A 108,299-nucleotide genomic window follows, 5' to 3' on the forward strand; every position below is an offset into this window, starting at 1 on the left:
TCTATCAAATGTCACGGTAAAACACCATAATATGCATACTTGTGATACAACTACTATTGCATGCAGAAGTATTTACTGTTTGATCATTTTCTTCCGTCTGGGGAAGTTTTCTGCAGAGCAGCATGAAATGATATATATACTTTTAAGTAGATTTACCTGATAATACTTCTATACTTTTACTTAAGTAGGTTTTAGAATGTAGGACTTGTAATAGAGTATTTTCACACTGTGGCATGTCTCGTTTTACAAGACATGCCACATTGCATAAAGTACCACTACCACTTTGTAAAAATATTTTTTAAATGAAATGCCTTACATTCAAAACTGTAGATGTATTTTCTCTTTCAAACCTAAAATATAAAATTCCATTAATATATGGCAAAATTACCTCTTTAAGAGATATACTGTTATGCAGTATATCACACTGTTGGAGCTGATTCTAGGTGTTTTTTTTATACTGTTGGGTGTTTAAGTTTACTGTATATCAATGCATTGTGATGATTGCATATTCTCATATTCTTAATCTGCAAAGAAACAATAGAAAATGCATATTTTCCCTCTGAAATGTAGTGTTGTATACATATAAAGTACCGTAAAGTAAAACACATCAGAATAGTACTGATGTACAGTACTTGGATAACTGTACTTAGTGAATATCAACCAATGGTTTTACGTATTCATGTTAAGATAACTAAATTGAAACAAAATTATGAAAACATAGTCTCATTGCTATAATAAAGTATTGATACTTCACTGTACAGTGTTTTAATTATGAAAAAAGATGCTCGATCAATGGAAATAGAAGGCATGTATAAATATAAATGTCTGTTGATGCGGTGTACCATGATAACTCACCTCGCACACTATAGCTAAGAAACACTGTATGTCAGACACAGACAACGAATGCTGACCCTGACTGACATTATAGACAGCAGAGTGAAATATAGAATGAAGGGTTCATGTAGCTCATGTATACAGACATCTCCGCTGAATATAGAGGAAATTATTTGAAGTGTTGAAAAGTAGCAGAACTCTGAGTGATGCAAGAGGCAGCAAGGTGGGTCTGACTTAACACACGCACATATGCATGCACACACACACACACACACCCATATGCATGCACACACGCACACACACACACACACTCAGACATGTATCATATACAACACCTACAGCCTAGGGTTGAAGTGAAAGGCTTGCAGGGACACACCCAGAAAAAAAAAGTCCTCTCATCTCTGACTACCCCCCCCCAACACTCACACAACACACACACACACACACACACACACACACACACACACACACACACACACACACACACACACACACACACACACACACACACAAAGACATATTGGCACATATGCACACTTGCACTATCACACGCACACGCTCACACGCTCACACACACACGATGTCAAAGCAGAACAGAAACATGATTGCAAAAATTCCCATAGCTTTGTGGCAAATGAAAGAACACGTTTTGAAGAGAGTCTTCTTATTAACAGCACTCTTTGATTTAACATAACTGTTTATTCTTTTGCCAAAGGGGCTCACAAACCTGTCACTTATCAGCTTCTCACATCACAACTATGTGTTGTAATGTCTTGTGTTCTTGGGGTGGGAACGTTAGAGAACCGTGAAGTAGCACAAACGGAGGCGCAACTCAAAGACATGATAAACTCTAGCTTGTCATTTCTGCTCTCAGTTTATACTTAAAATGATTTTATTTTGTGCGGTGATATTTTCAAGTTTTCAAAAAAAAGAGCAGATTGACGAGCATTTGCGCAGACAGATTCATCTCTCTATCTGAGGCATGGAAAGTGTTTAACCCTTTCCCATAAACACAATCAACACTATGCTACAAAACAACTAAATTAGGCGTTTAGAAAAAGAAACCTCATCATCTACAGCTGGATATCACTCGTTTTGGATTTTTTATTCTTTTGAAGACTTTCAGATGACAGACACAAGGACGCAACATATTAAAACACCAATTATTTTTCCTTTCCTTCAAGAAGTAGATGAAGATAATTACTTACAGTGGGCTAAACTGATGATCCCGGCCCAGAGCAGCAGGATCTTGAGACCACAGAAACCTGCCATATCCAGGAGTTAGGGTGTGTACGGCTACACACCATACAGTACAGTCCTAGAGGGGACCAATAGGCAGATATTCACCAGAAAACTGAAGCCGTGTTTCCGCTTTTTAAAATGTATTCTAAGAGAAAATAAGTTTTTAAAAAAAATACGTTATTTTAAACTACATACGTTTTTCTGTGTTATCAGTGGACGCAGCTTCCTGGACTTGTTCCCCAAACCCTAAACCTCGCCTCTGGTTTCAAGTCAAGCAAGTGGGAGTGATGTCACACCAAAAGAGCCTGCCTTTACCTTAACGTTTTGTGACAGGAAGTCTCATTTCAGCTACGCCACCAAGAACAGGAAGTCTTCTCTCATCTAATCTTGACTTGCTTCTGCTCAAGTGTGAAATGCCTCTGACTTATGAAAAGACAGGGTGAAGTTCAGCTTTTGACGAAGCCTTTCTTTCACTCAAATATTGTGTTTTGACATATTATGATTTCAGAGTCATGCTTAATAAATGGCTGTTATCAAATTCATAATTAAACTCCATATCAACAGACAGAAAAGTGAGGAAATGCTGATGTTAACACACATTGAGGCTTCCAGGTAACTGTTTTCTGTCTATTTGACTTCTTTTAGAACTTTTGAAATCAGACTTGATGAGAAGATTGTACATCTGAGACACGAAACGTACACTAGTGAAACTAGTGTACGTTTCGTGTCTACAACTCGTGTCTACAACTCCTCCCTGTTCTCGAGCTTACAGGCCTACAGTCACTCGGCCATGTAATCAAAAACTCACGAGGAGCTAGCACTTCACTTTGCAAGGAAAAAGATTGCGTCTTTCCTTACCCCAACTTTGCTTTTTTTTTTTTTTTCTCTCAGTCCGAAGAGAGAAAACATGTGGCCATTGGCTCCAGAAGTGAATTACTTCATTTCTGTCGTTCCTTCTGTGTGAAATACATTTATAAGGGATGTTAGATCTCTTCAAAGTCATTGATCGTGCATGGTGTTTGATCATCATGCTCTGCCTTGAAGCCCAAAATGCTTTACTTCTGTTTACATACACACAAAAAATAAGGGATAAAAGAGGAAGGAGAGGAGTAGAGAAACTCTCCGGGAGCGAGACTCACACACTGGGTGGTGAGCTGATATGAATCTGGATGAAACACAGTCAGCTATTTCATGCAGTATATGAAAATAATACATGCAACTAAGCAGATCCATTTTTTGAGTTTAGACAGTTAGACACTGAGCTGGTAGAGCCGTTTACTTAAGCCCGCAGTTACACAGTGGATGAAGCTCAGCCAGGATGATATGAATCTCTAGCTGATATACAGATTAAAAAGTAAAGACCAGAACAGATAGATCACGTCAAACCTTAGAATATTTTTTGTGTTTATTCTGAATAGAGTTAGGTGTTGACAGTTGCTTTCTTTTTTTAAGTCATGGTATATTTCTGTGGAAATAAGTTTGAACTGGAAACAAAAAGGAACGTCCTGAGTTTCCGACAATGAGCTCACATTTTTAGTATCAAGATCTAAATATGGATTTCCTCCTAGACCAGCAAAACACATGGTATTGGGTTATTTCCACGTCTGAGAGTATAGATTCTTGTAATCAGGAAGTGGGCTCTTAAGCAAGCAGCATCAAGTTAATGCAATCTAAATTAAACTGTGTTCACTGTATTTAAGTGTTGATGTGTGTTAATCCTTAGATCCATACAAGTCACGCAATAATTTAATTGTCTTTCAATAATGTCAAGTTGCAAGATCTGACATCATTGTAATAATTTTAGATCAGCACTACCAATATGCTTCCCTAGTGCAAAAACGTATGTGTTATAATGACATTCGTGATAAGACATTTAACCAACAGTGGCGCACAGAGCACATTTTCCTTAGAGGAAATTAAAAGTCAGAACCTGCTGTTGACCAATCAGGGACAAGGTTACTCATTCACAGTATTTTCTCTTTCACTACAAATTTGCATGCTATTCTCACACACACACACACACACACACACACACACACACACACACACACACACACACACACACACACACACACACACACACACACACATAACACACACACATATAAATATTACTGGAGACTGATTACTGACTACTGACTACTCCTTTGGACTTGATTGTCAAGCACATATAGTAATCATAATATTTTAGTATATATTATACTACATTTATTATAAATAATAATAATAATAATAATAATAATATATATTATTTATGTTGTTGTTGTTGTTGTTGTTGTTGTTTATATGTCATATTATATATTATGCAATACTCTGCTCTGTATTCATTGTCAGGAACTGAAGTGAAGAGAAACGTTGCACTAATAAATAGAGAAATTGGTCATCACCCAAGAAACATTGGCCATTTTTTGTTTGCGTTTCCCCCTTAATATAAGGTATTAGCTTTATAAACGCTGAAACATTTCATTGTCCACAAACAAAACTTAAAAGCATTAATGTTTTTCTTTATGGTCTGAATCACACATTAAAATGACACACTGTTTCCCATTTGAGCCTTTTGCTGTCTTTTCACAAACCAACCACAAATTGAAAACAGAAGTCACATGGCCTGAGAAATGACTCAGTCACTGGAGAGTGGCAGCCAACCACTGTATCTCCCTGCACCACTGTCATATTTTTTAGTTTGAGTTTAAACCTCAACTATGAACATTTTGCTTTTGAAATAGTTTAATATGAGTTTTACTTGTACGTGATTCGACAAAGATACAAAAAAAAGACACAATCTATTAGGCCCTGAACCGAGCCTAAAATCAACATCACATCAGTATCTAATCTCTTTTGTATCTTTGCATCACGTTAGCACATTTTATTAATACCATTGAACTTAAAATAAAACTGTATTCATAAACAATTTTCCTGCATTAGCAGTACATTGAATTGCTGTGTTCAGAACCAATGATATGTGACATTGATTCATGTACAGATGTGCAGTTTGGTTTTGTGCATGGGTGTCTTAGCATTTGGATTCAACACTTGTGGCTTAGCTTTACTTTCAGTCTCATCCTACTAGTCACTTTTGACATTTTATGACCACAATTTTCCATGATCATGTAAAGGTTGTTTTCCTAATTTGTAAAAAGTGGTATTGGTTGCCTTTTAGTTTAGTGGCCTTCCTGACGGCCTGGGTTTGAACACACACTACCCATCTTAAGGGACCAGCTGTCTCTGTTAGGATTCATCTAAAGTTCCCCTCCAGACATGTTTTGAGACGTATAAAATACATTTCTCTGGATCACAATTTATGCCTGACACTGACACAAAAGTTCAAATTCCTTGTTACAATTTTTTAAAATCTTCTCCTTCTCCCTCATTGAAAAATCCAGAATCTATGAATATGCAAATATTGTTCATTTTAAAGGTTAACCTTCTAGACACAAGATGTTTGCTGCTTCACTATAAGTCCACTTAAAGCGTACGTATGTTTGCTGGATGCTTCAAGTTTCAGAATCGACCATGATTGGCTTCCAGTTGGCGGCAAATGATGCGATTTCAAATAAATAATTTGTTGGTAAAGAAAGCCTTTACTATAGCGAGCCTATTGGAACCAGATATTTTCGGGTTTTTTCCACAGATAACACTAAAGATAACATGCAGCTAAATCATGGGTCAGCAGGTGGCCATTATTATAGGTTGCTCCTGTTGCTGTTCAGCTAATATACGTAGTTGTTAGCTTCATTTGCACCGTAACCCTTAAACCTTGATAAGTTTATAGCATATCAGTGCTACTTACTTCCTTGTAGTTGTCATACATGATTTGAGGGAATCGATAAACATTTAAGCCTCCAGAAAGAGTGTCTGGCTTTGAAGCAAACCCTTCATAGAGGCCAAGCTGTCAAACAGAGACTTTTTCGCAATGAGTTACATTGGGAAAGAGACATCTGTCACGGATAAACATTTTTTTAAAGGTAAATCAATTTTTAAGAACAGAAACTTAATAGCTGTAAAATACCATTAATTAAGTGTCATTAATAGCAGAGTAAATTATGAACTGCCATTCATTTGAGTGAGCAGAGGAAGAGTGGTTAGGAGGCGTGGTTAAAGGAAACGCTAGTGTACTTGCTCCATGGGCCCATGTTTGCGGAAAAATCAGATACTTTAAGACAGAGTGAAGTCAAGCCTATTTGGCTGTATGTAACATATAGAAACTCAATGATGGGGGGGCCCCGCCTCCAACTCTGTATCCAGTTTTGTTCAGACAACCGTGCTGAAAAATGGAGGAGAGGGCTAGTCTAGCTCTGTCCAAAGGTACAAATCTCACATATGTATCCTGCATTATTTCCACAACAATCGTAAAACTATAATAGGCTACAGTATATTTTGGTAAGATGAAAACCCATGAAAACATATCAATGATTTCAATGTACATCATGATACACAGAGGGAATCACAGCTTTAACTTAAGAAGAAACAAACTTTAAAATTAAGACTATTTTCACTTTCTATTTGACCTTGATTTAGTTCTTAGAAGAGCTCTTTTTAGCAGTTCCCTGTTTCACATCCATCAGAGAGAAACCTGTACGGTGAAAGGAAACTAGACTCTTTCCTTCCACATCTGTCTTGGTTTGGTAAGATTTTAGGGTGATATACTGATTTTACCTGAGATCCAGTGCATTTCTGATGCTATAACAAGTGTGTAAAGAATTGGTAAGTATCAGCCTAAAAGTTTAATGGAAACATCCTCAGCTAATGTAGGTACCACATGTAAACAAAAAGAGGGATTTTTCATAAATTTCCATCTACTGTGTGATGAGAATTAATTGTTGGTGATGAGGGTAAAAGTATCTCTGGCCTCTATTTTCAGCTCTGGATGTTAATATAGTGGTTATGGAAGGGGGTGTGGTTTTGTTTGAGAAACTGTGTCACAGCTTCCCCAATTTCTTTTCCTCGTTTCAATTTCTACAATCTTGTTGCTCAAAAGTTTTATCTACCCTTCTCTCCTGCCTTCTTCTCTTGTATCCTTCCCCGCCCCTCCTAATTATTGTAAATGTCTAAAGCTCCTCACAAACAACAGCAAGGACAGCGAAGGAGGGAGGTCTCAAACTATCTATTCAGGTTTGTGCTGTTAGTTCCTCTGTGCAGTCACAGCTGTGACCACAGGGAGGTGTGATAAAAATGGATTGCAAAGAAATGCATGTGTAGGCCTGTGTGTGCGATACACCCATCTGCACGCAATTTTCCCTCCACTCTTGCACGATGCACCTCCACTTGTATGTGGGTTACGGGTTTCGGATATCATCATTCTGCTTTTCGTCCTTTTCAACATGTGCCTGATGTTCTCTTAACAGAAGTTTTAACCAACTTAAGTATTGTTTAAAGGCATATTAGGGATATTATAAAGATGGTTTAAACAATGGTTACAATTGTATACAAAACAGGCTTTTTTAAACTTCTGCCATAACTGAATCATCATTATTTGGTTTTAAAGTAATACAGTTAAAGGGAAGTAAGTACATGATATTAAAGTCAAAGATCATAAAAGTTGCACCCGACTGTTTTAAAGTGTGGTGTTTTGTTACACATTTAGCCAGAGAAATTTAAAGAAAAATAAATGTATAAGAAATATAAATTTGGTAGGCTCTGAGTGGCTGCTTATGTTAAAGGTTGCACATGATGTAGGTAGTTACTACTGCTGGTGGCACTGAATAACTGGCTCTTCTTAACTGATTACAATAAAGAAACCACAGTAACAACCACCATTTTAAATGAGCAAGAACAGTAACGTCCCAGTGCCGTCTTTAAAACACTGCTCATGCTCAAATGATAAAAATGTAAACGTGACTCTGTTCCTATAAGTCAATAACATATAATAATCAAATCCCATCCACTTTAACTTACATAAACAGCAAGTCAAAGCCTGCTGTACAAGATTCTAAATGGAGACATAAAATGTATTAAGTATGTATCAGAAGGGCAGTGAAGAGTGGGCACAGCAACCTCTTTTTCACTTCCTCCTTTTCCTTCCTGCCTGCACTCTTAAGAGCACAATGTCATCATTGCACACTGCTATGGTGTCAAGCTTTACTAATGCATCCTCTCTACTGGATGTACAGTTTACATGAAGCCGTATCTTTCAGTTATGGTAATAAAGAAATATTTTACATTTCCTCCAATTATCAAATCTCCACAACTTATTCAACAAAGTCAGCCTCCACCCCCAGAGTGTCACAACACATCTGTGATGGTGAAGCAACTGAAAACCACTGGAGGGCAGTGTGGTTTCATGTTGCGCCACAACCGTTCCCGTTTTCTCACATATTTCCCCCTCACTTGTTTTTTGGAATAGCCAAGCGGCTTAATGCATTTTATATACACACACAAACACATGTACACACACACAAACACACACACACACACACACAGACACACACACACACACACACACACACACACACACACACACACACACACACACACACACACACACATATACATACACACACGCTCAGTGTTGCGATTTGACTTCTTTTGGTTCTCTCTGCCGATGACTGACAGGTTCTTAACGAGAGCAGCCTAGAGCGTTTGCCCTCCAGGCCTGTACATCAACCATCAACATACAACGCACGCACAAACTCATGCGCATACACGCTCATGCCCATATTTATACACACACACACACACACACACACACACACACACACACACACACACACACACACACACACACACACACACACACACACACACACACATCATCATCCACACATGCTTTTTATCTGCAGACATTCTCTGTCCCATTTGCTGGGCTCAATCAGTTCGGCCATTGCTCAGAGAGTGTTTGACAGTCACTGGGAGACGGTTTGAGTTTAGCAGCGTTATTATGTTTCTATGAGGCAGCCTTATCCAACACAGAAGGAATGTCAGCTGCACCATTGTGTAATAAGGCTCAATACAAACACGTTACAACACCATCGAGGGCTAGCCAAGTGCATGTGTGCGGACGTGTGTGTTGGTGTGTAGCCATTGTGAGGGCCACAATGGTGAGACGGCATAGCTGGGGAGGTGAGGATAGAAACCCAGAGCAGCATGTTTTTCTCCCCCCTCCTCCCCTTCATGATTCATTCCACCTCTCACCTCTGTTCCCTCGCAGTTTTTTCTGTGGAGGAGAGAAAACCCAATTAAAATACTATGTGGATGGATACGATGAAGAAAGACATACCTCCTCCATGACATTCTCTCTACCCCCCGTGTAGTGACAGATCTGGTGCATTCAAACCGAGGTGAAAAAATGTGGTGGATCCGCCCTCCTGCTGCCATTAAATGTTGATGTACAATATCATATATATATATATGATATTGTACATTAACACACACACACACACACACACACACACACACACACACACACACACACACACACACTATATATATATATATATATATATATATATATATACATACACATAGACACGGCTTGAAGATTAATGTATAATCAAAATATACCACAGATTCACCTCACATACATGCACATGCTATATGTATGTATGTGGCTCAGAGAGAGATTCCCATATGCCAAACAAATACCTGATGCAGCAGGAGTGGGAGGATGCATTCATTTTTTACACTTCACATACACACTTCACATACACACGTGTACACACATGTGTACACACACACACACACACACACACACACACACACACACACACACACACACACACACACACACACACACACACACACACACACACACACAGACAGATGCATGTATATCTCTCCCTCCAACCCCTCTTCTCTTCCTCCGCTCTTGTTTTCCTCTCTTCCTGACCCAACATCCGGCCATCCCAGGAGATCCTGCTTTCTGCTGCCAGACTGGGCCTGTATAATACACACCAATGCGCACACACACACACAAATGTGCAAAGAGACGCACACACCCCGATCCTGTCTCTCTGTGGACATATGAACTGCCAGTCAAATCCAGCAGCAGCTCAGTACAAACCTCATTGCCTCTCCGTTGTGGGGGTCAGGGGCTGGAGATAAGTGTGTGTGTGTGTGTGTGTGTGTGTGTGTGTGTGTGTGTGTGTGTGTGTGTGTGTGTGTGTGTGTGTGTGTGTGTGTGTGTGTGTGTGTGTGTGTGTGTGTGTGTGTGCGTGTGTGTGTGTGTGTGTGTGAGTTCCCAGAGAAAGACAGAGGGTCAAGGGGCTGGAAGAGTTTGACGACTCCTCTATTCAGGCCTGCTAAATACTGTATGCCACTGATATTTACCTGCTTCAATATTACAACAAAGCCCCTCTGGAGCGTGTGGGTGTGTGTGCATCCCCAGCAGAAGGGGAAAAAACTCAGCAGCCCGACTCTAATCTCAAGTCAGCAACAGCACAGGTATACAAACATCCCTATTAAACATTTCCCCCATACAAAGACACACAGAGGGGGACGTGGTTAACTGCGGTAAACAGTGAGCCATCAGTGAAGAAGTCCAGAGAGACAGCAGTACCACCGGTCTCTCTCTCTCACACACACTCCCACACACACACACTCACTCACACACATACACACACACTAATCCAGTTCTGGGATTTGAGTGGCCATTTAGAAATCTGGACGGCAGTTCACTGACCCAGCACTAACGAGGCAGCTAGCCCGTCCTTCGAGGAGTAGCGCCGCTTATCTAGTGACCACACAGCGCTGGCTATCTCCTGACCGTGTTTGACCACTGGTTAAACTGATTAGACAATCGTCCAGTCAAGTTACAGTAAGCAAAGACACATGATTTTCTTTACTTATTGAGGAATCTGAGGTATTTTTTTGTGTATGCGTGCAGCAATCTCAAAGTGCGTTTTCGCCAATATGATATGATAGCAGTAAGGAAATGCCACCCCTGGCAAACAATAGCAAACAACAGCAAAGGCGCTCTACTTCTATCTGTCCAGTTGGATCGGACAAATGGTCAGTGGTGGAGAGATGGCAGAGTGGACATGTGATGGCCAAAGTGTCAGGGACTGAGGATTCACTCGTTTAATGAGAATCTATGGCCTGGACTGATAAAGGGCCTGACTGAGAGGCTGTGACAAGTCCTAATGCTCACATGTATAAATGATGTGGGTGGTTGAAGGGGGTCCTGGTAGGATGTGTGGCTGCGTGGAATCAATCCTCAGAGAGCTCGAGGGGTTTAAAAGAGGCCAGGGACTGAAACATTGTGGGGACAGAAAATCACAGAATCTACTCTTAGAAAAGTGAGCGGAGCAACAAAATTACAAAGAACGGTTAAGGAAGCATTGAAAATGTAAAAAAAACCAACATATAATTGCACAGTAAAATGAGTCAACCATTAAAGGAGTAACAAAAAGAAAGACACGCACATAAAGTGTCTGATAGGATGGGTGTTGAAAGTCTGAGGAAGAGCCTGATGCTCCAAACATTACCGGAAAACACAAATACCTCCAACTGGAGCTACTTGGTCTGCGGGTCTATGTGTTTTAATTCAAACACTAAAGGAAACATTTTAGGAACTACGCTTGTTTGCTTCATCAAATGTAAGGCTTCATTTGGTAGCACAAAGAGTGGAAATAACTAGCCTGGGACTGTCCAACAGTAAGACCAAAGATCACTATTTAACATGCAAAAGCTGCTGAGTATGAATTATATTCTGTGCTGGACTATTTTTTTGGTCAGGATCATTTGCCAGGCAGCAAGACTCCAGGAAGTTTCTGCTCCATCCCATGAAATAGTTGGGCAGACCCCGGCTTTTTGCTTCCCATGTTTCTAGTCTCTGTGCTAAACTAAGCTAAGCTAAGCTAACCGACGCTGACTGTTGCCATAAATTTAACAAACAGACATGAGAGATTGGTATCAATATTCTCTTAAAATACTTTGCCAAGCTTTAAGCGTATTTCCCAAATTGTTAAACCATTCCTTGAAGGAAAGAGCGGGTCTCAAGGTGTAAAAATGAGGATTGTAGTTTTATTTTGATTTAAATTGACGGTGGTGGCATTTTTGTAATCCCGTGTGGCGGCTATTCAAAGGACTACACATCTCAAACAGCAATCCAAAAAGTACACACGTACAGGCAGACACACACACACACACACACACACACACACACACACACACACACACACACACACACACACACACACACACAGCCTTTGTTATGTTGAGAGCGTTTGTCTCTGTACGGCTCCAGCAGAGAGGGGTTAAAATCCGATTGAGTCGATATCACTGGAGAATAACACATTCAACGCGCAGTGTGAGTGTGTGTGTGTGTGTGTGTGTGTGTGTGTGTGTGTGTGTGTGTGCGTGTGTGTGTGTGTGTGTGTGTGTGTTTGTGTGTGAGCAACATGGAGCCTATAGGGACTTCCTCCCTCTCCGTCTGCAGCCCTCAGTTGAAATAGAATTGAATAGTCTGAATCCTCAATAGTAAATGTTCACAAAGTCAATACCAACTGTTAAGTCTTCCCTGCATTGGGGTTAAGGGCATTACCATTTCTGAGACTTCAGGAAAACACACACACATATACACGCATAGACACACACACACACACACACACACACACACACACACACACACACGCACACACGCACACGCACACACACACAAGGCAGTGAAGGCATACTCACCAGATGCCCCATGAGATGTAAAAATATTTTTGAGTCTTTTGCAAAATGCTTACTATACATTCTGCTTAAAAATTCCGTTTTAGTGTAACATATTCATTGAAGGCTTGTTTTCATTTTTGTTCACTAATCTCTGAACAATGATGCTGGTAGGCGTGTGGCATTTTAAAGTGACATCAGTGCCTGAGGGACAGTGGTTTCACTGATCTGACTAAGCATCAAATTCAGTTCAATTCAAGTATGTTTAAGCACACAAAGGCAAAGGGGGATTGTATTAATATTAACTGCTTAAAATAAGATTTAACACATAATACTGGGACATGACTTCTGGTGACTAGTAGTTCTCTTGAATACCTATGTTGAATACACAACATAGGTAAATGACTGTAAATGTAATGTAATGTAATGTAATGTAATGTAATGGCTGACTGAGTGTTTCACTTCCCAAAGAATAAAACAACACATTTTCTACAATTTATAGGAAGTGTTAATAATGTAGTTTAGGGATAGTTTGGGGACTTACAGGCCAACATGAACGTTTAAGCAAAAGCCTGATATTCCGTATTTTTCTTATTGCCAATAAATCCAATGAAAATAATAAAAATGTGTTTGTCCACCTATTTGCTGGTTCCTCCTAAAGACGTTAAAATGGGTCACAAATAACCCTTCTTTTAAGGCTAAATAATGTCCCAAAACTTTTTAGCCCCACTCAACAGGAGTAAATATTTGTCGGGGACATTTCCAGTAGTAGATAAAAACACATTTGGTACTCAAGGAAGAATTTCTGGCAGCAGGGCGTTTATGGGATCAACTCAAAAGAAACTACAGTATTCCCCATAACAAATAAGAAAAGTGTGTGGCTCATTTATGCGATTTTAATAGTTATTTGACAACAATGGTGATCTATGGCACAGAGGAATATCAGGCTTTGGCTACAGAATACTTCAATCATCGTTGGCTTTGGTGTTTTCATGAGACTTTCACCATAAGAACAACATGTAATGTATTCTTTGACTGCAGCGGTGTGGTATGAAGTTTGGTTGAAACTCCTGTACAGTAGGTCTGTTGGGCAGACTTGGTAAAGAAAATGCATGAAAACACATTTTCGAATAGCTTAAATGGTTTGATAAATGAAAACGGCAACATATATTAAAGGCCCTTAATGCAGGCCTTCAAAATGTATCCAGTTGCTCTTAAGCTCAAGTCATGCTCAGGTTAGTAGAGTATGTGGTAGTGTTCACACAGCGCTGCCTTGTACAACCATGATAAGTTTAGTTTGGGCAAATTTGCTACCCAGTGTGGCAGCTGGCTTTACGAGTGCTGCTGCCTCTAATATGTCCTGCTGGTCATTAACAGCGGGCCGGTGTGGACCTTTTACCACGACGCAGTGTCTCATTTGAACAGCGAGCCATAAAACCCCAGGCTCTGCCACTCAGTGTCATTTAAACCAGGACTGATTGGAACTATCTCTGGCCTTTGCTTTCCAACCTTCCTCCCCGCTTGCGTTCTTTCCTGGTCGGTTCATGAATAATGAATGAGGACATATATGCAGGCTGGAGCTCAGATATTAATGGAGCTGAAAAACAGAAGGAGAACCATTCTTTGTGCTGCCAGCCATTGCTTCCCTACTCTGCCGAAGCTGCCCCTGCTAGGTCGGGTTTTTCTTTTTCACCCTTTTTCCTTCTTTTCCTTCCTTCTGCTGCCGGTGGGCCCAGATGAGATAATGCTCAGTCTGTCTTTCTCTCTTGCCTAGAGATATTCGCTTCTCTCCTGGCTGTCACAGCGGGGGCAAAGGGTGGACAGTGACTTTGAAATGAGAGGGGCTAACTTTTTAAAATATAAAAAAAAAAAGGCAGAAAAAAATTGGGGAAGATAAATGAAGAGTTGGCTTGACTGGATATGCAAGGTGGCTATTGTCAGTCTGTTAGAGCAGCTCTCTGTCATTCAAGGGCATGGCAGTGAGCTTCCTCCTTTGTTTGCCCCTGTCCTGTCTTTCTTCCAGCCCTTCCATGATCTGTCAACTCTGGCCAGAGAAGCCCCCGGCCAAACTGTGGCAGTCAAGGGTGAGAGGTACAGTAGGGTGGAGGGCAGCCTGAACACTGGCCTCAGCAAACCCTTGTGCTCAAGTCACATCCCAGTAGTTCATACTTTTTAAACTTATTTTCAAATTATTTGATACTAATGATTCAATTGTATGTTTCTGTTGGAAAAAAATTGCACAGCTTTGTTGAGACCAACCAACAAAGGCTTGCTGACATTGTGCATGCGGCACGAGGGGGCTGGCAGTCAGAGAAATCTGGCCCCGGGGCTGGCAGAGTCGCTGCCCAATCTTGGATGACTCGCCCAACTAGGCCAGAGGGCACAGATAATGGGCAGAGTCTTCTAACCCTTCATTTGTGCCAGAATGTCTCCACATTCAACACTGCTACATCCACACCTTATGTGGCCAAACACAAACACTATTCTGTGGTCCAGAGAACTGAGGATTTGGCTACTGATGGAGAGGTGTGGCAGGCGGGCGAGGCCAGGCCGCCCTCAACCTTTGACCCAAAACTTTAACATCTTTCGTGGACCAACTCTCATCTAATGACCCTTTCATCTGAGATTATTTAGTATATACTCATGATATTGTTTAGCTGCTGGAAGTTCGAATAAATTCAATAATTTTCAAGTAACATAAGTTTTTCTTTTTTTTTAGAAAGTATTGTTTTGCACACCTAACTAAGCAAAACAATATCCCTAAAGCCTTCATGTGGCCCAAACTCTTCACAAAAACAATACATTTGAACATTTTGTCTCAGTGGAGTCACTGAGCTTCTCTGTCAAACCAACAGCCAAATGAGCTTCTGTAGAAGTAGCTCCATAATGGACAGGGCGGGATAACATGATTTTAAAACAGTGGTCAGCGGATCCAATTATTCTGTCCGTCACTCTGTTAACATTTCATCAATACATTCATGTATCCTCACAGTCATGACTTTTTGTCATGCACACACTTTGCACAATTTTAAATTTGCACAACTTGTTAATGGGACTTGCAAGTTGGCAGCGCTGTTTTGCTGTCCATGTACTCCAAAGACTCAAACAAAATATATTTCTACCATGAAGCGAGGTTTTGATCTTGGAAGAGAAGCGGAGTGTCAGTGAAATACCGTTAAAAAGGAGCACAGTTCAAAAAGTTTAAAATTTAACTTTTGTGCTTGCTTGGGTGAGCGTTTCAGCTAATTACGCACAAATCCCTCACGCTCACAGCTCCAATCCAACAGCACCGCTGTCTCGGCAGAGGACAAAGAAAACAAAGGAGACTGACAAACAAACAGTGAGGGAAAAAAAATATAAAAGAGAGGAAGCTTTTCCTTCCATATAGCAGCTGAGCTGAGGCGACAGTGGCGTTTAATCAGTTGGTTTTTCCAGCGCCGTCAGCGTGAGCAGCCTCGGCGGTGCAGCCCTCTGATCAGCACTGGGAGAGGAGCTCCCCGCCGAGCTGCTGCCGCCCCTGAACCACAGGTCAGTCCTTGGTGAGTAGGTTTCATTCTGCTGTCGCCTTCATAGCACCATCTCCTTCTCTCATTAAGATATTGCGTGTGTCTGTGTGTGTGTGCACTCGCATGTATTTATAGGCTTGTGTTTGTTTCTGTGTGTGCATATGTGTGTGTGAGGAGGAGATGCACCCCAGGACTAGCCTAAAGGGGATGTGGATTCCCGGCCTCTGCTGAGATCCGGCAGCACAACTAGGATTTCTACCAGCGGGGGGGTTGTGTGGGTGTGTGTGTACGTGCGTGCGTGTGAATGTTTGTTAGAGAGAGATGCAAGACGCATCAAGTGACTCGGTGCCTCGGGGTCATACACACACACATGCAGAGAAGGAGCTGGTGCTGCGGTGGGGTAAACAAGAGCAGACTGTTAGATCTCATCAGCCTCATCACACGCTTTATTATGCTGATTTGGGAGTATACTGTAAACTAATCAGGAATCCAGGAGTCACGAGGGGGCACTCGGCTTAAAGGTTAGGCGTATAGAGAGAGAGAGAAAAACTTGCTCTGCCTCCGAGTTCTTAACTTTTTTATCTTCTTATTTCCCTTTTTTTTTGCTCACCAAGGCCCCTCCATTGCCACAGTACAGGAAGAGCTTTACCGGCTGAAAGGTTACAACCTTTCACCCAAGTGTGAAAGGTTCACTTCATCATGTCAGCCTCTGTTCAATTCCAGAGGTGTGGGGTGATTGACTGGCACTAGAGAGCCCAGTGAAAACCGGGGATTTAGAATGGATTCAAGACTCAGGCCTGTCTGTCGCTTTATGCTAATTTTGGCCTTTAAACAAATTCACAAAAAAACACTTTCAGCTTCATGTTTGTTCACTTGCATAAATGCATATGATTCTTATTCTGTGCCGAACATCGACTCTGACTTACACAACAACGCAACAGAGGAATGTTATAAAGTTCACGACGTCTATTAATTTTTGAGGCATCTGAATAACATCTCAGTGTTTATTAGACCTGGCGGCACGCCTCATAAATAATGAATAAAAACAGTCCCCTCTCGCTTTGTGGACCTGACTGTCTCTGATGTCATTCCATTCCACCTTTTTGAACCAGGTTGTGCGAGAAAACATTAACAATTTCATCTTAGCTTCGTGTCCATTTATGCTCTCCACTCCTCAGTGACAGCACATTTAAAAAGCATACAGGACAGAGAAACACACAGGAATGTGGCAGGTGGGCAAGTTTGAGAACAAGCAGCCGGACTGGTGAGATTAACCATTTCTGCTCATGGTGACGGAGCGGAAAGAAGGGTGTTAATTAAGAGTTTCAGGTAATCGCATGTCATGTGATTTGCAGTGAAACAGCACAGTAACCTAGACAACAATCTGTGGTTCTGTACTTAGGTGCAATTATTTTATATCTATACTTTACTTGAGTTTTTACATATTACTTTATACCTCTATTCCACTCTATCCACTACATTTCAAACAATACTTTTTACACCGCTACATTTATTTGACAGTTGTAGTTACCAGTAACATTTCAGAGTAAGATTTTACATCAAAAACATTTGATAGGCTTTTATTAAACTAATAATAGCTTTTATACTTTAACTAAATTAGGATTTTGAATTAAGGATTTTTATTTATTAGAGTATTTTTGCACCATCAGAACTTGTACTTAAAATATGTGTACATCTTCCACCACTGACAAAAACACACATATATATGGATTTCCAACGTATCCCTAACAGTCAACTGGGTTGAAATAAGTATGTTTGTTACATAACTTATGTACGCGACATTAGTTAAATACGTATCTTGTGACACAAAAGTATGTGGACTTTGTCCCTCTTTAAACTATGTCACCTGACTGTTTAGAGTTTGTCCTGCATATCCTGGCTCATGATTACGTGGACTTTGTTCACATTTAAGTTTATAACTTTTTGTAGATATACGTACGAGCAGTGAATGAGACCAGCCTGGAACTCCTCACTCTCCCTGCACCTCACCTCTAGATGAACATATTTGGTTTATAATCCCTCAGAGAGTGTCAACATTTACAGCATGCCTTTACTCTGTGGCAGTGCACTCATGCGACCAGATGGAAAAGGCATCAGTTTTAATCTGCACCTGTGTGCACTGGTGTACTTTGAGATTATAATCTAATTTGGTTGTACTCATCTGGGCTGTCATCATAAGATTGTGTTTGTGTGTTTGTGTCCAACCCAAGCAGATCCTCTGCTCCCCTCCTCTGACAAAGGATGCCCCAGCTGGGCTGTCTGTCGTTTAGTCGAAGGGTCCCGCTGTTTTGGTGTCTCCTCTGAGCTGTCAGAGAACACACAACACAGTAGAGTGGCAGAGTAGAGATGAGGACAAGACAGAAAAAGATGGAGGAGGACAAGACAGAAAGAGTCATATCAGAAGAGCAAAGAACCAATGAGAGCGAAACAGATGGGGGAATGACAAGAACAAGGAGACAAAACAGAGGAAACAGGAATAGATAAGAAAGACAAGGACAAAGAAGAGAACAGGACAGGAGAGGACAAAAAGACAGGCAACAAATTGGAAGAGGACAGTATAGAACTAAATAAACATTTAGTCTTAGAGGTCCTAAAAGAACAAAAAGAAAAGGACACAACCCAAGCAAGGAGACAGAAAAAAGGATGAGTGCTCCATGATTATTTTCACTGTAGATTAATATTTCTCAATCAATTAATCTTGAAAATGGTCCATCACATTCTACTGAGTGTAAGAGGATTACAGAGGACTAAAAAAGATAACAGGACAGTAAGAAGATAACAACAGAGAGGATGAGGCAGGATGGCACAAAACCAAAGTGGACAGGAGGAGTAGAAGGAGACGAAAAGAGGGGGCAGCAGAGGATGAACAGAAGAAGACAAGAAAGAACAGGACAGAACACAACAAAGTAGAAGAGGACCCGTCCTATAAAAAGTGCTTTTGTTTTTGAGTGTGTGCTCGTGTATGTGTGCGAAAACCATGTTGGTTAGCCTGCACACACACACACACACACACACACACACACACACACACACACACACACACACACACACACACACACACACACACACACACACACACACACACACACAGACACACACACTGCTCACCTGGAGGTGGTGGGTGGGAGTGGGAGGATGGGGTCTGTGTTTAGCTGTGGGCCCTGCAGACAGGGCGATCAAAGGCTCCTCAGTCTTTGTCTGCTAACGTTGAATAGACAATGGTAAAGAGGGCCCGCTTTGATTTCAGCTCACTTTTATTGATCACAGAGGAGCAAGGATTGAAATATGAGAGACAACCCTGAACTGGATTCTTCTTTAGTTATTGATTATATCCAGAACAGACGGCATTTCACAATGATCCAAGTTTTTATTTTATCCTCTTTTTTTTTTAACGTTATTTGAACCATGAACAAGTGTGTCTGGCTCCTCGCCTGTCTTTCAGGTGCAGCTAGTAATACACCAACTACTGTTATTTTACCAGACGATGTCTCGTCTTGAGTCTCATTTTTGAGCTTCTTCTTAAAGTTGACATCTAAAACTTATCTTAGGATATGCTGACAGCAAACCCCACTCCCCGTGTTCTCTTTCATCACTCCGGAGACACAAACTGCATGCCTAAATTTGAGACCAGCAATCAGTTTAAAGTCCCGGGCTTTGCTCTTATGAGGTGAGATGCAGAACTGCTTAAGGGCTCAAAGTGTGTGCAAGTGTGTGATGGGTTTAAGTTTAACTTGGCTGGTAATAAAAACAAGTCAGTTCTAATACCACGATAATTAGAGAGAAAGTGCAGTATTAAATAATACTGCATTTATGTATAGTTTAGAAAGCAGCTTAAAACACAATTATTTTAGTTAAAGAAGTAAGTAACTTTAAATTAAATAATTTATTCTATTAATAAATTCTATTTAAAATAATTTATGAATATTTATTCTTTCTAGAATCAGTGTCTTAGTCTTGAGCAGCACGTGAACATTTCTCATGATATCTACTTTTCTTAATTTCATGCCAGAGATATATTTTGTCTCGATTTAGTCCATGTGCAGCCGGCGTGGTCCCTTCATCTTTAAAAGTGACTCTTAAGGGCCTGTTTAAGTTGAGCTGACAGATGTGGTTATTTGGGGACAGCTCATTGGCAAGTTTATGGCCAGAGTGCTTATTTTACTAGAGCCGAGCACATGTGCTTGTGACAGTGAGGGAAATCCTTTCGGAAGTCTGGCATAAGGTTGAGATATAGGAGACTTAAGAGGACATAAAACCCTCCTGATGTTTATCACCCCCAAAAAAAAATCTCAGACAGTTTTGTCCAAGAACACAAGATGATAAAGTTTGACTGAAACAGCGTTCATCTAAAAATAAAAACCTGGTTTTAATTCAGCATGATGTCAGCAGGATGCAAATATTTGATTTGCACATGGCCTTAAATGTTTAGATGCGCACATGTACACTATGCAAATTATCTCCTTGAGCACAGTGTTAAAATTCATTAATTGGGTTTTAGTGGATTTAGTTGATGTTACTGGAAGAAGTTTGCTGTTATCAATGCAGTAGAGTAACAAAAGTAATTTTGTGATATTAAACCGTATTAAAGGTCTTTTATCTTCATGTTGCTAAATGCATTTATGTTTACATACAATACATTATCATACTTTTATGTTAAGGAGTAAACAATTGTATTGGATGTTACATTAATGCACAGGTAGTGTTTGGGACCATTGTATTCCCCCTGTCAATGTGTTCAAAAACACTGTGTGACACACACACACACACACACACACACACACACACACACACACACACACACACACACACACACACACACACACACACACACACACACACACACCAGTCTGACATCTTTCTCTGTTTACAGGCAGTAGTCTGGTCAACACAGAGGGGAGGAGAGGGGGTGACTAAAGTCTCACATAGGAAGCAAAAGAGAGCAATCGTGTGTGTGTGTGTGTGTGTGTGTGTGTGTGTGTGTGTGTGTGTGTGTGTGTGTGTGTGTGTGTGTGTGTGTGTGTGTGTGTGTGTGTGTGTGTGTGTGTGTGTGTGTGTGTTGGGGAGGGCTGTCTACATCTGACACACCCCGGCCACCTGTAAAGTGTCTCTGAGGATCAGGTTTCTTTTGAACACATTTAAGACAGCATTTGTTTCCAATAGTTTACAGTTTGTGAAAACGCCTGTTCCGGAAGGCTGGACCGATGCACCCGAGTTTGGTTTTGCAGGGACGGCGTTTAATAAAACCTCCCGTAGGGCTGCTGAACGGACGACGGAGAAGCAATGCGTGCCTTTTAAGAGCCCCTGATGGGTTTAGTGAGCCACTTGGCTTTTTATTTTGGCTCAGCTCACTGCAGGCTGCTTGTACTTTACTGTGCCCCCTCTGTGCTGGCCTGGTGGTTGCAGATTAAGGACATGCAGAGCAAGAGTCACTCATTACACCAGCGTACACATGCTTGTTATGTGTGGTGTTTACTGAGTGTGTGTGCCTGCTTCCACATATGTTCGTGTGTCAGGAACAGTGTTGATGAGGGACGCCAGTTGCGGCCTGCTGGGTGTAGCTTCAAACTGATAAATGACTGCAGGGACCGTCTTTCTTTACCTGAAAACTCACAACATTTTCCCTGGAGTGCAGCTGCTGACAAATATTCTAACCTGAAAACCGAGCAGGTCTGCAAGACAACCGTTTCATTCTAAATATGAGATTAATCTGTTTAAAGTTAGTCAAGTTCAAACAATAGCAGCTTTCACATGATGAACAGGACTGTGCTGCTGTTCCTGCTTGTGTTTGGAGACTGTCCCTGGTGATTCTTCTCTCCTAGCAAACTAATATGTTTGAAGCTCAGGCTGCCATTGCCAAGCCTGCGCCACAAGCTATTTCAAATGTGCAAAAAAATATTGATATTCCAAAAACAAAACAAACACACGAAAAAAGAAAAAAAGATCTAAGTCAATGTCCTCTGGAACGGCCCCATTTTTCTGCCTCAGAACACTCAGAGATCACCTGGGACAAATGATGAGCTGAGAGATTATTCTATTTCTTCGATGCTCTCTCTTTAATATACACGTTAACACATACACCATGCACGATTCCTTTTAAGGGATGCATGCAGGCCTTCTTTACTTTTTGAAGAAGTTAAAGGGCAAGCCCGCTCAAATTCACAGAGCGAGGCTGAGACTCTCTCTGCTGCAGAATTGGATTTCATATTTTCACTCTTAAGAAATTGTGGTAAACTAAATTATATGTATTAAACCTTGAGTATGCATTGTCCCATGAGCTCATCCCATGCTTTTATTTTTATTTTTGAATTGATATATATTTGATTATAGGAACAAAAGGTGGATAAATCTGAGAAAGCACAAGTTTGGGACTCTGTGTAATATATAGCATGTATTAGCACATAAAAGAATACCTTGGATAGGCTATATTCAGATTTACTAAGATAATGCCCAGGATAATTAAATATATTTTGAGTTCCTGTCTGCCACAGAGTATAATTACATGTATGTATTAAAAGGACTCACCAGTAAAAGCAAGCTGCAGTGAAGACGTTTCACCACAAGATGGACTAAGGGATGCATTTTGATGTATGGCAAACAGCAGGAATAAACTGCATGCTCCCTAACTTTTTCCAGAAATGTTTTAACACAACTACAATGCAAAGCCACTTTTGAGTATATTTCTCTATACTCCTAAGTAAAGGCGTCCATGAGGGTGGAGCTACAGATGCCGCCAAGTGCCAAACAACTTGTGTATTAATTCCAGATATTTACTTCTGTTTGTTTTGACTGTGTTCAAAGCTCCATGGGAGCAATTTTTGCTGTGATGAAACTGAACAGCATTCCCTATGGAGTTCATTACAGGGAAAGAGCTAGTGCCCACCCCCACTGCTCCCTGGCCAAGAGGGATTTGGAAGACCCAGAGGGATGGGTTGGTTTGGGTGGGTGGAGCGGAGGGGAACCTACAGAATAGAGAGAGGATGTGGAGGGAGGGGGGGACTCAAGGGAGGTAAGAAGGAAGGAGACCATAAACACTCAGTTAATGACCTCAAACGCACTAACAACACAGCAGAAATTAATGAAACTGCACCAATTAAGACATTTACTCCAGCAGCAAATGGCAAAAAATCTTTCCTTTCTTTAGAATGGGAGGAAAAAGTTTGCAAGGGAAGAGACAGCATCTGGCCGAGCGTTATAATACTGATGACCTGAAAGCTTCAGAGCAGGAAGGAGTCAGTGAGAGAGAGAGAGAGAGAGAGAGAGAGAGAGAGAGAGAGAGAGAGAGAGAGAGAGAGAGAGAGAGAGAGAGCGAGAGAGAGAGAGAGACAGAGAGAGCAGTAAAACATTTGCTCTTTGCTTGTTCTATGTTCTTATGTCTCAGATTAGAAGTACTTGTGAAATTGTGCAGCTACTATCACGGAGCAAACTGGTTTTAGAACAAAACTTTACACATGCTTGCTTTTTTAAACTTGATCCGATGTGAGATGTGAACGTCTTCTCTTGGTCATGACTCAGACAAAGATATGCACATATGCAACGCGTGGTTTTTGCAAATGTCTGTGGTATTAAGTCTAAGTACATTTACTATTTCAAATATAATGAATACCGACTTTAGTATTCTTGTAGGCCTTAAAGGTAACGTTAATGTTTTTTGTTAGTGCATTTACCCGCAGCTTCACAGTGAATTCTAAATGGACTTGTACTTGTACAGTCCTTTTCTAGTCTTCCGACCACTCAAAGCGCGTTTACAATACATTCAACCATTCACACCCATTCATAAACTGATGGCAGGGGTTAACATACAACGTGCCACCTGCCCATCAGGACTAGCGATCTTTACCGCCGATCCTCTGATTGACGACGACCCGCTCCGCCAATGAGCCACAGTTGCCAATTGTCTGATTATCCCTTTAATTTTCAACTGATAACCCATCCTATGATTAGATGCATTTTATATTGGTTTAGAGTTGCTGGGTTTATCAATGGATCATTGGATTTACGCAGGTCAAACAAGCATGAAAAATGGCCGACCAACAACAGAGCTGTACAGCTGGACAATCTGCTTAAAACAACCAACACTTTAAACTTAAAACCCTGATAAAATAAAAACATATATACACTATTGTTAAATACACCTGTTCAATGTAATGCAATCCAATACAGTGTGTCTGCCATTAAGTTTACTTTTATGATGCCTTTATTGTTAACACTGATGATAACACTGTCATAGAGGTGTCATTTATTCAGTGATGTTTTTGCATTGCGGTCATAGTTAATGGTTGTGAAGTGACATATAGAAATATCAAAAAAATAAAAAAAATAATACTTAGAACAGAGACAAGGTTTAGAGAAAGAGGATTTCCTTTGAAATATACAGTAGCAGAACCAGAAGTGAACCTCATTTGAATGTGTTCACCAAACCCCACACCAGCCCCTCCACCTCCACCTCCACCTCCACCTCCACCTCCACCTCCAGAGTGTGCTCATTTTTCAGGATACAATACTTTTCGTCTTTACACTCATCTTAACAAACACACTTAACAAACCGCTAATTGTATTGTTTTCCAACATCTACATGAACAAACTGTCTGAGAATGACAGATGTCCTCAGGTGGTTTGTATTAACCACAGCAGGAGATTTTATAACTCTGTTGATTTTGTGTTCAGGTTTTTACAATGTCACAGCCATCCAGTTTGGCTTCCAGGTTGACATGTTGAACTCTGCCACTGCTGACTACATCGTCACCGTTAAAGAAGAGGGCCGACCAGGCAAACCCATCGTTCAGTCCACCTTCAATCAAAACTCAACTGAAATCAAACATCTGAAGCCCTGTACTGAAAATGAGCTTAATGTGACATTAATCGATAACGCTGGCAAAGCAAAACCCTGTAGACACATTGAAAATAGAACTATGACACTGACACTGACAATGAATATGATATAATAATTCATACGTTTGATTTTCATTGTATTTTATTTTAATCTATAAAATGTGACCGACAGACGGATGTGTGCAGATCATTTCACTTATGTATTTCAGCTCAAACTGAAGTTGAAGAAGGCAGCTGCATGCCTGGATATGTTTGTTACCGGAGTAACTGGGACATCAGCTCTTCACTCTCAACAAAAAATTATATTACAGCTATGCCGTGCAAAAGCAACAATACAGAGTTCTGCATCAAACCTGGTTACAATGACATATGCACAAATTTAACTATAAAATTTACTTCAGAAAAGTGTGGGGCTTTCTTTCACCTCACCAAAGACATCACTGTTGGTATGTACAGTAGAGTCATCATGTGTTTTGAATTGCATGTGGACTTTGGGTCATGATGTTTAATGTCTGTGACGTTTCCTTTCGTTCTACAGATTTCTTAGATCCAAGTAAAATAACTCAGACAGTTCCAGCTGAATTTACCTCCAAACTGCAGCAATCTCACCATTGATTACACCTGTCAGGGTAAGTGGAAAGACGGGAGGTAAAGAGACTTTGTCTATCAACATTATCAATGGATTTATATGGAATTAACTAAAGACCATTGGCCACAGCAGATGCCCAACAGTTTTACTTAAAACTGAAACTAAATTGTCTTTTGGGGGTAAGAGGAAGTGGAGGTAGCCTGTTGCTTTGTGCTCTCTGTAAATAAAATATTTATTTATTGGCTGTGAATGTGTTCACATTTGAGTCTACGTGCTCAATGGCACCAAGACACTTGGGGTTAAGTGTCCTTGGCAAGACACTTAACCCCAAGTTGCTCCCGAAGGCTTGCCATCGGTGTGGACTGGATGTTGCATGAATGTTAGTTAGAGTCTGATGGTGGCACCTTGCATGGTAGCCCTGTCATCAGTGTGTGAATGGGTGAATGATATGTAATATACTACTGATTGTAAGTCGCTTTGGATAAAAGCGTCTGCTAAATGACGGTAATGTAATGTAATGTAATGTAAATGTCTTGCTTAACAGCGCTCCATTGCATTTTGCTAAATGGTTCTAGTATTTTTTCTCTTGTTTTAATGTGCACTTTGAAAGTGGAACTTGTTTTCAGTTTTTTCAGTATAATGTTAAACCGGTAGTTTATTTATTACACGCTTGTGTAGCATGGCTTTATATCATAGTAACCTGTGCTTTATTGATCTGTTGAGTTACTGTCATATTGTCCATTTTTATTTTCTGACCAGTTGAACAAATGCCAAACTGTACCACCTAAAGAAAAAGAAAGAAGTAGCAGCAGTTAAGTCCTGCATATGCAGACAGAAAGAAATGTTGCTACTTGCAGTACCAGCAAGCAATTCATGTAAAAGATGGTGTTTTGTCTTTTTATCAGCTGCTGTTTTCATGTGTTTTTGCAGCATTACCTTTCATATTTGTATCAACCTTTATAATCCATAATAATATCATTAAAAATGTAAAAATGAATCAGACCTGCTTTGTACTAAAATTAATCAAAAATAAAATACGATTGAGCTGTCAAACATCAAATTTTATATTTTTCTCTTTTTGTCTGAAGAAATAATCACTTTTTCGTCTGAGTTTTCCTCCACATGCAGATGAGAAATGCAGCCTCCTTACGTCCATATTTGGAGGACACCTGTTTATTCCATGTAGCCGCCAGTATCCCATAATCCATTTTTCTGTGAGTGGTTAAAAAGTGCATTAAGGGCATCCTCAAGTTCGGGGAGTCAGGAAATATAACATGACGTCATATTTACTGGTTATCTATGTTTAGAGACTTTTTATCACCAGAAAATACATATCACATGATCTTGTGGACCAATAAAAAAAGTTGCTCTAGCAACAGTCTGGATTTTGTTGTTTATAGCAGTGTGTTCAGAAAAGAAATGGTTAAATAAATATACTTACCATTAGGCTGGTGTCATTTGCCAGTTATTGATCAAGGTGAACTGGCCCAACTCTTGCTGTAAATTGAGGTTACATGAACAAAAAACACTGATGTTTACACTTTGTTGGTGAGAGGAGGCACAGGCTCATTCTGGCCTTCGAAGTTTAATCCTTCCTTAAAAAAAACCAAACTGCATTTTCTATGTGTGATTTTCTCTTTGATTTCTCAACAGAGAATATAAGTTAGGTAGCTACGGTGTGATTTACTGATGACATGGACGGCTTCACAAGACAAAGATCTGCTATGTTTTCAACATATTTGTTACTTAACAAGAAAACTACACTGCAAACTTACACAGCAACATTAACAAAAAAAAGTGTGCGAGAGAAGACACAGCATCTGGCCGGGCGCTATAATACTAATGACCTGAAAGCATCAGAGCAGGAAGGAGTCAGAGAGAGAGAGAGAGGAGAGAGAGAGAGAGAGAGAGCAGTAAAACATTTGCTCTTTGCTTGTTCTATGTTTTTATGTCTCAGATTAGAAGTACTTGTGAAATTGTGCAGCTACTATCACGGAGCAAACTGGTTTTAGAACAAAACTTTTCATACCAGAGCAGGGCTGACATCGCCTTTACGTTCTCAATGTATGTCTTCTGCGCCCCAACCCTCAGTGATCTGGGGCGGTCACAGAAACCATACATCTCCCACAGGAAATGTACGGTTTAACATGCATTAGATGCATTTTATATTGGTTTAGAGTTGCTGGGTTTATCAATGGATCATTGGATTTACGCAGGTCAAACAAGCATGAAAAATGGCCGACCAACAACAGAGCTGTACAGCTGGACAATCTGCTTAAAACATCCAACACTTTAAACTTAAAACCCTGATAAAATAAAAACATATATACACTATTGTTAAATACACCTGTTCAATGTAATGCAATCCAATACAGTGTGTCTGCCATTAAGTTTACTTTTATGATGCGATTATTGTTAACACTGATGATAACACTGTCATAGAGGTGTCAATTATTCAGTGATGTTTTAGCATTGCGGTCATAGTTAGTGGTTGTGTAGTGACATATAGAAATATCAAAAAAAAAAAAAATACTTAGAACAGAGACAAGGTTTAGAGGAAGAGGATTTCCTTTGAAATATACAGTAGCAGAACCAGAAGTGAACCTCATTTGAATGTGTTCACCAAACCCCACACCAGCCCCTCCACCTCCACCTCCACCTCCACCTCCAGAGTGTGATCATTTTTCAGGATACAATACTTTTCGTCTTTACACTCATCTTAACAAACACACTTAACAAACCGCTAATTGTATTGTTTTCCAACATCTACATGAACAAACTGTATTGCGGTCATAGTTAGTGGTTGTGTAGTGACATATAGAAATATCAAAAAAATAATGATACTTAGAACAGAGACAAGGTTTAGAGAAAGAGGATTTCCTTTGAAGTATACAGTAGCAGAACCAGAAGTTCAAGTTGAACTTGCCAGACGGCTGTGTCGAATGACAAAGTTTCATGTGTAACCAAGATTGGAACATTTCTTCCGAAACATTTAACAGAAGTAAAAAAAACTCCTGGATATGGAAGGACTCTCTGGCGTCAAGATCCTCCTGCTCTGGGCTCAGATCATCGCTATGGTCAACTGTAACTATCAACGTTATTAACTGTATTATCTATTCATTTTATTATAGCGGGAATGTGGAAACAAAAATAAGTTTTGTGAAGTCATATCTTTGTATATGTCATCCTTAAGTCTTTTTATTTGTCGATATATAACTAAGGAGTTTCTGATAAAATAACTGCTATTGTTGCTCTTTGGTTGGTAAGACATACGCTACAGAAACTTTAATGCATTTCACACTTGTGTTTTTGAACACTGAAAATGTGATAACATTAATTAAGATCAGTATAGTTTTTGCTTAGTTGGACTGAAAAGCTCACTAATTATATCGTTTTCCAACATGAACAAACTGTCTGAGATTAAAAGATGACATCAGGTGGTTTGTATTAACTATAGTCGGAGGTGTTATGACTAGTTTAATAATAGTTAGTTTATCGACTCTGTAAAGGAGCTAATTTAGGTAGCTATTGACGCAAAGTTATGCCATCGCTGTTCCTCTGTTGACAATCATGTTGAGGTTGGTATGGAGAGGTTCTAGGTTTCAGTGTGGCTCTTTGCAGCATTGTTATAGCAACCAGTTTGTTCAGCACTGCCTCCTGCAGAACTTCAGATGAAAAGGCTTTTCTCTGTTTGACCTGACAATGCTTTTGGTCTATTTGTGCTTCGATATGAGCAAGTGATATGCAGATGCAAACTGAAACTAATTGTGCAAGTATGAAGAGGTTCTAGGTTTCAGTGCAAAGCAGGAAATCGTGGTTTGCTTTCTGAACTAGCAAATTATTTGTCTCTTTTTCATTTTTTGCATATTCTGTGCACTACATTGTACTCTTTCATGACAAAAAAGCTTTTAATGTTAAAACGTTTTCTCCGTGCAGGTCAAGGATCTCCAACTCCAAAAGGTGAGTGGGCAACACATAACATATAACAATCAATTATTATTAATTAACAATATGTTTAATTTTAATTATGCCACCAGCTGTGCTGAACCTTGTGCAACACCTTCACCTCAAACTCTATTTACTCTGTCTCATTTCTTCAGCACCAAATCAAGCATTTTATGAAATGAATTTGGCCTGACAATGGAAATAAAATTAAGGTGACCTGACTCACCCAAAGTTTTAATGGCAGACACTAATAAACAGTTCCAAAGTAAAGTATAAGTATCAGATAGCAAGCCCTTATTGGAGAAATGTGGGGACACAGTCACCTACAGATAGTTATATCGGTACAAAACATGTAAGTTTATTCCAGTTTGTGCTCATCTCAGAACATTTTGCTTTGCCAAAGTAGAATGAAACGCATATGATCATACATTATGCAGCTAATCTGCGATGGCGGTTTGCGTTTAAGCCCAGTGCAGGAAGTAGTGTGGCATTCATAATGCTCACAGTGGTGCACAGGAAAGAAAAGTCTATCTTCAGGTCTAATTTTACTCACAGGTATTTTTCCCTTTCTGTTCTTAAGGTGTCTTATTATTGTTTTTTATGCACTGTAATTTTGACATTCTGGGCTATTTTGCTTACACATTGATGTGTTTATTTTATTTCAATTTGTATATTTGTGTCTGTAGATTTACATTAGATAAGGCCCCATTGCATATTTCAAACTTTAGAAAAACTAATCCTGGTATTACTTTTTATTTACTGAGATTTATTTATTTATTGAGATATTGTCTTTGGCCTGATTTTGGTTTTCTTGGAACACAGATGTTTCAACCCTCTTACCTCCAAGCACCACCACAATTTCCACTTTACCTACGATGACCAGCTTATCTGTCACCGCCTCAACTCCACGCAAAGTGACAGCAGCTCCTGTCACGCCTTCAAACACCTCAATAACTTCCCACAAACCTCCACTCACCGCACCAACCCTCACCTCAAACTCCCCAAATCCAGAGCCCAGTTCAGCCCTCACGACTGGTAATGTATTCTGACTCAGTTTTATTGGGAACATTAGTGTTGCATTCAGCATGATATTGCTGTTACATGCATTATATCAGGTAAGAATGTTAGTCAGACTTTACTGTTGGACAGTTAAGTATTTCTACATGAAGGTGACCTCCAGCATGCTCTCCATCTTACAGCCACCACTGCTACTCCTGCAAGCATCTCTCTATCACCCTCACCCACAACCAGCAAGCAAATACAATCTCAGAATACCACCACTCAAATCCAGACTTCACCTCCAAACACCACGCCCAACATGACCATGACTCCTACAACCAAAGCTTTGATTATTCACCTTACATGCCCTCCATTTGTCTTGTTGAGGACTGCGATAAGTAGGGACAACAGTTACTAACACTAGCACAGCTAAGGAATGGATTACTAGAAGTTCATGAAATACTGACACTTCTTCACTTCCAAGTTGCTTCGTAGTTTTCATTTGTATGTTAATATTTTGTTGTTTCCTTCTCTAATCTCATTTTAATGTGTTCACCAAACCCCACACCAGCCCCTCCACCTCCACCTCCAGAGTGTGAGTATCACTATCATTTTTCATTTTTTAACAAACCACTAATTATATTTTTTTCCAACATCTACATGAACAAACTGTCTGAGAATGACAGATGTCCTCAGGTGGTTTGTATTTACCACAGCAGGAGATTTTATAACTCTGTTGATTTTGTGTTCAGGTTTTTACAATGTCACAGCCATCCAGTTTGGCTTCCAGGTTGACATGTTGAACTTTACCCCCGCCAACTACAACGTCAACATTAAAGAAGAGGGCCGACCAGGCAAACCCATCGTTCAGTCCTTCAATCAAAAATCACATAAAATCCCACATCTGAAGCCCTGTACTGAATATAAGCTTAATGTGACATTCATCGATAACGCTGGCAAAGCAACACCCTGTAAACACATTGAAAATAGAACTATGACACTGACACTGAATATGAGTGAGTAAAAATAATTCATACGTTTGATTTTCATTGTATTTTATTTTAATCTATAAAATGTGACCGACAGACGGATGTGTGCAGATCATTTCACTTATGTATTTCAGCTCAAACTGAAGTTGAAGAAGGCAGCTGCATGCCTGGATATGTTTGTTACCGGAGTAACTGGGACATCAGCTCTTCACTCTCAACAAAAAATTATATTCCAGCTATGCCATGCAAAAGCAGCAATACGGAGTTCTGCATCAAACCTGGTTACAATGACATATGCACAAATTTAACTACAAGCTTCACTTCAGAAAAGTGTGGGGCTTTCTTTCACCTCACCAAAGACATCACTGTTGGTATGTACAGTAGAGTCATTGTGTGTTTTCAAATTGCATGTGGACTTTGTGTCATGATGTTTAATGTCTGTGACGTTTCCTTTCTTTCTACAGGTTTCTTAGATCCAAGTGAAATAACTCAGACAGGTCCAACTGAACTTCCTGCAAAAATTGAACCAAATTTACCTTCAAACTGCAGCAATCTCACCATTGATTACACCTGTCAGGGTAAGTGGAAAGACGGGAGGTAAAGAGACTTTGTCTATCAACATTATGAATGGATTTATATGGAATATATGGAAACTAAAGACCATTGGCCACAGTAGACCCAGTGAGCACTAGGCAGGATTTAGACGTCTAAATCTGGTTGAAAACTGGTTGAAATCGGGTCTAAACGTCTATAGACGTCTTTTCAACCGGCTAAAACACGGTTACAACTTCAACATGTCACAAAACACCATTTGGTTGATAATGTGTTCTGTTGTAACGTAAGAGAGACGACATTAACATATTATATACATTATAGTATTTATGTAAAGTATTCAACTGGTCTACACGTAGACGTGATTTCAACGCATTTAATGTTTCACATAAAAAGTCGTAAATATCGGACTTTATCGACTATTTGCTGCTAAAATAAGCTTCTAGGACGTCGTGATCCGGTCATTTTTATACATTACTCTTAAATAAGAAAGTTCGCTTACAGCTGTAACGCGCATGCGCAAGAACTTCGACTGCACGAGAGGAACGGCCGAGACTCACGAGACACGACGACAGGAACGAGCTGATGAACACGAGGCTTCACGCTGCACACACTGTGTAAGTACTTCAACTACTGGATTCAGTTATTCACGATGCAGGCGAGGCTGCTAGCTTGTAGCGTTAGCATGCTAGCTTGTAGCTACTGCTACCTGGACAACAGTAAACATTAATATGTGTGTAAGTTAATGTTGATGTGTTTATGGGCTGTCGCTGTAGTTCACTGATATAAAGTGAGTTTTAGGCCATTTTACATCCAAACTACATTACAGAGAGCTAGTGGGGCTGTACACAGTTTAAATGGGGAGGTACACAGTTTAAATGGGGAGGTACACAGTTTAAATGGGGAGGTACACAGTTTAAATGGGGCTGTACACAGTTTAAGTACACAGTTTAAATGGGGAGGTACACAGTTTAAATGGGGAGGTACACAGTTTAAATGGGGAGGTACACAGTTTAAATGGGGAAGTAGTGAGTAAAATAAATTGATGTACAAACAAGAAGACAGTCAGAACATTGTTGTTTGGCATAGAGCAACATATAAACAATATAAAGTATTATAATGTGTAATATGCCAGTGAGCATCTTTACGTTGAAAAGACGTTTAAAATCGATTATGGTCACCGATGAACAGACTGGTTCAAGAGTTAATATGTTTTATAATTCTTGTTTAATTTACAGACATCCATCTGAAATATGACAGATCATCTGAAACCGGCTCCTGGAGGCTTTGACAACGACATTTAAAGAAGAAACGGGAGATTCTGTTGTGTGCATTTTCAATTTCATTGTAGTTGTATGAATAAAAACTAATTCATTGTTGCCTGTGTCAGATGGTCTTATTTGTCCTGTAAACTGTTAATGTGTTACTATGACTACGTGTTTAATGGCTACATATTTTACTGTGAGCAGTTGAGGTTCAAAGGACTTTTAAAAGACGTTTATGTCTAAAAGTGGTTCAAAAGTGAAAGTTTATTCAACGTCTATCTGTAGACGTCTATTAGACGTTCACGTTTAGACCACATTTAGACGTGATTTGCAATATTGGCTTTCAACTGAGAAATGTGGATATGGTTTCATAGAAACTTTCTAAAGTGATAATATAACATTATTACTGCAAATCACGTTGACATGTGGTCTAAAGAGGATTACAAATGCACTTTTTATTTCTTTTCAACGGAAAAATGCTCACAGCTCACAGCAGATGCTCAACAGTTTTACTTAAAACTGAATCTAAATTGTATTTTGGGGGTAAGAGGAAGAGGAGGTAGCCTGTTGCTTTGTGCTCTCTGTAAATAAAATATTTATTTATTTGCTGTGAAAGTGTTCACATTTGAATCTACGTGCTCATTGGCACCAAGAAACAAATACCAGCTGTAGAAGAAAAGCTGTCATCCTTGTGTCTCCACAGAAGCTTATGAACTCAACACCAAGAAACTGTCTGATCTGGAGCCCTTCACAGACTACAGCTGTACTGGTCAGATCAAGAAAAACAATGTCCCCGTAAAAAACAAGACTGCTTTCAAAGTCAGGATTGACTGTGGTATGTTAATATTCACTTCACCTCTGTGCATTGATAAGAACCAGCTTGTATCCTGAGATAACTTTGGAGAAAAGAACAGCTCCAGATGTTAAGTTCAGTGTTACAGATGTCTGATGTGTTCCAACAGATCTTACAATAAGCTTCACACAGAAAACTGTCACCAACACCTCCATTCAGTTGAGATGGGACACGACCAGTAAGAAGTGTGGAGCTGTCCTTCCTGATCTTAAGAAGCTTTCTTATGCCTGCAGCTGTAGCCCTCACTACAATCAGAAACAAAATAGTAAGTAAAAGTATTTAGAGTATTCCTATTATCATTTGATTCATTTTACAGGAATGCACTTTTGGAAGTCTTTGGAGATCATTTTACTTGTCAGTTTACCTAAATAGTGAAACATACTGTTGACATTTGACTCAGTGCTTCATGCTAACACTTTAGCATGCTGAGTGTTTTAGCTTGCAGGGCCACAGTTGGTGATCTACCAATGACACATTGATGATATTGATTGAATGATTGACTGACTGATATCTATTTTCTTGTCCCTTTATGGGTAACTTGACCAACAAAACAATCTGCTGTTTTATATTTTCCGTTATTCTGTTTTTGTCGCATTGTTGTTTAGTTAATCACAACCAAACTGTGTTGCAGTTCTAGCTAACGTGAAACCGCCAGGACGAGCATGTAAAATTGAAGGACTGGAACCATTTACCACCTATAACTGTGACGTCCAAACCAAATACAACAACAAGACAGTTACCCAAACAACTCCAGTTCATATCCAAACTGAGGCGGGAAGTAAGTGTCTAAAAAAAAGACAGCCTATTTATTTATTATGGTTTTATTTATAATATTATTTTTCAGATTTTCAGATTCTTCTGACTCTGGAGTTTGGTACCAGAGTAATTATTGACTAGAATTATAGACAGATACATTACAATTAATTTGTAAAAATATATATAACGTTTTTCATTTTCATTCACTGTAAATCATGTCTTTAAACAATGGATTTTAAACAAACAACAACTTTAAGTGGAATAAACTTTTTTTTTATGTAATGTACATGTTATTCCATTAACTTATATGTCTGCCAATTATATACCATTTCTTAATTAATTTGTTTCCTGCTTTAACATCTACAGTTTGCATTTCAGGGTAGCTTTATTACAAAAATAAGACACATGTGATGTCCAACCTACAAATTCCTCACACAACTTCCATAACATAAAAGCTGTTTGGGACAAAAAGTTTTAGAAACTGTATAAAACATCATCACTTATCATTTATTGACATACAAGAATACAGAATACTGACTAAATAATGATGAATAGTATTACAATTTCTATTATCTTTTTTTTTTTTACTTTGAGTTTATAAGAGAATGTGTCTATATGTCACTACTGACAACCAGGACAACCAATACAGCAACACACAAATGATGCTTATCAGTGTTAAAACGGCCATTAAAGCTAACTTCAGTGTCACTTTGACTGTGAGTCAGTGTTGTATCTAAAGGGAAATATGTTGTTTTTCTTCACTCTCTTAGTACCAGACGCTATCACTTCACTGAAGGTGAATCATCCAGAACATAACGTGATAAGAGTAACTTGTTCTTATGGAAAACGTTGGAATGGGCCTAAGAAGACATACATTGCACTTCTTTATAACGGTGGTGTCAAGACTAATGAGCTTGAAAACGGAAAGTGCGATTTTGAATTCAAAGATCTAAGCTACTCAACAGAATATAGACTGGAGGTTTGCATAATCCTAATTTTTGGTTTCACAAAATTATTATACCTTTATCAATCGTTTTGTTCAAATGCTATAATTCCTAATTAATGGATTGTTTGTGTTTCCAGCTGACTGTTTTTAATGGATATCATCGGAGCGAGCCCAAGAAAGACACTGTTTTCACTTCCTGTAAGTGCTGTTTAAATTAATGCCACAAATTGTCTCACATTGTTCAGTAAAATATTGTGACACATTTCGCTTTGACAGACGGTGCACACTTACATTTCTATTCATTGCATCTTTAACATAAATGCCACCATTTTCAAATTATTTCTCCATCATTTTACAGATAATGACAAAGCTGTCATTGGGTTTCTGGTCTTCCTTATCATCCTTACATCTGTGGCTCTGCTTTTGGTCGTCTACAAGATTTACATTCTGAAGCACAGAAAGTCCAGAAAGTAAAGATCATTCTACATCTCACCTCGTGCATCAGTTTGACTGTGACATTGTGACTTGTTTGTTTTGCAGTTGTTGTAGTTTAGTTTAATTTACAGCACAGGGACAGTTGTTGCAGCTGAACTCAATTCGTTAGTGAGGTTTCTAGATTATGTTCATAGAAACCGTACGTCTTAACACGTTTGAATAGCCCAATGACTGTTGTATTCTATATAAAGGTTGTTCTATAAAGGCAATCTTCACTTTATTTCTCCACAGGGTAGCGAATGAAGACGTGATGCTTGAACTAGAAGCCAGTGAGTAGACTGATGACTTTTGTTTATTGTTTTTTGAGTCAATGAGCAAGTATGTATAATGTATCTGTAAAGTGCACCATCATCTGCTGAGTACCCATCAATAATTGCACTATTTCCTGTTTTTTTTTTGCTGCTAGTTTATGTTAATGTCCCTTGATCTGAAGACAATTGCTGAAGAGGAAAGACCTGATGGAATTCTACACTTATTACTTTGTTTTTTATATAGATCGCTTGTGAAGAAAAGATAGACTTGTAATTTCTTGCTTAACAGCGCTCCATTGTATTTTGCTAAATGGTTCTAGTATTTTTTCTCTCGTTTTAATGTGCACTTTGAAAGTGGAACTTGTTTTCAGTTTTTTCAGTATAATGTTAAACCGGTAGTTTATTTAAAATCACGCTTGTGTAGCATGGCTTTATATCATAGTAACCTGTGCTTTATTGATCTGTTGAGTTACTGTCATATTGTCCATTTTTATTTTCTGACCAGTTGAACAAATGCCAAACTGTACCACCTAAAGAAAAAGAAAGAAGTAGCAGCAGTTAAGTCCTGCAGATGCAGACGGAAAGAAATGTTGCTACTTGCAGTACCAGCAAGCAATTCATGTAAAATATGGTGTTTTGTCTTTTTATCAGCTGCTGTTTTCATGTGTTTTTGCAGCATTACCTTTCATATTTGTATCAACCTTTATAATCCATAATAATATCATTAAAAATGTAAAAATGAATCAGACCTGCTTTGTACTAAAATTAATCAAAAATAAAATACGATTGAGCTGTCAAACATCAAATTTTATATTTTTCTCTTTTTGTCTGAAGAAATAATCACTTTTTCGTCTGAGTTTTCCTCCACATGCAGATGAGAAATGCAGCCTCCTTACGTCCATATTTGGAGGACACCTGTTTATTCCATGTAGCTGCCAGTATCCCATAATCCATTTTTCTGTGAGTGGTTAAAAAGTGCATTAAGGGCATCCTCAAGTTCGGGGAGTCAGGAAATATAACATCATATTTACTGGTTATCTATGTTCAGATGGCTTTTTATCGCCAGAAAATACATATCACATGATCTTGTGGACCAATACAAAAAGTTGTTCTAGCAACAGTCTGGATTTTGTTGTTTATAGCAGTGTGTTCAGAAAAAAATGGTTAAATAAATATACTTACCATTAGGCTGGTGTCATTTGCCAGTTATTGATCAAGGTGAACTGGCCCAACTCTTGCTGTAAATTGAGGTTACATGAACAAAAAACACTGATGTTTACACTTTGTTGGTTAGAGGAGGCACAGGCTCATTCTGGCCTTCGAAGTTTAATCCTTCCTTAAAAAAAACCAAACTGCATTTTCTATGTGTGATTTTCTCTTTGATTTCTCAACAGAGAATATAAGTTAGGTAGGTACGGTGTGATTTACTGATGACATGGACGGCTTCACAAGACAAAGATCTGCTATGTTTTCAACATATTTGTTACTTAACAAGAAAACTACACTGCAAACTTACACAGCAACATTAACAAAAAAAAGTGTGCGAGAGAAGACACAGCATCTGGCCGGGCGCTATAATACTGATGATCTGATAGCGTCAGAGCAGGAAGGAGTCAGAGAGAGAGAGAGAGAGAGAGAGAGAGGAGAGAGAGAGAGCAGTAAAACATTTGCTCTTTGCTTGTTCTATGTTTTTATGTCTCAGATTAGAAGTACTTGTGAAATTGTGCAGCTACTATCACAGAGCAAACTGGTTTTAGAACAAAAACTTTTCATTCCAGAGCAGGGCTGACATCGCGCTTTACGTTCTCAATGTACTGCGTGCCAACCCTCAGTGATCTGGGGCGGTCACAGAAACCATACATCTCCCACAGGAAATGTACGGTTTAACAGACGGCTGTGTCGAATGACAAAGTTTCATGTGTAACCAAGATTGGAACATTTCTTCCTAAACATTTAACAGAAGTAAAAAAAAAACTCCTGGATATGGAAGGACTCTCTGGCGTCAAGATCCTCCTGCTCTGGGCTCAGATCATCGCTATGGTCAACTGTAACTATCAACGTTATTAACTGTATTATCTATTCATTTTATTATAGCGGGAATGTGGAAACAAAAATAAGTTTTGTGAAGTCATATCTTTGTATATGTCATCCTTAAGTCTTTTTATTTGTCGATATATAATTAAGGAGTTTCTGATAAAATAACTGCTATTGTTGCTGTTTGGTTGGTAAGACATACGCTACAGAAACTTTAATGCATTTCACACTTGTGTTTTTGAACACTGAAAATGTGATAACATTAATTAAGATCAGTATAGTTTTTGCTTAGTTGGACTGAAAAGCTCACTAATTATATCGTTTTCCAACATGAACAAACTGTCTGAGATTAAAAGATGACATCAGGTGGTTTGTATTAACTATAGTAGGAGGTGTTATGACTCTAGTTTAATAATAGTTAGTTTATCGACTCTGTAAAGGAGCTAATTTAGGTAGCTATTGACGCAAAGTTATGCCATCGCTGTTCCTCTGTTGACAATCGTGTTGAGGTTGGTATGGAGAGGTTCTAGGTTTCAGTGTGGCTCTTTGCAACATTGTTATAGCAACCAGTTTGTTCAGCACTGCCTCCTGCAGAACTTCAGATGAAAAGGCTTTTCTCTGTTTGACCTGACAATGCTTTTGGTCTATTTGTGCTTCGATATGAGCAAGTGATATGTGCAAACTGAAACTAATTGTGCAAGTATAAAGAAGTTCGAGGTTTCAGTGCAAAGCAGGAAATCGTGGTTTGCTTTCTGAACTAGCAAATTATTTGTCTCTCTTTCATTTTTTGCATGTTCTGTGCACTACATTGTACTCTTTCATGACAAAAAAGCTTTTAATGTTAAAACGTTTTCTCCGTGCAGGTCAAGGATCTCCAACTCCAAAAGGTGAGTGGGCAACACATAACATATAACAATCAATTATTATTAATTAACAATATGTTTAATTTTAATTATGCCACCAGCTGTGCTGAACCTTGTGCAACACCTTCACCTCAAACTCTATTTACTCTGTCTCATTTCTTCAGCACCAAATCAAGCATTTTATGAAATGAATTTGGCCTGACAATGGAAATAAAATTAAGGTGACCTGACTCACCCAAAGTTTTAATGGCAGACACTAATAAACAGTTCCAAAGTAAAGTATAAGTATCAGATAGCAAGCCCTTACTGGAGAAATGTGGGGACACAGTCACCTACAGACAGTTATATCGGTACAAAACATGTAAGTTTATTCCAGTTTGTGCTCATCTCAGAACATTTTGATTTGCCAAAGTAGAATGAAACGCATATGTTCATACATTATGCAGCTAATCTGCGATGGCGGTTTGCGTTTAAGCCCAGTACAGGAAGTAGTGTGGCATTCATAATGCTCACAGTGGTGCACAGGAAAGAAAAGTCAATCTTCAGGTCTAATTTTACTCACAGGTATTTTTTCCTTTCTGTTCTTAAGGTGTCTTATTATTTTTTTTATGCACTGTAATTTTGACATCATGGGATATTTTGCTTCCATGTTCTCTTTCAGACTAGTGGAAAGAAAACAGACAAAATACACATTGAGGTGTTAATTTTATTTCAATTTGTATATTTGTGTCTGTAGATTTACATTAGATAATGCCCCATTGCATATTTTAAACATTAGAAAACTAATCCTTCTATTACTTTTTATTTACCCTATTGTTTTGCAAAATTTATGGAATTTTACAATACATATCTTAAAGGCCGTTATCTCAATAAACTTTTTTTTCTCGTGTTCTGAGCAAGGAATCTCCACATCAGTAGCTCTGACATACACCAAACTTTTACAGTTTTATGCCAATCTATATTCTTAAGGTTTTTACTGAAGGATTTGTTCGAATATCATTCATAGCCTGATCTATAAACCGCTTGTTTCTATAACAAGGTGAAAATAGATTTCTTTGTGGCTGTTGACGTAATTTTCTGATTTATGGAGTGATGAAAAGAGATTTTCAAAAGTCTCTTTGTAAAAACCTTTGACTCTTAAATGTCGATAAAATGAAACAAGAATTTTAAGCCTGGCTTTATCCAATGTTCAGATAACTGTTCTGGAAAGGTACGCAAATTAGCATATCATTTAATAACATAATGCTTTATTTGCATATTCAAACTTAACATTTCAGAAAACCTTTATCACAATAATAATATTCTAAGTGTAAGTAATCAAATGGGGAAGTTCCAGGGTGGTATCTATTAGTTCATTTTTTTAACCCTTTTCACCTGCTGTGTCTCCCCTTAATTGGCCTGCTTCAAAGCTGAGTTTAAGCAAACTAACAATTACTGGCTGCAAAGTATCTATACTTTCGGGAGTGTACATTTACACCCTCAAATTATGGAAAAATACTCCAGAAAAGGTGCATAGTGTTTGTGCTTATTATGTTGATTAAGTTATATACAGTAATGATCCATTGATTGCTCACCCCATTAAATGCATTTATGTTTTTCTTCCCCGTCTGAAGTGCCTGCACAGTGAGACTACTGTTATTTAAGAACAAGCTAGATTTATGGGTTACTTTTAGGTTGTATAGCAAGTTATACTGTATCTGAAATCTTATTCACTGATCCGGTCTTTATGTAAATAGAGAGTTTATTTTACAGGTTCTGTGAGACAAAGTTGACAAAGCTGGTTTAATAATAGTAAGTTTATTGACTATGTAAAGAAGCTCATTTAGGTAGCTATTGATGCAACGTTATGCCATCACAATACCTCTGTTGACACAATCCTGTTGAGGTTGGCCACCATTTTCTCTTGCCTAGTGCTACTATGTTTTTTTTTTCACCTCTTCTCTTCTTGATAAAACAAATGTGAGGGAAGGATTAACACGTAGCAACCCCATATTTGTAACGAGAGGAAACAGGATTCATGTGGTCATCATCATGGAGGGAAAATGCTACGTGTAGCTCCTTTGATGAAGTAGGAGCTAGCATTGAGATATTGTCTATGGCCTGATTTTGGTTAATAAATTCTCAGAATACCACCACTCAAAACCAGACTTCACCTCCAAACACCACGCCCAACATGACCATGACTCCTACAACCAAAGGTTTGATTTTTCTCCTTACATGCCCTCCACTTGTCTTGTTGAGGACTGCGACAAGTAGGGACAACAGTTACTAACACTAGCACAGCTAAGGAATGGATTACTAGAAGTTCATGAAATACTGACACTTGCTTCACTTCCAAGTTGCTTCGTAGTTTTCAAAGTTTTATATTTGTATATTAATATTTTGTTGTTTCCTTCTCTAATCTCATTTTAATGTGTTCTCCAGCCACCACACCAGCCCCTCCACCTCCACCTCCAGAGTGTGAGTATCACTATCATTTTTCATTTTTTAACAAACCACTAATTATATTTTTTTCCAACATCTACATGAACAAACTGTCTGAGAATGACAGATGTCCTCAGGTGGTTTGTATTAACCACAGCAGGAGATTTTATAACTCTGTTGATTTTGTGTTCAGGTTTTTACAATGTCACAGCCATCCAGTTTGGCTTCCAGGTTGACATGTTGAACTTTACCCCCGCCAACTACAACGTCATCATTAAAGAAGAGGGCCGACCAGGCAAACCCATCGTTCAGTCCTTCAATCAAAAATCACATAAAATCCCACATCTGAAGCCCTGTACTGAATATGAGCTTAATGTGACATTCATCGATAACGCTGGCAAAGCAAAACCCTGTAAACACATTGAAAATAGAACTATGACACTGACACTGGATATGAGTGAGTAAAAATAATTCATACGTTTGATTTTCATTGTATTTTATTTTAATCTATAAAATGTGACCGACAGACGGATGTGTGCAGATCATTTCACTTATGTATTTCAGCTCAAACTGAAGTTGAAGAAGGCAGCTGCATGCCTGGATATGTTTGTTACCGGAGTAACTGGGACATCAGCTCTTCACTTTCAACAAAAAATTATATTCCAGCTATGCCGTGCAAAAGCAACAATAAAGAGTTCTGCATCAAACCTGGTTACAATGACATATGCACAAATTTAACTACAAGCTTCACTTCAGGAAAGTGTGGGGCTTTCTTTCACCTCACCAAAGACATCACTGTTGGTATGTACAGTAGAGTCATTGTGTGTTTTCAAATTGCATGTGGACTTTGGGTCATGATGTTTAATGTCTGTGACGTTTCCTTTCTTTCTACAGATTTCTTAGATCCAAAGGAAATAACTCAGACAGGTCCAACTGAACTTCCTGCAAAAATTGAACCAAATTTACCTCCAAACTGCAGCAATCTCACCATTGATTACACCTGTCAGGGTAAGTGGAAAGAAGGGAAGTAAAGAGACTTTGTCTATCAACATTATGAATGGATTTATATGGAATATATGGAAACTAAAGACCATTGGCCACAGTAGACCCAGTGAGCAGTAGACGGGATTTAGACGTCTAAATCTGGTTGAAAACTGGTTGAAATCGGGTCTAAACATCTATAGACGTCTTTTCAACCGGCTAAAACACGGTTACAACTTCAACATGTCACAAAACACCATTTGGTTGATAATGTGTTCTGTTGTAACGTAAGAGAGACGACATTAACATATTATATACATTATAGTATTTATGTAAAGTATTCAACTGGTCGTTGAAATTTAATGTTTCACATAAAAAGTCGGAAATATCGGACTTTATCGACTATTTGCTGCTAAAATAAGCTTCTAGGACGTCGTGATCCGGTCATTTTTATACATTACTCTTAAATAAGAAAGTTCGCTTACAGCTGTAACGCGCATGCGCAAGAACTTCGACTGCACGAGAGGAACGGCCGAGACTCACGAGACACGACGACAGGAACGAGCTGATGAACACGAGGCTTCACGCTGCACACACTGTGTAAGTACTTCAACTACTGGATTCAGTTATTCACGATGCAGGCGAGGCTGCTAGCTTGTAGCGTTAGCATGCTAGCTTGTAGCTACTGCTACCTGGACAACAGTAAACATTAATATGTGTGTAAGTTAATGTTGATGTGTTTATGGGCTGTCGCTGTAGTTCACTGATATAAAGTGAGTTTTAGGCCATTTTACATCTTAATACATTACAGAGAGCTAGTGGGGCTGTACACAGTTTAAATGGGGAGGTACACAGTTTAAATGGGGAGGTACACAGTTTAAATGGGGAGGTACACAGTTTAAATGGGGCTGTACACAGTTTAAATGGGGAGGTACACAGTTTAAATGGGGAGGTACACAGTTTAAATGGGGACAGTTTAAAATGGGGAAGTAAGTAAAATAAATTGATGTACAAACAAGAAGACAGTCAGAACATTGTTGTTTGGCATAGAGCAACATATAAACAATATAAAGTATTATAATGTGTAATATGCCAGTGAGCATCTTTACGTTGAAAAGACGTTTAAAATCGATTATGGTCACCGATGAACAGACTGGTTCAAGAGTTAATATGTTTTATAATTCTTGTTTAATTTACAGACATCCATCTGAAATATGACAGATCATCTGAAACCGGCTCCTGGAGGCTTTGACAACGACATTTAAAGAAGAAACGGGAGATTCTGTTGTGTGTATTTTCAATTTCATTGTAGTTGTATGAATAAAAACTAATTCATTGTTGCCTGTGTCAGATGGTCTTATTTGTCCTGTAAACTGTTAATGTGTTACTATGACTACGTGTTTAATGGCTACATATTTTACTGTGAGCAGTTTGAGGTTCAAAGGACTTTTAAAAGATGTTTATGTCTAAAAGTGGTTCAAAAGTGAAAGTTTATTCAACGTCTATCTGTAGACGTCTATTAGACGTTCACGTTTAGACCACATTTAGACGTGATTTGCAATATTGGCTTTCAACTGAGAAATGTGGATATGGTTTCATAGAAACTTTCTAAAGTGATAATATAACATTATTAGCACAACGTAGAGGATTACAAATGCACTATTGCAAATCACGTTGACATGTGGTCTAAACGTGAACGTCTAATAGACGTCTACAAATAGACGTTGAATAAACTTTCACTTTTTAACCACTTTTAGAGTTTTTCAACGGAAAAATGCTCACAGCAGATGCTCAACAGTTTTACTTAAAACTGAATCTAAATTGTCTTTTGGGGGTAAGAGGAAGAGGAGGTAGCCTGTTGCTTTGTGCTCTCTGTAAATAAAATATTTATTTATTTGCTGTGAATGTGTTCAGATTTGAGTCTACGTGCTCATTGGCACCAAGAAACAAATACCAGCTGTAGAAGAAAAGCTGTCATCCTTGTGTCTCCACAGAAGCCTATGAACCCAACACCAAGAAACTGTCTGATCTGGAGCCCTTCACAGACTACAGCTGTACTGGTCAGATCAAGAAAAACAATGTCCCCGTAAAAAACACGACTGCTTTCAAAGTCAGGATTGACTGTGGTATGTTAATATTCACTTCACCTCTGTGCATTGATAAGAACCAGCTTGTATCCTGAGATAACTTTGGAGAAAAGAACAGCTCCAGATGTTAAGTTCAGTGTTACAGATGTCTGATGTGTTCCAACAGATCTTACAATAAGCTTCAAAACGCCAACTGTCACCAACATCTCCATTCAGTTGAGATGGGACACGACCAGTAGGAAGTGTGGAGCTGTCCTTCCTGATCTTAAGAAGCTTTCTTATGCCTGCAGCTGTAGCCCTCACTACAATCAGAAACAAAATAGTAAGTAAAAGTATTTAGAGTATTCCTATTATCATTTGATTCATTTTACAGGAATGCACTTTTGGAAGTCTTTGGAGATCATTTTACTTGTCAGTTTACCTAAATAGTGAAACATACTGTTGACATTTGACTCAGTGCTTCATGCTAACACTTTAGCATGTGGAGTGTTTTAGCTTGCAGGGCCAGTTGGTGATCTACCAATGACACATTGATGATATTGATTGAATGACTGACTGACTGATATCTATTTTCTTGTCCCTTTATGAGTAACTTCACCAACAAAACAATCTGCTGTTTTATATTTTCCGTTATTCTGTTTTTGTCGCATTGTTGTTTAGTTAATCACAACCAAACTGTGTTGCAGTTCTAGCTAACGTGAAACCGCCAGGACGAGCATGTAAAATTGAAGGACTGGAACCATTTACCACCTATAACTGTGACGTCCAAACCAAATACAACTACAAGACAGTTACCCAACCAACTCCAGTTCATATCCAAACTGAGGCGGGAAGTAAGTGTCTAAAAAAAAGACAGCCTATTTATTTATTACGGTTTTATTTATAATATTATTTTTCAGATTTTCTGATTCTTCTGACTCTGGAGTTTGGTACCAGAGTAATTATTGACTAGAATTATAGACAGATACATTACAATTAATTTGTAAAAATATATATATAACGTTTTTCATTTTCATTCACTGTAAATCATGTCTTTAAACAATGGATTTTAAACAAACAACAACTTTAAGTGGAATAAACTTTTTTTTTAATGTAATGTACATGTTATTCCATTAACTTATATGTCTGCCAATTATATACCATTTCTTAATTAATTTGTTTCCTGCTTTAACATCTACAGTTTGCATTTCAGGGTAGCTTTATTACAAAAATAAGACACATGTGATGTCCAACCTACAAATTCCTCACACAACTTCCATAACATAACAGCTGTTTGGGACAAAAAGTTTTAGAAAATGTATAAAACATCATCACTTATCATTTATTGACATACAAGAATACAGAATACTAACTAAATAATGATGAATAGTATTACAATTTCTATTATCTTTTTTTTTTTTTACTTTGAGTTTATAACAATAATTGTTTTCAAAGTAAATTAGATTATCTTTATTAGAGAATGTGTCTATATATCACTACTGACAACCAGGACAACCAATACAGCAACACACTAATGATGCTTATCAGTGTTAAAACGGCCATTAAAGCTAACTTCAGTGTCACTTTGACTGTGAGTCAGTGTTGTATCTAAAGGGAAATATGTTGTTTTTCTTCACTCTCTTAGTACCAGACGCTATCACTTCACTGAAGGTGAATCATCCAGAACATAACGTGATAAGAGTAACTTGTTCTTATGGAAAACGTTGGAAAGGGCCTGAGAAGACATACATTGCACGTCTTTATAACGGTGGTGTGACTAATGAGCTTAAAAACGGAAAGTGCGATTTTGAATTCAAAGATCTAAGCTACTCAACAGAATATAGACTGGAGGTTTGCATAATCCTAATTTTTGGTTTCACAAAATTATTATACCTTTATCAATCGTTTTGTTCAAATGCTATAATTCCTAATTAATGGATTGTTTGTGTTTCCAGCTGACTGTTTTTAATGGATATCATCGGAGCGAGCCCAAGAAAGACACTGTTTTCACTTCCTGTAAGTGCTGTTTAAATTAATGCCACAAATTGTCTCACATTGTTCAGTAAAATATTGTGACACATTTCGCTTTGACAGACGGTGCACACTTACATTTCTATTCATTGCATCTTTAACATAAATGCCACCATTTTCAAATTATTTCTCCATCATTTTACAGATAATGACAAAGCTGTCATTGGGTTTCTGGTCTTCCTTATCATCCTTACATCTGTGGCTGTGCTTTTGGTCGTCTGCAAGATTTACATTCTGAAGCACAGAAAGTCCAGAAAGTAAAGATCATTCTACATCTCACCTCGTGCATCAGTTTCACTGTGACATTGTGACTTGTTTGTTTTGCAGTTGTTGTAGTTTAGTTTAATTTACAGCACAGGGACAGTTGTTGCAGCTGAACTCAATTCGTTAGTGAGGTTTCTAGATTATGTTCATAGAAACCGTACGTCTTAACACGTTTGAATAGCCCAATGACTGTTGTATTCTATATAAAGGTTGTTCTATAAAGGCAATCTTCACTTTATTTCTCCACAGGGTAGCGAATGAAGACGTGATGCTTGAACTAGAAGCCAGTGAGTAGACTGATGACTTTTGTTTATTGTTTTTTGAGTCAATGAGCAAGTATGTATAATGTATCTGTAAAGTGCACCATCATCTGCTGAGTACCCATCAATAATTGCACTATTTCCTGTTTTTTTTTTGCTGCTAGTTTATGCTAATGTCCCTTGATCTGAAGACAATTGCTGAAGAGGAAAGACCTGATGGAATTCTACACTTATTACTTTGTTTTTTATATAGATCGCTTGTGAAGAAAAGATAGACTTGTAATGTCTTGCTTAACAGCGCTACATTGTGCTAAATGGTTCTAGTATTTTTTCTCTCGTTTTAATGTGCACTTTGAAAGTGGAACTTGTTTTCAGTTTTTTCAGTATAATGTTAAACCGGTAGTTTATTTAAAATCACGCTTGTGTAGCATGGCTTTATATCATAGTAACCTGTGCTTTATTGATCTGTTGAGTTACTGTCATATTGTCCATTTTTATTTTCTGACCAGTTGAACAAATGCCAAACTGTACCACCTAAAGAAAAAGAAAGAAGTAGCAGCAGTTAAGTCCTGCAGATGCAGACGGAAAGAAATGTTGCTACTTGCAGTACCAGCAAGCAATTCATGTAAAAGATGGTGTTTTGTCTTTTTATCAGCTGCTGTTTTCATGTGTTTTTGCAGCATTACCTTTCATATTTGTATCAACCTTTATAATCCATAATAATATCATTAAAAATGTAAAAATGAATCAGACCTGCTTTGTACTAAAATTAATCAAAAAAAAAATACGATTGAGCTGTCAAACATCAAATTTTATATTTTTCTCTTTTTGTCTGAAGAAATAATCACTTTTTCGTCTGAGTTTTCCTCCACATGCAGATGAGAAATGCAGCCTCCTTACGTCCATATTTGGAGGACACCTGTTTATTCCATGTAGCCGCCAGTATCCCATAATCCATTTTTCTGTGAGTGGTTAAAAAGTGCATTAAGGGCATCCTCAAGTTCGGGGAGTCAGGAAATATAACATGACATCATATTTACTGGTTATCTATGTTCAGATGGCTTTTTATCGCCAGAAAATACATATCACATGATCTTGTGGACCAATACAAAAAGTTGTTCTAGCAACAGTCTGGATTTTGTTGTTTATAGCAGTGTGTTCAGAAAATAAATGGTTAAATAAATATACTTACCATTAGGCTGGTGTCATTTGCCAGTTATTGATCAAGGTGAACTGGCCCAACTCTTACTGTAAATTGAGGTTACATGAACAAAAAACACTCATGTTTACACTTTGTTGGTGAGAGGAGGCGCAGGCTCATTCTGGCCTTCGAAGTTTCGTCCTTCCTTACAAATAACCCATCTGGTTCAGCATCGCAGGTGTGAAACTGCCACGGCGCTGTAACGGAATCATACTGGCCAGCCTTGGCAATGTTTGGAATTGTATAAACGTTACTAGAGTGTACTTTTTTACTACTGCATCTCTTGGAAATCAAGTGTTGAGATGTGAAACGCATATAAACCTGGTAAGAGCACTCACTGTAAGACGAAAGCAATTTGAAAGCTTTATTGCATTTAGTTAGTATACAAGGAGCTTGTGATGAGGGTCTTTAATTTGACATGAAATGTTCAGAAAACAACCAAAGTACCAAAAAAATAAATAGTGTTTGCAACGTTTTACTTCTGGAAAACCAAGAGGGCCTGTGGAGAAGTAAACTAAGCCGAGGTAAAAGGCTGAGATTTAGGAGAGCATGGTCAAATGTTTATTAAAAAAAAAATAAAAAAAAAATACTCCCTACCAAGAAATGGCCATAATCCTTAAAGTGACTTTGCACTGTGTGCTATAAACCTCCTAGTGAGAATTTATTAAAAAAAACATGACTATGCACTGCATATTGCACGTTCATAACCAACTAGAAGACGTTCAATACATATTCAATCTTTTCTGGGGCATTTTCTAACTGATGATGGTGCGCTGGCATTGTGAAAGGGCATGAATGTAAATTTCAATAAAAAGCATTTTTGGTATTTTGCTGGTAAATACTTCTAATTTATTTCTGGAGTTCTTTAAAGCATCAAAACTCAATATCTAAAAAGTGATTTAAATACCTAAATGTTTTGGTGCTCTACAGATGCTCTTGTTAGGAGAATGTAGAGTTACACAGCACTGTGCCTGAAGAACATTAAGATAAACAATTAAGATATTAACTGAATGGAGAAAAAAAACAGTTTTACTGCAGTGGGTGGAGAAAAATTGCAAACAAAAATTGCAAAACCTGTCTTTGCACGTCTCAGACAAATAACCATCAACAAACTATTAAAACATTCTGCTGACCAAAACAAAATAACTTAAGCTTTGGTTTTGAAAATAACACGTAAAGTAAATAGAATTGAATGTTATGTAAAAAAAAGAAACATGAGAAACATGGGCATACATGTACATCATTTCAATGAGCGATTAGCAGGATATTTGATGATGTTAAAAGATTTTTGGTAAGACACTGAATTAAAGCGTCATCGATCATTAATTACTTACTATACCATTCATGTGGTATCATTGTTATTTTGTAAACCAGTGGTAGTGAGTGCTGGTTATTTGCGACCCCCTGGTGTAAACCTACTCACTGTAAAAAAGAAAAGAAAAATGCTGAAAAACCCTGTTTTCTTCCACCAAATGAATAAAGGGTTAAAAGCATACAGTATTGAATCAATAGGAACTGTTACAATACAATACAGTACAGTAAAACAAAGAGGACCATTGTGCTTGCTTTTTTTCAGTACAACACTTTAAAATATTATTCTTATAGAAGATACCATAACATATAAAAACTGAATTTTCTATGTGTGATTTTCTCTTTGGTATCTCAACGGAGAATATAAGTTAGGTAGGTACGCTGTGATTTACTGATGACATGGACGGCTTCACAAGACAAAGATCTGCTATGTTTTCAACATATTTGTTACTCAACAAGAAAACTACACTGCAAACTTACACAGCAACATTAACAATCACTAAATAGACTAACTTTCTGGGTGGTTAAATGCAGCCACTGGACCATGATGGAGAACTATGCGTTTGACTTTAGATTCTTCTTTTTGCCATGTCTTCATTGTGATTAAAAAAAATAAATCTTAAGTTGAACCAAGGAAGAAATCTATTGGTGTCAGTGACAAAGGTAAACAGAAGACGTAGAAACTGCTTTTCTTAAACCTTCTACCACTCCTTCTAGGCTGTCAAAAAAAAAGAGAGAGATTCTGAATTTTTCAAAGACGATACATAGGTGTCAAAATGACTCACATTCAAAGTGTTGTAGAGACATTTGCCCATGTTCTCCCCCCGGCACATCTCTAGTCTACCCTCTAAATGATCCTTCCTCTCCTAATACATTCATTAGACATGATCACCCTGCCAGCCTTCCAGTACCAGGGTAAAAAGTGCAACATAACAACGCTTCAACCGTCAATAACACTCTTGCGTTACTCAAATCTCTTCACTCCAATTTAACTATTGTTCTCAGTTTTCATGGTCTTTTTTGTTCTTTTTGCTGCTGACCATAAGTCTCATGAGTCCTACCAAACTTTACAAGGTCATTTTTATATATTCGTGATATTTGTCTTGATTAACTGTTTTAACAGGTAACGCCTAACTTTGCATTAAAAAAAAATAAAAAAATAAAAAAATCAGCTTTAAATAGCATCTGCTCATAGCAGCTGCTGAAGAACGGCTTTACTTCACAACATGGAAATACAGAGGACATGCGTTTTAAAGCCAGCAAATAACACATCAGTGAGTTACAAAACACTGATGTTCAGAGCTGTAACAATATTGAAGTCTAAGGAATTAGAGGTCCATCTAATAAAAAAAGTATAATGTCTATAATCTTTATCCTAGGGCAGAAAAGGTTTGGATGCCAGTCATGTTGTAGACTGTATCATCACCTTGAAAATAAATCTGTTACACATACTCCTTATCACAGAGTTGCTTAATTGTATAAAAGCAGGCAGATGTGTATGAGCGGAGCATGAAAAAGCAAGGAGAGAAGTGGGGAGGAGTTCTACAAGCTATACGTGTGAAACTCTGGGCTTAGCTGCCCTGTGTCATGTTCTGCATGTGTTTGGCAATGTTGTACACGTAGGCGATGTCCGGCCTCTTCTCCGGGTCAGGGTTGATGCACATATCTACCAAGTTCCTCAGCTGGTAAGAGGGACAGGAGGGTTGTTGGTTGGGAGGGAGAGAGAGAGAGAAATAAAACAGTCAGTGACACTCTGGTGAGGCCGAACTGCAAAAGAGCAGATCCAGAAATGAACAAACCCTCGCCTGCAGAGACCTGCTCGTCTTTTAATGCCCTCTAAACGAACTTGTTCCGTAAAGGCAATAACAAGGCAACAAGTAATCGAACTGAGACAAAGTCGCCAGGCTGCATTAGCGCACTAATCACTTATTTTTCTCATTCTATTTTTATTTGAGCCCCCAAACACACACAAATGCAGACAGGCACACACACACACACGCACACACACACACACACACACACACACACACACACACACACACACACACACACACACACACACACACACACACACACACACACACACACACACTGCTGCCACTCCATTGCCATCCGGAGACAGCACTTACACTTGAAGCCGAGCGAAGCGGCTGATTGGAGCAGATAGATAGACAGGCTTGCCGGCGGAACAGCCACTGCCATCATTAAAAAAAAAAAAAGAGGAGAATAAAAGATGGAGAGGAAAGGAAAAAAAAATAACATCTTCGCAAGGTCGCTATGGTAACCGTCTGCCGACTTCCTGGCCGCTGTTGCGTGGCACAGGCTTGGACGAGTTCTCGTCAGCCGCAGTTTTTATGTGTGTGTGTGTGTGTGTGTGTGTGTGTGTGTGTGTGTGTGTGTGTGTGTGTGTGTGTGTGTGTGTGTGTGTGTGTGTGTGTGAGAGAGAGAGAAAGTGAGAGAAAGATGCAAATTCAGACAGTCTGAGAATTAGTCCCACAGAATGGAGATATGGGGGGGGGGGGGAGATGCAGATATGTAAAATATTCATGTGCTTCTTTGCATGGCGAGTGGGAGGGGGGTGTCAGGTGGAGGGAGGGTGGCGGGGGTTGGGGGAAGGAGCTGGTGAAGGGAGGCGTGGGGTGGGTGGGTGGGGGGGGAGCATAGACGGAGATGGTTAAATGACACAACAAAGATGAGCAGCTGACAGTTTGCTGCCGATCCTTCAGGAGCATTGTTTACATCCAGACAGGCGCTGCAGGCTCCCCCCTCATCTCCATCTCTCCATCGCCCTGTCTCTCGCTCTATCATTCCCTCTCTCTTTCGCTTTGTCTCCCTTTCTCCTGGATGGGGGTGACATGTGGGGCAACGCAGGAGCTCAGAGTAGTATGTGTGTGTGTGTGTATATGTGTGTGTGTGTGTGTGTATATGTATGTGTGTGTGTGTGTGTGTGTGTGTGTGTGGAGAGAGCTCTTGTAGCAAATATATACTTGCACAATTGCTCTTGCACATCCAAAAACACACATATAGACGCTACAGAGGCTTGAGACACCTCCCAATTAGCATTTATGAACGTAATTAATTTAATACCAAAGTATAACCGAGCCTCTCATCAGGGTTTACTATTTAACTAGAGAGACTTGAATAATGATGGCCACTTAAACTTTGCCACTGTGGACTTGTTCATGCAGTTAGTCTGATAGTAGAGCAGAAGGCATGGATATAAAGGACAAAATAGGTTGAGCAGTGTGTTTCCAGGTTTAAGCCCCATAACTATATAACCAGTATGCATGTAAGTACAGGTATGTAATTAAAGCAGTCATGTTATACAGTCTTAGATTGTATTTTGTCTCCATCTTACAGACATTTGTTTCCATTAATTTCCAACTGTCATAAAACCAATAAAACAAAAGTTGAATTTGCCGCAGAATAATGCAAACTCGATGTTCACTGTATTTGGATTAAACAACTCGGCAAAAGTTTTCAAAAGCCTTCTGATGGATCTTCATACAGTTCCAAAAAGCATGAACGGAAGAAAGAAAGCTTATATTGACATTTCTAAAGCACAGCAGCATGGTTTCCAAAAAGTTTAGTTGTGATGTAATATATATGTAATTTAGAGCTGACAAAATAGCTGAATAATTGACTTGAAAAGTAATTGGCGATAAATGTAATAATTGTTTAAATGCAGATTAAAAGTACAAATGTCAAACATTTTGGGGTTTCAGGCTCTAAAATGTGAGGTTGTGCTGTTTGTCTCAGGTTTACATAATTGCAAATGTAATATCTTCCAGTTTTGGACTGTTAATTAAAGGAAAATAATATTGGAAGATGTCACCAAAGGCTCTAAAAACTTATCCTGGGCATTTTCCCACTATTTTCTGATATTTCATGGACTATACAACTTCTCAAATAATCAAAAAGTATTGGACATATTCATTAATAATGAAAACAACTTTATTGCATGCCTAATGTCACTTGTAGCTGAAGGGCTGAAACAATAGAAAAAACTATCAGACAAATGCGATAACTCACAAAGCTTAGTCCGCCCATAAGAAAGCACGTCGTCCTTTCTTAATGGATCAAATGCATGCAGTGTGTGTGCGTGTGTGTCTTTGAGCCAGTGCCTGAGCTTTTGCATGTGCGTACACTTGACATAATGTTTTTAATTGAAAAAGACTGAACGTTGGGGAAAAATATGCCACCCACACAAAAAGGGCATGCAAACACGAAGCCATGCACATGCATACACACGTCACCGGCAATCAGCAATAAGGCGATCTTAACCGCAGCCCGACTACATTACATCTGTGTGCACGGGTAAGTCTGCACAGAACTACAGCAGATGATCTAACATTAAGTTAGGGAAACATGACACTCCGGCCCATTTAGTTTCACCCCACTTTGTAGCATGGCCAGATGCTTTTGATATGTGCATTTAATTTTCAAACGGGTAGAATCATAGCCGGTCTTTTGATCACGGAGCAATATCATACTGTACTGTGCTGTAGCTCCGACAGCTGGGTGGATTTCACTTACATATAAAAAATAAAAAAATCAACTTTAATAGTTAACATAAGTAAAAATCAGAAAACTGGCAAAGAGAAGGCGAAACCCTCAACCACTGCTTGAAACAGTTTAGCTCACTTAAAAGACATTAAGAAATTTAAAAAAAATTGAAACTTTCTTTTAGAAGGAGTTGAGGAGTCAAGACTTACTACGCGAGTCATTTCAAAACACTGAGCAGGTCCATATTTACCTACCATAGGTAACCATAAAAGGTAACTGTTACAGTACTTACCTCCTCTGAGTAGTGATCTGAGGGAAGAGGGGGGTAGTCACACTGTTCTATCTTCTTACAGAGGGAGTAAAGGTTCATCTTATCCCCATAGAACGGACTCTGCAGGGCTGCCATCTGATATGGAAAGATATAAGGGAACAGGGAAAGGAAGAGTAGAGAAAAAGACAAAAGGACAAGGTGTGAGAGAGCAAAGTAGAAACTTGAAATCACCCAGTCAAAATTTCAACAAGTGCTACACAGAAGATGATACGTACAGTATGTGAAGAGTAGAACCTGCACAGCTCACTTTTTGGAGGTATATGACTTATTGATTAAAGGTTGATGTGAGAGACAAATAAAGACAACAACAAGTCGATACACTGTATGTCCAAAGTTTTTTTGCACACATCGAATCAGCAGACACTTATTTATGTTTTTTGTTGTGGAATGAGCGGTGGTCCAAAATTCAAGTGAACCGAAACAGAAAAATCCACGAGAGCTCTCTTAGCTTATGTGTTTTCCCCCAAGCCTGTTTCTACTGCACTGCTTCGAAAAACTTGGAGATATAGAGACATAGAGACATAGAGACACAGAGTTACGAAAAAGAAGAGCGGAGAGTGAGGAGAGGAGAGGGGCGCAGGCATATGAGAGGAGAGAATTTTTCAGTTTGCTGGAGCAGCGAGAAAACTGTATCCTCTGGAAAACAAATGCAAGCAAGCAGAGCAGAGGAGGTGCAGACGGGAATGCTAAGGAAGAGTGGAAAGGATAAGGAGACTTTTGCTGAGTGGAAATCGGTGAAGAATCCCTCCAGCCTGTCTCAGAATAGAAAATATAGCATGCCATATCTGCCAGGGTTAGTGACTGACTCACTTCTTATTGTTTAAATGTGCATGCACAAGGTGAAGGTAGCAGCAGGCTTGCATAACAAACTCACTCATTCTTATCGTTTTCTTTATTCAGTGCTATCGAAAATAAATGAGCATTAGCCTTATGTGTGGGGCCAAATAGCTTAACTACTGTATGTGAAAACAATATTTCTGTTTCATGCCCTGCACCAGTTTAAGGGCGAAGAGACTTTCTCAGCACTTCAGAAGAGAGGAAGCGTCTTTTGGACCAATGAGAAACAGCATCTAGAGCCATTAATACACATTCATTGCTCGTAGGTTTCCGTTTCTGTTTTTCATCAGCACTCTGTGGGTTTTCAAACTTACACATGATGTTGATGAAGAACAAAACGCAGGCATTGCTATAAAAGGACAAAATAAAAAAGTTATCATAGTGCGCAGATTCAGTATTCATATTTTTGCTTTGTTTTTTTTACACATTATTATTTTTACCCCCCCAGGGGCCCCTACATGATTATCTGTGGATGTACAGTATGTGTTTGACAGTCTGTTAATTGTTAGTGTGAAAAATGTTAAGAACAATGTGTCCACATATGGATCCAAATGGAATTGTTCCATACAGAATACAGCAGGTTAGTGTGAATGTGCCACCTTCCACAATATCAGGCTCAGTATATTTCTATGTAAATAGGACCATAAAGGAAACAGAGGGACAGGCTTTCCTGTGCCAGGGAGTATATAAACATTTTAACAGCAACCAAGGACAACACTAGGTGAAGTCTAAGCCTTCCTCTGAGTTACAGGGACAAACTCAGTGAACCGCTTAGAGCTACTGCTTGAGGAAATCAATAAAAAATATGATTAAATATGTCACTAAGGCCTATTAGTCATGAGAGTTATTACTGATAAAAATCATTGCGCCCGTCTTTGCTGCATGTGGTTACCAATGTAACCCTTTGACATTGCCCAAAAAAGTGTCAAGCAATTCACCAACTTGTGGGCGGCTTCTTCATTTCGCTTTTCACTGAAAAAAAAAATGTGTCAAACATTGATGGTGCAGAGACAGAAAAGTTCTTGTTCCCTATTGGGCATATTTTGACAAGATCTCTGTCAAATCTTCCAGTGGGAAGTCAGGATGACGGCGGCAGAATCTCAGTGGGCCATCTCTCCTCTGGACGTGATTTACCATCGCACATCCATCCGCACTCCTAATCAAACACTCGCATCAAAACGGTATATCCTCAGAAAAACACATGCGAACACTAAGTAAAGAGGATCTCCCTCTCCCCATCTCCCCTCGGACACCCCTCTCCCTCTGCTCCGACAATTACAACTGAGACTGGCACAGCAGGCGGTTGACAGTGATGAGATGTGTGAGGAAATGTGTATTCCTGTGCGTGTCAGCAATGATGCACTTCTAGTTCTAACAAAGCCACATATCTGTAACCTTATATTTCACATTTGATTCTGCAGTTAGCAACACACATTCAAATTATCAGCCTCCTTTTTCAAAAACCGCCTGTTATGTTTAAGTTCATAATTGGCCTTTATATATTGCGGACAACAGAAGCTGCAACAATATCAACAAAATAATTAGAATGTAAACTTATTAGATTGTCTAAATCTGCAGCGAATCAAATCACCAGCTAATCTGCTGTTTATAAATACGTCGCCAGTCCAGTGAGGTCAGGAAACGTTTTTTAGAAATGAATCACTTTCCAACAAACGAAGTAAAAGCTCTCAAAAAACTAGAGGGCAGTGCGAGGTGGACTCAGCTGGCTTTCTTTCAAAACACTATGGATTGGTGTTAAGTGCCCATGCTGAAACAGAGAATGCTGACCACTTTCAGTAAAAGTCCACCTCAATTACTTGGAAAGGACCATGTGGGGGGAAAAAACACTCTTAATTGCTTCATAACAAATATATTTACAACTTTTAGTGGTGTATAACAGGTAGTGTGGGCATCTGTGGGTTTGTGTGTAAGGGCTGGATATAGCTTTCCAAAACAACAATTTTCTCAGGAAGCGAGAAAAAAGGGAAAGTGAGTAAGAAACAGACGGAGAAAATCAGCCAGCAATAGACACCAGGAGGCAAAGGGTTAAACAAGACCCCATCGTATTTTCATGCATCTTCTGCTTTTGACAGATGAAAAATGTCAACTGTCCTGTTTGTATTTGGGAGTTTTTTGCACTATTCATCTGCTTCATTAGTGCCTGCTGCTCCTAGCCCCTGACAGCTGCCGGCCCCCTGCTCTCAGCACACACACACACACACACACACACACACACACACACACACACACACACACACAGAACACACACACACTAACTCCGTTTTTCAGACTGTGTCGTCGCAATGGGTTAGATGATTGACTCACTCTCTGACCTCTGAGGCTCTGGTGAGTATGTGACTGTGTATGTGTGGGTGTGTGTGTGTGTGTGTGTGCGTGCGTGAGGATGGGTGTGTGCACGGTTCATTGATATTCGAGAGGCATACAATGCACACGCATGCCTGCTGTCTGTCTGTCTAAGGGGTGTGAGCTGCTGGTGGCAGAACACACACACACACACACACGCACACACACACACACACACACACACACACACGCACACGCACACCCTCCTTTGTTCCTCGGCTCTTCATCAGCTGGCCAGGCTGAGCTCTGCCCAGCCCAGGCATGTAAAGCTAGCATCCCTGTCCGTGTAAAAGGTCTGGATGGGGCCTTCCAGCGTAATTAACACTGATCCCGCTCTATCTCTCCAGCTTCTCTCCCTGTACGCCAATTAAAAGAAGCTGCGAGAGGCTCCCCCCCCCCCCCCCATCCCCGGAGCCCTTACAGCATGGGACTGAAGGGTGTCTCTCAAGTTCTCATTTACTCATTTATAAACACACACACACACACGTATATATACAATTATAGGCACACGCTACAAAATGCAATAGAGGTATATTTTGTCTCTCGCTTTTCCACACACACACACACACACGAACAAACACACACACACATCTACACACAGTGCAAGTGAGCAAAGCATGACTTTTTTATGTGCTCATGCCTTCATGTGGTTTTATGATGATATATTAATCAAGGCGATACGTCACAGTGTAGGGACAGTCATTAAAAATATACCTCCACCCAGTGGAGTCATCAATAGTCTACTTCAACACACTAAAAGGGAAGAAAGATGAGAAGAAGGGGAATGACTTAAAAGTGCCAGATTGTTCCAGTGGGTTGAACTTTTGAGGAAAAACTGGATGTGTCCTCATGTCCCCATCTCACTGCAGCTCAACCAAGTGTTGTATTTGAATTGGGAAATGTACAGGAATAATTAAGAATTTTGGGATATACACATATTTGCTGTCAAAGTCAATGCCACTCGCATGTTTGTCTGTTAAATCAGAGCAACAGTTTGCATTGTGTTAGCTTAGCACAGAAAAATGAAACAGCAAGCTTATATCTTTGTTTAAATCTGTAAAACTACTGAAGTGTAAAAACAAAAATATGTGGTTTTACAGTTAAGCTGAACAGGTAAAGGACATATATAAGTGTGGTGTCTGTCTTCTCATCCAACTCAAAAAGCAAATAAATGCATTTCCCAATATGTCAAACTACCAACTCTAGAGTTTCAAAACATGGACATGCAGTGGGCTCATATAGGCACAACTGAATTGAGAGTTCTACTCATAAATGTTGTTAATAAGTTTAAAGGCAGAGAGCAAGAAGGACAGCATGGATAAGAAAATAACAAATATAAAAGGAGGAGTAAGACACATTGTATACAAATGACGTAGATAAATTGCTAGATTTGTCACTGCCTGATACTGATGCTAGTAGGAGGAACGTGAATATTAGTGCATCAAAAACTACAGATACTGTATAAAATACATAAAAGGATTTACCAAGGATATCCACAGACAGCAGTCTTGGCTTGCAAAAATCCCACTCTGATTCTCCAAAAAATATAGAGAGCGAGCCACAGGGCCAACTCATCACATGCAAACGCCAGCTGCTGAGAACCTAGCATTTTGGGCCTCATAAAACCAAGAGCAAAACTAGAGGGGAGGGAGAGGAGTGACGCAGGAGGCATGAGACATGGGCACAGTCAGAGGTATGGATGGCTGGGCTCCTACAGGAAGGAGACACATTCCAGTAAATCTTTTCCAAGAAACACCCCCCCCCCCCCCCTTCCCTGCTAACCTTTATATAAAACATGGCAACCACAAAACATCCGTAAAAAGCCAGGGACCTACATTGTGTGTGTAAAATGCATCTCTTTTACACAGCAGAGAAAAATGAGCAAGGGGGTGAATGTGCGTATATGAGGTGTTTCTGACTGAAAGCAGGAGGATAGAGCGCTAGGAGACCGAAATCTCATCGACCGGAGTGTGACCAAACTCTCTCTTTACCTTCCTGCTCACCCCGGGAGACAACCCCTGCGACTGCAGCGTCCCTGTTTACCACGGTGTAGGAAGTTTGGGTGAGGGGGCACAGGGCAGGGTCAGGTGATGTAATGAGGTTGGACGCGAAAAGAGAAGGATCAAACAGAATGCGAGATGAAGATAAACAATGACGCGGTATTGACGGACGGACCCTTCGGACCCTAGCCGAACCCCCAGGCACAAGAATGAAAAATGCAGGCTCTCTCAAATTGAGCGATTTCACACATAAGGAACCAAACTCCCTGGGATACGGACTCATACACAAAAACATAAGACTCGCAAAAATCTTCAGCCCCTACTGTATGTTCAGAAAGAAATCAATGAGCACCAAAGGGAACAGGCGTGGATTTCTGTGTGAATTCCTTATGCCTGCAAGTTAAATGAGGAAAAGGGAGACATATGGAGGGGAACATATAGAGCAGGAGAATAGAGCAAAGAGGATTGTGGGAGAGTTTTAGAGAGAAAGAGGCAAGTTTGCTGATACTGGATGCACTGTGATGCCCTCTTACCAAGACGAGTGTGGAGCAAAGGTCTGCTCTTCAAAGTGAATATGCATGGCGTGGTGAGCGCTGCTCTGGTAAAAAATAAGGTTGCAAAATCTTTATCTCCACAGGCTCCTTGCATGGCTCACCTTGACCTGATGACTGGAGTTATGCGTCTTTCCCTCTGTATGAACCCCCCCCCCCCCCCCCCCATTTTTTTTTTATTCTCTCCAGCAATCTATATCCAGGCTCGTGCTATTCGTTATTTCCCCTTCCATTTCTCCCCCTCTGCTCTTTCTTTCTCTCTAACCTTCTATCTCCTCTTTCGTGTCCTTCCCTCCTAAGGCTTCTTCTGCCTTTCCCCTTCTCTAGCTTCCTATATTGTTACTATATAGATTCTTAAACTTTTTCAACTTACATCTTTATTCCCTGCCTCCTGACGGAGCAACAAGTCTGTCTATTTTTTTTTCTCCACTTTTGCTCTCTCCCCTTCCCTCTCCTCATCCCTGGTCTCCCATCTTGCTTTCTCTGTGCTATGTCCAGACTGTGGCCCCTCACAGTTGTCTTTGGGTGAAAGTCATTCAAGATCAACGGACTGTGCCCCATCTGACGCTGTGAGACAATCAATGCTCACGCTGCACATGTAGTACTATCACAATTCTAAAATGAAGCGCTTCCTCAACAAAACTGATCATCACATGTAAGACATCTTGTTGCACCATGGCCCTACAAATACAATTAAACCAAGCAATATTTAGTTTTTGACGTCAGGTTTTACCTAAACCTAAGTAAAAAAACTAAACCAAACTCCCATTAACAAATTAGCTACACAAAATGAGCTTAATGAAACAAAACTGTTCCGTTCTGTGCTGGGGGGGTTATGCAACCATCATACCTGCATAAACTATGCAACAGTTGTGTGTGTGTGTGTGTGTGTGTGTGTGTGTGTGTGTGTGTGTGTGTGTGTGTGTGTGTGTGTATATATGTTTTTAATGTTTTTAATTAAAAGTAAAAGTATGATATTCAATGTAAAACGCACCAATACACCACACATATGAAAAGTACCAAATCAGAATGTGACCTACAGCATCCACTGCTTTCAGCCAACCACAGCCCTGCGTTGCCGCAGTGCATTGTGGGGAACTAATTAGCATGAAGGACCGTAGTCTCTGAGCAGCCATGACCTGCAAGCTTAGCTCAAACTTCTTTCTTGCACATTCTCCACCTTTCTGTGCCTGAGGCGCTGTAGAGAAGGTGTAGTCACTGGTGCGTTGAATTGTAGCCCAAGTGATCAGCAACTCAGGGGAGTTAAGAGAGAGGAGGGGAGGGAAATGTGAGAGTTTCCCTGACCAACAGTGGGCATTTGAAAATGTGTGTGTGTGTATTCAGTGCATGTCAAGATTGGCAAGGTGAAACATCAGATTGACTGCTATCATCCATGTCTATCATTGTTCTGCTCCTCACTCTTTCCTTTGTTCCCTCCGCTGTGTGCTCCTCCCGGGCTTGTTTCCACTCAGTGTGGTCTGCAGCAGAGCCCTGTGGTGTTTTGCTCCTGACTAATCAAACTAGTCAGTGTCACTGGGCGGCCTTATCTAAAACACATGGCCATGTCAGTTCCCTTCACTCGCCGGCTTTTCAACGTTCAGCAGGTTCCCAGGCTAAAGAACTTTAACTCAAAGAGACTTAAGAGGAAGAAGCACATAACAGGAGCGATACCAGGTAAAGAAATGGAACACACCATTTTAATATATATTATTACTATGTATTAAAGTGTGAATTTTGTAATTTGCACACCATGACTTGTTGTGGAGGTGAATACAATACAGTATAACCATGTGGGAAAGTGCAGGCGTATTTGTATATATTTTCTTACAGTACTCCGTTATATTGAGGATGGTTTGTTTGTTTATGTGTGTGTGTCTGAGCCAAAGCGTTCTCACGTCACTCCTACAGTCGACTGCAGGATGACAGTGTGTGTGTGTGCACACATTCCCATAGTTTACCTCGTAGAGCAGGCATCCTAGCGACCAGATGTCAGATTTGAAGTTGTATCCGTTTTCATGTATCCTCTCCGGTGACATGTAGTAAGGAGTACCCACTGGAACACAGAGGGAGAGAGGGGGAGGGAGGGAGAGAGAGGAGGGGAAGGGGAGCCAGAGAGAAGGACAGAGAGAGGTAGACAGAGGTAGAAAAAGGACAAAGAGAGAGTGAGAGTTAATATTTTTGCAATGCAAACCAGTGCTTTCCCCCCCAGATCATCAACATCACTGACACACCTCACACAGAACAGGAGAGGTTAGGAATGGAGGTGTAGTCTCTGTGACACATGCACAGGCTGGAATACTCACCACATTGTAGCAAGATTCAAAAAAACCAAACTAGAGGGAGACTTTCAAGAGCATTGCCTCTGTTAATTCTAAGTAAGCTGAAGTTATATTTTATGAGGTTAGATATCATCATGCACACCCATACGGTGCACGCAATCGTACAATTACCACAAAGTTGCATACATATGTACAGCAGACGTACTCGCACACACAAAATATACATGAATCAGTTTTGATTACTGGGGCTTGGTAATGATCTGAAACAGTAGTCAGAGAGTCCGCCCAGGGAGCAGCGTGGAGCCTGAAAAGTTGGCCCGTTTCTGGTTCTGGTTTGGAAACTCAAGAATCCCAAACTGCCACAGGGACTGGCAGAGCTCCAGAGAATCAGACCTTCACCCAACTGGACACAAAGACGAACCGCAGCTCGACATCACATCCATAATGCACTGCAGGACGCTTCGGAGATTTGCTGCTTTCTTAGCGGAGTCTGACTGGCTGCTTTTTTTTTTATTTGCTTTCTGTTTGCTGTGATTTCCCATGTAAAAGTCTGTCAAGCAAATCCAGCAGAGGTTTTATATTAATCACATATGGTTAAAGCATGGACATTTTACCAGCCCTCTAACCAGTGCTGAGCAGCTCTCAGACTCTGCACATTCCACATCCTCTCATGCAAACATGAGAGTGGAGGCTTACTGAAATATGAAGATTGTACAAGATCCATCAGTGGCATCGCTGCACATGCCGATGTGTGTAGGCTACACTGTAGAGCTTGTGCTTTGCATGTCACATGTTTACAATAATCAACATCGTCACACATTCTCCTTGGGATTCATACGGTTTATTAACCTAAAAACTGATCTGTAACGCTCAAATATTTTACTTAAATCACAAATTAAGTTCCTCATATTTCAACTGTTTAATGACATAACTGAATACCAAGTCTGATTACGATAAGAGATGGATCACCTAGCAAGGCATGGTTTTATTTAAATACTAAGCATGACTTTTCTACTTGTTTGAAATGTAGTGAGCCCAATGTTCCCTCTAAGCCTGTGGTGTCCAGTACTATTTATTTTTTCCAAAATGACACCTGCTCATTTTGTTTCCTTCTGCTAGAGTGGAGGGTGTACACATTTATCAAATAGGTTTGTGGAGTAATTGGTAGAATTCAATAGTATTTGATACCACAGGCGGAAAAATGTAAAACTAAGGGGATCTTTTCGTAGCTCTGCTGTGTGAGGGTCAAGGCAGGATTTTTACTGGTGGCCCGTTTGGCCTTGATGCCCTTCGGAAAATCGGATCCCGAATCGGCCACAGTTGATGTTGCCGTTTCCTTCCCTGTCAGTACATTTATTTTAGACACCAGTGTCTTTGGTTAAAATTCTGTATTCTTCTTGGGCAACATCACATAATACGCTGTGCACATAACTCAGGGGTGGGTTTTTCTGAACCTGGTCGGAACCGCTGGAAAACTAGGCTTAATAAAGATAGTCTATGTATGTATTTATTTCACTGATAGGCTTATATAGCTATGTATTAAAAATGAAATCATTATATCTGTGGACTTAGGGTTTTATTTGATGGCCTTGCTGCCCTGGCATTTGGCCTGTGTGTCTGGCTTTGCCCCTAAAAGGATGAAATTCCCTGGTGAGGGTTAATAGAAATTAAGTTGAAAAAGTTTCTAGATTGTAAAAAGCCTCTGCCAAATGAATACCTTTAAATATAAAAGCTGAAGATAATGTTGTGTTTTGTTGTTGTTGTTGTTGTTGTTGTTTTTCCCCCAACAGAAAATGGACACTCTTGCCCCTGCCTAAATACAAAATGGGTTTTGGAAACAGGCAGGTAGAGCTGATGAATAGTTTTTACAATGTACACAAACAGTTGAAGTTAGCTTGGTAGGTGAGAACAGCTCTCAAGTGTAAAGTCGGCTGGCAGTAAAATGGGTAGGAAAACATTATAACTGCACACTCACCCGCAGTACTCACGCACGCACACACACACAACACACACACACACACACACACACACACACACACACACACACACACACACACACACACACACACACGCACACACACACACGCCATTCTGCACATTAACAGGTTGCAGGAAACTGAACTAATATGATTGCAATTAATAAAACTATTACAGAGGGGGCTATTAGATTTGAAGTCTATGGGAACGAAATAAAAGCTAGCACTGTTCATTTTGGTAAAGACCTAATTGAGTTGAGAGAAAAATGCTTTTATCTTAACTTTGTGGTTTTTAATAATGAAGTGTTACCTGTCATTCCAAAAATAATCAGCATCTGCACAGGCAGAGAGGAAGCAAGAGAGAGCAAGTGGAAGAATAAACAGGGGACTGCTGTTTTAATTGGTCATCAGGTTGGTATCGTGTGTGTGTGCGTGTGTGTGCGTGTGTGCGTGTGTGCATGTGTGTGCGGTCTCATGGTGCGGTCTGAACAAGCTCCCCTAAGATTCATTATTAGTTGATTAAAAAGAATCAGCCTCTCTTATGCTAATAGTAGCGTTAAAAAAAAAAGGGGCTAAGACTCCTTCCGCATGCTAAATCAAGGGCACATTACTTATTCATGCAAATAAATTGAAAGTCATGTTGGGATTGATTTCCATTATTGTGAATGGCTGTGATAACACTGTATTCTCTGCGAAACTAGGGTAATCGTTGTTGTATAGGAGGTGAGATTCCGTCCAGTATAACGAAGCCCACACTTCTAACCCCCTGCTGAATGTTTCGTTGAATGAACCGTTGGTGATCTTTTAAATACATTTATTATTATTCAGGCTTGCTGCAATTTCATTTTCAACAATTCAAACCTAAAGCTTTTACACAACCATTTACACACTGTGATGCATTTCATAGGGAGTTTACATTAATGGTGTAAGCCTTCTCTAATCTAAACTGTGCTCCATTACCAGTTTCTGTATTTTGAAACAGCAAGCAGTATTCTGCTGCAATCTCAAAGGCTATGATTTTATTTCTCATTCAGACCCAAGGCGGGAGTTTTGGAAACCTTTGCTCTATCGTGTTCTAACAAATAAGACTTTAAGTTCAAGGCAGCAGCACAGCCAGAAGGACTTAAACTCATAGTCAGAAGGCGTTCTCTGTATTCCTTTATATTCACATTATGTTTTTCTATATGTCCTGCTGAGCCCTCACCCCCCATCTGGCTCTCCACCTACCCCTCTCTGTTTCACGACTTGCTCGCCTTCATAAGATAACCAAGACTTTATCTAGGCCTACATGTCGAAACAGTCATAATTATTTTCAACATAAGTCTCCCTGAAGCCTTTCTGCTTCCATCTTGTTCTCCCTCCTCCTCTCCTTTTCTTTTCCTCCCTTTTCCCTGGTACTCATCGTTAACACCTCTTTCATTACAGGTGTTAATTGCAGGTATATTATATGACTTATTACTGCCAATTGGCTAGTCTCTCATTCCTCTAACGATTGCATCAGCTTTCCTTTTACTTCCATTCTTATATTATTTTTCACTTTTACCTTACTCCTGCCATTACCCTACAAAACCATCCTCAGCAAAAGGCTGTTTCTTTTGCATGCTTGTGTGTATTTTTGTTCAATCATGTGTCTCAGAGTCTGGATGTGTCACTGAGTGTTTGTCAGTTTGAATGCTGCAAATCTGTGTGAATGTGCATGATTATCTTACTCTGCATGTGTGTGTGTGTGTGTGTGTGTGTGTGTGTGTGTGTGTGTGTGTGTGTGTCTGTGTGCATCAATTCAAGCCCATATGGATATGCGTCTCTGTGGATACATACATCTGTATAGGAGACAAGTCTGTGTGTCTCTCAGTGTGTGCAAGAGTGAGTAAGAGACGAATAAACTGTGTGTGTGTGTGTGTGTGTGTGTGTGTGTGTGTGTGTGTGTGTGTGTGTGTGTGTGTGTGTGTGTGTGTGTGTGTGTGTGTGTGTGTGTGTGTGTGTGTGTGTGTGTGTGTGTGTGTGTGTGAGTGAGTGACTGCAGGCTGCTGAGCGGCTGAGTTGAAAGCCTGCGAGCTGACAGGCTGTATGCCTGGACCTCCATCTCATCTCCACCACCCTGCTCCACTGTTCAGCTGGGTGGCTGGGCTCATTACAGACCCACGCTGGCATGCAATCGCACACACGCACACGCACACACACACACACACCTCTGCCTTACATTCTTTCTTTCCTTCTCTCCCTCATTCTTGCTTTCCTTTTCCTCCTCCATTTGTGTGTCACATTGTCATATCCTCCCCTCGTTCTCCTTCGTACTCTGTTCTTTCTCTCTGCTTTCATTTTTTCCCCCTCTTTTTTTTTTTCAGTGTCACATTCTCTTCTTTTGCACCCGGCACAGTCTACCTTTCTGTCTCTCTTTCTCTCTAAAAGTCAAAGCACCAGAGGGAGGGTCAGAGGGAAGGAGAAGCGAGGACAAGTAAGACAGAGAAACAGCAGCAGGAGAGAAGGATATGTGACAAAGAAAAAGACAGAGAGGAGATCTGCTTTTCGAAAAAATAAAAAATAAAAAATAAACTAAAGAAATGGCAAGGGTAAAGCCAGGGAGAGAGGGTGGAAGGATGACACTCCCTTTTATCAACAGGTCATCATTACCTATAGGGACATCGTCTGCTTCTACAGTACAAGATCCTCTACTGAATACATCCTCATTAATTTAAATATTCTTAAAAGGACATGAAGTGCATATAAAATGTATAATTACAAAATCTCATATGCATATGCATGCTTATTTGAGGTGAGTTAATTATATGAACTCAGGACCAACGTGACTGCTCTAGATCAAATGCATCTGTTCCACGCATCGACTCTGCACTGGAAGCAACATGACACTGTGATTTGTGTAGTTTTCTGGAGATTATTGAAGCAGTCTTGATCGCCTCAGATTAATGATGACAGTTTCCAGTTGACCCTTGTGCTCGTGGGGCTGCCTATCCCCCGTCAGCCTAAAGAGGGTGCTGTGGATTCAACATTTAATGAGCAATCACGGACTCGTTCACCCGACTCTTCCGGCACTGCAAGCTGCTTAGTTGATAGGGCCAATGTTGAGCTGATCATGTGATTCACACCTTCTCAAAACAGCTGGGCCGCTGCTGTACAGGGGCTGAGAATAGCATGCTGTTTGAGGTAATAACTGTTTGACATGGGGAAGTGCCACTGTGTGAGTGACAGCCTTTATATTTGTCTAAAAATCAGATGAAACTACTGAGGGGATGTTTGATAGCAGAGAGAAACCACCTCCACTAGAATTATCAGTGCCACATTTGACTGTGTATTACTGGACATGCAACGGCTTATAGGGAACTCAAGAGATTCATTCCAAAACTATTAACACAAAAGACCAAGAAAAAGGAAATGAGGCCAGCTAAAATACATCAGAATATGTACTATTCTGATTTAGCCTGACGGCTACTCCGTCAGAGCTACCATGAAGCTCATATTGCCACTAACTGAACTCCCTGAATAAATATTAACTACTTTTACGAAAAACAAAAACGGGCTTAAGAAATGCATTTGATTGATAGATCCAGGATGTCAAACTGATTTAGCAGCAAAATCAGGTGCAAAAGATAAAGATATAAGCTAAAGCCTACAGATAACAGTGGAAAAGTGAACCCCCACATCACCTGGCGATCAAGACAGAAGACGATGAAATTAAGTAACAACACTGTTCCTGTCTTCACTGCTACAATCATTAAAAAGTTAAAGCAGCATGTGTATACATTCAGTATACCTTTGGGTCAATTCATTCACAAACACCAACCACTGCTCACTCCTGTGTTGGTAGTGTTGTCAAAGCAGTTTCACTCAAACAAAAATTAGGGGAATGACTGATGATTAGGGTTATATGCGTCGAACTGTTGTGATTAGACCTAACCAATGACCATTATATGATTCTTGTCAAAACAGTGTGTAAATCTTAGGAGGAATTCCTACTGCCAAGAAACGTGTTTTTGTTCAACTTAAAAGTAATCAGTGATTGATAGAAGACATTAATATGAAAAAGAAACGCTGCTTTTTTACTTATGCTGCTATTAGGAAGTTTTGTCCTCATTTCTCAAAACAGGTTGGTGGTTAATAATTTGTGCCTTGATCAATGTCACTCACACATTTGATCAAATCCTTTCTACACAAAGAGCAGAATGCATCATTTTATGATACCATAGATTTGGTCATTTCTTGAAATTTGTGTTATTTTGGATTAATTTCAAACACCAGTTTGTAACACTATATCCCTCATGCCGATCTGTTTCTTGACTCTGCAGCATTACAGTATGCTCTGTGGAGCTTAACAACAAAAAGGGTGTAGGAGTGGCGAGACTTTAAAAAATAAGGCAAAGTGATGAAGGCTTGTAGGAACAGGCTGTTAACAAATAGTTTTTAAGTACATTTGTGTTTTAAACACTAGCCCTTGAACTAACTTAAGGTAGATGTGTGTATGTGAGTCTCTGTCTGTATATGTATTAAAGCCTATCTCTGCTATAAAGAGAGACAAGCTAATGGTTTGGTTAGTAAGTGGTACAGGTGTCTATTCCTTTGGAAATTAACGAATGACTTAAATGTTGTTTCAAACTCTTCTCGAGGTTACAGGCTTGACTCCTAAGGATTTACAGTAAAAAGTCTTTAAACTCCATTTGAGTTAAATAATCCAATTTAAATTTGTCGTATCATTCAGGTTGTTTTTTTTTCAGTTTGTACAGTGTCAGGTTTAGCACACATATAATTCTTAAACTAAGTCAAATGTACTACTCCTAATAAGTGTGAGCTGCAATTCTTACTTCTTTGAAGACAAAAAAAATAATGTTACATGATATATTTTCTGAAAGTGACAAAAACACCCATCAATGGCAACAGTAACAGTGATTGTAAAGCTTGCTGGCTTGTTTTATGGTACACAGTCACAATCAGAGCTGTGTCGAAGGCCTCTGCCCAGTCTTCAACTGTGTTAGGTTCAAAGGTCAAGGCAACAGGAAGTGGCTAAGTGGCCTCTGAAGAGGCTGGGCACAGACGTGGCCAGGCAGCATGACTACATGACACATGGCTCTGGGCTCACCGTGCCTAATGAAACACATCAAACATTGGGTGATTACTGGGGACCGCTGTGTCCAAGTGTCTGTGTGTGCATTTGTAGGCTCATAAGGGAAGAGTGTTTGTTTACATGAGTATTTCCACACACAGTATGTAAAGACTGCAGTAACTTACCTAGTGAGTGAGCGGCGGTTGTTTTGGAGCTGAAAAATCGTCCCAGTCCCAAGTCTCCTAGTTTCACTACTCCTGTAGCTGTGATGAATACATTGGCTGGCTTGATATCTGGAGAGACGAGAGTGATTAGTTGCATACAAAAACCTACACTGTTTGAATTGCTAATATTACATTTATGACAGTAAAGAGATTTGATTATAAACAAATGTAGTGTGTGTTCACTGTGGTAAACTTCAGAAAGCTTCAGAAAACAAGACTGTATTGCATGCATGAAGTGTATAATTAACATATTTATTTCAGTTAATGTGGGCGTTAGCAAACCGTTTCATTTGCTTTTTCTAAAGTAATGTTAATTTGACCTGCGTCAGCCTTTGAAATTTACTGCTCTAATATAAGTGTAAGCGTCTTTTGAATAGGCGGTCTCTGTTAAGTGGTCATTAAAGCGCAGGGCTCAGGGTTCATTAGTGTCCCTGTGCCCTAATCAGAGTCAGCCGAACGGAAGTACACCACCTGTGTGTGTGTGCGTGTGCGTGTGCGTAGCAGCCTATGCGCATGGACCCAGCACTTGATTTGACTTGGCCCTACAAAAAGCATGTTGGCCCATAAACACTATGTTCTCTGGTCTATGTGTTGTTTAACACCTACACTTAAGCCTTCTGTCATATGCAACAAGGTCAATCACTCTGAAGAAAATTCACTGACTTATTTTTGATCCACTTCTATTTTAAAGACTTAAGAGGAGCATACTAGAAGTACTGTATGGTTTATTCTGTTAACTAGAAAATGTACAGGAAAGCAGTCGTATACAACAACTTCCTAAGATTGTTTCCCCCCCCTTTCAGACATCCATTGGTTTCAGTTCAATTTGGTTTGCTATTAAAAACTGACTTGCAGAGATTTGAAACTTGTTTGAGATAAACAATCCATCACAGCCAACAACACCTTCATTTCTGGTCAAAGTTTTGCTAGTGTTGCGGGTTAATGCAGTTGCAAGTTGCAGTTGTTAAGATTCATGACAACCTTTCATTTTATTTTATGTTTAATAGTTTTTTCAAGGCCAAGCTTCCACTAGACAACAGGACCAGTCCCAGATGAGTTGCAGGAAAATTCTCATTGCTCCCCGTCGAGAGAGGATCAATGCACACGTTGACTGGGGTATCTCAAACCCCATTAAACATGTAGATTTTGTGTTGGTTTAATAGGACAGTGTGCAACTCTGTATCCAGGATGCCTCTACTCTTACATCTGTAAGCTACTGTGACATCACAACATATATTAATATAATTTAATGTAAAATATCTTCTGAGAACACTGCAATAGACTTCAGACTTTTTTTAAAAAAGCAAACTAAATAATATGAAAGTTTTTTTTAAACAGGGAGGGAATGTGTTTGAAGTTCTAATGTAAGAGTTGGTAATTGGTCATATGCTTTGAGATATTATTCACATATCTCTCTGTGGCTTGCTCAAACCTCATATTCTAGAAAGTAACCGTTGTTAAGGTCCCAACTGTTTTTCTTGGTAATGTGTCGCACCTTTTAAAAGGAAGTGAGAAAAGATCTGAGCAGTTGGAGAATTTGTATGAATCCCTAACAAAAAAAAATTACTTTTTAAAACGTTCATCTTGGTTTATATCTTATTTATTTATAAGATAACATAGATTGTCTTGTTTTTACAATGAACAAATAAGCCAATTTCCTCTTTGTATTAATGTGTGTGTGTGTGTGTGTGTGTGTGTGTGTGTGTGTGTGTGTGTGTGTGTGTGTGTGTGTGTGTGTGTGTACAGTGTGTGTGTGTGCATAAACTTTACCTCTGTGCATGACTCTCCGGGAGTGCATGTGTTCGAGCGCACTGCAGAGCTGGACAAAGTACTTCCACACTGTTCTCTCCGGGATAAGCCTCCTCTGCTTCTTAAAGTGCTGTAAAGTAAACCCAAACACACGCATACCAAATCAGAAAATCAAAGCAACATTAGCATACCTGAAAGAAGGCACAAATAAAATATTTTAATAGGAGTGGGAATAGGCCTTGTGTGGCACGGAATACATTTTTAAGATGGTAGCAAAGTGTTTATGTCTGTGTTTATACAGCATCCAGTCTCAGTCCCCAGTCTCTGACTCTGCTGCTAATGCAACCCAGACTGCTCTCCTCTCAGTCTGTCCTTTGCTTAACCAAGATTCATCTCATTTTCTCTATGGCCTTCAATGGAAAGCACATGCATTCTAAAAGAACAGAGAGAATACATTTGTGGTACCTTCCAAAACTCTCGGCACATAGATCTTTTGTTAGGTACAGCTTTCAGTGGCATATTGTTTCTGGCTGATTTTGGTAATGTTTTTCATTTTGGATGGCTAAGTGAGTCCTTCTGGATCATCAAGAGTGGGGTCCAATCCAGAGAAGACACAGTGATGAAAGTGCTTCAACTTAGGCGTAATGGCTTATTGATCAGCAGTGAAAACAATTAACAAGTGAGGATAAGAATCCTGCTCAAACGGCAGTGGTTAAGACTAAGTCTGGCTACCAACAGGGTGTAATAGGGTGTCCTCATGGCTCCATTTTCAACTAAAGGAAAGCCTAGACTCTAACCAACTAAGATGAGATTCTTGCCCATGACAGTTACTATTTTAAGCACTAAGCAGAGACTCTTTCCTGGGGCTAGAATGGCCTCTTCGCACTGATTTTAGGCTAGACATTTGTGTGAAATTGTCATAATTAGCATGTGAGTTCTTGCGTTATGGTCAATAAAATGTTTTGTGAGGTTAAGTGACTTTTGACCAACAAAATATAATCAGTAAATGTTTGAGTGCAAGAGCATCAACAGAGAAGTGACTGGATAAATCAGACCATAAAACAATATTCAAGTAAAGACGGAACGTTCCAGACGATAATTAAATCAAATGTTGCATTGCATTGCAAAATGCATTTTTGGATATTCATCTCGACACACCAAGCATGTTTGTACTGTATGTACGTACATTTTGCATAATACATGTGCATTTATATTTAAGCATCCGTAACAGAATCGGCTTACAATCCATCAGAACCAATCAGTTACAAACTCTGCAAAATGATGATAAAACTGTCACAAACATGTCAAAGAGGAACCGTGGTCACAAGCATGCCCTCACCACAACGACTGGAAAACATTTCATCAGATATTTGCTAAGCAACAGTGGAAATTGCAACCTCAAACTGAATCAAACTTCTGACAGTCTCAAACTTCAACAAATTGACTTCTGGGGAACTTATTTGTATTTTGAAGGTATTCCCTGTCTATTGTCCATCCATTTTGTATATGTTTGTGTGTATTTATGAATGTATTTTCACGAATCATGGAGATACAACTACTGTTGTAAGAAGCTTGTGGGTGTATGTGTGTGCGCACGTGCGTGCGTGCCTCTTTGGCCTGTCTTAATGATGCAACACTATATTATATAAGTGAATATCTAGTAGGAAGGTCTATAGAAATAGAATAACATCAAGGAAGAGAAAGGACCTGACTATTTTACTAGAATGAATGGTCCATAGCCCTAATATACAATAAGAGATACAGAATGAGAGAAAAGAAAGGGAGATAGATGGAGAAACAATAATAGTGGAACGATGAAAGAAAGTAAAAAAAGAGACTGTAGGTGATCGTAAGCGATACAGAAAATGAAGGAAGGTGTGAGAGAAAGAGAGGGATGGAGAAGGAGAGATGGAGAGAGGGGGGGGATAGACCTTGGCCTACATGCAAACAAAGCCTTAGCGAGAAGCCATTCTTCCCTCGCCCTCCCATTTCCATATCAGAGGACTGTTTGATGTCAATGGGGGAGCACATAGATGCCCACCACCACCACCCTCCTCCTCCTCCTCCTCCTCCTCTCCATGCCTTTAACAGCAAACACTGCACATGCAATATTCTGTAAGTGCATGCAAATCAAGGACCATTTGATTTCATTTGAATTCTGAGATGGTCAGAGAGAGCGTAATAGAGAATGAGGGAGGGAAAGAAAAAGGAGACGAGAGCAGCATGGAGGACGAGAAATCAAAAAGAATAAAAAATGTTAATCTCATGCATGGGGGGGGGTCTGTTTTACATATGGCACACTGTTCAATGTGTTTACTTCAGAATTATGGCCCGGGGGGGGGGGGTCCATGCATGGCACGCACCTCTGGATTGCCGCTGTTGCATTAGCAAAAAAAAAATTTTTAAAAAACTTTTAGAACTGTGAATGAGACAAATGGTGAGAAGAGGAGGAGTTTACTTGTGTGTGTGACTGGATGTTGTCAGTAGCCATAAGGCGATGACACAGTCTGAATGCTCCCAGCATCCTCGGTAGCTTAGCTTAGATAGCAGTGACGCTCAGTGGTTTGTTATCTTACCTCTTCAGGCTGCCTTGATACATCTTTGTAAAGTGCATCTGTGAACATCTGCGTGAGTGTGTGTTACTGTGTCTGCACATTCTTTGCTTACACGCAGCATGCCATATGTATGAATTCAGAGTGTGTGTGTGTGTGTGTGTGTGTGTGTGTGTGTGTACCGGATATACATCACTGGTGCAAGTGTGTGTGCTGAGCCTGCCATGTTCACCCTCTTGTACCGCTAATCCTCGCCTCTCCTAATTTGCTGTGTTGAGCAAACAGGTTGTCGAGCTGCGCCGATACAACGCTGCGGCATCATTTATGCATGGGAGAAGAAGACCAGGCTTTTTACATGCACACCCCTAATTTGTTATACTGGCAGGTTTTTATAATAACTGGGGGTTTGGTCTAACTCAAAGATGAATAACAGGGTGAACCACTTTTGAACAAGCTTGTTCCTTCTGCTCCAATTACAACAACCTCCCTCCACAAAAAAAAAAGCTAGCTGATTTAGGTTGAAGACATGGTCAACTCCACACATTCATGGGGCTCAAAGCCACATATAATGTACTCAATTCGAATATACATTTGCATACATTTCAATGTTTATTTAGAACCAGAAAAATGATTACATGTCTTTTCTGAGGGAGACCTAGCCGAGATGAAAAGGTGATGACAGATTCTGTGCCAAGTACTTCTTGTTAAATTAAAGCCAGATAAATTACGCTCAGTATTTGGTCATCCCCACACACACACACGCACGCACACACGCTGGAACTTTATGACCATTAATCATCGCCTGATTCCCAACAACTTCTATTTGACAGTCCGCACAGACTGCTGTGATTAAAAGGGTTACAGGAGGCATTATATTAGTTGGTTTTGGTTTCAGTAAGGAATGGATGATTCAGATTGACTCAGTGTCCAGGTAGTGAAAATCCATTAACAACCACAAACCACAGACTTCCTGCCGCCATTCCTTCAGTCATTAAAGCCCACGTCAGTTTGTTGCCTCCATGCTAGCATTCCTTTTGATATTAAATGTGTGATATGGTGTTGAGCTGATTATTCTGTCAGATATTAGATATACCAGAATTTCCCCTTATAACAACAACAAAATGTATTTTTCATTTATGTGATAAAGAAAGTCAGTTGGGTCTGTGTATTGTAATGCTCTTGTGGATGAGTATTGCTTGTAGTATATTTTGACCACCCAGCAGTCTGGCTAAGAGTGCTAGCTAGAGGTTTTTTGTTGTTGTGGAGAGTTCCTTACCTTGATCATACGTGAGAGATCCCCTGCATCGGCTAGCTCCAGAACTATATTCAGCTCATTGTCCTCAATAAAAGACGCATGGTACTTTATCACGTTGGGGTGGTTCAGTTGCTGTGGGAGAAAAGAAAACGACATATAATGAAGATGGAAAGAAAAAGCGTACAGAAGACATGCTAGTGACACTTGTCACTTTAAAGGGCTTCCATAGTCACACTACTTAATCCAAGAGTGAAAATGATTCATTGTTGAAGCTACAGACATTAGCATATTATTGCAGACTTGTTTTCAATTTATATCAAACAACCCCATCAGCTAATTAAAAAAAAACAGAAGTTCATGTCATGAGTTGTGCAATCCACTGTACTTTTACCACCAATTAAAACAAAACAGTTGAATCCATATTTGGAAGTCCTATTTTGAAAGGGAGGACCTAATGAGACGGTTTTGTCCTCCAGTGTGACAAAGCTGGGTGACATGTCAAAACAACCCCTCTGTCTGTGATGACAACAACCCATGTGTGAAACAAACACACACACACACACACACACACACACACACACGCACACACACACACGCCTGACAGGCTGACATGGCTGGCAGTCAGAAAAACAAGCATCCGAGGCTCATCTCTGGCTGAGATTCCTTCCTGTTGGTTGGTCAATAAGGCAGGAACAGCATTCCCTGTAGTAAACAAAAAGTATCTATCCATCCAGAGCGAGAAGAGAGAAGAGGGAGGGAGAGAGAGAGAGGGGCAATGAAGGGAAAGAAACAAATGACACAGTGACACAGACAAGCAAAAGAATGATGGAGACAGTGCGGGTTGAAGAGGTAGGGAAAGAGAACAAAGGTGAGGAAGGAATAAAAAATAAAAAAAAGCATGAGAGTAATAAGGGGAGCACTTCTTATATACAGTCTATGGGTGAGCGGAGTTGGAGAAAGGGCGGAGGGAAAAGGGATGTGGTGATATGTGTAGAGCTAGAGACTGGAGCTGTGTGGCATGGCGATGTCGAAGGGGGTGGGGAGGGGGGGGGGGGTGGGGGGGGGGGGGGTGTGATGTGAGCAGACAGAGCAGTGTGACACACGTCCTCCACTCGGCTCCGCTCTGCTTTCTCCGCTGTGATTAAAGAAATGTTCATGCTCCGGATGATGCCGAGAAAAAGGGGAAAGGAGAGCACAGTACAGTGCACTAGGCAACACTCCACTCTCCACTCCACCTCTGCATCCCTCCACAATCCCCCTCTCTCATTCGCTCCCATTCCCTTTCTCATGTCTCCATCTTTCCCTCTCCCTCCCTTGTCCTCTCTCTTGCCAGATGTATTTTTTTGCTCAGAGTGGCAGGTCTGCACGGCTCCAGACTGTAACACAGCAAGGGAGCGATGACAAGTTTCCCCCCACCCACCTCCCCCCCCCCACCCTCCCAGATCCGCCCGCCATAAACCACTCCTCTTCCACGACTTGAACCTCGAGCGGAGGATACAGAGAGATAAAGAGAGAAGTTCACATGCAGATGTTTATGTAAATGATGGATGCAATACAACAATCATTCATTGGGAAATATCACACACAGTCTAGCATGATTACGTAATTACACATGCTCGCTGAGACCCACCAGCGTGTGTAATTACTTAATCATGCAAGACTCAATGTGATATATTTGGTGAGCTGGTGATGTGTTTCAAAGAAGAACAAGACACTTACTAATTCAATGTGATCGTACAAAATTAACCATGATAATAAATTAGGTTAGTGTATTTATAAATGGAATTACATGCTCAGAGGAAAGCAGCTGGTAGGAATATGAACAACAATATTAAAAATAATTTTCTTTTAGATTCTAGTGTCCTCCAGCTGAGAAAGATGAATTAAAAACAGCTTCTCATGTCCATCAGCAGAGGGAATTAATGCCATATTGATTCACTAGTCAATTCACTGAACAAGAAAATGAGTAGATATCCAATGTTGGGTTGTTTTTCCATTTAAAGAGAAACTAAATATGTGTGAAACTTGCAAAAGAAATGTATTGCTCATGGAGAGACCCAACGATGAAAGTGAATGTATAGTGTGTGTATCAGGTTAAATGAAGCTGGTTGCTGCCAGCTCTACGTCTTGTGAGTAAACCTCTGGTACAATCTAATCACATGCCGAACCCAGACATGCTCGCACACACACACACACAACACATTTTTACAGAGACGTAAAAACACAGAGAAGCAAACACAGACAGCTTTTCACTGCTGATTAGGACAGATCATTAGTCTGCAGAATATAATCCAGGCTTGATAGAACCCCACAAGCGAGAGGAATTTACAGCTGTGGGATTTCAAGAATGGTGAAAAATTGCAGATTGGCAGGGAGCAGGCTATTTCTGCAACCAACATTCCTATCGGCGAGGAGTTGGACAAAAAGGGCAGAGCGAGAAGCGAGATTCTCAAGTTGAAATCATCATGCCAGAAGAGGAAAATACAGCTGAATGAGCAGACATAAACACAGACAGACAAACAAACAAACAGACAGACTGTTGAAAGGCCATGACTGAGACTGTATGCGTATTTGGTATGTGTGTGTGTGTGTGTGTGTGTGTGTGTGTGTGTGTGTGTGTGTGTGTGTGTGTGTGTGTGTGTGTGTGTGTGTGTGTGTGTGTGTGTGTGTGTGTGTGTGTGTGTGTGTGTGTGTGTGTGTGAGATCATGTGCCAGTATGTGTGTCATTCCAGTCGGTCCATGCCAGTGTGCCTCTCATTATTCTGATTTGGCTGTGTCTCTTGTTGGCCTGTCTAGTGGGGGATAAGGCAGAAGGACTGTCTCTCTCACACACTCAGCCCCTTTATTATCAGGCTGGCTGGGCAGCACAGCGTCGGGCATAACTTCCATGCTCACTAGCAATCAGCTTACAGAATGAAAAGAAGGGAACAAATAGCTCTGAGGAGGAAAGACGAGCAAGGAAGAGAGAAAGGAAGAGGGATGGATGGAAGGACATAGCAACTGGGTGAAAAAGACAAGAGATGGGAACAAGCAGAGAGGGGAGAACACAGAAAAATGGTATGGAGGAAGAGGATCCATATAATGAGAAGGAAATAAAGGAAGTGCACAAAGGGAAATGAGAAACGTAGTCACCTGAGTGTGACATTCAACCCTACCATGACCCCTCTTAGGAGGTCAGAGATACAGATTCAGGAACCCTGCTGTCTCTTGCCGTCAAGTCAATGAGCCGCTACTCAGATTACAGCTCTCTACAGGGCCTCGCCTGCATCTGAGTATCGTTGTCTTTGATTGGCCCAACGCGCCCCGGGAGCTTCAGTGATGTGTTTGAGTGGTACAAACTAATTGGTTTTGTTTTCTTCCCTAATGTGTACGTGTGAGCGTGTGTGTGTGCATTAACTGCCTGTGGTGCACAAGAATGCGCAGAAAGGCTTCATATATATACACGGAGGTAAACGCTACCAGGAACACACACACACGCGCGCACCATCAAACCACAAACACACACGACTTTGACACACATCTAGGATTTTGAAGACAGGGAGAAATATTGAAGCTGTCATTAGTTTGTTCATAAGTATTTGAGGGAAACCCAGCTGACACATGTTTAAGGCAGTTTGATAAATGAAACCACTTCATTTGAATTAGAAACAATAAAGCAAGATTAGGAAAGGGAGGAGGTAAAACATCAAGAGACTCATTTCCATGCTAATGCACTGTTGCCCAGCTCTTAACATTACAAAAAGACATAAAAAAACCAATAGTTTTGGCATTTAAAAAAGAGTCAATGTGAGCCTGGAGGGATGGTACACTGGTGCAGCCCTGCACGTACACACACACACACACACACACACACACACACACACACACACACACACACACACACAACAAACAAGCTTAGAGACATGTGGAGACAGTAATACACATGTACTGTACAGTCACACACACAAACTCATTCACATTCTCAAACACCCCTCTCTGCAGTCATAACCATGTAAGGAAGCACGCACACACGTGCATGTGCCCACACATCAACACACCAACCCAAGCCGTATGGTGCAGATCAATTGTTTTCCTGTGGTGGAAGGTCTCAGCTGAGGCACCTTAAGAGAACAGAGCACAGCGCATGACGCCGTCTCCCTCCTCTCTGGTTCTTTACCTTAAGGAGATCTATTTCTTTGATGCAATCTTGCCGAGCTTTGGCATCCATCAAGTCGAATATCTATCAAGAGATCAAAAGGGGAGAGATAGAGAGAGAGAGGACAGAGAGGGGTGTTATGGCATATTCAAGAAATGTAAGATGGAGAGATGGATAGAAAATAGGAAAAAATAAAAACCTAAACAGAAAACATGGTTGCTGTTATCTGGAGGGTGGCGTTGGAGTGACTACAGGTGTTTCACATCTGAGTAACACGCACCAATCCCTGTGTAAGGTGTGTGTGAGGTGTGTGTGAGGTGTGTATACATGCTCAAACAGTACAACACATGCTCCTGGTGCTGTTTGTGTGCGTGTAAAAGTCAGTGAATACTGAATGTATGTGCATGAATCTGTGTGTGTGTGTGTGTGTGCACATTCACCAAAAGAACTGGGTCACATTGTGAAGGTAGTTTAGCCAACACAGTCATGTTGCATTTCAAAAATAGAAATAGCAAACATCTATGTTTAAGTGCGTCAATGTATCAGTGGTTTCTTGTTGTCTGACTGGGCAATGGCATCTATCAATTGTTTCATAGAAGAAAAAAAAGAACAACAGGCAGAAAAATAGAATCTGTTACTATTTTTTTTGCGTTTTTTAGCACACTGAATTTATTTCTGAGTTAGAGAATACCAGTTTGTGGAATCATGACCTTCATTACAGTAGAATGTATTGCATGCAGGTGAGATGAGGTGAGGTATGAATTTGCCAGTAAGTTTGAGTATATTTGGCTGTCTGTTTGTGTTGGCCTTGTGACATGTCTCCCATTTCACTATAACCGTTCATTAGGACAATTAAAAAAAAGCAAGAGGCCAGAATAGTTCAGGTAGCCCCTGCTATCAGTGTATGAATGGGTATGAATGGGTGAATGATGACATGGAGTGTTAAAGCGCTTTGAGTGGTCGAAGGACTAGAAAAGCGCTGTACAAGTACAAGTCTATTTACCGTTTACCATTCATAATCTCCCTGGCTGGAACATATTGGTATCCAAAGTGATATGTATTACTGTGTCTTACCTGGACTTTCTTCAGGGCCACTGACGTGTTGTCTAGCAGGTACCTCGCCCGGTACACCTCGCTGAACTGGCCGCGTCCGATCTTCTTCTCAATCTGGAAGTTTGCCAGGGAGTTGTGGCCCATGTCTGGTTGCAATGGTTTCTGATGATAACAAATAACTATTAGCATTTGCGCACAAACATGTGCTTTTTCACACAGCATATGCACACACACACACACATTAGAAGGGAAAAACAAATGATACACAGACATTTTGCAGATCTATTTACCATTGAAGTGCAACTATCTCCCCATTATTTTAAGAGGAAAGGATGAGGGCCTAAGGATGCAAGTGAGACTGTGTTGAGGCCCCAGCCTCTGTAGTTTGTTTTGCTGAGAGGCTGCTCTAGGCTGCAGAGGATTTGACTGGTATTAGGCTGACATGTCAAGCTGTGAGAGGTCTTGTGGAAAATGCACACACTTAACTGCAGAACTATATCACCTAACTAAAGCCTATGGATGGAGGAACGTCATTCTTTTTTGTTATTACAAAGAGGTTTGAAACCCAAGAATCTGATCTCCCTGAAGTAGGGGTGAAAAGAATATGTCCCTACACGTAAATGCAGACATCAAATTATTCCATTTAACTTCTTTTCAAGTTCACAGCAATCCTCTTCCTTCCTTTGTCTGCCAAGTTATATCACTGACAGTCTGGCACCGGGCCACTGACAACAAGACTCCTCGCCTCTCCTCTCTACATGATTGGATGTGCAGGCTGAAACACCTTCCACAATTAAAAAAAAAAAAAAAAAAAAAAAAAAAGAAAACCACTAAACCGGAATGCGCACCTCGGATGTGATGTGTGAGGAAAAAAAAAAGCAGAGAACAGGCTGCGTGACCTTTGCAGCGTTTTGGTAAACTTGTACAAGGCGTCGTCGGGAGCAAACAGAAGGTGACAGATATCAGAATGCCACATGTCACCAGCACTTCTGCCAATGTGGCCATGGGAGCAGCTCAGGGGCAAGCGACTTGGGACAGAGGGAAGGAACACAAAGAGGGGGGAGAAGGTCAAATATGAAACTCCCAAGCACTAAAACACACTAGAAGAGAGTGTCATCACACTCATGGTGACTCTGTCAAACTTTACAAAACGGAAGTGAAGTTACATTCAGACCAGAGGCTATACAGGATTCCCTCAGCGGCCTCGTCTCTACAAAGGAAGTCGATGAGATTCAAGGTGTAATTAATAAATGAAACCTAACAAAAGTACTGAAAAAGTTTGAAGGGCAGCAAATTAATCAAATTCATGTTTAGTCTGTAAAATGTAAAAAAATGTGAAATTGGCCATCAAAATTCTGAATGGCCATGGTAACAAACCCCAAAATAGACAATTTCAAATGCTTACATTTGAGATTTTGGAACCAGTGAATGTTTTTTTCTAACAGTTGAATAAATCAACTAAATGTATCAGCATTAGTGGTCAGCTAAAGGTTAAGCGCCTAATTATGTTGAGTTTAATGATTTAAGAGAATAATATGTAGCAAAGATTACCCCACATCTTTATTAACAAATTCAAAGTCACACACACATTGACAGAGAAGAGGAGCACAATTCCAAAAAGGACTGCTCATAAAAGCTATAAGACTGGGGCTTTTAAAGTTTAAAGATGACAGCCAAAGCATGAGGCGTCAGCCAATTAGATGCCCTGTTCAATTAACACTTAACACTGTGGAGGTGTGTGCATTTTTCAGCATGACACCACCGTCATCCAGGGCTGTCTGAGAGTCACTGTGACAGAGAGCATGACACACTGCTCCGCAACCCACTGTTCAGCAAAACGGCAGCTCTAAAAAAAAAAAAAAAAAAAAAAAAATAAAGAAAGAAATGGCACTGCTAATAGCTACCAATGAATGTTTTAACAAAAGTTAAATATTGTTCCAGTTTGGACTCTCACATAGAAAATAAAGGAACATTGACGAGATGCATAATGCAAACCTACAAAAAGATTCACATAGAAAGTGTGGCCATATTTTGCAGTGATGTGTCATAATGGTGACGGATGCATTTGTGCAAGGATGGACAGTTCGAAGGGTATAGATTCAGAGCGGGAGAGCGAGAGAGAGCGGAGAGCAAGAGAGAGAGAGAGAGAGAGAGAGAGAGAGAATGTGAGAGAGAGATAGATGGGGGGCAGAGAGGACAAGAGGGCATTGCTTTCATTCGCTGCGTGGTAGCTTGACAAATGTTAGCATGAGCCTCTAAAGCGCTGTGACAACCGCCTGCTGAGAGCACAGTCTTGCTAATGTGTCCTGGCATGCCAGCCCCCTAATCACACATTTACATATGCAATGACCTACATTTGCATGTCAGATCGCACACTGTCCGGCATGATTAACAGTGGGCACCTCCCTGTGTGGAGTCGCCCTGGGTGGCAGCAGAGGCCGTGCGAGGGCGGAAGACGGGGCTGGAGGGAGGGCGGCTTTTTTGGCAGCCAAGGGGCCGGGCTGCCAGGCAGGATTATGTCAGCCAGCGGCCACGGCATTAGACACTTCATTAGAGCTAATCTGTTTAGCAGTGGGCAGTGTATGTAAACTTCACAGGCCATTTGCGGCACCTCTTCGCCCCCTGGCCTGGCCTTCAAAGGGCAGCCAGGCCAGAGCTGAGTGACAGGCCGTCTCATCTGCCGCACACGGGTGTCACACAATCAGGAGCTCCCAGCTGAAACACAGGGCCCCCGACACACACACCACACACACACACACACACACACACACACACACACACACACACACACACACACACACACACACACACACACACACACACACACACACACACACACACACACACACACACACACACACACACACACACACACACACACACACACACACACACACACACACACACACACACACAGAGAGAGAGAGGGAGTCACAGAGGAATGACCCTGAATGACGCAGGGGTCAGTGTCTGAACAAACCTGCTTGTAAGTATCGATTGTTCATGTGAAGGTTAACTATGATGGTAGAGATTACCCTAAGATGAAGGGTTCTACTTTTCAGTAGAAAAGTGTTTCTTGTTTATCTGAATGGGTATAGCCAATGCTGCCAAGGGTACATATTTGATTCTGACTTTGGCATATTTACCTTTAATCAATGAATTGCTTTTTTTAAATGTACATCACGACCCTCATCTCATCTCAAGGTTACTGCAAAATCAATAAAAGGAACACAAATCCTCTAATTCTGCACGATATATTATTCAGTCGTTTAAAAAAATGGTAAATGACAATACAGGGTCACATGTCAAATGCCAGAAATGATCACTTCCTACAGGACTATAAATAAAGGCCTAGGCAAAGTTAGAGTTAGGCCACTTCATTATAACTCTCTTTCTAAACACGGAGCTTCATAATACAGACTCTCTTCATGTTTTCATGACTTACATTTCTGTGGTGTGCTTACACTCTTTTCACTCACATCATTCTGGTTGGTGATGGGGACAAGCTGCAGGGGATGGAGATAAGTGGCAGCCATGCAAGGCATTATGGGTAACTTCTGTGAGGGACAGTGCGTCTAGGGTATAAAGGTGACACACAACCGCCATGGGCTACTCACTGGCAGGGGGATTGAAAAAGAGAGAGAGGAGAGAGAGAGAGAGAGAGAGAGAGAGAGAGAGAGAAAGGGAAGGGGCGAGCAAACAGACAGCTCATCGAAGGAAGTGTGATACGGGCTGCCCAATAATGACACCATTGCCAAACACAACTGACAAGACACATGGAGAGTGGAAGAGGGAATGCGGAAGACAGGGAGAGGGAGAGAGAGTGAGGGGGGGGGGGGGGGGGGACAAGCAGCAGAGGGGCGAGGGTGTGATGTGACAGCCCAGCAGCGCCAACGGCTGCCACAGAAAGGCCAGCGGCGGCAGAGAGGTGCTGTCTCCCGTGGAGAGAGACTGAGAGGGATGCAGTAACCCAGGGAGAGAAACTCAGGGCACGTCCCCCACTAAGCCGGCTACATTTACAAATGCATCTCTCCATGCTGGCACACTGAGCCAGCGTTTTACACACACACTGAGCTTTAAAGAAAAATATTTCCAGGATGAGGCTGTGGCTGGGTGTTTTGGTGTGGATGGGTAAAATTCGCATAGCCGACAGTAAGAAAATAAAAAAGGAACAGAGGAGAGGAAAATAAGACGGAATAAACCTTGGATAGTGCGGTTCATGGTAACGCAAGTGTGGACACAAATTGTTTTCACATTTAAACAGTTTACAAAATGTGCGGGATTACTGCGGACGTAGTCTACAAGAGAGACAGGGAGAAATACGAGGAGAGACGGAGACAGCAACTGGCAGGTGCCGTGCCCCCCCCTTGAGCACGGCACCATGCAATATTCATCTCCAGCCGACCGGCAGGATTTACCCCCCAAAGGTGCTTTTGGTTCTTCTCCTCTCAATCTGCTCCACAGCCGTACACCGCCTTGTCTCAGCGCTTACAGACGGATTCGTGTCTGTCAAACTCTGCGCTGACGATCAAAATCTGATCTGAGGGGGCCTCCTCGCCAACCCTCCCACTCACTCAAAGAGCAAATGCACCATTAAAAATGCACATCTTACCAGCTCATCTCGTTTACCTAATGCATATGCATCATACCTCCGGGGACCAGGAGAAGTGATATTGCAAGCGATACAGAATATCCTTCATCACATATACAATTCAGATTTCTTCAGGAGGAGGCTGCTGGGTTTTCTTTTTTTTTTATTTTCCTCCCTGTGCTGCCGAGCAGTCTGAACCTTGGGAAAGTGTGAACAGATACAGGACTTGTTGAAAGACACCCATCTGGATGCTGCTTAGACAGTCATCTACATACTCTGACTCTTTCTCTCCACCACCCACTAAATGTGAAATCAGTTCAGACGTCTTCTGTGAGAGTGAAAAAAACATGACGCAACATAGAAAGTTCACTGTGTTAGCAGTAACCTAAGCACAAACAGTGGGCCTGTAATTAAGACTGATGTAAACTGCTAGAAATAGACAGAAAAAAAGAGAGTGAAACCATTAAGCCTGAACAATAACACACAATCAACTGTTGAGAGATCAGTGGAAGATCTAGTGTCGGTGTGTGTGTATGCGTGGGGGGGGGGGGGGTGTTGCGTAAGTGAACTTTATCATTAGAGCTTTTATCCGACTTTCTTCTGTGTGCAACCCAATTATCCTTAATTTTTGCAATTACAAATCTTAGAATAAATTAACCCCCTTGGCAATTCCAGTGTTAATGTTGCAGTGCCCTTGCTTACGCAAGAAAAACAACAACTGAGAGTGCAGGCCTATTTTTAGTGTTGTTTCTTTCTCCCCAAAAAATAAAAATGTTTTACTCTAGGGCATATGGATGATCCTCTTTGTTTAAAGCATATTCAATAGATATGGAGGCAGAAACATCCTTCTGGAAAGAAATCAATGGACCTGATGTTGGAGGGCGGTATTAAAATCCAGCAATGACCAGATCTGCACAGAGCCAACCTGAGTTGTATCGAACCATGAGAGGCATGCAGGGAGGCCAGGCTCTGCTAGCCTCCAGATCTCTGATCAATAGATACAACTCAACATTCATCCACTGCTGTCTATCTCACACACGGGCTACAGCGGTCTGGAGGAATGCTCGGACCGTAAGGAACAACTTGATTGACGCAGTGAAGAAAAAAAGAAAAAAAGAAAAGGGTACTACAGAATATTTACAGTTCAAAATGTGAAGGAGGTGGGATACGGTGGTTGCACTGAATGGATGAGTGGATTTTATCGTTTTAAATCATCAAAGATTTTGCCGGAAAACTATTTGTAATGAGACAATCGTCGTTAAATTGAACAAAATCACTTCCTAAATGATACAATGACCCATGAATAAAATAAATGATTTAGTGAAATAGAAACCCTTAGCAACAGGGAACGACCACACGGATAAAAGCTTTTATCATGTTGTTTGCTTAATTTGCAAGTTCATTTCATAGTCATAATTAAATGCATTTTCAAAGAAATGGAGAAACTCTGCATAAATATTTTTTATCTGATAGTGACTTTAATATCCAAATAATTAAATCACATCAATGCAACAATCCAGTGAACCCTATACTGCCATAAAGGAGACCTACAGCATCAACGTGCAGCGCTGCTCACAATGGCCCATAGCAACCACAGATTGAGTATTTAAGACAAAACATAAAAGGTATGACAAAGTACATTTTACGCAACCAACAATATGTCTTCCTACTTCTCAACCCCAGCTAACAGTTTTGCTCGTGCGCGTGCGCGTGCGCATGTGTGTGGAGTCTACCTGGGGTTGAAAGACTGGAACGGCTGCTTGCTGTCCTTGTGGCTGCGTGTCCATATCCATGGTGTTAGGAGCTCGATCCTTCACACCTCTGACATCAACAAAACACACAAAATAGAACTTCGGATTAAATCAAGATAAAAAAAACTCAGCAGGCACTTCCTTTGAAAAATACCAGAGTCCTACAATAACATTTCACAACAGAAAGTAATGACTGGTCAGCTGTTCTCTGTTGTTCAGCACTAAACTATCGAGTGCTTGTTGGAGCAAGGGTGTCCAGTTTCCACAGAACTGGATACCACGTCATGCCTGTGGATTTGAAACTCTTTGTCTTGGTCACTCTCGAGTTGCAAGTGTGGCAGAGCATCAGCAGGCTGCGATATTAATCTGAACAAAGCAGAGATAATGCCACTCTGTATTTCCTTGGCATTCCTTCAAGGAACCTTTCGTGTGAATTACTGATTATACCGGCATTTACGCAGCTCCGCTTCATTTTCTGAGAAAATATAGGTCACACAGAGGTGAGTGTGTTGGTATGGGTGTATGCCACGGTGCTGTATAATTGCATGTTCTGGCATGTAGCCTAGGAGCAGGATAATTGCATAAGATACTCCATAACCGGTTGCTTAGCTTTACGTCAAACTTACAACAGACATTATGAAAAGTTGCCTGATTTAAATAATTCACACAAATCTTAAAAATGATGATTCCAAACATATATTCGTACACGCATTAGCCTATGATTCAAAAGTGTCCACTCAACTCATGCATGTGGGAAGAACTGATTTTGACCGATTCTCTATAATAGGATCACTTTCCGTGCACACTGTAATGCACATATCATGGCTACATAGTCTGAAAATGAACACCAGTTTACTCATAATTTACACATGATACAATGCATGCATAACAGCAACCAGATGTCGTCCACAAGTAAACGCATGTTAGGTGATGTGTTTGCATGGATTCAACATACAAAATTAGGCAATGTGTGCACATATAGTTGCTGTGAGGCACATGCATTTGCGAGCAGAAGCAATCGACAGAGGCGGATAAAAAAAAAAAAAAAAAAGTCCCGGCTTTGCAGGGCTTTATCTACTGATACAGATTTGGGGTTCGGGTTTAATGATTCTGCCACTATCTGTTGTCTCTTTGCAAGGCCGTATTTACATGGATACTGTACATGCATGCAAACACAAATGGACAAAAACACATTAGAGTTTCACACAAAGCTAAAAGGGACACAACACACTTCACAGTGGGACATTTGCATGTTTTTTCCACTAGAGTGAAGGCCGTCTGTCTGCAGATCTGTCAGTCTGTCATTTGTGTATTACTAGCCGTCTATCGTCTCTGTCGCCTCAAACCTTCCTGGCCAATTAAAAATCCCCTGGCACAATGGAGAGGAGAATGGCACCGAGGAGCTGTCTGTCCCCTGATGTTGTCAGTCCCATTCACTAAAGGTTAATAATGCTAATTAGACATCTGCAATATGCAGTGTGTGCATATATATATATATATATATATATATATATATATATATATATATATATATATATATATATATATATATATATATATATATATATATATATATATATATATGCATAGCGCTGTAATTGCATGTTTGTGTGCGTGTTGGGGGTCTTTAACATGTGCATGTAAGAAAGCATGTGTATGTGTGCGTGTGAGCAGGCAAGTATTTTGCAAACACTGGTTTTTTTGGACTGGTTCAGCTTTTCTTTCCAGGGGCTCACTGGCCTTCATGTGAGCTTTGAAGCTCATGGAAATAACTGTTTACACAACACTATTTCTCCTGGGAATGCATTGGCTATATTGGGAATATTGTTTAATGAAATTTACATTTAAAGCTCGTTTCAAACAAGTTCAAATGTAAAAAATGTTTCACAAATAATAAGGATTTAAAAGCACCCACCGCTGAAGGATAAAGGGGAACTAGAAAAACACTGTTAAACGCCTGATCCTGAATCTTTTAGTTCTTATTTTTTTTACTTGATAAACACACTAAAGAAAAGTAATTTTTGAAAGCCAACTGTAGCCGTGACTTGTGTAAAGGCCTTACTATATTTAGGTTGCCTATATGTAACAAATGACACCATACTGTTAATTAATTTGTCATCATTTCCATGGAAACAGCAATAAAAGGATATTGTTAGTGTCCCATCCACAGTGTTCCAAACCAAGCACCACACAATCAGCTTAACATTGGAAACATAATGACATTAATTAGTCTATTCATTATGGTAACTAACGGTATTACCTGTCAAATACGATGGTGTATTTCAGTATATTTATCTGGTGAAAATAGTTTCAAACGATTGTTATATTAAAAAAAAAATAATATATATATATATATATATATATATACATATACATATACACACACTCACAAGAATTATGTAGCAGCCTGAAAAATAAGTGTGTCTTCAGCCTTTAATATTTGTAGCTGTGTTTTAATTTGGCTTCAAGTCCTATTAAGACAATCTGGAAACATGCTGGATATGCATGGGGACTAGGTGAAGACAGCTCCTACTAAACAGAGCCTGACCGGATGGCTGACTAGCTGGGTGTCGTGACATTTTGATTTCGGTGTCACAGGGGGGGTTTTACAAGTCGCCCACCCGGGCGGCCTTCCTGCCTTTTGTAGTGATTCTTTGCACTTCAGCCTTGTGTTTTGTTAGATTGGGACTGGCACCCTGACTCCTCTCCCTAACCCTCTTGTGTTTCTGACTGTCTATGTGTCAAAATAACCGGGGGGCATCTTAGCTCCACGACGTTCTTTGGCCTCCCACATCCCACGTTAACGAGATCAATTAAGACTGCCTTGTTAGATTAACACACACCAGGAAACAGCACAATTAACGAGGCCAACTCAATCACATGAGGCAAGGTCACACTCTCAGGGCTCCCATTCACGCACAGTTCAAGTAATGTGCAACCCATCAAAAAAGCAACGCCTTGTCCCTGTGACCGGAACAAATCTAACACACAGATTGATTTAAAACTTTCATCATGTGAACCTTAAAGCTGCTAAATCTCTCACTCTCCATAAACACCGGGACGCTGTTTCCACTGTTTCTCTCATCGTGTCTGATCCCTAAAAAGGTCCTGCTCTCATCCCAGGAAGGAATTTTTGTCGTCCAAAACATTTGGTTGGGCACAAACAGCCATGGAAACTCAAGGTAGCAGTCTACTGGGGGAAGGGTTATGGAGGCAGGCTGGCTAGGATTTTGGCAGCAGTGGGGCAGCAGCGGCTAAAAGCTAAATCCCCCAACTATTCATAGATGCATGTGTGAGACTAGTTCAGAGCTTTGGTCTGAGACAGCTGCAAATATTCAACAGGATAGACCCATGTTTAGGGAGAATCAATACAGGCTAAATATGTGGACCCACAATATCTCATACCTAAAATCATAATATATACAAGTCTCAAGTTTTAGCATTTAGACTCAGGTTTAAGTGCTTTTGGTGTCATCATGCAGCTGAGAAATCACAATTTTAATAGTGTCACACTATTAATTTATCTTTAAAACAAATACTGTCTAGAAATAATCTCCAACGGTTCTCACCATTTCCATTACGGTTTGGCTGACATGTGTGAAAGTATAGTTTCTTTGCAGCAAGTGAGCTAGCAGGAGCATCATTTATCTCTCTGACAAACTGATGGTTGTTTTTCTGTTGAGTAGTGGAAAAAAAAAAAAAAACTTTCCCATCCAGACCACCAACCACTCTGTGTAAACAAACACTGTTTTCTGACTGTGTTCCATCTAATGCGAGTCTCCAGCCCGACGTTCTCACAGCAGGCCCAATCACACGTAGGTAATTAAATGCTGAAGGAGGGAAGGGACAAACAGTGAGGCAGAACAAGAGGAGGAAAGAAAAGGATATTAACAAGACTATTCAGCAATATTTCTGTGAACATTCTTCTTTGTTCTCACACTTGCAGCACACACCTGATTTGTTAATTCGCCTTTTTTTTTTTTCCTCGTTACTTGCAACACATCTCCATCTCTCACCCTCTTTCTATCATAGTCATCTCAAATCTGTGATTTTAATTTTAATTTTATTTTCCTGTGACATATGCTCTATCGCACACTGTACTGTGCAAAGCTCTACAACCTCTGCTCAACAAGAAATAGACTTTAAGTAAAGAGTTACTTTAAGCTGCAGTTCCCCTGACGGACATAAAGTGCTGGCTCCGTTCGTAATTAAAAAGGGCACTCCAGCGATTTATGCATTTCACTTTCATCAAGTTGGGGGACTCATCTAATGACATCATCACAGTTATTTTTTCAAACTCTAGAGAGATCCATCTGATGAATGACATTAAATAACCATTTCTCAGGCCGAGTAGTGCTTCGTCCTTTATGACGAGTAAACTGAACTTCATGAATAAAAATCAGTGAAGATTCCTTTTAGGTCTATGGAAAAAAATCCCCTGATTCTTTTGATCTACAGAATCATTTACACACAAGGTTTAAGCTCTTTTCATCTAATCTGTGTTGGAGCATTCTTGCTTGACTGATGAGTGACTGTCTCTGCTTGTTACAGTCAGGCGATGATGGTGCCACTCAGGATTTTCCTAAAGAGTCTGTTTCTGTACAACCACCTGTGCCAAGCACAACACTGTGTCAAAGCATTTAACCATTGGCTTTTTAAAAAAAGGGATCATTAATCTTCCTAAACTCATTTTCAGATCAGATATGCACCAATAGACAGATTCTCCCTATTTCACAACTCCACATTTTTAATTAAACTCACTGTTTGCATTAAATATTTACGAGGAAAAGTGTCTAACTGTGTGAATCTGTAAATTATAATAACATTTTATTCTCTGTAGCTTGTTTATTGAGCGTTTCTGACGCAGAATTGTATGCAACTTTATCAGTTCTGTCATCACTATGATCATTCATTTTTTGCTCAACTTTATAAAAAGCGGCCTGAAAAGTCTGCACAAGTTGGCGTTCTGCAACACAGTGGACAACAAGCCGTCCACGCTTGATATGAAAGAGCATATCTTCAGTCCACTGGTTCCAAACTGAGCAAGAAAAGGCAAAAAGGGACAGCAGGGATTGAGCAGAGCCGAGTGGGACAGATGCAGAACTGAGAAAAATGGCAGGAGAGAAAAAAATTTAGCTTGCTATCCCTGATGTGTTCACGGTCCTGTGAGAGACGGTGTGGAGCTGTGCTCCACAGAAGTTGGCACTGGCTTTAGCTTCCCTTTAATCCCCATTTCCTCCCTTCTGCATTATTCATTTAAAACAGGAGAAGAGGAAAAACAAAGACAGGGAGCCGATTATAAAAAAGGTGGATCAAGGCAAACTCTGAGGGACGGGGGGGGGGGGATGAACTAGGAAGTGAAGGGGAAGGGTGCTGGAATGGAGCATCCCCAAAGAGAAGGGTGCTAAATCAGCTCTCAATCCCAGGACAGTAAATATGAACCAAACCGATGAGCATGGGTCTAAGGAGGAGAGAAAAAGAGACGGGCGAGAAAGGAGGTGAAGAGACGGGTCGGGAGGGGGGATAAAAAAAGAAGGAGAGAGGAAAAATATAATGTGACACTATCCGGCCTGGGTGTAGGATGTGAGGGAATCAAAGGCACCTTTGAGGAGTCGGAAGACGACAGTGAAAGTGCTAGAAGAGTGGTGTCCATGATTACAAGAAGTGGAGAAATCTTTGAGTCTTTGCTCATGAAAGCCCACCCCAGGCCTTGTCTGAAACCCCTGCTTGACTAACACTGATGACACAGAAAGAAAAAAAGAAAAAAGGAAGAGAGAGGAAGAGATCCACTAATGATGGAGGGGTCCGGATACTACAGACGCAGCGCACTCTCCAATTCATTTTAATCACTATTCAAAATCATTAGCCCAAATGTGCAGGCACTCGTGTTCGTTGGACCACGAGCCGAGAGAGAGAGAGGCCGAGAGTGGGAGAGGACCAATTACACCTCAGCATGTGAGCCAGTCTTTGAGGTCTTTGAGTTAGACGGTCCAAGACTTGATGGAATACAAAATGAAGAGAGGAAACTTTATTGTCTCTCAATCTAAAAGAAAAAAAACACAAGGATAAAGGGTGAAACCTTTGAAAATAGGCTTTGAAAAAAGCAAAACCAAACACACTACGGAGTCAAATCATTTAGACTTTTTCCGTTCCCCAAATGTGGCTACAAAAGCATAAAGTTAATCAGGGCGCAACTCAGCATGAGAATATAAAAGAATCTCAAGCAGTCAGACAGAGGACCCAAACAGCAACACTGACATCAAACAGGATTCGCTACTCAAGAGGCAAAACATGGCTGCATTCAGACTGTATCTGATCAAACTCAGGGTGGCTTTTCAGGCTCTGCCAACTATAGCCTAGCCAAAACTGGATTATTATTTTTTTTAGGCCTGTCAGAAATCAATGTTTGAGAGTCTATACAAAATCTGATAACAATATTGTCATTGCGGTATCCTGTATTGTAAACACAGAAAAAAAGCAAACATGTTTTATATGGATGCCTTTTTTCTTTGTCATTTTAAAAATTGGGACAAATATGTGTATGCTAATGAGCTGGACATTTTACAGTTGGAAAATAAAAGAGACAAAGAGGCAATTAGAGAGTGAGAAATTCTCGGTGTGACTTGGCCGAGAGACGTGACGGACTAAAAGGTCTGTCAAAGCTTGTTGTGTTTTTCGACGTGCGTGATGTCATCGGGAAGGAGGCGCTAGGAAACGTGCTCCAGGAACAAGAACGTAAGAAAAAAAAACCATTTATGAGCTTCCCACTGCTTCACGGTTCCACCTAGAGGCCCCAACAACATCATCCTCCTCTCACGTCGCCATGTTGTGCATACGTGGAAGAGTACTCGGTGCTTCTACTGGTCAGAGTCCTTCTACTACACAGGATGACACGATCCATTATTGTGACCGATGTCGTGATGCGAGCAGACACCCTTCGTTGCGTTTATTCTGAAGCAAGCCTTGCCAGATATAGCCGTCCTCAAGTTAGCTTAAAACTGGTTGATATTTCATCCCAGCAGACTTACCCGTCTGGAGCTCCTTCCAACTCACTGTTAACGTGTCTGAAGTTAAGTTTGACATGAAAAGGCATTACAAACGGTATAAAAAAAAGTTATACTGTGATGTGAGTGTGATAATATATTTGTACAACTCAGACCTTCACCCTCTCCCTAGTGGAGGGAGCATAGCAAAAATGATAAAAAAGGGAATTAAGACAATGAAAACTGCTGCAGTCCACTGGGACAATACAAGGCCAGTGATCCATAATGCTGCCTGCTTACTATTTATAGTCCTCCTTTACATTTTTCACTTTCAGATTTTTATAGGCTAATGATTATTTCACTGCAGAAGTAAATAGCACAGCACAAAACGCCCGGGCTTCATGTGAGGCCTAAATTGATTTATTCCCCAACAATTCAAATAAACTAGCACAGTGCTCTGCTCCAGAGTGTGTACATTTCACCTACGGAAGTCTTTGTAAAACATATCTGCACTTTCACCCGACCTTCCATGAGCCAGTAATCCTATTAACTGGTCTCTCCACTTGCCTTTATCCGTTTGTCTGCCTGCACATGCACACCTGCACATTTGCATCCCCTTCTGTGTCAGCTTTTCTTTGGCATTTTCAGCCAATATGTATTAGTTGAGATGTCCACCATTGAGAGAAGATCTCAAGCACATGCAGGTGTCACCCACTCTCCTCCTGCTGTCTCCTTCCCCCCTCGCTCTCGTCCTCCCCAGCTCCTCCCCTTCTTGCTCTTTGGCGCTCTGTTGCTCCTCTCTGTTGTCAACACCAGCCTGCACGTGGCCAAAAGCCCAGGCCACCTCTCTGCTCTATTGTCCTGCCCACTCCACAGTGGCACTGACGGCTCTCTTGTGGCGAGGGGGCCCTTTGTTGCCAGCCTGTCACTTCAGCAGGTGCCTTACAGCAAAAGGCAGGAGCCAGCCAGCCAGCCAGCCAGCCAGCCAGCCAGCATGCATGCATGGCTTCGTTAGCGCGGCTCACTGTTTGATGTGCTCATTTCATCAGCCGGAGACGGCAGCCAAGGAGGATGCTAATAATCACTTGAAAAACAAAAACATTCCACTCAGGCTTGTAAAAGATAAACTCCAATTTCAATGATAAAAGAAGAGTGACAGACAGCCATGGTACCAGTCAAAAAGAAGACCGCCAGCCACAGTAACCCAATCTTTTTTAAATTTATTTTTTATTTCTCACCACCCCCCCCCCCTTCTCCTATGTGAAACAAATTCATTCTGTCAATCACTGCGAATAAACAAGATATATTGACAAATTGCTGACTATGTAAGGAAAGACAAAATCGTGTGGGCAAAGTATGCAAGAAAACAGAGCAGCGTTTAAGACAGCTGTGTGATCCCTCAGAAACCAGCTTAGTGTGCGAAGGAGCAGACTGTGTGAAGCAGAGAACCCCCCGAGGCGTTCAGGAGAGGGGACCCTGGGGGTTTGGACTGTGCTCGCACACCCTACACTACATTCACAGCCCTTCAAAATGCCACATCACCATCACACCTTGGTTAAAATAGAAACCGAATGCTAAATATGTGAGAGATAATCAAGAACACTGAATTCAGACTGGCTGACGTTTTTAAGAGGTTTGAGGGACTAATCATGGGCATAGTTCCAACTCCAGCCTACAATGGTTTGAGAGCAGAATTACAACTTTAACGGTAACACGTTAAGTTAAGTGCACCATTATAGAGGAAATGTTTGAGAGTGTCCACACAGAGAAAATCAAGTATGTCTGTCGGTTTTAGGGCTGCACATGTCCGATTTCTTATAAACGCCCAAAAATATTTATCCATTTACTTTTTTTACATGAAGCCATCAAATTTGACAATATTGCTTGAAAAGTGACTTAAGCAATTAGTTTGATTATTAAACATTAAATCGACTGGTTGCAGCTCTAATCTGATTTATTTTATTTCAGGAGAAAGCAGTTTAGTCAGTGTTACCCTTACATCACATCACATAAAAGCATCGTATAGAGGGCCCCTCAACTCTTCCTCATTGAAATACCTTTACACTGCAAGAAACCACACATAAGCTAAACAAGAGTGGAGTAAGAATTGCCATATCTATGATGACTTTGTTATTAAAGCAGCTATTTAAGGTATTTCTGAGAGCAAACCTCTCAGTTCATCTGAACATTTGAACCACATATCCACACCCAGATTTGCACATCTGCATGACGCAGATCCCGGGGCTTTAGGTTACATTAGTGACCTGTGGCAACAACTCAGTCTTTCACAATGCAAAACAGAGCATTGCACAGCAGAGCAGAGCTTCCAGTGCTCCGGGACCAATAAGGGCTTTGTTTGTTAGCCATGTCACTGACTGACCACCAAATTAGCTTCATCACCTCTGGCACCAGGATATCGGATGTGACATTCTGTACCGCAGGGCTGTGGCTCTGTTTGTCTGCAAGGCCAGAGGGCTTACAGTAATACCAAATAAAAACTAAAAGACATAAAATAAGGACATACGAGGTAATTTCATGAAAAATAAATTAAGGGAACGCTACAGTCACTTTTTGTTCTAAATAAAGGATTGGTTTACACAGCACTCCCACCAAGAGTCTGGTCTTCATTAGCCCAGCTGATTTCTGGAGCTTAACCTCGTGGTCATACTAACAGGAGCCAACAGATAAGAGCTTCATCATCTTCACAGTGTTCAGATTCTGAAATGACATTACCCTTCTATGTCCGCTATTAATATCTATAAAAGGAGGAGAGGAAGCTGCAAAGAAGGAGGCAGCTTGACATGGCCCATGTGAACTAAAAATTCACATAAAAACAAACAACCAACAGATACAGAATTCAGCATGTGATGTGGTACACGACTGTTACAAAGAGGACTCAATGCTGCATTTGTTTACACGAAAACGTTAAAGCACAATAGGTGTACATAGATTTATAAAAGCTACAACCCGCAACAACCTTTCGATGCATTTTTTGTATTCCAAACCAGCATTAGTTCTGGCTGTGACTGGGTTCCAGCACAGCAATGATAAAGCAGCATGTGCTGATCCATCTATGTGTTGTTTGGAGATGATGAGGCCTGTCATTTGAGTTTCCTATCTATGAAACAACCATTAAAAAAGATAAACATCTGGTGAATGTAGTCTATTTTCCCTTCACAAAACCAGCAGTCTCTCATTCTCCCTTCAAGCAGGTTTTCCCCCTTTCTCCCTGGACAGTTTGAAGCAGTTACCCTGCGTCAGCATCGTAGTTTGTCTAAGAGGAAATGACAAGAGCAAGATGTCCAAGTCATTAGTAATGTGAGAGGAGCAGTTCCCAGGCATGTCTCGTTACATAGCTGAGTGCTAACGTGAGGGCTCAGGGCTCGTGTTGGGGCTTTTCTGGGCCCAAACCGCTTACTCTGTTGGGGGACGGGGGAAGGAGGGCCACAACCCTTTAGCATCTCCACGGTAACTAATGGAAACATCCAAGACCCTGAACCCACCCCAAAAAACCCTTAGCTCAACCAATGAGGAGAGAGGGAGATACCAAAACACAAAGTGTGAGTCCACACATTAATGTAAATACACATAGCCTCACACACACACACACACAATCAGGCACACAGAGTAATGAACATAAAACTGGATGCATATACTGAACACATACTAATAGTGGTCCCATGGGAATGTGGCTCCACAAAAATCAGGCTTGGCTCTGGCTTGGGTTCAGCCTGCTGTGGCTTCTGTGGTGGGCCTCGCTGGCTGCCTAGTGCACACACACACACACACACACACACACACACACACACACACACACACACACACACACACACACACACACACACACACACACACACACACACACACACACACACACACACACACACACACACACATGTTGTGTTGATATTTTTTTTTTTTTAAATAATGTTCTCAAAAAAGCGAAAAGCACACACACACACACACACACACACACAGATCGTGAGTACAGAGCACTGCAATCATAGGTCACATACAGTCCTGTTGCTGCACAAGACTTTGTGTATACACCCATGTTGTTGTCATACTGCCAAAGAGAATGACTCGTTACTATGAAACCGAAAATAACGCAATTACTGCAGTTGATTCCAGTAGCACAATTTATACTGGCTTAGGATCACGTCCCATCATAGATGATTCAGCTTGACCACATCTATAAATCTACCAAGCGAAGCCAAAGTAACAGCTGAAGGAGGGTTTGTCTCCAACGTGTTAAATTTGGGATTTAAAACTAAATAAAAAAGAAGCTGTGTGGTGATTAATAACAGGGGCAGGCTGGCGCACATTGTTCCTTTCTAGACATATGGTCCTGTCTGGAAGAGGAGGTGTACCTTTGAGGAAAAAAACTTGGGACTAAAAATAAATCAAGAATAACGTATGACTATATAAAAAGACAGTTGACATTTTTGGAATGGGTACTTGAAAAATAAAAAAATCTGCTGGCTTCTATTTCTTTACTTATCACTTCTCTTTTACCTATTTATATTCTGGGAAGAGAAAAATATATTTAGTCTGTTTTCTGTGTATAGCATGAAGTGAGAAATGAGGCTTATTCTACTGCTTCACTCATTTGAAATTCCTCCGAGAAGTCCAAACACCTCAAAAATGTACATTATGATACATCATCATAGAAAATGATGATATGAGCACAACATATGCATAGGCAGACACATAAATGCACACATAAGAAGTTTTTATTTTTTATTCCTCAGGCACTCATCCTTCTTTGCATGAGTGCATCACCCGGCACACCGACAGAGCATCCCAGTATGTGTGCGAGGGTATGTGTAAGGAACTGAAGATGGGAGAATAACGTTACCCCCTAAGGGGTCGCACCTCTCTCCATTCTCGCCCTCCTCTCCTATCCCTCCTCTCTACTCTGTGCCTGCAGGGATTTCCCTTTTTCAGTTCAGGAGAGATGTCAGAGCTGTTTCACCATCCCTCACACGGAGACTGGACTCTGCCCTGCATTCATCCAACATCTGTAAAAACTCCACAAATCGGCCTCATTTCTAGATATCATGGCAAAGGGGAGCTTAACAGGGCCGAAGCTGAACCCAAATGTATCAAACTCGTCTTCAAACACAGTTTTTGTTTATTTTGAACACACGTTCCATTTGGGAAGTTTATATCTGCTGGACACAATATTAATTCAGAGACATGGAGCAAATAATGAGAATCCCTGGCCGACAACTAGGCCCCAGAAATAAGCAAACACCCAAAATAAACATGTGTTCACAACCACATGTTACGCTGTATCCAAATAATAATTCACAAATATTCAGGGATGGGAACAGAGTTCAGAAAATGTCACACAACCCTGTAAACAGCCACTTTAATCAAGCTCATAATAGCAAATACAGTTCTTTCTTTTTTTCCCCAGTGTCACCAATGTTGATTTCAGGAGAGACCTTGGTTACACTGACCAAATCCAATTGAGATTTAGCAGGTCATTCATACAATTAATTAAGAGCCTGTTTTGTGTTATAGTGCTTGAAGTATAAAGACAGAGTTTGGGGATACTCCAGAACCAAAACCTTACATGTCATTTACTAAATATTTAACCCAAACCATTATATAGAAGTCTAGAGTGTTGATGTATGTCTATCACTTGAGAAATATGTCACTTAAACTGAAACTGCAGAGAAAGAATGAAGTCTCTCAAGCAGAGAGAGAGAGCAAGAGAAGAAGAGAGATGGAGAGAAAAGCTCCACTACAGGGGGCGAAAGCAGATAAACCAGATAGGTCTTCCCTGCCTCCTTCGCATATCAGAATATTAATATTAATGAAACTTCCTGTCCCCCCACCTCCCTCCCTCCCTCTGTTTTTCTCCCCTCAGACGATTTGAACATGAAAAACTTAAAAAGCGCAAATTCCAGGAGTTGCGTATCACAGTTTGACCCGGAGCCACGCGGCAGACACCAACCATGACAGACTTGCTGTTCAAAGCAAGCGGGAGCTGCTTTCATCAGGCGATCCTGGTGGGGGTTTTTTTTTTTTCTTTTTTTTTTTACAGTGTGACACCACCAGCCCATGCCATCTGCCTTTTTCTAAAATCACAACTTCAAGATGTGCTTCCTGCTCGTGCGTTGTTTTTGAGGTGGGCTTCACAACCAAGGCCCAGCGTCACGCAGGCTTTTGCTGCTACGCTGCTCGCGGACTGCTGTTTACAGCCAAACCCTGCAGAGAGGCGCGATGTTAAATATTCACTGTTAAACTGTCAAGCCAGAACTGGCTGGGAACCAAGCCAGGCCTTCACAGTATGGTGGCATTGTATGGTCCCCCTCTTTAAACACAGCCCCACAAAATCAATCACGTTTCCTCCAGCCAATCCAGAACGAGACCCGCCTACTTCCCTCCTCCTGCCACACACCCACTTCCTGAAATGCCCAGACTACCGACAACGACCACTTTTTAAAGCCTTCTCTCCTCCGTGCATACTTACAGTTAATTTTCTTTATCATAAATCCAACACAAAAATACATTAGCATGCACATCGTTTGCACTTAAAAGACACCTCTGCTCCAGGCCTGAGTAAGCCGCTGCAGACTCCTGATGCCTGACTTCAGACATCTGTAAAATATTTTTATTCTGTGCCCCAATACCGCACTGGCAAAGGTCTCTCATCCTTGGCTTGGCAGGACTTCTGACGGAGCCAGCCGGCAGCGCCATACAGGCCTAACCCCTGCTGCTGCAGCTTCCTGCTGCTCTGAGGGAGTCAGGCTGCCTGCCTCCCATTGACTGTGGGCCAGGCTGGGCAGGGAGGAGGAGGCTGAGGGGAGGCCCCGGGTAGAGATGACCCCCAGGGAGGAGAGCAGAGCAGAGGCAAGAATGGGGGACAGATTGAGAGTCGCAGAGGTTGAGGGTTGGGAAGAAGTAGTAAAGAAACTGTATAAGGAAAAATGGGGAGCTGGTAAACAAGGTGAGGTGTCTATGACGGGAGGCAGAAATACGGGAAGAGGAAATGGGATGGATGGCATGGTAGTGGAAGGAGGGGCGAGACAAAAGGGCTCAAGGGCAGGTTAGGCAGCGGGAGTTGAGAGGAGCTACTCATTATGACTCCTCCTCATGCCCCCAGGCCTTGACCACAACCTCAAAGCCCCAGGCCAAACCCAGAGACCAGGGAGACCACGGAAGACAGCTGTGAGTCAGGGTACAAACACAGGCCGAGGAGGGGAGAGGAGGGGGACAAAGATGTCGCCGCACCCAAACGTGGCAGTGTGAAAGAAAGTGAAAATGAAAAGAATATGAATTTTGCTTTTTTTTTTGTCTGTGATCCGAAGAATTAAGCGGTATTCATCTATACCAAGACCAATCCGATAGATTTTCCTACATAATACAGCTGCACAGTGCATTTATGACGATACATGTAATAACAATTAGCTGTCAAACGCATTATGTTAACTATCACAATCTTTCCTTTAAAAGTCTCCTATGGTGTGATGTATAGTGCCCCATCATTTGTATTATATCCTCCATGGAGAGAGGAACTGTTTTGTGGAACTACTGAAAATATGGAAGATTTGGACATCATCAACAGCAGCAAAACAAGATGCTCTCATGCTCCAATGGCCCATCAAAAAAAAACATTTTTTTTTAAACTCCGTATGGCTCGTTTCTCGTCTCCTGTGGACGTACAATGACCACGTGAATATCAATAATTTAAACTGTTAGCAGTTCAGTAGCTTCCAACACTGTGCCTTACAGTTTGGGTTTTTTTCTGTCTTTTAACGGAGCGCACAGAGGCGATGATAACAGCTGGTATACCCCGGGCGCAATGGGTAAAAGATAAAGAATTCGTCTTTACAAAACAGATACTGATCAATTAAGTAACGCATCAGCTGGCCCTAGTCCTAGATCAACATGCTACATCACCAGAAAAGAACAAAGATAAGTGAGAGAATAGATAAAGAGACAGTGAAAGGTCCCTGGCTTATCACACAGAAAAGGAGGGTAAAAGAGACAACATGCATACAAATTTGCTCTTCTCTGCAGCAAATCCCGTGTGAAACATTAAGACTCATTTGTGACGAGGTTGGAGCAAACGCCCATAGCACAGTCGGCAAGCAACACAAAAACCTTCCTCCCTCATTCTGTTCATCAGAGCAAATTCATTCTGCTTTTGTCTCATCTCGTGACAAATGCATCCTGTCACTGTCACTGATGTGGTGTTTACAGTGGCATATAGCATCTTGTAATTATTCTGTGAAAGTGAATTTGTATCCTGAGGGATTTGTGTTTTTTTGCGTGTGGATAATCAGAAGAGAAAGAGAGGGGACGATAGGGGAGTGATCTCCAATAAAAGAGGAGGATGCTGCTCGAGAGCCATATTTCCAGCACAGTTCACAATATGCCAACATTTATTTTGTGGCTTTGTTTAGATGGCACCAAACAGCAGCTTATTCCTCAACATGCAGTAGCCCGGAGAGACAGTTCATATATAGTAGGTATTGGATATCTATAGTATGATGCATGAGCAGTCGGCTCCCCAAATAGCCTGACTAAAAGTGATCTTAACGTAGACTGCCACTGGCTATAAAGGTTGGTAAAATACTGACCCCCTCAAATAGAAAGGCCCACTCAATTACCAAAAGGTGCAAAATGAGATAAAGATCAGTGTAACAAATAACTATAACAGCCGCATTACACAGCTATTTCAGTTAAGTCAGTACCTCTAAATAATTCAAAAAGCTGACGGCATGCTATTTCTGTCAATACATCAAAATTATTACAATTTGAAACCTCTCCTGTAAGCAGAGTATTTAAGTTATTTAATCTTTTTTCTTGCTTAGACGCTCTTCTGCATAATGGCAAAATGCCCTTTATGGTATTGCTTTAATTAATATATTAATTTAATAGATTTATCTTATCATTACATTTAGAGAATAATTCAGACCACAGTTGTAAAAAGAGAAATAAATAAATCATGAATAAAACCTATTTTTCCAACACCCTTTGTAGTCTAAAAAAAGCACTGATTTTGTGCGGTCTTGGCATAAGCTGACCAAGGGGCACTGCAAGCGTTTCATAGACTTTAAACAGGGTCCTAGGTCAGTAATTTTTGAGTTTGCATATCTTTGTTGTCTGTTTCCCCCTGAGCACTACGGAGCCCATTGAGAAAAGGCATCAATTCCACAGAGAAATTGAGAACTTTCACGTGACACAGGGAGCCGCGAGGCATCCTCCAAGGAGATGTGAATGCTTGAAACATCAGTGACCTTTCATGAGATAGAAGGGAGATGGATATGAAAAATATTGACTGGCTGTTTGAGGGGAGTGTAAGGAGCTGCTTAGACAGCCCACTCTCATTGCCAAAGACCTTACTCTAAACGCTAACCAAACTGAGCCTGGTTAGGAAAGACTCAAATCTAAATTCTTCTGGGAAAGCATCAAGCTTGTATTTTCTTGCTTTTTTATTATTTCATAATACAACAACTAATCACTAAGAAAGTACACAAGACGGGCCTATATCCTAAACAGTGAGCTGCTACCTTTGCCAGCATCATTTCTGTACAAACGCTTGGCCAAGGTCTTTGACATCATGCAAAAGACAGTGTTTAATGTAGCTCAAAAAATGGCCTTAGGAAGCATCTTCCATCAAATATGCTTTGCTAAAAAAAAAAAAAAAAAAGAAAAACATAGCTAACATTTTTTGTTCTTTATGAAACCCAAAGGCTAGATGACTGTTAAAGTGGTCAGATGACAAATGTCTCATCTGATCTTTAATCCAGCGGAGGGGCCAGCTCCGGGGCTAAAACAGGAAACTCTCACTGGATGGAGCAATGTAGTAAATTCCACTGTGCTAAATCACTGCTTTGGGTGAAGCAGATTTCTCCACACCAATGAATAAGGTCTCAATCTGAATGTCCTAGTAGAAGAAACGAAAGTCTAGCTTCTTAAAAATGGCACATACAATATGCATGGCCTAAGCACCCAAAATATGTATTCATGTGAACCCGAGTAAATATACAGTAACTCGAGTCCTTCTTAGAAAGCCAACTTCATTCTCATGTAAAAAAAAATGGCACATCATTAGTGCCTCTTCCAATAATCCAGTAAAATAGCAAGTGAAGGAAAAAGTATTTTTGATGAAAAAGTTCCCCTTCAATGTCCTCTTTCAGATTCAATCAGTCTAAGCATTACTGATCATCGCTGCGGTCCTCATTTTCTATTCTTATCACCGCTATTAAATCTAAACAATAGAACAAGGAAAAATAATTAATAGTAATCAGCTGAAATTCAAAGCGGGATATACTGGCAGAGGTCCCTCATCACCGAGTCTGATGCAAACATTTGGCAGCCATTTGCTGATCATCCGGTTCATGACACATTCCTTGATAGTCAACTTCACAGAGCCAGCCGGTGTTCATCTCTCCATCACCTGACGACGCTGGCAGACTAAAGCCTGTTGTCTTTGACGATGATCGAATGTGAAAACAGAGAAGTGAGTAATAATTGGGTCAACAAGGTATGTCAGTTCCCACTAACTCTTGTCTGAATCATCTCTCTACAGCGTAGCCAAATGTGATAGTATGAACGCCTGAAATATTTGGCTGTGATAGGCAGTGACAACAACAAGGCATGACATACTGTTCTCAACATGTGTGACCCCCAAAACGGTCAGGCCTAGGAAAGGTGAGGTTTATTTCACTTGTTGTTTGTTGTGCCACTGGCTTGTATTTCCTTCTTATTATTATCATTATTAATTTTAAAATCTTATTTATAAAATGAATAGTACTTGTATAGATGAGCCACTCAGGTCCAAAGGTTTTGCAATAACCATTCCGACTTCAAAATTCTCAACGATTTTCTTCACAAAAAAAAAATACTTTTTGATTTATTTTTCATTCAAATAAACCATATCTTTACAACAACCAGTAGTTGTCTTCCAAAGAAACACAGTCTTTCCAGCACTTCAGTTTTTTTCCAGGCAGCGATGGGTAAGAAGAATACAATACCCTTAAACATTTGCTGAAAATGGGTGTGCTTTCACACCTTACCCGTTATGTTCGCTTAAAACGTACTACGGCCCATTTGCCAAGTTGTTACAGTTTGTTGGAGCTGGTGTGAAAGCACGCAATGGAATCCTGGTGCGGATCAAACAACCGAACCGCTTGAAAATGTGTGTGTCTTGGTCTGCTTCCAAGAGGACTGTGGTGAGATTTGTTTGTGATGCGAGAGGAAACAAACCAACCGCAGGATTTTAAGCAAACATAAGTGATTGTAGCATGATTCAAAAGCTCAACTACTAATAAATCCATCCAGGATGCGATCATATAATTGATCAGTATAAGGCCAATGGATCAAACATAGGCCTCGCCCCTAATCCCTCATCAATCTACCAGCCTCTAAACTTCCAGCAGGTCTGCTTGAAGATTAAAGTTGTCGCCCCAAACTTGTTCACTTGAATACCACCAACCTGCATATTTTAAAAAGGAAGTAGAAAGTCACTCTATGTGTTAGTAAAGCACATTACAACTAGTCAACCAACAAGCAACCAAATCAAGGTCAGAGTCACTTACTTCCCTTTCATCATCACGTGATACTGGCATGCAGCGGTTTAACCGACAACCAATTAAAAAGTTTATGGCTATAAGTGGCCGCCAAATCTTCCAATTGATATAGTAAATAAAGGTTCATAAATCAAAAACTTTGACTAGAACTGTACAAAAAAAAAAAACTGCTTGGGAAAATGCGTTTGTTTATAAGTTACGTTCGTAGGATGCAGATGTATGGTTCACGTTACAATGTGAAAAAGGTTGTCCACTGAATAAGCTTGTTGACTAAAACTGTCACTTTCTCTGAATGATCAAGTAGATGAGCAGCAATTGAGGTCAACTAACTTATGGGCCTGTATGTGTATACTGGCACAGCCCGGTGTCATCTGCTGAACTCATTTGCATGGTGGTGTGTTACTCTGTTTATCTTTTGTTTCAATAAATTCAGACTCATCAGTTATCTGTTGTAAAGTAAACTTGTGGCACCGCATGGATATTTATTACTTTAGAGTACCTCACTTCAATAGAAGAGAATCATAAACAACACATCATTTACAAAACACACATAACCCAGCAGGAGTGAAACAACACAGAGTCAATACAGACACCTTCTGCACAGTCACAGACATGTGGTCTCACCTTTAATTATAAAAACCTATAATTACATAAGAAAAGCCTTATAAGGAAGTGTACGTGTGCTGTAACAACACTTTAGCATGGCATCAGTAGGTGGCTACTTCACATGTTTCCACCAGAGACTTAAATACACGGCTCCAAAGCTTAAGTGAAGAGAAGGTACCTGTAACACCTGTCATAATGACGTCACCATGTCGTTGTCTTGAAAGTTAGCAGCGCGGCATGCTAAGTCGGCTAACGAGCTAAGCTAGCTAGCAAACTTCGTAGAAACTTTTACAAAGTGACTGTCAAGACTGCGATGGCACTAGAAACAGTGTCAACTGCGTGAGCTGTGAGAGACGGACAGTCCCGAGTTAAACAAAGATAAAGTGGTCCGGGGTTAGTACAGATTCACGAGTTCACGCTCAGCTAACGGGGTCTCGGCTCTTACCAGGAAGTGGGACTCTGTCGCTAAGCTAGTCCTCCTTCACGGTGCAAGTTTCTCCTGATGGTTATGGCGGTTGTCTTTGTTTTTGACTCTCCCTTTTTCTCTCCAAGGTCGCTCCTAAAAGTGGATTTAAGGAGGAGGAGGAGGGGGGGGAGGGTGAACTGTCTTCTGCGTGGCACCGTTTCCTGACTGCTGAAAAAAAGTTTCTTCTATTGGAGAGAGAGAGAGAGAGGGGGGAGAGAGGGAGGGAGAGACTGCGCTGTAGAGCCGGTCGGGGTGTGTAGCGTTAACTTACGTGTTTTTGGGACAGTGTCTGCACTAGGCCCCTCTCAACACCACACTCCTGACCCGTGTGTGCCAGTAATGTAAACAACCCAGCATTCCCGGAGCGCAGGGGGGAGGGGCCAATGTCAAAGAGTGGAGGGAGGCCGTCAAATACCGCGAGATCCAGCAGGAGAAACTCAAAGCAGCCCTGCACCGCCGCTCCTTGTTTTCTCATTAAACGCGTGTGTGGAAAGTTTCCGTGATAGGATGTGATAGTGAGGGAGAAAGTTCATTCTCAACTTTAGCCTGCTAGGTCTATGCAAGAGCTTTCAGCTGAATCTCATACTTTAACACAGAGGCCCTTTAGTTTACAGCACAGGGCCACAGGATAAAGTCATTAATGCAGGACCAATCTGAGGTTATTAGTGTGGCAAATTCGCGTGGGGCAGTTGCCAGTAGGGTAATAATTAATGTGCATGCATCAATTTAATTTTGACATACAGTACCAGTCAAACGTTTGGACACACCTTCTCATTCAACTACTTTGAAGAGTCTAAGATATAAAACATATTCTGGTTTGTTGAGCATTTGTTTGTTTACCACATAATTCCATATGTGTTCCTTCATAGTTTGGATGTCTTCAATATTAATCTACAATGTAGAAAAAAATAAAAATAAAGAAAAAGCATTGAATGAGAAGGTGTGTCCAAACTTTTGACTGGTACTGTAGATTAAGCCAATTTTAACTACTTTCTATACTTAATAGTAAAAGTCAATTCTTAAGCTTGCAATTTGGCAAAAATAAATAGAAAATCAAGGTCAACTTTCTATCTTTTTCCTGAGCTTTGACTTGGATCTCACCATCTTCATCAGTAAATGGAGTTTGCTCCAATGTCACTGAAATAACATCCAAACAAATTCAAACTACTTTATGTTATATAAGGTAGTTTAATTTATTAAACAGCATTATATATTATAAACTGACCACATGTTTTGTTTGTAAAATCTTGATCTTCAAACTAACTAGTAACTACAGCTGTCAGATAAATGTAGTGGAGTAAAAAGTACAACATTTCCCTCTTGAATATAGTTGAGTAGAGGGGCATGTAATGTAAATTAGTACCATATCTCCAATTACATATACT

The 108,299-nt window shown here is 40.5% G+C and overlaps 4 protein-coding genes across 8 annotated transcripts; 3 read left to right on the plus strand and 1 right to left on the minus strand.

The window, feature by feature from the left end:
* Nucleotides 1-28,623: 28,623 nt before the first annotated feature.
* LOC129094698 (receptor-type tyrosine-protein phosphatase C-like) lies at nt 28,624-36,691 on the plus strand. The gene is made up of 13 exons (XM_054602957.1): nt 28,624-28,698; nt 29,551-29,574; nt 31,130-31,153; nt 31,311-31,574; nt 31,682-31,918; nt 32,012-32,125; nt 34,068-34,199; nt 34,327-34,482; nt 34,849-34,995; nt 35,744-35,952; nt 36,057-36,117; nt 36,278-36,389; nt 36,646-36,691. Exons 1-13 carry the CDS (start codon nt 28,635-28,637, stop codon nt 36,689-36,691), a joined length of 1,590 nt encoding a protein of 529 aa, XP_054458932.1. The 5' UTR covers nt 28,624-28,634.
* A 1,946-nt stretch (nt 36,692-38,637) lies between these two features.
* Nucleotides 38,638-44,252, plus strand: LOC129094971 (uncharacterized). Of its 4 annotated transcripts, XM_054603293.1 has the most exons (8): nt 38,638-38,712; nt 39,563-39,586; nt 41,999-42,022; nt 42,180-42,443; nt 42,551-42,787; nt 42,881-42,994; nt 43,455-43,567; nt 44,167-44,252. In XM_054603293.1, the coding sequence occupies exons 1-8, from the start codon at nt 38,649-38,651 to the stop codon at nt 44,176-44,178; spliced, it is 852 nt and encodes a 283-aa protein (XP_054459268.1). In that variant the 5' UTR covers nt 38,638-38,648; the 3' UTR covers nt 44,179-44,252. The 4 variants fall into 4 exon arrangements, with proteins under 4 accessions (XP_054459268.1, XP_054459267.1, XP_054459269.1 ...); XM_054603292.1 differs by lacking the exon at nt 44,167-44,252 and having other exon boundaries at nt 43,455-43,911; XM_054603294.1 differs by lacking the exons at nt 38,638-38,712; nt 39,563-39,586; nt 44,167-44,252 and adding an exon at nt 41,656-41,760 and having other exon boundaries at nt 41,987-42,022; nt 43,455-43,911.
* A 394-nt stretch (nt 44,253-44,646) lies between these two features.
* On the plus strand, nt 44,647-47,817 carry LOC129094699 (receptor-type tyrosine-protein phosphatase C-like). Its single transcript, XM_054602959.1, has 9 exons — nt 44,647-44,659; nt 44,962-45,093; nt 45,221-45,376; nt 45,741-45,887; nt 46,679-46,884; nt 46,989-47,049; nt 47,210-47,321; nt 47,578-47,615; nt 47,753-47,817. The coding sequence occupies exons 1-9, from the start codon at nt 44,647-44,649 to the stop codon at nt 47,770-47,772; spliced, it is 885 nt and encodes a 294-aa protein (XP_054458934.1). The 3' UTR covers nt 47,773-47,817.
* A 1,339-nt stretch (nt 47,818-49,156) lies between these two features.
* nek7 (NIMA-related kinase 7) lies at nt 49,157-107,250 on the minus strand. Of its 2 annotated transcripts, XM_054602422.1 has the most exons (10): nt 106,894-107,250; nt 87,290-87,377; nt 80,987-81,127; nt 79,934-79,996; nt 75,799-75,909; nt 71,992-72,100; nt 70,183-70,290; nt 62,648-62,742; nt 54,899-55,012; nt 49,157-51,782 (listed from the first exon to the last, which is right to left on the minus strand). In XM_054602422.1, exons 2-10 carry the CDS (start codon nt 87,347-87,349, stop codon nt 51,672-51,674), a joined length of 912 nt encoding a protein of 303 aa, XP_054458397.1. In that variant the 5' UTR covers nt 87,350-87,377; nt 106,894-107,250; the 3' UTR covers nt 49,157-51,671. The 2 variants fall into 2 exon arrangements, with proteins under 2 accessions (XP_054458397.1, XP_054458398.1); XM_054602423.1 differs by lacking the exon at nt 87,290-87,377.
* Nucleotides 107,251-108,299: the final 1,049 nt, after the last annotated feature.

This window comes from Anoplopoma fimbria, chromosome 8 (genome assembly GCF_027596085.1).
Source record: "Anoplopoma fimbria isolate UVic2021 breed Golden Eagle Sablefish chromosome 8, Afim_UVic_2022, whole genome shotgun sequence".
Taxonomy (NCBI): Eukaryota; Metazoa; Chordata; class Actinopteri; order Perciformes; family Anoplopomatidae; genus Anoplopoma; species Anoplopoma fimbria.

Excerpts from the sequence above, each read along its gene's own strand:
- LOC129094698 (XM_054602957.1), top strand. The coding sequence starts at position 28,635 with ATGGAAGGACTCTCTGGCGTCAAGATCCTCCTGCTCTGGGCTCAGATC. Across the intron at positions 28,699-29,550 it reads GATCATCGCTATGGTCAACT|GTCAAGGATCTCCAACTCCA; the intron begins GTAACTATCAAC and ends TTCTCCGTGCAG. Across the intron at positions 29,575-31,129 it reads AGGATCTCCAACTCCAAAAG|CCCCTCCACCTCCACCTCCA; the intron begins GTGAGTGGGCAA and ends ACCCCACACCAG.
- LOC129094971 (XM_054603292.1), top strand. The coding sequence starts at position 38,649 with ATGGAAGGACTCTCTGGCGTCAAGATCCTCCTGCTCTGGGCTCAGATC. Across the intron at positions 38,713-39,562 it reads GATCATCGCTATGGTCAACT|GTCAAGGATCTCCAACTCCA; the intron begins GTAACTATCAAC and ends TTCTCCGTGCAG. Across the intron at positions 39,587-41,998 it reads AGGATCTCCAACTCCAAAAG|CCCCTCCACCTCCACCTCCA; the intron begins GTGAGTGGGCAA and ends CCACCACACCAG.
- LOC129094699 (XM_054602959.1), top strand. Across the intron at positions 45,377-45,740 it reads CTACAATCAGAAACAAAATA|TTCTAGCTAACGTGAAACCG; the intron begins GTAAGTAAAAGT and ends ACTGTGTTGCAG. Across the intron at positions 46,885-46,988 it reads CAACAGAATATAGACTGGAG|CTGACTGTTTTTAATGGATA; the intron begins GTTTGCATAATC and ends TTGTGTTTCCAG.
- nek7 (XM_054602422.1), bottom strand. The coding sequence starts at position 87,349 with ATGGATATGGACACGCAGCCACAAGGACAGCAAGCAGCCGTTCCAGTC. Across the intron at positions 70,291-71,991 it reads CCGGAGAGTCATGCACAGAG|ATATCAAGCCAGCCAATGTA; the intron begins GTAAAGTTTATG and ends TCGTCTCTCCAG. Across the intron at positions 55,013-62,647 it reads TAGGATGCCTGCTCTACGAG|ATGGCAGCCCTGCAGAGTCC; the intron begins GTAAACTATGGG and ends TTTCCATATCAG.